At 45.2% G+C, this 110813-nt stretch overlaps 6 protein-coding genes across 6 annotated transcripts; 5 read left to right on the top strand and 1 right to left on the bottom strand.

Annotated features, from left to right (window-relative positions):
• Window positions 1-4982: 4982 nt before the first annotated feature.
• LOC128711275 (transmembrane protein 184B) lies at window positions 4983-30338 on the top strand. The gene is made up of 8 exons (XM_053806142.1): window positions 4983-5239; window positions 25421-25586; window positions 25668-25926; window positions 26489-26658; window positions 26734-26900; window positions 26978-27052; window positions 27125-27209; window positions 30037-30338. Exons 1-8 carry the CDS (start codon window positions 4997-4999, stop codon window positions 30336-30338), a joined length of 1467 nt encoding a protein of 488 aa, XP_053662117.1. The 5' UTR covers window positions 4983-4996.
• Window positions 30339-33080: 2742 nt separating this feature from the next.
• LOC128712932 (uncharacterized) lies at window positions 33081-36243 on the top strand. The gene is made up of 3 exons (XM_053807796.1): window positions 33081-33084; window positions 33148-33576; window positions 35813-36243. The coding sequence occupies exons 1-3, from the start codon at window positions 33081-33083 to the stop codon at window positions 36241-36243; spliced, it is 864 nt and encodes a 287-aa protein (XP_053663771.1).
• A 2435-nt stretch (window positions 36244-38678) lies between these two features.
• On the top strand, window positions 38679-39866 carry LOC128712931 (uncharacterized). The gene is made up of 2 exons (XM_053807795.1): window positions 38679-38688; window positions 39439-39866. The coding sequence occupies exons 1-2, from the start codon at window positions 38679-38681 to the stop codon at window positions 39864-39866; spliced, it is 438 nt and encodes a 145-aa protein (XP_053663770.1).
• A 5398-nt stretch (window positions 39867-45264) lies between these two features.
• LOC128712059 (congested-like trachea protein) lies at window positions 45265-46170 on the top strand. Its single transcript, XM_053806954.1, has one exon. The coding sequence runs from the start codon at window positions 45265-45267 to the stop codon at window positions 46168-46170; it is 906 nt and encodes a 301-aa protein (XP_053662929.1).
• A 243-nt stretch (window positions 46171-46413) lies between these two features.
• Window positions 46414-47098, bottom strand: LOC128712929 (uncharacterized). Its single transcript, XM_053807794.1, has 2 exons — window positions 47023-47098; window positions 46414-46955 (listed from the first exon to the last, which is right to left on the bottom strand). The coding sequence occupies exons 1-2, from the start codon at window positions 47096-47098 to the stop codon at window positions 46414-46416; spliced, it is 618 nt and encodes a 205-aa protein (XP_053663769.1).
• Window positions 47099-53520: 6422 nt separating this feature from the next.
• LOC128715655 (kalirin) lies at window positions 53521-109557 on the top strand. Its single transcript, XM_053810564.1, has 14 exons — window positions 53521-53699; window positions 61832-62444; window positions 67793-68455; window positions 68535-71835; window positions 71925-72253; window positions 89864-90122; window positions 94989-95064; window positions 107410-107521; window positions 107618-108210; window positions 108285-108401; window positions 108478-108667; window positions 108756-108950; window positions 109038-109247; window positions 109324-109557. Exons 1-14 carry the CDS (start codon window positions 53521-53523, stop codon window positions 109555-109557), a joined length of 7071 nt encoding a protein of 2356 aa, XP_053666539.1.
• Window positions 109558-110813: the final 1256 nt, after the last annotated feature.

Below are 110813 nucleotides of genomic sequence, written 5' to 3'. Positions count from 1 at the left end.
TGAGCCTTAATCCATTTTGACAGTTGTTGTTCCCACAACATTTTTCTCCGAACGAACGTGAGAAGGTGGCTTTGCAGTTCCAATTAATGTTTCCATTTTATGTGAGTGAGTCGCACAGAAGTTTGCACAATATTGTATCGCTGCGTACGTCTCGAAAAAGGTTAGTTTCAAAGTGCATCGAAATTCAGCAATTGCGTGTGTCTTCTGTGCTGTGATGAGATGAAAAGCGTTAATCATTAACAGTGTTTTGCCAGACACCAATAACATCAATGCTGCAGAATTGGTTGCCCCGTCATAGTGAATGTGCTGGGCCAATCGTGTAGTGTTGAGTGTTTTTTTTCATAGAAAAGGTGTTATTTATTTTGGTTAAGATCATTAATAGTGTGTGGGATGAGGCAATGTGTCTGTGTGTGCTGTTTTTCCTTAGGTGGTTGAGTTTGGAAGCGCATTAATCTGAACGTAGAATAAAAGAACAAACCCCTGGTATCCCCAAAACAGCCCCCCGCTCAAAAGTTCCTTGAAATCATTCCCAATGGCTGCTGCGTTGACGTTGGCAGCACAGCAGTATGCGTGTGTTCTGTGGCATTCGTTGCTAGAGTAGTGGTGGTTCGCTAAAGTTCAAACAACAAAAGCACCAGTTTCGTTCCATACGGAAGTGAAAAACTTATGGAGCATCCAGGAGCACAAAGTGATGGAAGGGTGGTTTGTGCGTTTGTGTGAGTGTGTGTGGGAAATTGGCAACATCAACATGGCTTAATTTTCTGAACCATATTTCCACTCGGTTTGCGCCTACTACGTAAATTTGACGCGACCCTGGAAGAGGGAGAAAAAAACAACGCTTCATGCTGCTACACAGCGCACAACACAGCAGGCTAGGCTGCACAGAGGACGTTGTTAGATGCTGTGACGCTGTGTACAAAGAAAATTCCATCACAATGCACCCCGAGGCTGTTTTCAGCTGACATTCAAACAGTTTCGATCCGTGCGAGAACGCCACTCGTACTGTATGGAACTTTTTTAAAAGCGTGGTAAGTACTTCACTCAAATCACTACGCATCGTCAGTTGTAATCGTGGTTTAAAGCTTGTATTGTGCATTTTTCATGAAAATTCTGTCCTTTCTGGATAACGTTTTTTATGAAGCATTTATTGGCGATTGCAAGGATACTAAAGTTCCAGCGTGTGCGTGAAGGGAAGGGAGCACACTTACGTCATCTGCCCACGGTGGGGGTGAAATTTTAGTTTCATTCCAAAATAACCTCGATTCCGAAGAGTGCAAAAGTAGTCAGCTGGTGATAGAATTGAGATTACAGACAGAACCGATGTGTCAATAGGAATGGCAACCATACTCCTGGCAAACATACGGATCGGTTTGCTAACGACCATATGTTAGCATTCTTCACACAGGCAAATCGGTGCGTTACCGTTACTGTATGTGTGCGTAGGTGTGTAGAATTATGATTATACTTTCTATGACATGATGGACCTGTCCCTCCCGAGGTGTGTGCTTTTTGAAAGCAGCCAATGCTTCTTCAGTGGGTGAATGTTTTCCTTCTACCCACATGTAAAACAGAGCCAACCAAGATCGGCTATTCAACCGTGCGCGCGTTTTCCTTCGCGAATACGTCCAACAATCGGTAATAGGCTTAGGCTAGAGAGTGTGAGAAAATGTGTGTCTGTAGCGACGACACACCGGCCTACTTCTGCTAGCTTGTAACAAGCAACGCTCTATTCCATCCAGTAGTACTGTGTATCTGTCTCACGCGTTACCACTCAGGTTGGCCATTCACTTCTACCAACTCGGACGGATGTTCGGGCCAATAATCGTCTCCACCCCTACGACAGTCGCGAAGGTGCGCGCTTTTCTATAGTGGCGACAAAAAAAAATCCAAGCACAAAAGTTCGTATTGCGCCGATACCTATACGTGGCATATGGTAGTTGTTGGTCAAATTGCGACGATACACCGTACACCTACTCGACAACAAACTAAACGGAATCAAGTTGGCACTGAAATGCAACTGTGTCGAAGAAAAACATGGCGTACTTCAAGAGCCAACTCAGCATTCCCGCTTGTGAATCACGTTTCCATTGGTCATCTGTTGTAATTTCGTGGTTGTTAACGTGCTGATAAGCATATCGACCGGGTGTGTAGGTGTTGTTTCACGCGTTATCTTATCAGCAGTGCGTGTAGTGTCGGCTCGATAAGCGGAGGTATTTTGACCGACCAATATGGCTTAATTGAGGAATTGTTTAGTGTTCCTCTGGCTTGGCTTTAGCCAACTAATCTGTTGAATATCTTTGGCCCTTGTTCAGTTTGTAGTGTTATCGTTTGCTTGCTGTTTGCAAAGTACTCTCACCTCATCTCGTGTAGGTAATGAAGGAAAATAACTGTTCTTAAGCTAACATTACATGCAGTTTGATATTAAGAACTGTTAGTTGCAAATTGTACATCACTTTTCTGAGTAATACTTAACAAAGCCGGGCTTAAACAAGAAGGGATACTGCTGTATGGTACTATCACTGTTATAAAGAGAAGGAGAGGAGAACAGTTTGCTTTTGCTGGTGCCATTTTCCCTCAACTTAGGACCAGCAGGATAACTTGAGAGGTAAGAAAAGTAGTGTAACTGACCCTTGCCTGTACAGCAGCACCGTAGAGAATCAACGGAAAATAACAATCAACTATAATTGTTGTCAGCCAGCGCTCTTTCAACCCCTTGCTTGGGTGGAGGTACTGTTTTTTTTCAATGTTGTTGCAAACGTCTTGCCACGAGACGAAGTGGATTATAAATGTTGTGCAAAAGGCATACGCACAGAAACCGGACTTCAGTAATTTAGCTTGAAGGCCGCTGAAGGAACGCGTCACCGACAAAACATAGCGTCGTCCACGTTGGGGCCGTACTTTGCCTTTCGGTGTTAAAAAAAAAACACTTCACAACTTGGAGTAGCAGCAGCTTGAATACCTGTTTTATGCTAAGTATTCCAACGATGGGTTTGAATTGTTTCATAATAAAGTTTTATGTTGTCAAATATAGGCACATAAAACAAAACTACATCATCATTAAACCATTTCTGGGCATATTCTAACTTTTCCACTTGCACCAAAGCAAGGGAAGCATAAATTTTGTGGCGCAGCTTCCGGCACCTTGTCTGCATCGATGAGGATCAGTTTTGGCAACACCTTCCGGAGTGAAGGGCGAAATTTGGTAAATGACTTTGTTTTCCTCCCCTAATCAAGATCGTTATTTTCGGTTGACTGACTTGATGGAATGCCCATTCCTATTTCCCAACGCAAGCTCCACGACGAAAACATTAACCGTTACAAAATGTTGACCGTCAGAGTTGAGCGCATTTGGTGCGGTGAGGGGTGGTTTTGGGTTGTGTTTCATCGTTATTTTACCGAAACGCTTAGGATGTAATGATGAGAAAATGGCCCAGAAACTGTAGATCATGACAGGGTTATTGATTATGAAACTTGCCACTGCTCTGAAACTGATCTTCGAATGATCGATAGATTATTTGCAGATCATATTTCTAAACATAACTCTATTAAATTTGTGCTCCATTATGTATACTAATCATATTTTTGTGTTTTTTTTCTCTTATTTAATTGCAGATATCGTAAAAAACAAGCCAATAATATCAATATAAACGGAAGGAACGGATTATAAATCAGAATAATAGACCGCGTCGATAAAAGTGACCATTGCTGATGTGTGGAAATATTTAAAGCTATTGTGATTGCTATTGTGATTATCGTTTAAGATGTGGTGCGTTTTTAGCTACACTACAAATATATGTTGTTGGATGCTAGAAACATTGTTCCAGCAAACGGGAAACACCACTGAACGGGGAACGTCGCGTTGCTGAAGTAAAATGCCATCACTAGGATAGCATCGGTCGTGGAATGTAGGATTCAATGGTGGAATCACGGTACCATTTTCACGGCATGTTACCTTCGTCGCATTTTCCCGGCACGTTTTAATACCAGACATCGTTTTATGGTGGCGCATTGTAGTGGAAAAATTGAATTTTTCAGTCAACTTACCGGTAGTAGGATTGCACACGGCTGTTGTATCCACGGATTGCTTACGATTCGTAAAAGCAAATGAAGAATTTAAAGCAATAGTTTTATTGCATTTGGAGATGCATTCCATATTGTAGTATAAACCAGATACTAGCGTTTCATATACAACGCAAAGGGTTATTGCAGTTGACAGCGTTATCCAATTTTCGTAACTTTAACTGGCGGTAAAGCAGTTTCCTCTCAGTTGACGAAGAATGAGATGGGCTTCATTGCTTCACGCGATTAACGCGGGAAGTTACCATTACCATTGCAACTGGAGCGGCACAAAAAGAAATCAAATCATCCCCTTACGCGTCTACGTGAATACATCTTCTTTCGTTAGCCGATAGAAAGTGAAATTGATCGACACCCACGGTCGAGTGTTTGCTGGAAGTTTTGTGAGGCGTTGAGATGGATCAATTTTCATTTTTGTTCTTCGATATGTTACCCTTTTCCATACATTTTCTCCTTCTTATATATGTGGTCTTATATTTTTAGTGGAAGTGTTCGACAAGTGCATATGCAATTTCGACGGTGAGCGACGGTGAATACATTTAAATTGGTGCGGAGAAGAAACACGACTCATCGCCGGGCGTGTGTGAGAGTGCGGGGCCCGGTAAAAGAAAGAAGGTGGTAGTGAAAACTCTTCGAAATCGCGCAAACAATCCCACCATCGATGGTGGTTGTTGAACGAATGATTGAGCAATTTGCCTGCGGAGAGATCATTGTCTGTATCGAGTGGTGATAGACGAAACCTCGCTTGCAGCTTCCAAACGAGGGAAGAAACACCAAACGCGTGGCAAACGAACCGTGAAGAGGAGGCAGCACCCGTGTGGAGAGATTTCGTGCGGTGCCCTCAGAACGTGCACGAACCGCCGTGTTTGCGTGTGCACGAACACCTCGGTTATAGTGGTGTGCAGCTTCTGCAAGCACGATGAGTACGGAACATCCGGCAGCGAGTGAGCTGCTGGCGAATGCTACCGCTGCCACGGCCGCCGCCGTCAGCAGCACGGCCAAGGCGAACATTGCCGTGCGTATGACGGAGGCCCCAGCCTCGGCCCTAGCGATCGATCCCATTATCAACCATGTGGGTGACGGCATTTTCCTTCAGGCCAAGACGGCCCAAATCTTTGCCGGTATCTGCGTCTGGATGGCACTGTTCATCACTTGTCAGCAGGTGAGTTTTAGACACTAGAATTATTAAGCGTTGATAGGTCAGAAGAGCTGGAATTTGTTTTATCACTAGAACTACCAACCGTTTTTCATTGAAGGTCACTTTATAAACAATTTCGATGTCCTGGATTATTTTTTAATACGTTTTTGAGTTCATACCACAGAAAAGATATGTAAAAGGCATGAATAAAACATGGTAGAATTGTTTTACCCTAAAAATTAATGTAATGAAATAAAGCGTTTCAGACAAAATGACTGGTCCGGTAGTTCTAGTGTTAATAGTTTTGCAGAATATTTCTTTAAAAGTCATGAATCAACTACGTTAGGAAATGAAGCTTTCTGTTTTAATGTTAAAAACTAGTGTAAATGATTTGTCAGTAGTATGTAACAAAAGATGATTTACTACCTTTCTCTATGATTTGGTACACATTAAAAAGTTAAAAATCAATTACTAGGAACCAACCTTTAAGAGTCATGAATTTTACATTATTTCCTCTGATGTAATGGCGTTTGCGTTGTGGTTAGCTTTATGGCTGGCGCTCCTCGTGCCAATAAACTTTCCTGTTGACTTGCTGCGCCAAAAAGTAACCACATTGTAGTGGTACACAAAAAATGTGTTTGTTTATTTTTTTTTCTATCCTCTTTCCTCTGCGCTACCAAAACATCACCTGCCCCAAAACAGAAAACATAAAACTAAAGTCAAACAATTCTTCAGAACCGTTGAAGCGCAAGCCGTGCGTGACATGCGGAAATGGCGAAAATTCACCCCGTTTCGTTGTCGTTGTTGATCCTCGCCGGTCACGGACTTGTGGGCACTCGGTCGTGCGTATGTGTGTGCCGCATTGTTTTCTGATGCTATTATTGCAGCATTAGCATGTTGAGGCACGGTGTGTAGCATGGTGGACGCAAAATATGGATGCCATGTTGCTGCTACTGCTGTTTGCATTCATGCATCGCGATCGATTTGTTGCTCTCGTGTTTTGTTGTTGCATTTTGTAATGTACATTAGTGATTGTAATGGGTTTTAATATTCTTCAACTCTGTTCGTCAACTGAAATGTATCATATGATAGTATTTTCATAATATGTTTGAAAAATAAATTGTGATTTCTACCCAACATACATACCTCAATACCTCATTAAAAGCAACTCTTACTCACTTTCGGTGCAAGCGCTTTTGTTGCAGCCAATTCGCTCTTGCCTTGCATCCACTTGCCCGCAGTCTTAAGTCCTTGAGTGGGGAGCGACTTGTCTGGAGCAGGTTTTATGCAACTTTTATCCCACTTCTTACGGTTCTCTGTGTCGCTTCATAACGATGACAACGGGTTTGAACATCGGTTGAGTAGTTATTCACCTGTGTGATACTTTATGTTTGTCTACGATAACATCATGTTTAGTGAATGGGTGGAAAAATGTACTATTAAGTGAGTGTTCTTAAAATAACTAAGAGTTGTGTATCAAGTTTAGCATAACATAAAACTGCGTTTCGTACTTTAATAATAACTTTGTAAGATATTTGGAATAACAACTTTTGAGACGTTCGTATTCTTCTGCTTACCTTTAAGCTAACAAGATAAAGTTTTTTCAACGAGAAGAATAACAATGTATAGACGAGAACCTACAATCTTATTGCCACTGTCACTGCTACTGCCAAACATTTTGCTACAGCCACGTGACAGCGTCGTCTGTATAACACGTTTGAATCGTGTAGCTGTGTAGTAGTGGAAAGCGATAAGCAATCCACCAGAAACCTGAGTCAATTTGCACCACGCAGTACGAGTATTAGCTCAAGGAAGAAGTTGCTTTGACGCACTTGCCTTTTTTCCCGTCTGCCATCGAGGTCAACTTTTCCTTCGCTTCTACTATTTGTCACTCTGCGGCTGGTTCACTGTTTAATAGACACTCAAAAACTTTACCCGCACTTAAAAAGGGAAAAACATCATTTTTGAGACCAACATTTTGCGATCCGTGCCGCTTGCCGTCCCGCAGCCTACGATTGATCGGAGACCGGTTTTATCGTGTCCGGCGGTGTTCGGTTTTGGAAATAGGAAAAGTTTTAATTTATCTTCTGCCCCCAGTGTGCCATTGAGCGATGGTGATCCCGATCAGGGTGGGAGGCAAGGGTGTGAAAACTATATGCAAAAAGACTGGCTCTTCTGGTGGTTTGTTTTCCTGCAAACGTCAAATCTAAACCTCCGACCGCATCATTCGCCAAATGCGTTTGTCTCTTAAACGGAAAGGATACGTCTATCGGGCTAATTAGATTAGACAACCTTTTTTTTTTTGGTCTGAAAAAGGAACTAAAACCATGGCATCGAAGTTTGCTGGGAAATCGATCGTGTATGACGTACATTGACCGTTGGAGTTATTTCTGAATTGCTGACGACAGTAATGCCGTGTGAGCTATGTGTATGTACTGTGTCAGTTAAAATTGAACTAGGTTATAAATCTTATAAGTCAGCACAATTGAGAAGATTATGAACACATTCCGTTCGGCGGCGTTTAGAGCCCAAAATCCCAGTGAAAAAGCTAAAGTAATCGTCGCTAACATCATATCGAGTAGGCGGATTTACATTTTGCGGGAGGAAATTCTTCATAGGACACAAAAAACATTCCAACACCGGCGAAGTATGCCATTCAAAAGGCAAAGTGACTTGATTGACTTCTTGACAAAGTACCCGTACAGTTACAAAGGCAATTCTTTAAGATATTGATACCCACAATTATGGACGTTATTTCATCTTGAGCGGTTTTCGCTTTCAGTAGCAATCGAACTGAAATCGTTTATTGGACCAATCACGCACGCTGGGCGCTCAATGTCACCTCCAAACTGTCCTCAGACGCTCTCGATTCACTTGGCTGATCGTTTTGATCAAAAGACGTAACCTTGAATTGTTGAAGGCTGTGTACTTGTGTTTGCCTGTTTGTTTTTTTTGTGTGTTGCTGTTGAGAAATCGAAAAGTAAGGGTTGTTTTGGGGTAAGAATCGATCGGCGGAAAGCATTGGCCTAATTGTCTGGAAGCTGCTGTATTTGGTCGCGATGTTCACCCAGCCCAGGCCATGATGCTGTAGCGATGAAACAAGTCTAGCCTGCATACTAGGGCACACGAGCTGGGGGGAGGGACGTTAAAATGCTTCAAATATCGCTCGCTCCCCAGCCAGTGCTGTCGTTCGCTTTTACTGTACCAGATCGGCTTAGATTGTACCAGTTTCGTCCGCTAGCGATGAAAGCATTTCCCGCTAGTTGGCACTCAAACCGGCGCTTTCGTTTGTGACGATCTTCGGCGTGCCATGATCTGGAATTAAATCCTCATTTGTTTGATAAAGTCTTCCACGCGCTGCTACCCTGCCAGCGTCGCTAACGAGGTGTGCATAAATGTTGGCTGCAGAAAACTACACTGAATAAATAGTTTCACTCTTGTACACATCACCACACTTGCTAATCGTCGTGTAATCACTGCGAAACAGGAGCTGTACTTTTCGCGTTGGATTGACGAAGGGGATAGACTCTCCATTGGTTGGCTGACTGGTGCGAAAATGCATCACTGCTCGGAGTCCGTGTCCCATTTGATCAATCAATCAGGCAAACTACCGTCGTTTTGCAGTTTTTCAAAGGGGAAATACAATTTAGATAACATACCACCATGAGTTTGTTTTCTGTTCTTGCATATTGCTGGTAAAAGGGGTTTTGAGTTCATCCGACAAAGTTGGGACTATTTCTGGATCATTTTCATATTAAAGTGGAATATGTGAAGGTAGATCTGGAATTCATTTTTTTAACTTTATGCAATTTGATTGTTTCTCAAGGTTTCTCAAGTTTAAATTGATTCTGTTCAAAGCTTTCATAACTGACATCTGAAATTGATGTCAAATGGATGATTTACAGGCTAGAAAGCTTTGTCCAGAGTTCCAGTGAGTTCCACAGTACCAGAGTTCGCAGAAGTTTGCGAGTTCCTAAAGTTCCAGACTTCTCAGAAGTTCCCGGGTTCCTAAAGTTCCAGAAATTAGGATGGATTTTCAGATTTCGGTTCGAAAATCCTGTATTTTACTTAAAGTACAGCAAATAAACTAAAATAAAATGAATCAGTAACAAGCCCACCGGTACCTTTGATTTAAAAGCAAAAGAGTCGGAGAATAAATAGGATGTTGGAGACTATTTCTATACCGAGAGTTGAAATAATAATCCCTCCCTAATTTAGTAACTTTACAGGAACTAACTCTCGCTGGCTTACTACTCTTGCTGTGAACATTTCTTCTAACATTCAATGAACTTCACCGTCAGCTTCATCGTTGGTGTAAGAGCTGAAAAGATTGAAACTCCTCGTGGGTAATAAATTATTCAACATCCTTTCAAGAGAAGCAATTAACTACGCCGTTCAAAGCGTAACTTTGCAAGCGGAGGCGCACAGAAAGCAGTATGGGGAGGCTACTATTGCTCATTGATTTATCTACACCGAACACACCAAGGCCCGTGCACGAGAGAAAATAAATTAAACGGCTCATTCCAATCAGATGCAGGTTACGCGCTAGCTGAAGAAACCCGATCCGCTCGTAGGTGGGTGTGCATGTGTTTAGGATAATTGGACGAGTGAATTTTCATTTTTTCGGTAAAATAGAAGTAGCAGCAAATACGAAGGGGGAGGAACGGTCCAGCATGTGTGGACGTGCGCTAATTGTAACCCATTAGAGGATGGTTTCGATTTTATTGCCTTCAGTGAAGGGATCAATAAAATGGTGTGTATGTTTTGTTACACTGTTACTCTCGCACGTTTGGCGATAGTTCCAAAACTGAAAGCTTGCCACTGTGTCGTGGTCGTGGTTGGCTAACCTTTGTCGGCGTTACCAGACAGAGGGAGGGGTGGATAAAAGTCTCCCGATGGGGCAGGAAGGAGCGGACATTGCATAAAATGCTGGCAATGTCAATATTATTGTTTTTTCTTTTGCCAAGATCTTGCTATGGAGGCGTGAACATAGACGAGCGGAGATTTTCTTTCATTTTCGTTGAAAACCATCACCTCATCGGGCTGATCGCGAAGAAAAGAGAAAAACAATAGCGACATGTTGAGTTTATTGTACAACAGAAGGGGGTTTTCTTTGTGGGTTTTCCTTTTTAGTTGATGATTGGTCGCTACCAATTTGCTTTGGCTGCTGGTTATTTATGCTAAGAGGGTGATGCCAGCGATGAAATGTCAAGGACTTTTTGAAAAATGAACAAACGAACCGAACGAATTATGACGCAAAATGTGATATCAGTGTGCGTTTGGAACGGATTCGGGAAAATCTGTGAATTTTGATTGCCAAAAGAAGCCAATCAGGTAGAGGTTAGAATAGAATTTCTGTTGATCTTTATATTAGTAATTCAAAACAGTCGTGTGTGTGTGTGTGTGTTAACATGTTATTCCCCCGAAGTACTTCCTTCAAGCGAACCAAAGCACGTTACTACTCAAACATCTCCCGGGTGCATGATTTCATTCGTAAAATAGAAATTTCATCACACACACACACAGATGGCTTTCACCGGATGGTAACCGATTTGAGCGAATCAACAAGATGCTTGCAACAATAATAAACACCATTACCATTATTTGGGTTGCTTTTTGGAGATGCATTTTATGCTGCCAATATGCAAATTTTTTTGCAGCAGCCCTATGCTGTCGGCGGCCATGGCCAGCAACCCGGTTAGATGTTCTTCATTCAATTCTATGTGCCCGCACATAACAACTTCCGTCGTTGGTGCATTGCATTGCCGTGGCATAGGTGCAGTAGAATGCAGTTGCTGGGATGCATACAAATGATGCAACATATTTTTTTAAAATACCCTGCCACAATTCGGGTGTAGGATTGGGTAGAGATCGTTTCTTAAAATAACATAAAGGTTTGGGGTAGACCATTCTATTATGGTGATGTTTTTGGATGTATAATGTGCCGCAGTACGTTCGTTCACACTTATTCCCAGCTTCACCTTCAAGAAGTTATGTTGAGCACATCTTGAAGATGATGTATAAAACGCTTTAGATAATGCCAACAAAAGCTATTCGGAATAATGTCAAAAAGCAGCTTGGCAAACGGACGAAAGATGGTCGCCATCGTTCCTTTTCGCAAAAGGAGTATCGTACGAACCACAGTGCCAGTAAGACGATATCCATGGGCGCTTGTTTAACACACGTGTGATGCTCCCACTGATCTGGGAAACCCCGTTTTGCAACGTTTTCTTCTCTTCATACACCTAAAAATGGACGGCGATCAGTCTTTCGTGTCACGAACAGACGACGCTTGTACCGGCTTCGAGTGAATAGAAGTGCATCGTTTTGCACTCATAAATCATCTGAATAACGGTGATTAAGTGACAGTGTTTGGCGTCTCTTTTTACATGCACACCCAAAACCCCCGATTGTTCGTGGTTATCGCGGTGCAGCGGTAGATCGGAACTTTTCTCGACCACAGTTTTTGCAGCCGGGATGCAAATGTCAAGCGATCGAAGAGAGCGAGTTTAATGGGATGGCTTTTGGCGAGGAGTTTATTGTACGCCATACAAATGTAACACGATTACATGACTATGAATCGTTTAAACTGCATAAAATTTGGTGAAAATCTGGTTTAAACTCTTCCAAGTTGTAAAAAGGTTTAATATGCAGGGAAAAAAAACCTCTAAAATTATGCATCTATTTAAAAGCAGCTAGAAGGGAAATGAAATGCTAATGAAGCACAACCACACGATGATCATATCCATCTCCACATGTTCGCCGGTTTTACAAATCGCCCTGGAAATGAATTGCTTAACCATGAAGCAATGTGGAGTTTTTGAAGGCGTGGGAACACAAGCTTCTGTGTTGGGAATCTGTTTTTGTTGTGCATCGATTCAATTCAAGTCTATTTGTTTTGCATCTCAAGGTTTCTTATCAGATGAACTGTAACATTGATGATTGAGAACATTTGCTTCTGTTTTAGCTTATATTTTGTAACGATGCATGAAATATCAATTATCACGTAGTTCTGTAGAAGATCGGAGCAATTTCTGGGTCTTTTTTAGTTGAAGTAGAATTTGGCGGGATAGATCTGGAGTTCTTCACACTTTTCGTCATCTTTTTTAAGAGGAAGCCATCATTTCTCACCGAACATATTGGAAGCTTTGCATTCACAAATTCGCAACGGTTTCAGTGTGCTTTTCAAGAAAGAAAAAATTCTACTTCCAAAGCTGCCGAAAAATTGAAAGAATTCAAATCTACATTGGCACATTCCAATTCAACTTGAACAAAGTTCAGAAATCCAGAAGTCCAGGCTCTGTTTTGCATTCCATTCCAATATTCCAACCTGGCGGACGTATCAACGTCATTACTCCATCTCAATTTGGGCCTTCCAAGCCTCCTCTGTCGATGTGGACGACCTAAAAGGACTTTACGGGCTGGGTCGTCCGGTGTCATTCTCATGACGTGACTAGCCTACCGGAATCTGGCAAGTCGAATCCGCCGTGAGTTTGTCGTACAGCTCACAGGGTTCGTCTTTGTAGCGACTGCTCCATTATCTTCTTCCACACATGTACGGGGCCAAAAATCCTTCTGAGCATCTTCCTCACGAACGCGGCTAAGAAGGTTTCGTCAGTTTTGGACAAAATCCATGTCTCGGAGGCGTACGTAAGTACTGGAACTATATAGCGTCTAAATAGTCCCAGTTGAGTCCTAGTCCCAGGCGAAGTTTCCTCAGACTGTAGAAAGACCGGTTGGCAGTCTGCACCCTAACGTGTATCTCAACATCAATTTTGTTGTCGGTGCTGACTTTTGACCCAAGAGAGGTGAAATTTTGGACGACTTGGACAGTGTGCTCACCTAGTTGTATGAGATATACAATGAGTATGTTCAATGAGATATGTTCCGTTCAATCCCTTTCTTAGTATTGTTTTTTGAATAAGTTTTTGGTTAATTAGGGCAAGCCATATTTAGCCTTCTTTAAGTAACTAATCCTGCCTTTACATCGAATACTTTAATGTCATTCAAATTTGCCAACTTTGTTCGTCTACAATTTATGTTCGGGAATAACTTGGTCTATTAGTATCTACTTCTAAGATTAATGAACAAAGTATCCCTTCATTTGTCTCTTCATACATCGACACTCCACAACCCCCTACCAAGTATTCGTTTTCGAGCGTGGATAGCAACAAAAAACAACTAACCGATGAGCAACGGCACAAACTCACACGGTTTCGCGATTCAAGGCAGTTGAACTTTAGCCATCATCTAAAGCTCACAGCAAACTAGCTCGGTTTTACTTATCGCTGCTCTCGAGCAGCTTGCATTTATGAACCGGTTTTTTGGGGCCAACAGGGAATAAAACATATCGACACGGAAAGAAGGAGCGCTTCCAAAGGCGAGCGTGTCTAATGCCTGCACACCTCCCTGGTACAGTTTTTGCAACACATTTTGCTTTTCATTTAAGTTCACCAGTATTGCAGATACGGATATTGGAAATGTAGCTGTTGTTTTTGTGTGTGTGTGAGTGTCTTATTTCTCCCCCACAGCAAGATCACCACTGCTTGGGAAGCGCAGAACACACAGGTTCGCGTGGTAAATATGGATACTCCATGTGGTATACACACTCCGCAGCGAAGACTTTACCTGACAAAGCGAACAAAAACACAAAAAGTGCGGCAAAATGATATTAAGCAACCAATTCCGACTCACGATCGTCTTGACGCTCTCCGGTGCTCTCGGCAAAAAGGGGAAGGCTTTCGCAACCTAATCGAACCCAAAGAAAGCGGCTATGGGTTAGGTTTTTTTTAACAGGGAGCAGCAGTACCTTCAGGGCGCTTTGCTGCTTCCTGTGTGCAGTGCACGAAATGTAAATGCTGTTATTACGCATCACCGCTCGCAAGAAAGAAACAGAAACCAATCAAGCTTAACTGATAGGTTAGTTCACCGAGCGCTTGGGAAAGGTCCAGAGGAAAAAAAGCATCTTTTCCAACGACTTGGTAGGAGGTCAGTTGGTGTGTGGAAGATGGATTTGGAGTACTATTTTCTTCATCACTTGTAAAGAAACAATACAAGCTGTAAGTGAACAGTTAAGCTTAAAAGTTAAATGATACTTAAGGGAAAAAGGGGCTTGGTTTCACATACGCTGCTGCTCTCTAGACGTTGCCCAAATGGAACACCTGTTGATTCAGGCGAAAGAACCATTTCATTTGAAAGAAAAAGCTATTTAATACGCTATATTTGACGCTTGATATTCAACCCGGTGTTGAAAATATAAACAAAGGTGTTTGCAAAGCTTTTATGCAGTTTACTCCTTTTAGTGTGCTGGAGTATTTATTTCCTTTTTAAACACGATCGATACGTTTAAAGCCTTTTAAAATAAAACAGCAAATGCTATTACTTCGCTATTTGCATCTTAAACGACATTTAACGACTCGCTCATAAACTCACCTTTTTAGTTCTATCTGTTCTGGCATATTATTCTCACCGGACCACCGTCTCATAACCACACCGTCCTTGAATGCCAAAAAGCTTATAAAAAGCTCACTATCTTGTTCGCGGCCTCAACCTCGCTCTCGCACGTGCCATTTTGGCGCATCAACCACGTGCGTTTGCGCGCAAGTTTCTAGTACGTTTGTGCGTGACAACTGACGACCAAACAAACTTCTCCACTGTACAATGCCACGTTTTGCCATCGCAAGATGCGTGGTTTTTACCTGCGTATGCCTTTGATGGTGGTGGTGTTTGTGTTAAGTTGTTTTCGCAACATTTAACCACTACAGCCCGCGATAAACACATGTGGCCTGGTGTGTCCGCCACTAAAGGCTTTTGTAGACTTGTGTTTACTAACGCAGGCTCTTTTTTTCGCAATGATACAAATGTCACCCCACGATCAGGGTCAGGGTCGATAAGAGTGCAGCAAAGCCACGATGAATCAGTCGGGTTAGTTTATGAAATTGTATGTACGTGAACATCTGTAAATCTAATAAAACAACAACAAAACTTTATAGATTAGACAAGGGTGAGCATTGCACAGAATTTAGTTGCTGAAATTATGGCAACAAAAGGGAAAGTGTTTAATGAACAGAAAGCTGGAACATTCCAATTTCAAACATGTTTTCTCCGCGACCGCTGTTGCGACAACGCACGTCATCCTCAATCAGCGGGAGTGTTAAACACGATTGTAAATAAAATGTTTACCGCTGATATTATGGCTCGCATAAAATCCGGGATCAAAAGCAATGATTCATCGTACGCAACCAGTCGCAACGGATTGTCAACCGTTTCAAGTTGCAAAGAGGGCGCTGCCCTCGGTTCATGAGGTGTGTAGATAGCAGTGCGTTCTACATACTGTCTGCTGGAATATGAAACCGGCGAAGGCACGCCCTGCTAGCAAGTGTATCAGCAATAAAGGCAGTTTGATCTAACGATTACATTGCTCTTTTCCATTTGTTTTTTTTTTGCTTCTTTTAGTAGTTACTGAGTTTTAGTTATTGTAGTGGCTTTCCACCAGAAAATGAACCTTTCGCGCCTTCGCATTTCTTAGTGTGTGTGTGTGTTAGTGATGGGAACGCCGGAGTGGATTTATGAGTACACTCCGAGTCCGAGGACGAAAAACCGGATTCAATTCCGAAAAAAACCTAAGTAATCCGGAGTATTCTCCGGATTTGAGTCCGGAATACTGTGGAGTGAACACCGTGAAGTTGTTTTCATCACAGATGACCTGTTGGTGTATGTGGTTGTGGCATTAATAAACGACGTAAGGGCGAATAAAGTCCAAGAAAGCCAAAAATGGGAAACTCAGTCCTCTTGAGGTTGTAGTACAGACATGACTTGTAGAATTCTTATAAAACTGTGAGCTAGTGTTGGGTTAATTAGATTCAGATTCATGAAGCTGAATGAATCTCTATTTCAAGGATTCATGAATCAGCCATGATTTGCTTCTCCGGAACGTCGTCCCCTCTCCGCTGTTCAGTTGCTACAAACGGTCACGACTTCCCGAGGATTTTTATATTCCTAAGGCTTCAGAATTACAAGTGACAGTGCTCAGAGTATTTATGATTTTTTTGACAGTTGATTTGAATAAATCTTTAAAAAAATAATTAAGCACAATACTACTGTGGAACCATTCCCTGTGCAATGTTAAGAAAATCCACCAGAAAATGTTCCAGATTTAATCCTGAGCTGACTCCGGAATGTGCCGGAGTAACTCCGAAGTGACTCCGGGAAACATTGGATTTTACCCAACACTAGTGGGTGCGCGAATGTAAGCGAAAGGTGAACATAATTAAGTTCATCATTACACGCTTTAACGGGCACGGTTGGGCACCACCAGGGGAATGTACGCTGCCTAGATTCGATTCGCTACTCGTGTGTGTTCGCCCGAACTTACACGATGAGAAACAAGGGTACGGAAATGTAATTGTTCGCTTTCCTCCTGCGTTGGGTGAATATTTTGGCAATAAAACGATTCGTGCTGCCAAGTGTTTCATTTCTTTTATATTTCCAAACAAACCAACATCTCGATCCGTGTTGCTACCAAAGCTTCTCCGGAGCCAACATTAAGCTCTCTTTCGCTGTTGCGCGTACTCAACCGTACCTGTCAAGCACAGACTAATAATTATACATGCGTCGTGTTGCCCGCATTAAACGTTTTAGTGTGTCTTAACTAGCGTTGCGATAAATTGCGATATAATTTGATTCTAGCAACAATCATTCTTTCATCACGCTTCTCCGCCTAACGCTGTGTATTGAGTGCGGTTTTCTGCGGTTTTTGGACGACTGTTTGGAGCTGTTTGGAATTGAATACCACCCCTTGCCCCGAAGTACTCCGCGCAGTTTTGCGCCTCCGCAGAAAATTAAGCTTTTATATAGAACTGCGGTTTGCGGACAAATTTCGTCCCCCGTTTAGCAACTAACAGGCGATCGCGATGAGTTGAATTTTCCGCGTGACGGTAGCTAATTAAAAAAAAAAATGACGAAATGACAACAGTTTTTCCAAACTTTCTGACATGATGTTCCAGAGATATGATGAATGGTGCCGGTGACTGATGGTGCAGACGTCACCATCGTTTCCCCATGCGGATGGAATTATTTTCATGGGTGAATTTTGTTTTGTCTGCCGGTGTACAAATTTTCCATTGACACGAAACTGCTGCACGATGGTGTGTGTGTGTATATATAGGCAAACGAATATGGTATTGCCACGCATAGGAGAATCCCATTAGAGACAAGTTTTGTAAGCATTGAGCATAATCATTTGTGGCTCAACAAACGAAATCTTCTTCATGACTTAACGACCTTTTTCGCGTAATTTTTAGCCAATTCTTGTTACGGAGGTGCTTACATGAGGTGCCTAGAACCTAAATGAAGTTTGGTTCGTGACCTTTGGTGGGTTTAGACCAAGGGGCTCCAAACTTTTCAGCCCGCGAGCTACGTTGGTTGCTCTGGACCAATTACTTAATAACTTGCGGTCTATTTACATAAATATTACTCTCGAGATATTTTTGCGTTATTTATGCCTTTGGATTAAATTAATGAAACCAAAAATTAATAGTTGAACTATTTGGAGACCCCTGGCCGTAGTTTGAAGACCTCGGGTTTAGACCACGGGTCTCCTCAAATATTACAACTCAACTAAAAATGAGAAAGTGTCTTATGATTTCAACATTTTCTAAAGTATCTCGGTTCTGCAATGAAGCTTATCGCGTGCTGTAGTTTAGAGATCCTTGGTTTAGACCAAATGCTGAACCATAATGCCATGAGACTGCTCTTGAAATGCAATTTAAAATCTTTTATGGACGGATCGTGATATTTTTGTTCATTAAAGAGGTAGTTTTCAAAAACAGTTTTGGGTAGTTTTGGGTTCGTAATTTCCAATTTATGTCGCTTTTTACATCATTTTAAATCGTTACGCATCAAATGCCCCATTCTCAATAGCTTTTCCTTCAATAGAAAACCACAGCACTGGAATATTTTTAGAAGACCTATAAACATAACGGTAGCAACATTCCAATTCCCTTGATGTGACCACCAAAAACATCCCCGTAAAATGGTACACGTGTGAATCATTCACTGTCACGACAAATCGAGGGGTGTGCGAGTGTGTGCTGGCTGGTGATATAGCGTCACTTACACTTCAGTGTGGTAATGTGGTGAGTTCCTCCAAACGCGGCAACACTGTAGCAGGAGTGGCGCTCTGCAATCGATATTATCGATTGTGGGTTTGGGCCTTAACTCTTCCAGCGTTCGATGAGCGATGACACCGCCTGACACCTGGCTAATGAAAGTGAAATTTTTAATGACTTAAAATTTACCCCTGATTCGCGCGCCTCATGGGTGGTATCCATTTTCATGTTAAAATGTATGCTTTTGGTACATTTAGTTAAGGTGTTAGTTTGGCTTAAAATTTAATGTGTTAAAACGATTGTAACACTCTAGCACAATAATGCAAAACGATTCCTAGGTAAGATAGGTTTACCTGCCAAGAGCCTGCCAATGATTACCAGGTTGTTAATTGGCACGGTGTTCATGAAATATCACAGCCATCGAGTAACAATTAGATCCCGCGCGTAGTGTAACATTAAAGCATTTTAAGTTCATATACCGGTGGTGTACCCGTGGCGCGTAAAGTCTCATGGCGGTAATCAGTAAAAGATACTCCTGCGAGAAACCCGTCGACAAAATATCACTCACTGGAGCACTCAAAACAACCGCATCCAGGAGGTATTGAATTATGAATGAATTATAGCTTACCGGTGCTGGCGATGGGCTTCGAAACGCGTCATTAATCCACGACGTGGACACGGAAGCTCCGTTGTCGTGCCGTACGTGCGGGTGTCTTCTAGTGGGAAAAAAGCACAAGCCTAAGGTGCCACCGACAGCACGCGATTCATCGATCGTGTGCGGGGAATGCGTGTGTGCGGCTGTTGGGTGGGTTTAAGGTAACGTACAGCCGTTTGAAAGGCTTCCTTGGTTTAGAGACATCGTATTCTTAGCCTCGTCCAGCTTGTGTTTCCTTCTTGTACTGCCATGAAACCATCAATTAAATCGGCTAAACCGATGAAGCGTCATACGCATTGTAGGGCGTGCGTGGCATCACACGCAATTCAAGTGGAAAATCATGCAAAATATCACCACACCACCAAGGAAAAAAAAAAGTCGGGCAAAAGGTGCGATCGCGGTGCACAAAAACACCAAACCCAACATACCGAGCGAGTCCCGGTACTGTCGGGGTTTTTGCATAGAAAGCTGCGGGTAGGTTGGTATTGCTTAATCAAGCTTTTTATTTGCCTCTTCTCCGTATACACGAGGGTCCTTGTAATGGATTTCCAGCTTTGTTTTTCATGCGCTACAACACCACTTTTCTCACGTAATCGTCGTCACCGGCATGAAGTAATCGAATGCCACTCTCACACACACACACACACACACACACACGTCCTTTCACTTTATGGCGAACTGGCAAAGATCCGCGGCCCGGCTATGATGGGTGGATTATGTCCAATTGGCGACACCCACCCGCGGTAAAAACCCGGTGGGGGGGGTCGTGTTTTCCGCACGACCTGCACAACTGATGGTGAGCATCTTTCATTTTCACGCCCATGCATTCGAAGGTTTGCGTCTTGTTTTCGTATGCAACTTTCGCTGACTTCAAGTATCCTTTTGCGAATATTAATGCTGTGGCGAGTTGTGCAATTTGGTTGTGTCGTGCTTTTAGTGCTTTTTCTTGTAAATTTTGTCTTGCAATGTGGCGAAGTTAAAGCGAAACATGAAGCACAAAATAACAATTGATTTACTAATGAGAGCTGTCAGTTGTCAAAATGTGCCATTTTGTTTAATAATATTCATTTTTTTTTCAATTTAAAATATTTTATAACTTTATCCATATTGTGTGCTACAATGAAGACTGCAACAAAGAATGCTTTTCTTTGACAAATCACTACTTTAAAAAACGCTCATTAAGGCATTTCGTCTAAATTAAGACGAAATGTCATCGTTTCTTTTTTCCGGCCTTGAATTGAATTGCCGCGGACGGATTTGCAAACCCGCCGAGTCACACGGTACGCGGCTTCGCTAGCGCTATGGCTTCATTAGCCGCCCAGTCATAACTGGTTGGAAAAATAGTTCGACATGTGTGCCTATTGCGGTGACAACACGCGGCAGCAAACGGAGGGCGCGGTGGGAAAGGGTGCGGTGTCAAAAGCTGTACAGAAATCGATGTCTGTCGATGACAACGTCTGTTTGAAGGGGCCATGCTGCAGTCTCGCGGCCGCGTGATTGTCATGCTCTTAGTTAGTGGCCTCTGGTATTGATGAGTTGGCGTCGCTTTATTGGCCTCATTTTTTTCAATACTGAGATTTCAGCTTTGGTCTAGTTTTCGACCTTAACGAACGTTTTATTTTGGAAATTTAAAATTCTGTCATCTTACCGTTCCAAATTGCAACCTGTAGTAGAAAATATTCTTATAATTATGTTATGAACTAAAATTTGTGAATGATCAGTTAAATTTGTGAACGATAAGAAGACGTTCGCTGGAGCGCTGCTTTTAATAGTTATCACATAATGAAAATCGGGAATGTGTTGTATTTCTTATCAGTATGTTTGACATGTTATAGTCGAATGGTGATACAATATTGAGCGATGTGATCATTGTCCCTTTGAGTTCCTTCTCTTGGTATGAAGATGATTACATCTTCATTTCTTCACTTTGATTTCGGTTCTTCACTTTACCGATGCATTAATTATACAATGTTAAACAACATGTTGGTATATTTATAGGAGGGTGTTGGGAATTTTTCTGTTTAAATTTTTAAATTTCTTTTGAAAACTGCCCAAAAATGTTTCAAAGTGTAATAGAAAACATGATACTGGGTGTCGAATTTTATGATAATGAGTGGGCACAATTTAAACAAGTAACGATTTTCGTGTCACCGTGCAAATTTATTGTCATTTAATTTGATGAATTCGATAAAAAAGAGGCCCTACGGCTCGAAATCACTTGCATAAATCGATCGCGATCGCTACCGATCTCTACCGGAACTAACCGCTTCTACATCCCTGACTTCAGGGCTGTCAAACTGTTTTGACACTGGGTTTGGTGGAGCTCATGCACAAAAGTTAGAACCATTATCTGTATTATTTTCAAGTTAAACTGACGCGTGTTGGTATACATTAGAAATGCTTCTTAATTTCTGGCAATTTTGCAAGAAAACATTGGTTCTGTTAAGAGCTATTAAGAGTGTGAGTTGAGCAAATAATGCATAGAATCGATTTCACCCTGCAAAAGCTCTAAAAAGGTGAAAGGATCTCATCTGCTTGGAAATATTTCACTCTAACTTGAAAAATAAATCCGAAAAGGCCCACCACATTGAAATCTCGTTGTTTTTACCAAAAGAATAGCTTCCCTACTAAAGTGCCTTTCAAGCAAAGGCTATACTAATTACATGTTCCACTGATTACTTCGCGTGCATTCCCGTTTTCAGGTCACTATTTACCCCAGTACACAATCGTTTCATCAGGCAGAATGTTTTCCGGGCGTGTTTTCTTTTCACTACCAGTGTCCTTCAAGGACCTTCTGCGCGACATTTGCCGTTTGGTGTTATTTATCTCGACTTAGATTTGTGTCCGTGTAGTATTACACTCCGGCTCTTTGAATTTTGCTTTTCATGCCCGGGTGTCACTGTTATTGTTGAGGTAAAAACAACGCTTAAAATTTGTTTGCAATTGAGTTTGCATTGCCATTGAGAGACGGTCCTTATAGAGAGAGAGATATATAATTAAATGCAGATTCAACAGTTTTCCATTTATATTTACGAAAAACCATTTGAAAAACATGCCAATAATGAGAGATGTGTGCGGAACGAGATGTTTTCTTTTAAATAAAAGCTAGCAAAAAAAAGGACCATACAGTGAAAGCTCGTTAGATTTATGGTGACATGAACGTAAATTTCTTTTAACGAGAACGAAAACCAAACCAACTTCAATGGGTTCCAGCGCAAAAGGGTATAAAAACTTGAATGTGGTAATTGGCTCGAAGTGAAGAGAAAAAAAAGTGAAAGGATCGTTAGAAGAGAAGTTACCCTTAACATTTGTTTAAGTTCGAGTCAAAAATATCGAAGGTTCGGAAACGCATTTACGTGGCCGGGAAGGTAAAATCGATGTTTGTTCCGCAGAATCGTAACTTTTTTGTTCGGTGGTAGGACGGTGGGTTTTTTTTTCGGGTTTGTAGCGGCACTTTTACGGTAAAGAAAGTGTCCCTCATCCCGTTTAACCCTTCGATGAAATTTTAGCAAATGCTATTTTGAACGGAAAAGGTAAAAAATGTATCCGAGAACTTTCGTTCACCCCAGTGTCAGGACCGAAAAATAATTGGATTTTTGCCATTCTTTAATTCGTGAAACGGTTAACCAAAATGTGCTTTGTTGGGAGTTTCGTTTCGAATGTTTTAACGGTTCGATCATTCGCCAATAAGGGTTGAAGAACGTACCCGAACTGCATGCATCGTAGAATCGCCACATATTGGAGTATATTGCTGCTCTATTTTCAGAAGGTTGTTTAGTCCATTTGCTCCAGGATTAAGTACCGTACGTGCCGTTAATACATTCCATTACACATATGTGAAGGGTGTTTTTTTTTTGTCCGGAGAGTGAAAACCACCCCGTATGACTGAATTTTTGAACATCAGCGCCTCCAGCGAAGCAAACAAACTGTGGCGCTGTATATTCGCCCGAAGAACACACACGAGCCGAAAGGGGCAAATTAAAGGTGGGTCAGGAAGGATGGCGGGATGATCGCGTGCAGTTTGTTTAAAGTGTACATGCAGCGGAAAATCGGTGGGTAATTTTTCTTTCCCCACCCGACGGGCGGATTTACATGCAAAAAAAAAGGCACACCCATACATCAGCGGCAAAGCCGCGTGTTTGATAGATGCCGCTATTATCAAAATATGTATTGCGGCAATTTATTCGGCGATAAAATATTCATTTAAATACTCTTCCACTGCCTCGTCTGGAGCACTGTTCTACCAGTTCCGGGCACGATCCAGATGCATATCGTGTTGTTGTTGATGGTTTTTTGTAAAATCTCTATCGCAACCGGACTGTCTCTAAATATATCCTTCGCGCAATAGATCAACCACCAGATCGGGTGTGCTGTATCTGGCTTACTTTATCGTAATCTTTCATCTTTCGCAAGCTCTACAAACATTCCGATGAAGCAAACCGCCCAGTTTTACACACATCTGCCGGTCAGAAGTGCATTTTCCAATGGTTTTTTTTTTATTTTGGTTGTTGTTGCTACATATCAAAACACAGACATGTTGCCGGCCGCCGCTATGCTTCGACCGACGGTTTTTGGTTGCGGTTGATCGATTTGCTGTGTTTGCTATTTTTACCAATGTAAATACAACTCCTCGCGCACGGGTGGAAAAAAGAGGATGGACGCTTCCCTTTTGTGTAGTTCTGTTGAGAAAATGTGGCCAATGTGTTGTTTGACCAAACGTGAGTGTGTTATCGTTCAATAGTTGTTTTTTTGTTTGTTTGTTGCATGTGGCCATATGGCAGTAGAAGTGAACTGATTGATGTGTCCAGAGAACAGAGCGTCTGACGCTTTGAAGATGCTTGGCTTTGCAACACGCCGAAGAAGTCGGTAAATGTTGTGTGGAGTAAATTGCTCAATATAGCAACTTCATCATTAAATCCAACAAATAGCGCCGTGTCACAAATCATTAATCGACACAAAGCTATTTGTTATCTTAAAAGCTCCATCGTCTAGCGCGGCTGTACCTTTCTGTAAGGGTGCGATAACGAATGACAAAAGCAGTAGTAACGATCAAAAATGAATGCTTCATCCATCGGTAAGCGAAAACAGAAAGGTGAGCGACATATTTTGATCCCAATCATAGCCACATCTCTCCAGCGGGGAAAGGTTTTCCCTCATTTGGTCGGGGCGGGCGTGGACAACGCATAAATTCGCCCGTGCCCGTGCTGTGTAAGCTTCAAACGACGAAGCGCCATTTTATCATAATCTACCCGGCACGTCAAAATGAAAATGTGAAGACTAAAGCATCGAATAATCCGGGGCCGCGACTAGAAAAAAAGACTGGACCTAAAGATGCCATTGGATAACATGCTGAGAGGAGGTTGCTGATGCGATATCGCCTTCACTGAATGGCGAACATTATCTGTCTTTGCCTCCCATAATACCCCATAATGAACGGTAGCTTCTTCCCACACACGCGCGCACTCGGTGTGACTTTCGGTGCTCCAAAAGAAAAAGGTTTGCAATTTCTTCTTTTGGGCGTCTTATGACAGGCAGAGCTATTTTAAAGCTGTATAAAATGATTTGCACTAGAAACATCGCCAGATAGCAGGTAGAGCTATTACATTATCTCCCCCTGGTCTGTGGCTCCAAATACGGAGTGGGTGTTACTATTTTTGTCCGGTCTTTTTAAAGTGGGCTTAGCCTAGGCGTAGTTGCGTTGAGACACATTATACTATTGGGGGACGCTGGTAAGTTCGTCGTTTAATGGCTAGGCTTGAAATTTCCCTCCCATGTTTAAGCTCCCGACAGCAGTAAACAGGGGAACACCACACGCCTTTGAAATGAAAATCAAGACATTTTCTCCTGCCATTCATTTTCATCCACCTCGCATCTACGTTTTGCTATTGTGGGTAGCTTAGGTGGCCGCATTGGTGGCATTTCATCATACTATGACAAATATTTGTCTTCACGTCTCGGCATCTTCATCGGCTAGGTCGGCTAGTTCACGTTCATGTTTCACTTTCAGTATGATGAATATTTAATAATGCGCTAGTGCACAAGATTTGAACCACCGCTAGGGTGACTTTCTTCTTTATTTTATGATGGTTGGTAATGTTGCAAAAAAAAACCCACACACACACAAACAAACATAAAAAAATGCAGGTCACACGTAAACGGTCGCCGGAGGGCTTTGGGATGGTCAGTTTGCGCCAACCGTTAGAGGGTGCGATTTAGAAATAACTACTCCTGGGAATAAGGAAGAAAATATGTTGGTCACGGAAAGGAACCATAAAATATGGCCGTTTTTTTTGCCTTGCAAAAGGGAACACAGCACATTTGAATACGGTGGTTAGTGCAGTACAATCTTGGACTTTTATTAAATATGCATTAACTCTACATATGCCTGGCTCAAACAAAAAGTATTCTAATTATTGTTTCTCCCGTTCTTTTAATTTTCAGATCTATCAACATCTTCGATGGTACACGAACCCACAGGAACAACGATGGATCGTCCGAATACTGTTCATCGTGCCGATCTACGCCACGTACTCCTGGGTCAGCTTACTGTTCTTCAACTCGGAAAGCGTCTATGTATACTTCTTTACCGTACGCGATTGTTACGAAGGTACGTACCGTCGGTACACTTGCACAGCAAAGCAACACCTCAGCTCCCGTAATCACCTGCTGCGCTTAATCTGTTTTGCAGCGTTCGTAATCTACAACTTCCTGTCGCTGTGCTATGAGTACCTGGGTGGCGAAGGCAACATCATGTCGGAGATCCGTGGCAAACCGATCAAATCGTCCTGCCTGTACGGAACGTGTTGCCTGGCGGGCAAAACGTACACGATCGGATTCCTGCGATTCTGCAAGCAGGCGACACTGCAGTTCTGTCTGGTCAAACCGTTGATGGCGTTTATTATCATCTTTCTGCAGGCATTCAATCACTACCACGATGGTGACTGGAGGTACGTATGGGATATTGTGTTGTTGTGTATGAAGGTTGCGCAAGCACAAGCAGTAATTGTAACGGAGACATGCTATTGATTAGAACAGTTTTCATGGTCACGAATGCAACTCGAAGTAGGTCAGAACTATCATTTAGTTGCCATTGCATAGGAATCCTGTTTGTTGTGGACATAACAGCAATGCTGTGTGTCTGGTAATACAAATGTGCTTTCGTATCGTAGGTGCCTATACTGCATTCGAAACGCTTTAGAATGTGAAAAGATGAGGTTGTAAAATTCTATAACAGGCTAAAGCACTTACGTTGGTAGGTTTCATAATATTCACTCAAATAGACATATGTATGGTCGAGCTTTTTTTCAGAATTGATGTTATCTTCCGATTTTTTACGTAAGAATTCGACTTTCTGCAGCATATAAAGTTAGTGGGTTTCCCTGCCATCGTTGGTTTCCGCTTCTATAAATAACAACACGGCGCCTGTCTGTCTTCAGTTGAGTTCGGTGTAGAATTTTCATGGTTTCATTTTGTTTATGTTCTTTTTCCACATCCCTAACAACCCGACAGTGCTGATGGAGGCTACATTTACATCACCGTCATCTACAACATCTCGGTTTCGCTGGCACTGTACGGTCTGTACCTGTTCTACTTTGCCACCCGTGACCTACTGACGCCCTTCGATCCCGTGTTGAAATTCTGCACCGTAAAATCCGTTATCTTCCTGTCCTTCTGGCAAGGTAAGAAGCGCACACGCAGGTGATGTAAAGCCTTTTGCAACAACGCACGTCCAATACTTTTTCTTACTGCTTTAGGTGTCGGGTTGGCCATTCTGGAAAAGGCGGAGGTCATCTCACCGATCGTCGATGCCGGAGGTTCCACTACGTCCGCTGGTACGGTTTCCGCCGGTTATCAGAACTTTTTCATCTGTATCGAAATGTTGTTTGCTGCCATCGCCCTGCGGTATGCTTTCCCGTACCAGGTAAGTTTTGGTGGACGTGGAGTTTACAGGCTAACCTTGCTATCGTGCTTAAAACGTAATATTTTCTCCTTTCGTAGGTGTACGCCCAAAGCTGCATGACCGATGCACACGGCCGATCTGTCACGATGCAATCAATTTCAAGTAGCTTAAAGGTAGTACGAACTAGACCGGGTACGTTTTGGAGATTAATGACTCACATACATTCTCTTACTGTTGTTCCGCAGGAAACGATGAACCCGAAAGATATTATGACCGATGCGATACACAACTTCCATCCGCAGTATCAACAGTACACGCAGTACAGCTCAGGTAGGACGGCTCATATTGATCCTTTTCATCTGAAAATTTCGGTCTTGGTTCCCTATTCTTGTCGTTACATGTTATATGCTCGCTGATTGTGAATGCACGAATGTTGTATGGTTACTTTTTTGTTTATTTTTGTCATTTGTCTTTTACTCTTGATTTCATTTTTTCTATCTTTATTTTATTTTTTTCGCTAAAGCTTCTTTATTATTATCGTGGCTTTTTTAATGCTAGTTGATGTTATTCATATGATTAGATGTTTGTATTGATGTGAAGGACATGCATGACAACAAAGAATCATTCCCTACCTATCAATTGCTTTGATTAGGTACAATGCATTTGACTATAATTGCTTAACATGTGCTAGGCAGTATGTTTTTAATTATTACATGACATTAGAACGCCATAAACAAAATAAGACGATGCATATGGATGGAAAAGTGTCTGACAGCCATTAGTGATACCTTTAAACTGTATTATAAAGTGCTCAAAGTATCAGCTAGAACACGAAACTCATCGTGTTAGACGAAAAAGACACTTTGAAACTATAATGCCACAAAATCACTTGCAGACTGCCCATCTCCGATCGACCGGAAACGCAGCGATTCGAAGCAATTTCAGGCTCCACAATACCTGAAAAGCTATTACCAGCTGCGCGAGGAAGAACTGCACGTCCTACAGAGCGGCCACCATCAGCACTATCACCATCACGGTGTACCATACACGGGAAACCTTTTTTAAATGCCCACCGTCAGCACGACTTACCAATTGGAACTGTTTCATTCCTATGATTTTATTTCGTGTGGATAGTGTGGAAGGTTAAAGTGCGTATGATGTGACCCTTTCTTTGGTGCACCGTCGCCGTACACAGGCACCACAGGTTTTTTTACTTGGTCTTGTCACACGCAATCGCATTACCGTTGCACTACTAACCGTTTGGCTATTTCGCTTAACCGCACATCGGGTACATGGAGCCAGCAGCAAAAACACGTTTTGAATGGGATTTCCAACAGCGAGAATATCATGTGATCGATCACTAAACAATCTAAAAATGAAAAAGGATATAGATTATGATCTTCAATAGTGTATTGTTTGTTAAATTTTCATCTTTCCACTTTTCAGAAGTTGTATCGCAGATGCCTTACGAGAGACTCTAAATCATTGACGCACCGTGAGTGTTGATGGAAAGCGTAATCCACTCTTTTTTTATCTTTAGACATTAAAAATAATTTAGTTACGTACGTGATATAGAGCCAGAACACGATGGATGGAAGAAACACAAAATAAAATTAAAACGATATATAAATCTATGAAAAGCAAACCTGACCCGGGCTCAATTGAAATTAAACAAACGATCCGCTTATGTATTTGAAAAAATATATATTTTTTTATCTTTCGAGGGCGACAAACACACACAAAACTTTAACTGCAGGACCAGGAACAGTACCACAACTTGAAACTTGTGACGAGTTGTTAAAAGAATGTAGAGTGAGATTAATTTAAAACAATACAGAAAAAGCTTAATTTGCATACATAACACATTCCGGTTTCCTGTTGTTTTGTGGTTGAATTTTAAATGACAGTAACATAGCCAGATTTTGTCCGTTGGTTTAAAGAGGTTGTCTTAAATGAAACGAAATTACAAGTACTTATTCATAAACATCGATGTTAAACAGAACAAGCTACAACTTCAACATGAACGAATGGTGAATTATTTCTTCCGCACATGCCTAACGATACATGCATATATGCACGGCATGAGTAACGCTTGCTGCTCTGAATGCAATATCCCAAGTGCCTTCATTTCATGGTTTTAATTTGCAAATATGTACTGATTTTTTCCATCTTTTCCGTTCCGTGACTGTAAATAATTAATGTAAAAAAAAACGAACTAAAAATTTGACAAGCATTTCAGCATTAAGTGTGAGCATGTGTGAGATTGATGTACCTTTTTTATCCCACATAATCTGCATGTATCGTTGGCTTGCTGTAGATGAAATCAAAATCATTCCCTTTTTGCGATAAAGAAGCTTAGCTTAGCGCTGTGTGCGTTAGATTGTGCCGTTTACTAAACGAACCGTATAAAGAGGGATTTGTAAACTGAGAGAGATTTTAAGAGATGAACGAGAAATACTGTAAGAAAGTGAATGTTCCTTTGAGCGGGAACATAGGTAGAAACCCCAGATGTGATTTTCAGTAGCAAGAATCAGCAGTCTATTTTACACGATAAAGGGACCTTTTGATGGTCAAACATGTAGCAACGGTTTTACATTCGAACGTGGACGTTTCAGCAAAACATAAAACAGCCTGCCAGAGAGCGAACAGAAAGGTAGTAGTTATTAAACAGGACAACGTCTTCGAAAGAAGGAATAGAAATTAATAACGTAAATGACATAAAAAACACTACATAATAAACCGTATTTTTGCATGTAGAGTTACATTCTTACTGATCGGTTTATCAACACAAAGCGGCTAGAAAAATATGTTTCACGAAAGAAAGTGCTGCTACGAATGCTAATACACCGAACGGGGACATTAACTGACTAGGTAATAATGGTTATTGCATGGGAATACAATTGTTGGGAAGGGATATTAATGGTAAGTATAACGTTATCTTTCTTTCGATGGTTAAGCATGATTTAATGCCAGGTGCATTGTTTTATTCCTTGTTCACTTCTTGTTGCTACCAAATATGTTGTGCTCTTTAGCCATGTACTTTTTGTTCAATGCTCTATAGTTGTCTATTGGAACAGAAGAGTAAATTAACTTACAAGAAGATACAATTACCATAACTAAACAAGCAGCATATTTTTGATGTTTCTTTTCCTTTCAGGTGGTAAAAATCCACGTGGCATTCGCGTTTCCTCCTACGACCCGGACGATCCAAGCCATCAGCTAACCGGCAACGGACAGAACCACGGCGTGGGAAGTGGAGCAACGACGGGATCATACAACGGTAATGGTGCCGGTACTGGTGGAGGTGGACATGGCGGTAGTTACATTGCGCCACCGACGCTTGGCAGTCAGCGAAAGTTTATGCCCGGTGCCAGTGTCGTACCGCAGAAGGTATCGACTATCAGCCAAAATTACAATGAGAAAACGATGCTGCTGTCCAGTGATGACGAGTATCAGTAAGGTACCGCGGAATAATATTATTGTAATGAACCTTTGAAGAACTTCCGTTTACTTAGTTCTCCTTTCGAGGTTATGTTGTAAGCTTCGATCCTATGTGTGTGTAGGGAAGTGTGTTTTTCTTATTTGTGTCTTACATCGCGACATGTACTCGTTACGTCTTCAGCTCTAGCATGCACATTCTTTCTTCTCTTATTCGTAACGTATTACTTCACCTGTAAATGAAACAAACAGAAAAGCGGACAACCTCAACTGCGAAATGAGCTCCGAACCCCCGGAACGAATCAATTCACGCTTACATAAATAGTGCGTTCAAAATCAAAATCAACAAAATGGTAGACAAAACAGCACAACAGTACTGAAAAAATCGGTCGAGGAGCTGTGCGTGGAAAATAAACACAAGAAAGCCGCAGCAACTGTTTTGCATTAAGAATACATGTCTAGAAAAACGCTAGATGGCTAAAATACTACGCAGAAGGAGGAAGAGAAAAAAAAACAGTACAATAATCCTGCCATGTTTGTGACACTATAGAACAAATGGACACAATATGTACTTTACACTGCAGCAAAATGGAAGCAACACAGAGGGAGAGAGAGAAGGAAGCAAGGGTGTGCACACTCTAGTCCTAACAATTCCGTCACTGTGGCATTAATACTATTTAATGCTGTATTGAGAGCGGTGCATTTAATTTTCACCAGCCCAAGCAAGAACGATGCATCGCAAAGATGTCAATATTTCGGAAAAGATTTTATGTTGTGCTATTAAAGCAAATCACCCAGATCCATTTTCTATCTCAGGCCGCGAGAGACAGAGAGAGAGAGAGAGAGAGAGAGTAGAAGAGCCAAATTGTTCAGCTTTAAGTAAAGTGAGAAGGACATGGCAATTTTGGTTCGGAAACCCCATTTTCATACCCATTCGCCACATCGTGTAGTGTGTGTAAATGCAGCTGCAAGAAGCTATAATGCCATTAGACTTTGCGATCTAATCGATGTTTATGTGGTTTTTTCTCTGATCAGACAAGAGGGATATAGGCAGAAAAAGCAGCATTGTGGTGGTTTACCCCACACGCCTCCCAGGTATATCTCTTCACGACACCGCGCATATGTTTGCCGCATTGAAGCACGTGGCAATATTGTTGTTAACATATACAAATACACGTCTAGTGGAAAAAATACAAGGAATATTATCCTTTTCCTGTTGAAGATAAAAGAAGACAGAGAGAAAATTAAAGAAAATTAAGCATACTTAAAAAAGCAAACAAGAAAACAAAACAACTGAATGGGAAAACAGTACTGGTGTAGAAAAGGGAACTTAGTTAGTGTGCTTTATAATATATATATATATACACTATATATAGTATGCCAAAACAACAGGATGTAAGAGTAATTGGAAGGTGAATAGCAAACAAGATGAAGCAAAATTTAAACACAAACTGTTTCCCAGTACGCCGTCAATATGCAAAAACAAATCTATTAGGTATTAGGGGTTCGACGTAATTCGTGGTGTTTGCTTTCGGGAGCGAACCCAAAGGGGTACGAACCGATTGCATCAAACCGGTGCATTGAAGAGTCGCTTTGTAACGCCACGAATTAATTTGAACAACTGAGCAAGATTAGATAAGTGCAAGTTTTGCTGGCTAACACTAAATTATAGAAGGAAACCGCGCGAATGGCAACCCGAAGTTGAATGCATTTAAAACCTAAATCCCGTAGTTGCGTGATGATAGAGAAAATTTATCGGGGAGCAAGAATGTAACAAAGATGGCAAATAAACGGTGGAAAAAAACAAGGCGAACGAACCGATGTGTACGTATGATCGTACAAAGCGGATCCACCCTATATACATGTATTCTTGATTCAAAAAAAAAAAAACAAAAACAAAACCTATATCCATATACTAAGGCACATGCGGCGTGAGGAATGTGAACGTACATAAAAAGACACAAACATTTATAAACCAGTGCTAGAGGTTGACGAATGATGCAACAGAACGATTGATATGAATGCACGGAGTGTGACGGATCGTACCGGTACGAGGATTCAAATAAGCACGACCTATGCTATGCTACGCGTGGGTATTGAAGGCATAAAACGAGAGTAATAAAACGGTGAAGAGAAAAATTTATTGAAAGTGAAATCACACTGGCCAATTTTAATGTCCGAGATTACGCCCCAGCTTACCGAGGGTGTGCAGCGTCCGAAACTGGCATCAATACTCGTTATCGAAGGAAGTGGAATTAGTTGGCGTAACATGCGTAAATCATTAGACGATAAATGTCCTCTCTGCAGGTCCCGTATCTATCAACCGACCATTCTCTGTAGATGTGTCACCAAAACATGGACAGAAGGCGACAACGCTGCACACAATGGTTGCATTGGGGAGTGCTTTGCGTTCTTGCTGTCCAGGTGATAAGCAATTTGTTGTTGCCCAGAAGACGCACACATGCTCTCTGTCTCTTTCCGGGGACAGACTTTCGATGGAGGGCACGCGCAAATGTGGCGCGATAGCAGAAGTGTTTGCTCAACGACACTTTTAGTTAGTAACGGTACGCACACTGTCTTCCGCGTGTAGCTTAAGCGTTCAGGCAGTGAGATAAAACACCTGTATATAAACATTTCTCCCTCATACCCGGTTCGACCAGTGATCGTTATCGAACTGTATGTGCCTAGTGTGTCACCGCACCGTGTGAGCTCTTTGTTTGAACAGAAAGGTATCTAGCGAGTACCACGCATCAACCGGAAACAATGGGTAAGACAGAATAATACAATTGAAACGACCCTGTTGCTCATAACGGTTCCTGCTTCTTTACAGCGACTTCATGGATACCATCCAGCGTGCATGGACCGTTCCCGCCGAACATGGTGCCCGGCGGTGTGGACAGCGATGGTGCGCAAATTTTCGTCGGCCGAGCACATCACGCCGGTGATCTGATACCCGCGAAAGTGATCCCGGATAAGAGTGCCGCATACGTGGCGTACGGTGGCCAGGAAACGCTGGTCCATCAGGTCGAGGTGTTGGTCCATAAGCAACTGATCTGGGATACGGCTTCGGCCGGCCAGGTACCGCTCGGTGCCGTCATCGGTGGACATACGTCCGACGGTGAAACGCTGTACGTTGGCCGCACCTATCACGAGGGTTCGCAAACGATCGGCAAGGTGCAGTGTTCGCACAACTGCATCTACATCCCGTACGGTGGAGCGGAAGTGTCCGTACCAACCTACGAAGTGCTGTGCGAACGGTAAACAGCCTTCGCTCCCAGTAAGAGGTCGCAACATGGACGGAACCACTCTAACAAGGAATCTATTTAAACATGGCATTAAGCTACCGGCGAGTGTAACGGTTGTGAAACGGAGAAGGTTCGCCCAGTTTCTTCATTGCAATTTGCATCCGAATTATGAGGAAGATTGTACCGGGAAATTTGCACCATAAGATAAGATACTAACCGGCATTCGTTCGCTGCTTTGATTGATCGGTTATCATGTATTTTCCTGTGCTGATTTATCTGCTGGCACAAAGCTGCAAGCAAAAGCAACTTTAAAGACCGGTACTATTATCGGTTATTGTCGTATGGTGGAAGATGATATCAGTGATGAAGTATCTTGCGCTCGTTATCACTCGCCATTTAACGCGCCAGTGTTTGTACGCGGAACGAAGGCCACGTAAACATATGCTCTTGAACGGAATATGGGTAACGATTGTTCTAGATGTTACAATCTGCTCTTGTTTGTCGAAGTATATACAGTGACACTGAAGGAAGTTGTTTGTTTCTGTTAGATGCCTTAGAGTTGACTCTTTTGTTTTTTTGGAGAAAAACCAATACGTTGCTGTGCAAACATGAGTCACATTCCAAACTTCACCCCAATGTCTACGGGTTGGAAGCTTCGAACCTCAGGACGTATATTGTAACAATTGTTTTAATTGTTTTGCGTACCAAATTTGCAGCATTTCACAACATAATATCGCTCCATAAACTTGAACGAGAAAAACTTGTTGTTTGAATGCATTCGCCATGCAAACGCATCATGCTGCCCGTTGCTTGGTGTTGGTGCCATCGTTCCCGCCATATTGCAATAAAAAACGCACCGAAGAAATTGTGCCCTGATAAACTTATCTTGATACGACGATACGACGACCACTGTCTAGCTTCTAAGTTTTAGACTTTCAAATAAAAGGGATTTCGGAAAGATACCGCCAGCTTACAGTACCCGTGGCTATCAACCGATCTGTTACGGCACAATCCAGCAGTGGTCCGTTCTTAACCCATTCGCGTTTCGTCGAATCAGCGTCTTAACAGTGCATCATCATGAGCGGAGGTAAGTGATATCATCGCGGTATTGTTATTTTATCGTCGCGTTTTGTGTGTTCTTGCCCCTGAGGCTTCATCTCATCCCGCACGCTTGACGTACGGGGGCAGCTGATACAACAGCATGTGTAGAATGGAAAAAACCACGGAAACATGTATAATTTTTACCGAAGGAAAAACCGGATAAACAAGTGATTTCTGACGAGTTGTGAAACGAAAAGGCATATTTTAAGCCTTGGTTTTGTAGTGTTCAACCATAGGCTTTTTGCAGGCTAAATGCTATTTAAGTAGTTAATTAGTTAAAATGTCAAAAGTAAGAGTAAAAGTCAATTAAAACAGCGTTAAACGGCCTGACTCATTGTCGCGATAGGGATTAAGGAACGTGGCGAAAGATGTGACTAAGCTTTCCTTGGAAAGATAACAATATAATCCTTTCCCTGTCCTCATCTCAATCGTAGATCTTAGATAAAGATCTTAAAATAGGTGATGATAATGGCGGTAAGCGTGACAACAAACCAAGCAAAAACAAAAAATCAGAAGATATCCCTGTTTTCGGGCGAGGCTCTCCCTTCTACCTACTAAAATGTCGCAATTTCTTCAGGTTATTCTCATTATGGATTTCATCCCGATTACTTCTCTAATCCATCGGGCTTATCGTACGGCGCGACCGAACCGTCGGCACCGTCCGCTTTTGCTTGCCGTCGAAAATCCAGCTCATCTTCCGATTCTTCCCGCCCCCCATCCATAGCCGGAACGGTTAAGCCGCAGGTTTATGGAACAGTAGTACCGAACGAAATCGGTACGGTTAGTGATAAAAAAAAACACACACACACACACACACACGTACATACACGATTGCAAAGATAAGTTTTGGGCCATAAAACAAGGAGCTTCTTCTAACCTCTAACATAGTCACCTGTTCGGCGTCTGGTACCGCTATTAACCGGCTTCCCCATCATACCACTCGCTGTCCGTCATGGATCTTAACTCCTTACAATGTAAATATTTTTGCGCTGTTGTGTACTACTGTAGATATCTTCGTAACTTTATTTGGGATGAAGAAACACTAACCCCCGGTCATTAACGCGATAAAATTCCGTTCAACATGTTAATCCTCACCCGCGTCGGTTAAGGTCGAACTAATCAAGTGTGCCTTGTTTTTTTTGTTCCTAGCTGGCTGTTGGCAACACTGCAATGTTAGTGGACCGTTCCCACCGAACATGGTGCGCGCCGGTGTGGATTGCGATGGCGAGGTGATCTACGTTGGCCGAGCGTTCCACGAGGGCGATATGGTACCGGCGAAGGTGATCCCCACCAAGAACGTGGCCTTCGTTTGCCACGGTGGCGAGGAGGTCCTGAAGGAGGACTTCGAGGTGCTGCGCTACGGTGCATTCGTGTGGGAGTATGCAGCGAACGGTTCCGTGCCGGAAACGGCGATGAGAATTGGCCAAACGACTGACGGTGAACCGTTGTACATGGGGCGAGCCATCTACAGCGGTTCGCAAACTCCAGGGAAGGTTCATCCGTCGCACGGTTGCTGTTATCTGCCGTTCGATGGAGCAGAAGTTAGTGTAACCGACTATGAAGTGCTGTGCATTCGATAAGCTGTAAAGATCGAAACGTGATTGAATCGGTTTTGGTACGTTAGCTGGACCGTAGCAAATAGCAAAGCGAAATACATTTGTAATTGTTAAAATCGTGAGTGGATGTTTGTACTTACTGAGGAACTGGAACCAGAGTTCACTACTGGTAACATCCTCATCGAGAAAGATTATTTTTGGGATACATTAAAACTAGTTCCTTCCATTCTTGTAGATGATATCTAGCACGGGGGTTCTCAGTTGTTTGAAGAGGCTTAACTTTCCCTTCTGGCAAAGCTCTTCCAAACATTTCGTTCGTAAGGAGATGAGACTCTTTTGTTTGCTATTTAGTAAAGCACTGGAAGGTGTCATGAGAAGGCTTTTAATATCCGAGGCCCAGTTTCCACCGGGTCACTTCAATTCCTTGACTTCGTGGATGGTAATGCGTCGAGGGCAAAGTACTTGCTTGCCGGAGGCTCTGACCGTGACCGGAGAGCCCTCCTGGGCAGCAGAGTATCAATTGACGGTGATGATCATGAGGTTGTAGAGGAGTTCTGCTATCTTGATACGATCGCAACTCTGAATAGTAACCTAAGCAACGAAATCCCGAGTCGCATGGTGATTGGGAATCGTGCCTACTATGGTCTCCACCAACTCCTATGATTCAGAAGACTCCAAGAAAACACGACATGAACCATATATCGTAGCTTGATACGTTCGGTAGTCCTTTATGGGCATGAGTCTTGGACGATACAAGCGGAGACCGTCAATGCGCTTGCCATTTTTGAACGGCGGGTGCTTCCAGTGGCGGATCTAACGGTGGGCGGAGTAGGCGGCCACCTAGAGCCCGTTAAGGATGTCATCGGGCAGCCCGTTAAGGATGTCATCGGGCAGCCCGTTAAGGATGTTAGCGGGCAGCCCGTTAAGGATGTTATCGGGCAGCCCGTTAAGGATGTTATCGGGCAGCCCGTTAAGGATGTTACCATGACCACCCTCCCGGGGTAATTAGGGACCCCAACTTTCATTCCACGCAAGGCCTCCAAGGGGTTTAATGCACCACTGGGTGCATCGGACTCTCTTTGGCAGTATCTGTGAGCAGGGCGTGTGGAGAAGCAGAATGAACCACGAGCTAGCTGAACTGTTTGGTTGAGCAGCACCATCCCGACGGTGGTCTTTGATCGGAAGAATACGATGGCTGGGACACGTGATGCGGTTGCCGGACTCATGCCCTACCTGAAAGGTGCTCGTCAGCGACCCGTTCGGCACGAGGCGTAGAGGAGCGCAGTGAGCTCGTTGGCTGGATCAAGTGGAGCAGGAATTTTCGGAGATTGGGTGCAACCGGAGCACTGGATCGAGTTTTGTGGAAACTGATTGGTAAACCGGTCAAGTCAGCACTGTAAACTCAACTGTGAACGGGGTCAAGAAGAAGGGGAATGTCTTGCGACTGTACATGCTTACTGTGGCGTTGAATGATACTTGCAGCAACGAACCTTTAGGTAGGAGGGCGGATATATTAGAAGAATAAGAGTAGAAGTATTCAGAATAAGAGCTCGTAACGCTTCAGATGTCTTCATGGGGAATCGGTCTACCCGGCAAGTACGTGATCTAAGTTATTAATAATTAGCATTATACGGTAGCAGTTAGATTGCTGAGTTTGAGGTACTCCAGGAGTACCAGAGTACCTCCAGAGGAGCGTCCAGTCTAAAACGGTTTCCAAACATCCCATACCCTAGCTATTCTGCATATATTCGATCGAAAAGGTATTTCGGTAACAAGTGAATGATAAACAGACGTATTTTTCTCTGATTTATGATCTTTGAAAACAAATCTACCAGATGTAGAGCGTGGCAGTTGTGGTGCGGAGGGGTGAATATTTACGATCCGTAGAAGAGGAACAAGCAGAAATAAACATGTGCTGCATAAAAAAAAACCGACCGAACCAACATAGATTCGCACAGGGGAGATAAGTTTGCAGTCGGGTTTTTGGTGCGTTTTTTGGGGGTTTGTAAAAAATGGGGATCGGACTGCCGATCTCAACAGACGACGCTGATTTCAGTTCCGCTTTGTTCCGAGTTTCTGCCACAGATCAGTCGCATTCAAGGGACTAAAATAAGGTTACGGTAGTGTGTGTAGGTTTCGGTTAAAATTCCGCATTAGAGTGCCGGTGTCGTGGGGGCCGGTTCTCCGTGCAGGCTGTTGAATAAGTTTAACTTTTGTATTAGTGTCCCGCGCATTGGAAATGCAACGTTTGTACGCGTCTCCGAGTGACTTACCACGTTACTCCATGCCTCTCGCACGGTTCTCGTTTAACGACCGTTGAAATTTGGGTTCTCTTTGTTTGTGTGACAGTCGGCAGTAACGCTTGATCTGTTAGACGCGATCCAGCAGTCCTCGTGTGAAGTGCCAACTGACTGAACCATTCGTGTGTTTTCGTACCTACTTCTTATCGGCGCATCATAATGAATCAAGGTAAGGGAATTCATTCTGTTTTGCTATTTACCAGGATGAAATATCGAATCATCTTCCGGGATTGTTTCCGGGAGAGATGCCACGAAACAATCTCCCTCACTAACACAGCAGGCGATCACCAAATGCCGGTAAAAAAAAACTTCACTATGAAACGTTAATCATCCAACATTGAGTCCATTCAAGCAGCAAGTTAGCTTAATAGTCCAGTCCCTGTGATCGTCTCAACCGTAGATCATGCACACAGATCTACTAATCTAATCGCATTATGAACTTCTTCCCAACTGCTTGTCCTCCCGACAGCACAACCGAATAGTCAGCATAATGCGATTTTGTTGGTCGGCGTAAAACCAGCTCATCTTCCGATGCTCCCACGCCTCCCCATCTATGTCCGGAACAGGTTTATGCTGCCGATCTTCCGATTCTTTACGCTTCCCAAACCATGTCCGGAACAGGTTTATGGGATGCGACGAACGCAATGCTTAGTGTTGGCCATAAAACAGGCAGCTTCTCTAGAGCTCTAACTCTGTTATGCTTGTTGAGCTTCTGATTGATCTTCAGATGAGTTCGTGCATAATCCGGTACAACATATTGCACTCAATCAAATGTGGATTTTAGTCTCATATAACATGTTTGCATCATTTCGTTTGGCATCTTCCCATACTATTTGAATGGAAGAATTACTAACTCCAACGAAAAACGGAATAAAATCCGTTTCCGGACGAATCTAATGAAGGCTTTCTTTCTCAGCAGGCTGTTGGCAATACTGCCACATCAATGGACCATTCCCATCGAATATGGTCCGGGCCGGTGTGGATAGCGACGGCGAGGTGATCTTCGTTGGCCGCGCAACGCACAAGGGCGATATGCTCCCGGCAAAGGTGATTCCCACCAACAATGCGGCCTACGTATGTTACGGTGGCAAGGAGATCCTGAAGGCAAACTTCGAAGTGCTGCGCTACGGTGCATACGTGTGGGAGTATGCATCGAACGGTTACGTACCGGACACGGCCATGCAGATTGGCCAAACGAGTACCGGTGAAAGGCTGTACATGGGGCGTGCCATCTATAAAGGTTCGCAAACCCCGGGGAAGGTGCACCCATCGCATCGTTGCTGTTACATACCGTACGATGGAGCGGAGGTTAGCGTGGCCGCATATGAAGTACTGTGCACTAAATAGATTAGACTTCGAATCGAGTCATGAACTAATCCATTTTGCATGCGATAATTCAGCGACAATAAAGAGAAAAGCAAGAGGAGCGAATACTTGTGTTGAAGTCTAAATCTTTATCTGGGATATGCTCCCAGGTCATCGTTGGAGAAGACTCTTTATGGGACACATTAGGTTTTTATCAAAGTTGTTTCTATTTTTTCGTACCGAACGCGTCGCGGATACTCTCCTAGTTGGGCATGAGTTAGGTATTCGATTGGGAACTTGGTGAAGGTTGGAGTACTTCACCTGCATCATCCAAGGCTCGTGAGCCAGGACTATGGGACGTATCATTGTGCGATATATGCTGCATTTCACGTCATGTTTGTGGTATACGGTTAAGGTTGGGTGAGCGCGAGCGAAGCAGTCAGTATGTGGAGAGCCGCAATAAAGGATGGATGTGCAAACAGAACACGGAAGTGTATTTCTTAGGATATCACATTGGCGATCCTGCCAGGAGGATTGTTTTGTATTGTGTGTTGTGAATGTGTTTCTTCAATGTTTTAATCGTGTTTTTTTTTGTATAGTGAAATCGTGAAAGTAAAACAGAGTGATAAGCCCGAGTGGTAACCGAGTTTAGCTCATGGTCCCTCGAAGAAGGAAAGCCCGAGTGGTAACCGAGTTTAGCTCATGGTCCCTCGAAGAAGAAAAGCCCGAGTGGTAACCGAGTTTAGCTCATGGTCCCTCGAAGAAGATAAGCCCGAGTGGTAACCGAGTTTAGCTCATGGTCCCTCGAAGAAGAAAACCCCGAGTGGTAACCGAGTTTAGCTCATGGTCCCTCGAAGAAGACGAAAGGAGAACAACCACACCGTTCTGCGGGAATTTTAGCGTGTGCCAACCAAGTATCGTATGCTTCTGTATTGTTTTTCTTCTTCTCGGTTTTGCTTCTCGTTTTTGCCGGTTAGATAACGTACAAACAAAAGGCGCGCACGGAATTAACCATGATTGCACCAAAGATGTATGGAGGAGTTGACGTTCATACGAGTTTCGTGTCAACACTCATAGTGCAACGGGACATTCCACGAAATAGCGGACGGTCATATCACAAAGCATGTGGATAACCAGCTCGGAAATTCGTCGTGTGTGTCCACGCCAGGTTGAGTAACAACAAGGAGGGACACAATGCTTCTCACTTATCCAAGAAAACAATTGGAAACGAATGACCCTCGGCAAATCATGTGCAAAATCGGAGCGGTGACGATTCCTTTCCTAATTGATACCGGAGCATCGGTAAACACGATTACTTCCAAATGCTGGTGGGAGATTAGAACACACTGCCAGGCAAGTGTCCGGGATTGGCAACCGCATCCAGAAACGTCGCTGCGAGGCTATGGAAGTAAGGCTAATTTGGATGTCGAGTGTTCATTCAAGGCAATGATAGCATCGGAGGGGAGTAATAGTGTAAAAACCTTGGCGACAATATTTGTTGTAAGGCATGCAGAGCTGTCTCTGTTGAGTTTTGCAACCGCTAAAAAGCTAGGGCTAGTGCGCATAGGTCCGGAATCAGATAATTGTATTCATTATATAAGTGGTGGAACATCTAAAACAGAAATATTTCCAAAATTAGCTATACAGCCAGTTAAATTTAAAATTAACACAGCAGTTGTTCCAAAGCAAATTATACGGTATAACATACCCAAGGCGTTTGAGGAAGCCGTAAATCATAGAATTGCGGATATGGAACAAAAAGGGATAATCGAATACGTTAATAGTGAAAACGCGGAAGTATCGTTTGTATCACCTATGGTACTAGTTCCTAAAGGTACCAAAGATTTTAGAATTGTTTTGGATTACAGAGAGGCCAACAAGGCTATTTTACGAGAGCCATACCCCATGCCATCGTTAGAGAGAATTTGGGCCGATATTCCCAACAACAACGGGGAAATGTTATTTTCTAAAGTAGATTTAAAGGACGCATATTTTCACATAGAATTACATGAGGAAGTGCGCCATATAACTGCATTCATGACGGCGAATGGGCTTATGCGTTTTACAAGATTACCGTTTGGCTTATCATGTGCGCCGGAAATTTTCCAACGGGAAATGGAAAAAACCTTTAGAGATTGTAAGAATGTCTTAATTTACCTTGACGATATATTGATTTATGTTAGAACATTAGGAGAGCTTCGAGAAAGAGAAAATAGGGTGAGAGAGATAATTAGTCAGAACGGTTTAACAGTAAACGAAGAGAAATCGTGCTTTGGCCAAAAAGAAGTGAATTTTTTAGGACTAACATTGGATGGAGAAGGCATATTGCCAATGAGGGAAAAAATTTCTGCTATTAGTAATTTCGAAAGACCGAAGGATACTGCGGAACTCCGAAGCTTTTTAGGTATGTTAACCTTTATTGGGCCATTTATTCAAAATTTTTCTCACAAAACTAAACCATTGAGAGATTTGATAAGGGACCAAGGATCATTTAAATGGGATACTGTACATCAAATGACATTTGAAGAGTTGAAGAAAGATGCTGAAAAAGACCTTATCAAGAGAGGGTATTTTAACGAGGAAGATAAAATAATTTTATACACCGACGCTTCACCGTGGGGTCTGGGAGCCATATTGGCTCAGGAGGATAAAATCACAGGAAGTAATCGTATAATTGCTTGTGCATCAAAAAGCTTAACAGACACAGAAAGTCGTTACCCACAATTGCACAGGGAGGCCTTAGCGATAGTTTGGGCAATGGAGCGATTTGCTTATTATCTTTTAGGAAGGAAGTTTCTGCTACGTTCTGATAGCGAAGCGTTGAAATTCATGATAAAGCCAACAAAACATAAAGATATAGGAAAGAGAATTATGTCTAGAGCAGAAGGGTGGTTTCTCCGACTTGAACATTATCAATTTGATTTTGAGCACATTTCTGGTAAAGAGAACATAGCAGACGCGGCGTCACGACTTAATAGAGTTAGGAAGGATCCCCAGTTTGCGACTACCAAGGAACCACACGAACTTTTCTCGGTGATTGCATGTTTAGATGGAGTAAACCAGCAATTGTTAGCATTAACAACAGATCAAGTAAAATTAGAATTTCAAAAGGACGAGACATTAACTATGGTAGTAGATTGGCTAGAAAAAGAAAAAGGGTGGCCTCAACAAATTGAAAAATATCAGGCGTTTCAAAGAGAGCTATATGTGGAGAATGGCATACTTATGAAACAAGAAAAGATGGTTTTGCCAAAATCTCTTAAAGAGAAGGCGTTGAAATTAGCTCATAGAAGCCATCCTGGCATGTCTACTATGAAGAATGTTTTAAGAGCAGGGTTGTGGTGGCTAGGTATGGATAGAGAAATTGAGGAATTTGTTAGAAGTTGCCCTGAATGCCAGTTAACTAAATCGGGTAGTATACCAGTGCCTATAGAATTGACAGGGTTGCCAGAAAACCCATGGGATTATGTGTCCATGGATATTTCATCGTCCACGGACAACGGGAAAACTTTAGTTCTAACCGATAATTATTCACGATTTTTAGTAGCAGTACCGGTGGATCGGGCAGATTCACATGGGATAAGACGAGCACTTAACAGGATATTTCTAACATACTACGTTCCAAAAAAAATGAAAGCGGATAATGGCCCTCCATTTAACGCATTGGAGTTCAAAGAGTGGTTAGAAAACACATGGGGAATTACACTCATTCATAGCACCCCATTAAATCCGACAGAAAATGGTCTAGTAGAGCGAGGAATGCAAGGAATTAACAAAGTGGCCATAATTGCACGCTTGGGTAAAAAGAGTTGGAAAGAGGCACTAGCAGAATACGTAGCAGATTACAATTCCTGGCCACATCACGTCACAAAAATTGTGCCAGCAGAACTAATGTTTGGTAGAGCAGTTAGGTATAGACTCCCAAACCCCAAAACGAATGTCAGACAGATGAACGATGAAGAACTTCGCGATAGAGATAAGCAGGCCAAATTTTCAAGAAACAAAAGAGAAGACTTACGACGTGGAGCCAAACCGTTAAATATAACAATCGGGGATACCGTTTTAGTAATGAAACAAAAAGGAGACAAAACTGAAACACCGTATAAAGAATCGTTACATGAAGTTCTAGAAATTACCGGTGCAGGTAGAGTAACAGTCAAGGAAATAAGTACAGGGAAGATATTTGATAGAAACGTGAAGCACCTAAAAAATTTATTAAGCGCAAAGAAGAGGACAGGCGGACCGGAAATGAGGTACTGGAACCAAGGGAACTAATGGAAGAACGACCAAACCGGTTGATAAAAAAACCCAAGAGGTTAATCGAGAATTAAAAAAAAAAAAAAAAAAGAAACTTAATAATATTATATGTGCAGGGGGAGGATGTGGTATACGGTTAAGGTTGGGTGAGCGCGAGCGAAGCAGTCAGTATGTGGAGAGCCGCAATAAAGGATGGATGTGCAAACAGAACACGGAAGTGTATTTCTTAGGATATCACAATGTTGAGGTCTCCTGGATCGTAGGAGTTTGTGGAGCTCATTGTAGTAACCCATAGTTACGATCGAATCAAAGTAGCAGAACTCCTCTTGATCCTTAATGCGTATGATTCGCATATCGCCATCAATGTGCGTCGATGTCGATGTCATCCGTGAATCTAAGGATTTGAAGAGAGCGGTTGACTCCACGGTGTTCCACAGATCGGTCCGATCTATGGGATTGTAGGTTGCCTATCGAATTGACAAACAGATGATGTGTGGAGATCTGATGCTCTCGGCATTTTTGAAAAATCTGCCTTAGAATAAAGATTTGATCGGTCGTGAATTTTCCTCCAGCAAACCCGAGTTTGATAGCTCCCGGTGAAGTTCAGTGGCATGGGGCTCAAGTTTTTCGTGAAGAATTCGAGACAGGATCTTTTACTTGGTATTTAGTACTATGATGAGCATTGTATGAGGGTATTATATCTAACCTATGAGGTTAATTTTTTGATACAATGCGCGTGATGCCACGCAACCGCCAATTTGAACAATCTAAACCGTACTGAAGAACGACAGAACCAAGTCAGCACCGTTTTGTTCGACCCACCGTGCACCCACTGTGCGGCCACCGTCGACGTCACGCGTTAAAATGTCATAATATTTTGGTTATCTCGCCGTACTTTGAACCCGGGACGAATAGGAAGAGACTCGTTAATCCTTGTCCCGCATATCACGGTGATATTTACGCGTATCAGCATCGATATCGACGGTTTGCAAAGTGTTTGCCAGTTTGCCGTCCGGGTTCGGGTGTTTTGTTGTTCTCCCTTTTGAGTTACGTTTTGTTTCGATTGAAAACGTACACCTCACAATACGATCTATTGTTTGTTCCGTTCCGTTTACATCACGCAAACACACACACGCACGCACACGTACGCGGAAAAGAGAAAGGATCACCACAGTGCGCCACGATGTCCGAAAACAAGAGTCCGATCAAGTATTTCCTGTCCGGTGGGTTCGGTGGCATTTGTACCGTGCTGGCTGGCCATCCGCTCGATACGATCAAGGTGCGTCTCCAGACGATGCCTTTGCCCGCCGCTGGGCAGGCACCGCTGTACGCCGGAACGCTGGACTGTGCCAAGAAAACGATAGCCCGGGAAGGGTTCCGGGGTCTGTACAAGGGCATGTCGGCACCGATTACGGGCGTGGCACCGATCTTCGCCGTCAGCTTCTTTGGGTTCGGTTTGGGCAAACGGTTGCAGCAGAAGACACCGGACGAGGAACTGAACTACACGCAGCTCTTTGCGGCCGGTGCATTTTCGGGCATCTTCACGACCACCGTGATGGCGCCGGGCGAAAGGATCAAGTGTCTGCTGCAAATCCAGCAGGGTGGCAATTCGCCCCAAAAGTACAACGGCATGGTGGACTGTGCGAAGCAGCTGTATGCCGAGGGTGGCATGCGTAGCATCTACAAGGGTGCGTTTGCGACGCTGCTCCGTGATGTGCCTGCGTCTGGCATGTATTTCCTCACGTACGAGTACATCCAGCGGGCGTTGGCACCGAAGGCGGGCGAAAAGAAGGACGCATCGATCGGGCTGCTGGGAACGATCTTTGCCGGTGGTATGGCCGGTATCGCTAACTGGGCGATCGGAATGCCGGCGGATGTGCTGAAATCGAGACTGCAGACTGCGCCGGAGGGAACGTACCCGAACGGGATTCGGGACGTGTTCCGGGAGCTAATGCGCCGGGAAGGTCCGCTGGCTCTGTACAAGGGCGTTACGCCCGTCATGCTGCGAGCATTCCCAGCCAACGCGGCCTGCTTCATCGGAGTGGAAGTGTTCATGAATTTCCTCAATCTTGTCGCTCCGGGATTGTAATAGGGACCGAACAGTGTGCAATACGGTGGGATAGGGAAACTAGTATTCTAGTGGTTTTGTTTCGTTTTTTTTCACTTATTTGTTACCGAGTTTGTATTACGACACACTCCTTTCTAGATAATCGTACATCGTGACCTCTCGAAGAGTTTTACAGAAGACAAAACAAAAGTGTTACACAGCGACACGAGCGCACGTACTGCCGGTCAGGGTTTGCTAGGGGCTAACAATCAAGCTGCATGTTTTCTATTGTTTTTGTAATAAAAAGTTATCAAGCTCTATGCTGTCTTGTGTGCAATCAGCCGCAATGATGCCGGCAGTCTCTAATCGCTTCACCAGATCCGACACATCGTCCGGATCGATTTCCTGCTCCTGAAGATGCTCCAACGATTCGAATATTTTCTCCTCCGCTTCATAGCAAGGTACAAGCTCCTGGTGCAGTTCCATTTCCGCGTCAAGTGATGCCAGGAAGACGGCTCCCTGCATTACCAGGTCTCTGGCGCGCTGTACCTCCTGTTCGAGATTGTTCATTTGCTCCTCGGTGTAACCTCGCACATGCAACAGATCCGTTGGCAGCAACACGTTGTCCGGTATGGAAAAGGTTTTCCGATACAGCGCGTTCAGTTCGTTCATGGCTAGCGCACAATCGTTGTACATGGCGATGGCAGTTTTGTTGCAGCTAGCGCGTAACCGTGTCGCAGGATCTTCTGGGATTCCTTGCTTCTGAATCAACTGGTCCGTAAAGACAGTGAGCGATTTGTTTAACAGCGATTGTACCATTTGTATATCTATGTGAAAAGAGAACAAGTGTCGTGAGCGTGGTGGCCTCTTTGCTCACGGGTATTGAAGTTTTACTTTGAGCGACCAGTTCCTCAGACGAGAAATTAAAGTGTTGCAGCTCGTACTCTTCTTTCTCGGGGTTAATTGCCATGTTGTGGGCCGATAGACAGAATAGTTACACACAATCAGGAAAACGAAACTTTGTGAACAAAGTTGTCAATGCGACGCTCAAAACGAATTTTCAAACAATTTTGCGTAGCAGTTGCATTTTGTATTGGCAACAAGTTTGACAGATCGCTGTACCAAGATTAATGTAGCAACCGGGTGGCTTCGAAAGCGATCTAAAACGGTAAACCGATTTGAACCGATTCGGCCGAAAACTGTTTGAAGGTGAATTTAACGTTTAATGTATATTTTCTGGCTAATTATTTTCTGGCGCTTCCCGAAGTGTTCATGGGCACTCGATTTCAGTTGGTTTTGTTGGAATACTCCTAGTTCGTAATAAAATGATGAAGGACTCAGAAAAATATAAACATTATGAAACCCCGTTTAGAAACCACTGCCTAAGCACAGTGGGCTTCCGCTTTACGGAACGTCATCCAACACGGTTCCATACCGACTTCAGCAGAGCAGAGCGAAAAGCCCCCTCTCACTCTTTTTCGTTCTCTTTCGCTCTTTCTATCAGCAAGCCCAACAAACGCGTTTTCGCGGAAAAGCGTACATTTTCTCCTGCGACTGGCAGCGAACAGTGTGTAGTTTTTCCCGGAGTCGAAAACATTTTGCGTTTATCGTTTTGTCCCCGTTTTTCCCCCATTTCGCTGTGTGCGCTTGTGTTTTGCGCTCGAACACTGGCTGTGTTGGCTGGTCGCGGAAAAGACGGCAAAAGTGTTTAGAACCGCAGAGGCCATGTAGGGTTTTGCGTGCCCAAAACGGTGAAAGCGACGCAGAAGTCCTCTCCACCCCGGATCGATCGTAATGACCATTTCGGGTTACCACCTTCGTCTGCAACAACAAACAGACGTGAACGGGAAGCAGTAGCAGTGTATTTATAAAAAAAACATCCGTGTGTAATTTGGCCATCTTTTCACGTTCTAGCGGATGTGTTGAGCAGTGGGTGATTAAGAGTGAAACATATTTCTTTCATCCGGAGACAGTCGGTTAGTGGGAGTTGCATGTTTTCGATGAATGCGTTTGCAGTTTTCGCGTGCATGAAGACACCATACTCGTGGCGTATGGGGAAGGGTTTTATGGAAAGGAAGAAAGGTGTGAGGATAATTGTGAGTGCAAAACGCAGAAGCAATACGTTTCCGTAGTAACAAATGCTCCGGAAAAAAATCAGTTCAGAAATTATTCGTCGATGAAAAATAATCGTACTGCATAATCAGCAGCGTAGCCGAGGATTTAATTCTTCACCAAATTCAAATTCAATCAGATTTTTCGCCATCATCGGAAGTGTGTTTCTTCAAGCATAATGTTTCGACATTATACATGCACACGCACACATCCATGATAGGAAGAGAAAGAGAGTGTGCAATAGAAACGGGAGCATAAAAATATGCGTTTGAAGGTGGTTGTGTGCGTTTCGGAAGGAGAGAAAGAGATGGGTAAATTTGGTTTCTTGGTCGATTATTTTGATTGGAAATGTACCGCAGATCGAACAGGAGAAGATCAGCGAATCGTTCACCAAACAAAAAAAGAGACCAAGAACACGAGGTACAAGAGGCGAGGCGATTTAAACGAAACGAACGGTGCGAAAAAGGGAAAGGCAATAGAAAGAATCTTGTGGACAGCTACCAAAGAAAATGAAGAAGATGGAAACGAACAGCATAAGATAAGTTGTTTAGTGCTGGTTCTTGATTTTCTTCAGGCGGCATCTATGTTTAGTGTTGGTGCGCTGAAAGTGTGTGTGTGTGCGTGCGCGTGTCCGTGTACTGTAAGAAAGGTGGGTGCTCCCAGTGCAATATGGAGCAGCAATCTTCTTCTGTAGCGTGTGTTTTGTCTGTACATGCTCATCCTAGCATGTTTCCATGTTGCTTTGTGGTAAAAGCAAAAAAAAAACACGAGAATCCTTCGTCTTGTAGTTTCGCATCACTAACTTCCAGCATTGAACGGAACCTTGCGATGCGCACGGCAGGTGATGTGGTGGCGGTGCGGTCGTTCTTCAATACACATCCTCACGGAGGGCCGTTCGCGTAGCCACAAGATGCACGCATCGTTGCACCAAGGCGGGAAGGGGAAGAAGTGTTCTGGGGGTCTGGTTGGAACCGTCATTCCGGAAATTGGCATCCACCGGCGGTAACAGGAAGCGAAGGGCAAGTGTTGAGGAAAGAAAGAGAAGGCACGAACATGAGAGAATGAGAACGAAAGAGCAACGAATTGGAATATGAAATCGACAAGATGACAGCTCTCTTTATTCATCTTGTCCCTTGCTGTCATTTCTGCAGAACAGATTCACGGACGTACACGCATACACATGCAAAGCAACATCAATCGGGCGGTGCTAGTGTGCGTGTGCTGCTGCTGCCGATGGCTTTGTTTTGGTTGGCTCTCCACAGCAACACACAAAAGGCAGACGAACGTCGCGAACCGCGGACGGGGACCGACACCGGATCCCGGGAGTTTTGTGTGGTTCCGTTGCGAACATCGGCGGCCTCTGATGTTTAGTTTGCCCGTTAGTGAAGCAAAACGGAGTTTAGTGCTGTGTTTTTATTTCACATGAGGTGTGCAGAAACAGAAAAGCATACCTCATAACGTTGGTCGGCAAGTAGTGTGCGAGGAAGAAATTGAAAACTAAAGCAAAAATCGTGATTTTTTGCAGTGTGAAAAATGGGTTGTGAGCTGTAATAATGCTGCTCCCCGCGCGTGCAAGAGGAATTGCGTTTATCTGTGTTAGCTCTCCCCAACGCCGGTTCGAATTAGGGGATGTTACTGGCGTGCCGTTTCCGGCTGAGTTTGGTTCCTTCTCTTCATACATTTGCCAATAGTAATGCACACGGTTTTTTTTTGCGGATAGTGCGCTAAATCAGCGAAGCGTGCGTAGAGTTATGTTGGCTCGGTCGGTCTGTCTATTCGTGTGAACAAACATTAAATTCACAAGAGAAAACTCCACAGGGTGTTTAGTAAGAAAAAAGTGAATAATTTCTTTTTTAAGTTGAGATTGTGTTATTCGAAGCTATGCTTATCAGGAGCGTTTCCAACATTTGCTGTTGCAATATACTCGCACTTTACAGTTCTTTATGAGCTTGATGAGTTTCAAACGGCTCGCAGGAACTGTATGGGAGATTGTTAGAATTATTGTCTTGTCCAAAGATGAAGAAGTTATCCAAAGTGATGACCTTCCATTCATTGAGAATTCACACCGTACGGGATCAAATAAAACAGGATTCAAATCCGAAGAGTTCGGGAATACCTTAAAGTTGTATCCACAAAATCGGTTTAATCGTTCAGAAAGTTTGCAAGGTTTGGACCAACTTGCCGCATGGACCGGTGCTCCATCTTGCTGGAACACCTAGTGCTTATGCTTGTATGCTTCTCCAAAATCGATGTATGACAGCGTCCCGCGTTGATAGAACATCTCACTCGTTGAGTTGAAGTTGAAGGTCGTCTTGAAGAATGAAATCCTCAGTTAACTCACGAATGAGTTAAATTTCATCCACTCGCTAGTGAGATTTAAATCATTCATTCATTCACAAACATGGTGAACATCATAACTCCGATTGTCCTGCACTTTCTGAAGAGTATGTATGTGTCGTTAAAACACACATGAATATCAAAACGGAATAAGTACGTCACGCATGCCTAATGATGAAAATGAATCATTAACGTTCAATATTTAAACTTCTTGAACACCCTGTGCAACCCCCGGTAATAGTACGCTAGCAGTCGTTAGTAGTAATGGTAGTAGTGATGTAGTGTTGCAGTAGGCATTCGGGAAAACACTTGCCCTTACCCGAACGGTGGCGCTTGCAGTAATTTTTCTGCTGAAATGGAAAAACTCAAATCGCCATGTGTTTGTATGTGTCCTCTCGGCCTAATGAAGGCAATACACAGTGAAAATAGACCGCTTTAAAACAAACGTGGACGGAAGCATAGATTTTCAAGGTATTCATACAGACACACACATACACACACACACACGAGCCGCATGCAAAATGAAGGCCAGCCAGTGAGGAAAAATTGGTCGATGGATATGAGGTTCGTCGACGCTGGCGGTGTGTTGTGGCGTTCGATCCACGTCGGAGGTGATTTTAATTGCATTTTTTGTACTCTTTCTCTTTTATTCCGTTGTGTTTAATAGTTTATTATGCTTCATTTTAGAGCCACACTTTTGAACCGATGGAATTTTGATTACCACCACCGTCGCCGTCCATGGGAACTTATGGATGAAATTGACTGCGTTAGCACTCATCGTGCGGTGGTACTGCAAACAATCTCTACTCTGGCTGAAAAATACGGGAATTTGTTTGCAGGGCAAAAATTGCGAAAAATTACCATCGATTTAACATCCATCCCTGCGTGCGAGACAGCACCGACTCCCCGAAGCCGACCGCTTTATTGTTGGAAGCAACAAACAAAAAGCTGCAAAACTACGGCTAAACAATCCGTAGAGAAAATGTCGTGTCGGGATAGAGTACAACACGGCGCGACACACGGTAGCAAGCAAGATAAAGCACGTATGTGTGTTTTAAATTTACGATATTCAATTTATCAACACGCACTGTGTGTGGACACGCATATCGGGGGTTTGTTTTTTTTTGTTGTTGCAAAGATAACAGCTGGAAAATGTAATCGTGCCGTCGTGTTTCAAGCTGCAAATTGCATCGGAATTATCTGCCGATACGAGATTACACCGGATTAGCTTTTGCGTGTGGTGCGTTTGGAGCTTTATAACCAACGCTGTAAACAATGCGTTCTGCAGGCGGATAAAAAAAGAAGGGCAAACACAGGGGATGATCCACTCTGATAGGATATGTAATTTAAACGCATGATTAGCATCGTTATGATACGTGCTTATTTCTACCACCCTTTTGCATTTTAGGAACACTCCACCATAACATTTCGCTCCAAATCCTGCGGACAAGCGCTATAATCCCATCCAAAGCATTATATACAATCGCCAAGTGTTTAAAAGCCGTGTGCGTAATTGTGGCCTAGTGGCGCTGGTCATTAATTTTGGTACACCTGTACACTCCTGTTAGAGAGAGAGAGGGGCCATTTTTGTGTCCTACAGCAGCATAAACTGTGCGTGCAGATTTGTGTGTGTCTATATGTGATGCGTGTGTAAATAGAGGTGCTGTGCGGTGGGAAACCAGGGAGAGTACAGGCGGGCATGGCATGTGGTGGCCCCCTTCCCACGCGCCAGGTGTTGTGCATGTGCGCGATCAAGTGAGCTGAAGCTAATATAAAAATATATTTAAACCGTTCGTGTGCAGTGAAGGAAACAGTGTTTCAAATATAGAAAGCGCGCGCGCCTGTGTGTGTGTGTGTGGTGTGCTCAGAACCTGCAACTCCCGTCTGAGGGCGGTTGCGCAACCGGATCCCGCAACACCAAAACCACCCCACCCACGCACACCACCGGTTTAGGGAGTAACCGGAAACCGATCGGCGCGTCAATACGAGATGCAAGCCTTCTCGTTCGATCTTGGCAGCAGCAGGATCGTTCCGTCATCGTCGTCGCTGGCGTGTCTGTGGTTTGCGACACCGCCGCTGATCGGTGGTATGGTTGACACCTGCGTCGTCGCCCGGCCGTCATCGATCGCTGGCCGCGGCTGTGAGTATGGTGCCCGGTTCCTTCGCTCGCGGCATTAGATCGCAGTCGGCGGACGGAAGTATGCGGAGTAGCAGCGCCGTGATCGCTGATCGCACGGGTAACCCAACACACGAACACAGCACAGCGTCGTCTGGGACGATGGTTACGCACCGTGCGTCACCGGGGGTAACGGGTCGCAATCACACAGTGAGCGTCTGAAGCAGAAGTTTCCGAATCGTTATCATCGCCGTGATTGCCCTCCACTGCAATACGGTCCGGTAGAGTGATATGGTGTGTGAATAATCTGAAGTAATCAAACAAGAGATCAAACGTAATAACACAACAGAGAAAACACTCCGAAGGGATCAAGCAAGGAGCAAAGTTGCGATCGCATCCGTAACGAGTGCGTTATTAGCGTTACGAAAGCGTTACTATTAGTGTATTTGTGTGTGTGTGTTTGTGCTTGTGTATACAGTGGGGAGGAAAACAAAATCGCATCCCCGTTTATTCTCGCCCTTTCCCAAGCGAAGGCAACATATAGTGATAAAATAGCGATCAACGAAAAACACCAAAATTTAACACCGCTTTTTGCTGTTTCTTATTGCCTTCATCCGGCACCAGGATCAGGATTGTGACTCAGCGCACCCTCTCACCCTCTACATCCCCTTTTCCCCAAGTGGAGGACGGTGATTGACGGTGGTTAGGGGGCACATTAATTAAATTCTTATCTCACCGCCGGCAATCATCGAGCCGGCAGGGCCCAAAGGTCACTTCGTTCGCGGCGCGATCGGTACCGTACGCACCGACACCCACTCCACCCCGCCATGGACGGTGTACGGGCGCTGGACATACTGCCGCTGCTGAACGAACGGTTCGCGCTGCTGTCCGGCGGTCGGGACAATCGCGGTGGCCCGATCATCTGCTTTCCGGCCACGACAAAGCGCGAACGGATCAAACCGGAAGACATCAAGCGGGTCGTGAGCTACTTCATCAACATACCAAGGTAAGCCAATCGGACGCCGAAAGACGTTGGGGCCGACGTTAGCGATGCCACACACACGTGTGTGTTTACAAACTTGCGCTGTGTTTTGGAACCCTCCGCCACGAATTGGAATAGCGAAAGCCGATTTTTTTTGGGGCAACATCCAAAGCTGGTCAAATTTGGAGTGGTGACACCCATTTTAAGGTACCTCGAGGCGGAGGGGTTTTTTTAAATTTCGGTCCGGAACCGTTAACTATTCGACTTGTTGGTGGCATTAATTCATTTCTTCGCCTTCCGGTGCCGTACGGTTGCGCCCGGTGCTGTGAACTTGGCGTGACTTTTTGCGGCTGCCGGTGGTTCGTACTTGTTGTATAGTAAATTCCATTGGTCCTAGAGTGGCCTATTATGCTGGACAGAAACTGCAGCCCTACTGGTCCGGGTGTTAAGTGGGTTCGTCGGTAATGCAGGTTAATAAAGATCGCTAGACGTGCTACGTTGCAATGGCACGGAGGTAAAGGAACTTTTATTACGTCCAAGGGATTTGCTGTTGGATGTCTGTTGTATGTTGCATGACACAGTAAAAAAAAGGGTAGTAGAAAGGGAAAGACATGTAGAAAATAAATTCATTATAATATGTGAGAAGTTTTGTGGTTTAAATTAATGTTGGGCAAATATGACTCAGATTTATAAATCTGAATGAGTCTTTTAACTGAATGAATCTCTGTTTCCAAAAATCATCTATTCTCTAGGATTCAGATGAACTATATGATTCGAATGACTCTTCTCAAAAGATTAAATAAGCACAATACAAGTTTAAGTAGATCTTCGAAATTATTCTGTATTTTTTAAATTAATTAAGACATTCAAGCACTAACTCAAACCTAAGAGATTTACTATATCTCATGCGTTACAAAATGACATGTATTATCAGTTTTAAATTTACTTTCTTTTACGCAGTGCCACTGTAATAGCTTCGATTATCAAACTACCAAAATGATAACGATTATTTGATTAGAAAATGGACTAATTTAGCATTTGGCTACTGTTTCATTTGATAACAGAACTCGTGAATTTTACAGTCCATTAAGCTCAGAATGTGGGTCTTCGTACGTCACTACCGGTCCAAAATCCCATCCATGCCAATCCCCCGGAGTACGCAGGACTGACTGTTCGACTGCGGGTGAATAGAGCCAAAGAATGTCAGAAATGGCAGACCTAAACCTGTTGAGGTTGTTGTGCCGATAAAGAAGAAGCTCACAATGTTGTTAAAATCAATGCTGAAGTTGCCGTGGTTTGAGAGTGGATTATTTTTTTTTTTTTTTTTTTTATTTATTTCCATTATGACGGCCAAAGGCCGTATGGTCTCCGTATGGTATGGTTTGAGAGTGGATTGCTAAAAACTAAAAATATTTCATAGTTCCTTCTATATTTTTCTATTCATTTCATCTTTCACTAAGTGAGCAAGCAAAAGATCATTATTAGAGGGTTATTTTATTGAAGTCAATCCAATAATTGCTTAATTACTGATGCAACACTGAAGACACATTGTGGATTCAAATTCAAGTTAATAATATACTGGTTTAGTATCAAGTCGTTAAACAATGCCCTGGTACCCTCCACTGAGCGCATTCAATCGTCACCATCTTCACAAACGTGTACCGTAAACTGCAGACAAAGAATTCAGCTTTAAATGTTTTGTTTTTTTTTTTTATTTTTTGCGAAATCCTTTTGCGATGAATGCATTTGCCACCGTTCCCCGGTCGGTTTGACATCCTCAGGATGGTGGCGCCCGACGTCAATAATGAATACCGAATACCTTTACGCCCGTCACCTGTCGCTTGCCCTGCCCGCTGCGCATTCAGTTTCCTTTTAAAGCACACCACCCATACACAGTTGACTGCCTTTTCTAGTGCACTTGCCGTTATGCACACCGCGCCGGTACGGTGCGCCATGGTAGCAGTAGACGCATAAATCCCCTCGAGGAATGGGTACAGAGCACCATGATGAGATGGGGATGGAAAAGCTAGAAAACCCGCCCCGTTAGATACCCTCCTGCCCCCGGCCTGTGTGTGTGTGTGTGTGTGCTGACAATAGGTGGATGGATGGATGATTTTTCCGCGAACAAAAACATGCACGCAAAAACCAAAACAACACCCACCCCCCGTCCCCCCTTTCCCTCCCAAGCACGCCCCGGGAAGGGGAAGGGGGGAGGGCATGGTGCTTTTGTGTTCGGTTGGCTTTCGCTGGGGGTTTTGGTTTGTGTCTAATTGGATTGAAGTGGGAAATGGTACTTATTGCACCTTTGGGCGACATTTACGGCGCATTTGGGAGGGTGGGAGGAATCAGGAGGGGCAAAAACCAGCGAAAGAGGGTAAATCATCCTCATTGCGCCACTGTTGCAACCGAGGGTTTTTCCTTTTTCAGTGGAAAATGTGCATCCCAAAAATCCCAAGTGCAGTGGGGCGCTGTTCTACGCTTCGGGGGCCCTAACCTAACGATGGTTTTGCACGACAATTACTACATCTCTAGATGATGATGATGATGATGATGATGGTGCTGTTGTCGCATCTCATCGCAGTCGGTGGTGTCTTTCTAAAGAAGGATGTTTAATGCAATAGCGAACAATATATCGTTCATTAGGGGAGGTAAAGTCGGTGTTTCCTGTTCAAGCGTAAGAACCGAAGTTGATGTTAGTGAGTTTAAAGTGAAGTTATTACAAGGAGATAACGTATATACAGGAAGATTGACTACTCTTCAAAGTGGTACCGGAATATGTGATCAGAAACTAGTCTTCGGGGAACCATTTTCTGTACATCAATCTGGATTCTGACTTTCGCAGATTACATAGACATCCTTGATGTATGGCTCTCTTACTTAATAGCTGCCTATCAGAACATGGAATAGGCTGCAGAAAACTATGAGTTACAGTTTAAAAAAAGGAACTTTTCGTTAACTTCACCAAAGAAACGTCAATTTACTCAAGTGATGTCCAGATAGATGATCGTATCTTTGTTATGCTCCAAAATTTCCGATATCTTAGGTCAGAAGTGAGCATTGATATCAATAGTGCTGTTAAGATAAGCGCCAGTTTCCGGGGAATAAACCTGAGCATACTTAAAACTACATGACGATCGAAGCTTACATTAAGCGTTATAATCGGTGTACTCACACACATTTTTGAGATAAAGGTATAGTTTCTGGCTTGAAGCCTAATTCCTGATGCGTTGTAGCTGATTCTAGGTCATATACCTACCTCAGGGACCTAGACATTAGATGTAGTGTCCCACGAGTAAAAAGCTAGGCCACGCGCGGTTGTTGTCCCCGTCTGTATGAAAGGGACATGTATTTGGTCCAAAACTGCCGAAATCCCTTGTTCGAAAGGAAGATGCCTAGAAGGATGTTTGGTCCCGAATGTGTGGAATTACAATGGAGGAGCCGCTACAATGACAAGCTATAGGAGTTGTACGACAAGCTTACTGTCGTGCAGCGGATTAGACTCGTCAGGCTCCGGCGGGGTGGTCACGTCACGAGAATGACACCGAACGACCCAGCCCGTAAAGTCCTTTAAGGTCGTTCACATGGACAGAAGAACTTTGATTGGCCCAAAAGAGATGGAGTCATGGTGTTAATGCGTACTTAGGAAAAGTCTTAATATTGGTTTCGAAAAGAAGATGGGGGGGTAGATCATCCCAAAAGTTAGAAAGCTTAAGCTTTAAGCCTGTATCTGTCAAATAATCCAGGTACCGGGCTGTATCATTCTGTACAGATTCGTAACGGACACAGCATTTTGACATTAAGAATGACACAAGGGATCATTTTTGTAAACTACAATTTGAGGAAAATCGATTTAAGTTTTGTAATTGGATTTTAATTTCAATGTATTTGAAATAATATACAAGCCTGATTATCAAAATAATCCTTTTTCAGTTCTTTTCCTGGCTCAGACCAGCTAGCAAAATTCTTTGTTTTGACATTTGTCGAGTTTGGGTTTTGGGTACTTGGGTACTTTCATTAAGAAACCAATCTAATCCTTCTTTCCTAGGCTTAACTTGGCTTGCCACTTGTATGGCGAGCTGTAAGCGGATAAGCCTGGAAACGTCAAAACGCATACAAAAAACTGGCTTAGACCGTGATCTACCCCAATATCAGACAACCCAGTCAACTAGAATTTAGATTTACCAAATTTTAGGATATTAAACCTCGTCTGTAAAGTTAACCTTTACCCCTAACTACTAAATCAAGTTGTTAGTATCACGCACGTTTGGCGTGGCGTGTTTACAGTGTAGTTTCAAAGTACTACAGATCCCGCACACTCCACAAACAATTAGAGCAAACGTGGCCCAGTGGATTACTTCTAATGTGCATACTGTTACTCCATCGCCTGTTGGCGAAATGTGGATTTGGCTGAATACTTTATGCACCACGCATCAACTCCTGTCTATCCGGTGCCGTGCGCCCACTGTGGGCTGATCGATAATGCAATAAATGCCGTGTGGTAAATTATGCAGTTAGCACACCCCCGGGTACACCCGTCCCGCCCTGTTGGCAACCACCTTTTTAATCGGTCACCAAATGCGTTGGGTGTTGACTCTACAGCCCCGGCAATCCGTGTAACATGTTGTGGCTGTGCGTAGAATTTAAAATTTATACACACCGCTTGCCGGTTGTCACATGCGCTACGGTTTCGGTAATTGATCGAGAATCGATGGTCTGAGAGAATGGGTGGAAATTTTGTAAATTGTACGATGCATTATTTATGTACGGCAGTTGCGTTCTCATTAATTGGGCTCGCTAATGCATTATTTGTTATGGCAAGATTAATTTGTTTCGGTAAAAAGCCCTGCTGCTCTACCCTTTTGCGGAATGCTCGTATTTTTGGTAAGAGTTCTCGGCAGATAATGGCCATAATTGTTAATAAGTTGTGTCAGGAGTCATTTTCACCAGTGGCCCAGGATTTTTAGTGTTTTGGGAAATATTTCAATGACAGAGAGTCGGCTGAAAAAGACTGATCCGAGGGGTCTGGTCCAAATCGGACGAGGGTTAAGCTCTGGGATCAACAAGATCACAACATCGACACAATCCTGTCAAGGGGCGCACTTAGGCGCGTAACATTCCTACGATTGTTCACACAGGCTCCACATTTGAAATTGGCTTGTTTTATTGAGTCTTTGCAGTGGGACGGGCTCGATTGGTCGATGTGCAACTTTGTTTTTTTTTTGGTTCTGTTTCCGAAAGTCCCCAATGGGACCTGCTAACAATGGTACGCTTTCCGGTTGCCGAATTTCGGTAGACACACGTACAGAAACGCTCGGACGCTCGCGCCGAACTGCTTCGGCATAACATTCTTCACATGCTGCCCGGAACCATCCCTTTCCCCCGCGGACGCCACGCCACGGAAAACGTTGAACGAGTTTGAATTATTTATTGTACTGAGCGGCCGTCCGAGGCTCTGCTGTCGCCTACGAATTCCGATGCCGGGCGAGCGTATTGAGATGTGTCAGTATTAACCTCATCTCCAACTTTCCGAGACAACGGTTGATGATGTCCGGCCAATTGAGTCGTTCCAACATTCTCGGGGTCACCCTCGTTTTTGGGAGCTGTGGGAGAGGGGGGGGGGGGGGCGAACTGTGATGTTCTGCTTTATGACGGTTGTGTCGTCTAATAATCCCGTGAGAGTTTTTTTTTGTGACTATCCTCCTCAATGTTACTAGCTCTGCCGCTTGCTGGCCACTGGTGCTGCGAAGAACAATTCCTCCATTTGGTGCATCACACGGTGGCATAGTTTCACTGGCCGGGGAGGGGAGGGGGGGAATTTTCCGGAAACTCAACAAGCAACCGAATGGACCGGCATGAACGAGTGGTCCAAAAATAACGCAAAACAAAAGGGGTTTGCCTCGGTCATCCATCGGCATCACATTCTTTGGTCTCAGGTTTACCCTGGCGAGTAGCGGAGTAGGGCGGATATATGTGTATGCAAACCACTCGCGCGCCGAAGGAACGCATGGGTGGTGAATTCTTCAATCATTCTACGGCATTTCGGGCATTACACACGGAAAAGGGTTGTGTTTTTTTGGGGGCTTTCACTTCACCGCTGCCGTTGCCGAACGGAAAGATCATTTATTGCGTTGCGCTTCCGTGTGCTGTCGTGTGGTATGCAAGGGATGACCTCCCCCGCTCCTTGGGGGTTGAGGAGCGGCGAGGGATCGATTGGGGTTACTGTCTAATGATCGGGATCCACTTTAAACGTTGTAAGATGGCGCTCCCATCAACCGATGTTCTCATTTATCGCTCGGTTGGTTCCGTGGCGCTTGAAGCAAGATCATTACGTGGGCCGACAGCCGGTGCATCTGGAAGCCGAACGTAAAGCAATTTACTTTCAAAATGTCCGTTCCGTTCCTAATTGTATTCATCTAAAAAAGTCACTATATGTATAGTGATTTCCTTAAAGGTTTTATGTAAAAAAAAAGAACTACCTTTTGATCTTCCTGATGCTGTATTTTGTGGAATTTTTAATGGTGAATTTTAAGATTTGAGGATGTTGCGTTCTTCCGCGTGATATTAACACTTTAAAGACACTTTTGTTCGTGTTGTCTACTGCGTTGTGTATTTATTGCTTTAACTCTTCAGCATTCACATCCTTTCCCAATGCCTCCTTGTACGCGACTGGCTTGCAAACACTCGCGCTGTCACTATGTTGCAGTGTTGCCAAACTGTAGTATTTTTCGCTTTATTGACACCAATACAAAATGGCAGTTAAAACACCTCTTTTAATCCAACGGTGGGTATTACCGATACTTATAGTTTATTAAGCTTAACACCAAGTATTGCAGCGATAAACTTAAAGAACTTAATCTGTAAGTGCTTTCGCGTTAGATATATTTCCTCCATGTTTATGGTGTTTCTATCCTCCTCGTAATGAATTTATGAACAACAGTTGTTACAAAGTATACGGTTCAATTATACGTAACAGGCCCCGATCTCGGTTGTGGGACGTGTAGAAACTTCATGGTACTTCCCACTCCTCGCCGGGTCTTCGAATGCCAGGATGCCATAAAATCACTGCCAAATAATATCGCGCTGTGTCTTTGCCATACTTCCTCTTGTTATCCAGTTTGGTAGAATTGAATTCTATTCGAAGGGCAATAAGAAAGTATCCATCTCCAGGGAGGGGGGGAGATTTGCTGAAGAAGAAATTCAATATTGAACCAACGTGCGGCACTCCGCAGCCATTCTACTGGGCTCTCTTTGCCTCTCCTTTCAGCAGTACAACCTGCACAACACAGACGGCCAATAATCAATCGGGGGAGTTTTGTGCCCTTAACCGTCCGTTTTTGTTTCGTGTTATTCCATTACGGTACGGTCAATCTTCCGACCGTGCTATCGACGACTGGACCGGACTTGTAAATTAGCTAACCAAACCCGACACACCAACGCGTGCACCAAACTGTAGCACAGTTCGCACAGCCAATTTTTTTGTTGTTGTTGGTGGACAGCTTTGCCAGTGCCTGTTGGAAGTGTACCTACCACTACTCGAACGGCTCCGGTCACTGCGACGCGGCGATCTTTCGGTCAAAGAAAACGCGCTGTTAATATGGGTGGGAAGTAGCGAGGCGAAAAAATTCGATTGTATCTCCACCGCAATTCCTCTGCCCCGGAGGGGATGGAAGGGGGTTGGATCGGTTGGTCGGGTGCGAATTTAAATCTCGTCGGTTTTTGGGCCAGAAATACACCACCCAACACCAACGCGCTGTTTTTGGTGTTCTACACTGGTGGCGTCGTCCACTCGAGGCGTAACGATATAAAATTGATTTCCTTTTTTTCCTCACCTTTCTGGCATTGCCAGAGGTGCTTACTCAATTCCCGGTAGGTGTGTGCATATTTTTGCCTACGATTTGGACGATAAACGGTGTTCAACGGTGGGCAAAAAATTAGTTGAAGGTTGCTTCGCACATTTTTACAGCTTCCCCTTGGTACGAATCGGTTTGCCGATTGAATGCCACGTGCGCGCCTCATTCGACGCTAGAGCGAGTTCCCTCTGGCATACTAATTATTCCGCATTGTTATTTAAATTTCTTTCTTCTTCTCCTTTCTTTTCCGGTTTCTATGATCGATCGGCTGCCGGGGAACTATCGAACACCCTTCGAAACCATCAGTGATGAAAGCAAAAGTCACGGCTTCACCATCATCGTGGATATGCGGGGCAATGGCAATACGGCGGCAAGCGCGAAGATGATTCTGAAGGTGCTGCAGGAGAACTTCGGCACCGACGTCATACACCAGGCGGTCATCATCAAGCCGGACAACTTCTGGCACAAGCAGCGCTCGTCGATCGCCAGCAACAAGTACAAGTTCGAGACGACCACCATCTCGATACAGTCGCTCGGCAAGCTGGTCGAACCGTCCCAGCTGACGTCGGACTTTGAGGGTTTCCTGCACTACGATCACGCGGTATGGATCGATCTGCGCGTCGCGTTCGAAGATTTTCTGTGGCAGGCGAGCGACATACTCGACCGGATCGACGATCTGCAGGAGGATCTAACGCACTCCGAGTGTCCGGAGGATGTGAACGGTGCGAAGCACAGCATCGATGCGCACAACGAGATGAAGCGAAAAATATTGAAGCTCCCGATCGAGGACCTGGACCTGCAGGGGCAGAAGCTGCTCGGCAAGCTGACGACCTACTCCAACCGGAACGATGACGGATGCCATTCGGCACCGTTGCCCACCAACTGTATCAATCCGGATGTGACATCTGCGATGAATCAGGTGCGAAAATATGTCAAATCTAGCTGTTGAGACGATTCCTGAAGTGGCTTCAAAGGGGTTGGAAAGCAAGGTTATATTTGGAGATGGGTTTTAATGCTCCACTGTTGCAGAAGTTTGCTTACGGAAGCAAACAACCAGGACAGGCAATCGAAAGTAAGACCGTCGGTAATAATTGGGTCATTGTTAGAGTGACGTCCGCTCGACGATTCTGTCTGGGTGGTTGCGCACCGAAGAGTTGATCGTATCTCTTGGGGCTATTTACAAGCCTAGACAAGGGAAACTTATCGATCCGAAAATAAGCACAGAAGAAAAGTAAATCTCTTCCGATACCACAACCTCCGCCCAGCACAGTTCGGCGTGAATGCTTGGTCGATGTTTATGGGTGAATTATTTTATTGCCGTGGGGGAGAAGATGTGCTACATGGGCGGCTTCACTCTTTCATGTGCTTTGGTTCATTCACAAACCAACTTCAGCTATGCGTTCTGCTTCGAAACACACACGAAAAATAGTTCAACGCCACACATTCGCGTTGGGTCACAGCGTTGGGTTGGTGTGAATGAATCTGTACCCCAGTGCGTAACAGTCGTACGTAATAATTTCACTTTCAACGAACTTTCCGCAACGCCCTCACGCGTACGGAACGATCCGACCGAACTCTTTTGCGTCGGCCGAATTGCTCAACAAAGCGCATCGAATTTGCGTAATGAAGTTCTGGTCGGTCGTGACCGGCCGTGCAGTGGGAGAAATTGCCTCGCCCCGGTTCGTTTAGAATTGCCGAATGTGGACCCGTTCGACCAGACAGCTGCGGGTCGTTCGAATCGGTTGCGCTCGCTGTTGCTGCTGCCCCTTTCTGCAACAGCTGAGTCATTTCTTTTGTTCGTAAGATTTGTGTTCGCTTGGCGGAGAGAGACACAACCGGTACTGAGCACTTCTTAGCGCTGTTGCTTCGTTGCGGTCATAAAACCGATATTACCGTCCGGTCTTAGTTTTTAATCTCCGACGCGACGTCTATTGATGATGCGTTAGGATCATCGCACAGTGTGTCCATATGTGTGCCGGGATTGGGCACCGGACGTGGTGAAGCAATGGTCGACACCGTCGCTGCTGGTTGGGTATTGCCGCTAAGAGCGATACGGAGCACCACCCCAAAAAGAAAAAAACGAAGTGTAAACAATGAGGCACCAAAATCATACCATCATCATAAACATCGCACACACTTCTCTGTTATGTGTGGCATTTTTCTCTTCATTTCTTTGATTTTTTCGTCTGCATTCTTCCGTCCCATGCCATCACCCCAGCCAACCCAGTGAGCCACAACACGAGTGGTTGTGTGTAATGTTTCTATTTTCTGTTCGTTAACGTGATGCTGTACGTAGCGTGTGAGCTACCGGTACTAATCAGTACGCGACTGCCTTTCTTCTGCCTGGCGCGTGATGTACCGCTGGTCGGATAGCGGCGCTTGCCTGCGGTGTGTGCGATCGCGTGGCATTACGACTGCGATGCATACGTTAAACAGAACCGCAACCGTGAAATCGAAGATGCATGGAATAGGGAGAATCGGGCCCGTTTCGAGTTTGGTGGCGTACGGTCGCAATGATATGCAATATCCGGTCCGTTCGGTTCGGCCGGGGAATTTAAAACGAATCTCGTGGTTGCGGCGTGGAATGACGGCATCGTAAGTAGCCGCCAAAACCATTTAATCTCGAATGAATTAGAAAACAAAAGATGCATTACGTTAGGAGGGAGGAAATCGTTCGTTGCAAGAAGGCAAGAACATTCATCTTTTGTTGATTATGAAGCAAGTTAGGGTCCATTTCGTCTTATAATTCCATAAATTTTGTTGCATCTTTACCATCCAGTGGTAGTGAGCCTGCAATGACAGGTGATGGCGGATGGAAAACTTTCAGAGTCTTTTGTTACTATCAGGGGGTTGCGCCAAGGAGATGGGTTAGCTTGTCTACTCTTCAACCTAGCGCTAGAGAGGGCCATCCATGTCTCGAAGGTGGAATTTTCGGGGACCATCTTCAATAAGTCAATCCAGATCCTGGCATACACCTGGGACATAGACATCATTGGTTTACGATTCTTTTGTGGCAACGAACGAAGTTGGGACTATATAGATACTATAACGTTCCAGTACTCACATACACCTCCGAGACATGGACTTTATCGAAAACTGACGAATCCCTCTTAGTCGCGTTCGAGAGGAGGATACTTGGTCCCGAATGTGTGGAATTACAATGGAGGAGCCGCTATGACGAACTCTATAAGTTGTACGGCAAAATCACTGTCGTACAGCGGATTAGAATCGCCAGGGTCCGGTGGGCTGGTCACGTCATGAGAATGACACCGGACGACCCAACCAGTAAAGTCCTTTAAAGTCGTCCACAAGGACAGAGGAGGTTTGGTTGGCCCAATTTGAGATGGAGTGATGGCGTTGATGCGGAAGGCCGGTATAATGGGTTGGTAGACGACGGTGCTTGACCGTGAGCGGTTTATAGGATTCCTTTAGAGCAGGCCAAGACCGCGAACCCTAAGAAAGTGAGGTAGTGAGGGAAGTAAAATCCATCATCCCATTTTTTGCTCAAACACCAGTGATTGAAATATTTCCTTTTGCCATAAGTTAAGTATTAAGATGAAGAGCTGCAATTATTCTTTAACGGGCGAAATTGGTGTAGCGCTAACTCTCACTTGCCTTCTATTAAAAGAAAAACTTTCCGTACGAAAAATAATGTGAAAAACTCAAGATCCAACGAGCCAGTGGAAGCTTTTCGAGCGATTTTCTTCCTTTTGCAGCCCAGTAGCAGATGTCTCGGTAGCAAAAACCCTCATCGAAAACCCTTCACAGCGAAACGAAAAGCGAGAGAAGTCGAAATACGCAGCACTCGGCAGAAAACATCCATTTTGTTTGATGCCCTTTCTCGTTCAAATTTTCGTTACAAGTGCGACTTTTAAAGCTCGTCGGTTAGGCTTGTTTGCTGGTAAAATGCCAACGCTGCCTATCAAGAGTTTTCACTTTTTCGTTGTTTATTCATCAAAAGTGATGGCAATTAATTCGCCGTTTTAATCACAACCATTCACTCGCTGCATCTTCACCGCACGGTTACGGTTATTATATACCCGCGCGCAGCGTTTTGGATGCCGGCAAATAGTGGTGGGCCCGAGTAAACATCTCTCGACCATATCGACATTTCCGCGGCTAAGAGTCGACCCCGCTCCCTCGCACATTAAAATGCACAGGAAAGGCGTTATGCACACCTACCGGCGAACGATTGCCGGAAAAAAGAGGAAAGAATAAAACCGAAATGGAAAGGTGTGTGTGTGTGCGCTGCGTTGTATGTCGCAGGTTGTACACCTCGAACTGAGATGAAGGTGGCGAGATCTCACCACCACCCCATCAGCTGTGGGCGAACGGTGGAAAATAGTGGTAAATTATCTAATCAATTTTGGCGGAGATGCTTTCACGAGCGTTTTCCATTTTTTACACCCATTTTCCTGCACTCGAATCGCGATCGCGGTGCCGTGGAACGGACACTGTCTGGAGGGGCGTCTAAGGGAAGGATGGAGGATTGCCGTACGCGCGCACGCCAAAAGTATGGTTGATGCTAAAAATCTGCTTGGCACTATAATTAAAAGGTCTTGGACCTGTCTTTTCGGGCGGGTTGCACTATAATAGCCGTTGCCTCGAGCTTCGAAGCAAAAAACGAAAACACGGCATTTGCTGGCGTTGATTCGTTTCGTTTTCCCGCACCCGCCGCACGCACTTTAGTGATTTCCGTCCACCGGAACTAGCGGGGGCGCTAGACGGGACGGACAACGTGACGATCAACTAACGATCGCTCGCACACAAAGAGATGGAGGAGGTAAGGAAGAATCCGTTTCGGAGGAAGCGGGTGTGTATGGTAGCTTCTTAATCGTCGCTTAATTTTTATCTCGCCGGCTGTATGTTTCCTCTCATGTACAATGTTTATCTGAAATTCTATCATCAGATCGACGAAGAAGAATGGCCCGCCGAATGGCTTGCTGCAGACGTAACACGATACGTCTGGGTGTACGATAGCATTGTGCCGATGATAGCAGTCCTAGAAATTCATTCCACCCGGAGTGGGATTTAATGGATGGGCCGTGCCATAATGCCGTGGGTATACAGTGGGAGCAGCAGGTCCAAACCCACAGGTCGAGTTCAAGAGGGGTGGCGTATTTTTTTGTTCTTCAATAACAGAAAACATTCAACACGAATGTGTTTTCCTTCAAACGAAAACCTTTTTAAATTCGCATATTGCTCCCCGGGGAAAGAAATGATTCGATACGTTGAGAGGTGTTGGATGGGGTGGCGAGTCGGCGTGAAGGTGGTTTAGGGAGATGGCCCAGATTTTTGCAGACATTTCGAAACGACAGCACACAGGAAACTCATGTATCCATCCGGGAAGTTGAAAGCAGATAGGAACATCATGGGGGAAATGTCGTACCACCGCGTTGTGTTTTCCAATGGAATGCACAAATAATCAACACCGATAGGGACACAAAGATCGGGAATGATATTGTTTTGCACTTTGTCCACCGGTTTGTGTTTCACGAAGGACAAACTTTGTTTGGGAGTCTGCTATTTGTACCATGTGCGTTATATGACCGTGACGAAATGATGTGTTTGGTTTGTTTTTTTTTGTGTTATTTTAACAAACCACAGCCGAATTGTGTCCACCAGTGGTAACGATATTTTGCTTCCCGAGGGGTTTTTCCGTTTTTTTCCCCCTGCCAGGGGTTGACGTTGAAACGGTTTTGGCGAAAATTGTCACATGTAATCCAATTTGCAAAATAAGTAACGTCTAAAACCCCTGTAAAACGCGGGCTAAGAAATGGGCAATGGGTGAGTGCTTTAGCAGGGACTGTTAAACTTCTCCATTTGCTCCTAATCGCATCAGTGGAAAAACAGGGCGGTATGTTGTTGGGTCAATTGAATTGTGGCAAAGTTAGCCGTCGCTTTAACGTTTACCCAGCAAAAGCCAGTGTTTTCGTCGCAGCCAAAGGTGGCTTCTTCCTTCACTAGCTATTTATAGGCTATCATAAAACTATTATTTGTGTCTATGCTTTGTCGGATTTGTCTGCATGAAGCGGGCGCTGGCAGGTACCGGCGGTATATGGCACCGGTAGTCTATCTGTCGTCTGGGTTAATTGTATTTAAATTGATACGGGAAACGGGACAGAAAACACAGACAGAAGTAATTCTTCCTTAATGACTTGTAATGTTTGTGGATCTCTTGGCTATTTTTGAAGCGTTACTGGGAAGTAGTCAAACATCATTACCGTCCTTGCTGAATACCCTTTCCACCGTTTGTTCCCGTTGCAGGTACTACAACAGCTGGAAACGACGCGAAATGCCCAACAGCAGCTGCTGAACTTGTGGCAGCATCGCAAAACGAAGCTCGACCAGTGCTTCCAGCTCCGGCTGTTCGAGCAGGACTGTGAGAAAATGTTCGATTGGATCCTGCACAACCGGGACGTGTTTCAGGAGACGTACGTCGAGATCGGGCACAACTACGCGATAGCCAAAAATCTGCAGGAGGAGCACCAGCGCTTTGCCATAACGTCCCGCAACGTGTGTGTTAACATTAACCGAATACTAGCGGTTGCCGCCCGGCTGTACGAGGGCAATCACTACGCCGCCGCACATATACGCACGCTGGCGGCACGGTTGGACAAGACGTGGAAAGATTTCGTGACCACGCTGGACGAACGGACGGCTGTGTTGACGCTATCCGTTGTGTTCCACCACAAGGCGGAACAGTACACGGAGAGCGTCAGTAGTTGGGCGGCAGCCTGTGAGGCAACGATCCCGACACCGACCAACGTGGAAAGTCTGGAAACGGCGATCGGTACCCACCAGTCGCTGTACGAAGCCATGTGCCAGGCGTACACGGAGGTGCACTCGACGAGCAAGAAGCTGCTGTACCAGCTTGACCATCTGGTGCAGGTTTGCAATCAGCCACCGATAGTAAACACCAGGAAAAATGTAAGCGTAATAGTTTATTAGACCCTTTTCCAACACTATACTATGACTGACACTGCGCTTTTTTCGGCTCTCTTTGTAGGACAACTCGCATTTTAACGGTGGCAATCCGGCGGCGGATTATAGCGAAGGTGCGTCGCACGTACTCGCAGTGATACATCAAATTCTCGGACATCACCGTGCGCTCGAAAGCAAGTGGCATGCGGGTAAACTACGGCTACATCAGAAGCTGGCATTGCGATTATTCCAGGAGGACGTAAAGCAGGTGCTGGACTGGTTGCAGAACCACGGTGATGTGTTTTTGCGAAAGAATAGGGGCATCGGCAAGAGCCTGCAGAAAGCGCGCATTTACCAGACGAGCCACGAGCACTTTGAAAATGTCGCCCAAAACACCTACCGAAACGCGGAGAAGCTGCTGGCGGCAGCGGAAGAGCTCGCTCGTTCGGGCGAAGTGTCACCTCAGGAAATATTTTCCGTCGCACAGGAGCTCGAAACAAACGTGGCTTCGTTTGCGGAACGGGTGGAGAAGCGACGAAGGCGACTCGACCTCGCGGTGGTGTTCTACTCGAACGAGAAGGAAATTTCCGCCTGGCAGGAACAGTTGCACGCGGAAGTGACGAATGAGGAATCGCTTGAGCTTGCGAATGAACATTTGGAGGGCACGGAGCGTATGCTGGAGCAATGCAAAGAGCAGGAAGAAAACACGCTCAAAACGTGCATGCAAGCGATCGCACAAGGCGAAGCACTGCTGCAGGAGCTGCGTGCGATCGAGGAAGAAGATAGCTCAGGTTCGCTAACGGCCGTGCAGAATGCGCTTGATCGTATCCAAAAGAATCGTTTAGATCTCGAAGGCCTCTGGCAGACGCGTCGTATGAAGATCGATTTGTACTTGCGGTTGCGTATCTTCGAGCGAGATGCGCTAGAAGTATCGTCCCAGCTTGAGATGTGGTCGGAAGAGTTACAGCATACTGAAGTGTCGCGTGATTTCCAGAAGACGGAACAGTTCCTTCGGTTGCACAATGAATCGGTCAATCAGATGCAAACGACGACCTATCAGGTGATCAACCAGGGACACGAACTGATGCAGCTGTTCGAATCATCCGGCCTGCTGATCATGGCAGACGCCAACCACACGGCCCAGACACGGGTGCAGTGTTTGTTGGAATTTTTGCACGATCGCGAACTCGATCTGGAAGATATGGCAGAGGCGAAACGCATCAAGTTAGAGCAATCGATGCAGCTGTGCCACTTTCAGAACGATGCCAACCAAGTGATCTCGTGGATCCGCAATGGAGAAGCAATGCTTATGGCGAACTTTTCTATTCCGAACAACTTCCAGGAGGCGGAACAGCTAAGGAAAGAGCATGATCAGTTCCAGGTTGCGATCGAGCGTACGCACACGTCTGCTGTACAGGTGAAGTACCGTGCCGATGCGCTTATGAACGCTAACCACTACGATCCGCAGAGCATCAAAGACATTGCGGAAGATGTGACGAAGAAATGGCAGAAGCTGGTGACGTGTGCCGAGGAACGTCACAAGCTGGTGACGGCTTCGCAGAACTTTTTCAAAACAGCCGAACAGGTGTGCAGCGTACTCGACAGTCTGGAGAAAGAATATCGCCGAGAGGAGGATTGGTGTGGTGGTGGTGGTTCGACTGATAAGGGCCAACAGATTGTGCAGCTGATCTCGAAACATCAGGAACAGAAGGAAGCGTTCCTGAAGGCATGTACGCTGGCGCGTCGAACTGCGGAAACGTTCCTGAAGTATGCGAATCGTTCGCTGCAGTTCTATCACGTCAACTCCACGACCGTGAATAGTGAGTCGCGAGTGAAATCGATTCTGGAGAAGCTGCTGGCACAGGAAACGCAAGTGCTCGAGTATTGGACACAGCGTAAGAAGCGGCTCGACCAGTGTCAGCAGTTTGTGCTTTTCGAACGATCGGCCAAACAGGCAATCGAGTGGATACACGACACGGGTGAGGCGTACCTGTCGTCGCGCAAAAATAAACTTTGTTCGAGTCGTGAGGAATCGGAGTTGCTGCTGCGCGAACACAACGAGTTCAAGAGCACGGCAAAAGAAACGCGTGAGCGGGTGAAGTTGCTAATTCAGTTGGCAGACACGCTCGTGGAGAAGGGCCATGCACACGCCAGCTCGATCAAACAATGGGTTGCAACGGTCGATTATCGTTACAAGGACTTTAGCCAGCGGATGGAGCTCTACCGATCGAATCTAGAAAAATCTCTAGGCCTACCTGGTATCATACAGCAACAGGATGACAATAACCTTAGCAGTAGCAATAGCAGTAATAATAGTAGTAACAGTAGTCTTAACGCGAGCAAATCCATTTCCTCGGTTAACTCCAGCTCAGGCATCTCATCAGCCGGATCTTATTCGAGCGTGATTGCAGTGGGAGCGTCGCCCGTGCCTGGGTCCGGTATGGGCGGAGACGGTAGCAGTGGCCCGTGCTCGACAAGCTCCACTGGAACGTCTGGGTCCGGTTCAGGTGGCTCGGTATTAGAGTATCGACATTCGGATCCATCGTTGGAAACTAAGCTGAATGCCGCGGCAGCTGGCCCAGGAGCGGTGGGAGCGGTGCAGAAAGAAATAAACGAAGAGAAGCGCAAATCGGCACGTAAGAAAGAATTCATCATGGCGGAACTGTTGCAAACCGAACGAACCTACGTGAAGGATCTGGAAACGTGCATCAACGTGTTTCTGCGCGAACTAAAGAGTGGCCAGCAGGTGCCTACCAACTTGCTCGGCAAGGAGCACATCCTGTTCGCGAACATTGAGGATATCTTTCAGTTTCATGAAAAAATCTTCCTGCGCGAGCTGGAAAAGTATGAAACAATGCCGGAGGACGTCGGGCATTGCTTTGTGACGTGGGCCACAAAGTTCGACATGTACGTGCACTACTGTCAGAACAAACCACAGTCGATGGATTACATGGTGCAGCACGGTGGTACGTACTTTGAGGAGGTGCAGCGGAAACACAAGCTCGAACATTCGCTACCGGCGTACCTGATCAAGCCGGTGCAACGCATCACCAAGTACCAGCTGTTGCTCAAGGACTTGCAGTCCTGCTGTGACGAGGGGCAGGGTGAAATCAAAGATGGGTTGGAGGTGATGTTGAACGTGCCGAAGAAGGCGAACGATGTAATGCACCTGTCGCTGCTAGAGCAGTGCGACATGCCGATCCAGAATTTGGGCGATGTGGTGCTGCAGGACTCGTTCCTCGTGTGGGACACCAAGCAAATATTGATAAAGAAGGGGCGCGAGCGACACGTGTTTCTGTTCGAACTGTACATTCTCTTCTCGAAGGAGGTCAAAGACACCAATGGTACTGTGAAGTACATCTATAAAAACAAATTGCTAACATCTGGTAAGTGATTGCTAACGAAAACGATTTGCCGACCGCATCACGACGCCTTGCATTGGTTGTTGATTTGTGTGTGTGTGTGTTTTTTTCAGATTTCGGCGTAACGGAGCACATCGAAGGGGATGAGTGTAAGTTTGCCATCTGGACCGGGCGCGCTCCAATCCTGTCCGACTATCGCATCGTGCTGAAGGCAAACAGTCTCGAAACGAAGCAGCTGTGGGTGAAGCGAATGCGCGAAGTCATGCAGGAGACGTACTTCTCTGGCACGTCGTTCTCGCTGCTAAAATCACCAGCCAAGGTCAGCGGCAAGAACTTGGGCCAACGGCTATCGAAGGACATAGATGATACGCTGAACGATAACGATCAGGACGGAAGCTCCCTGGCAAGCTTCGGTTCCGGCAACACGACCGACAGTGAGAAGGTAGGTGAAACACTTTGTGTGCAGTAATAATGTAAAACTACGAACCAGATTTAGCGTCCCATTAGTGCAATGAAGCATATTAATGAATTGTTATGGGCGACACGCCAGTTCCGCAACTCGGAGGAATGTTATCTTAATTAGGAACTTTTCTCAAACAGCACTTCCAACATAATGGGTAGAAACTATGCTATTAGTGGCTTAGCATCTGTTTACGTTACTGTTCGCCGGTTTCTTTATCCATGAAGCTGGCTATAAATAGTTGCGGGAAAAGAGACAACATAAATCTGACAGTAACAGGCACATCACAGCTGCGAAAAGATGCTAAAAGTTTGATTTATTCTGTCAAGCTCATTATTTCACCGTTGGTTCGCTACGAAGATGTTGAGCAACAGAAGGACCAAGCGGAAACAATCCTCATCCACTGTTGAGTTGTGATTCTTTCAACTTCATGACGGTTTGGGATAAGACGGGGTAGCTGTCTCGATTGTCTGCATAAGGAGGTGAACAAAAAAAAAAGATTGTTTCCGGTTCTGTGCGAAGAAAAGTATGGCATGAAAACTGAGAACGATATTTGCTTCCTACCACTGAAAAACTGCGATATGAATAGAGCATAAATGTATCAACGGTATTAAAAAAAACGGTAAAAAAACAGAAACAAAAGCTTCATCTTGAGCTCAAAGAGACAACTGTCGACGGCACGATTCCATAATGAGTTTCAAGGGTGTTATAATGAATCCTGTTCTGATTCAAGTGTTGTTCTCGGTCAGGGCGGGGGAAGAAAGGGCCCCCAGCATCAAACTGCAGGCAAACGCCGTCAAATGGTTCACCGAGCACAGCCGGATGAAACGAACGAAATCCATCCATGAAGGTTAAAAATCCAGCCAAAGATGTGTTGGCAGTTCTGCGCCGGTTCGGAGGGTGGAGGGAAAAACAAACGCCGTCACCGCACGGACACTTGAAAAAGAAGTGTAAGGGAGTGTGAAAATAATGGAGCATATGGATAGCAGCATGGAAAGGAAAGCATGCAACAGTAGGATGTACACACGCGACGTCGACGGGATGTTAGATTAGTGGCGCTGTCGGTGACTCGATTTGATGAGCATGCGTCGAAAGAAACAGTCCAAAATCCGAAAGGGCACCGCTGCCGGTACGGATGGGGAAGGGATCGTGTTTGTTAAAGTCATGCCGGTTGCAGTAGAGAACGGGGCGGAACGATGCGGTAGCGGAAGCGTGTTGCCTTCCCGCGGTTTGTTTGGCGGATTTGTGATTTTTGCTTAATTGCTCCGTGTGATGAGAGACGCGCTGGGGCTTAATGTTGACCGGCCGGGTGCGATGCGAGATTGAGCAGAACCGAATGGAATCATGCTGGAAATTATGTATCGAACCATTTATACGTGCAGCGTTGTAGATTAACTATTTATCGTTAAGAGATTGCCAAGTTTAAACAACATTTTATAAGCAACCAGGCGCCTCCATGAAGGACAGATAACACCATGCGGTGTTTGTGTGGCTTTTGTTGTCGCGAACAGAAGCAACAAATAGGTACCGTCGTGGCACAGGCAGGGAATACATTGGGCGCGTTCCCGATTACATAATAATTTTATCATCTCAGTGTGATCCAAGGACACTTTTTTTTTAACATCAGTTCCAACACTCATCCGTCTCTGTTCTGTGACAGTGGCAAGCTGTAGAGTGTCTTTCTGCGTGCTGCTTGCTGCTCGGCTTCGCCTGCTCATTCTCGCCAGCAAGCCATCGTAATCCTTTCTCTCTGTTTTGTATTGGCCGCCCGCCTGATGCTTCTTTCTCGTGCGCTTTCTACGGACACTCTCTCTCGCTTTGTTTTTGTTGATTTTGCGTGATATCTCCACCATCATCTGTGGAACCCATGGGACGTACGGCGGTTCGGCAGCTTCTCTCTGAGAAGAATCTCACCGAATTGACTGAGCGTGCTCGTGTGAAAGTATTGGCGAGGTTACGTGCTTGCAGTGGTTTTTTTGTTGTATTTCTTACTTCGTTGTAAGGCGTAACCATTCTACTGGACTTCCTGGATATCGTCCAACCACTGTTTGGTTTCATGGAATAATTAAAGGGCTCTTGCATCGACGTTACACAAATGCGAGTGTCAGGACTTGAACAAAAGGTTTCCGGCAGGTTAGATTCATCGGAGTTTATTGTGCTGTTAATATACTTTCTTGCTTTATATAGATGACCCGCAATGTCGGTTGTCCCGCCGATAATCTTACGTCGAATAGTAGAGCAATAGCAACACATAATGATGTAACAGTATTTCAACGAGATAAAGCAAAGCAAGTAGTTGCAAAGAGGATGCTTGCATCAAAGCCCTGTCGGAAAGGTAGAAGATGGTAAGGTACAGATTCTGCTTAAAGTTTTTAATGTACACTTGAGTCGTAAAAACCGTTCAAAGAGTATAGGGAAGCTGATACCCAGTTGTGCTAGAAAGGAGCAAAGCCAGTACAAAGGCAAGTAGCATCCAGTGGCTTAACATCGTCAGCGGTTTGTTTGCCGTCCTTCACCGTACGCTCGATATCTCTTCCAGGAAATCAGTTTTGTCAAGCCTGGTGGGCAGAGCCCGGCAAACACTAACTAACTCGCGCTCTAGCTGCTCCGTGCAGGAAAACTCTTCGTTCCCCAGCATCATCCATTGTCGTTTGACGATGCCGGTTGAATTGTTTGAAGTCTTCGTATGCTTGGTCTGTTGGATCATTTCTTTGCTTTTCTTTTGGCAGTATAAAGCCCTAATCTTGAATGAGCTGCAGAAGAGAGCGATACATAATAGTGTCTTTTTAGAATTTTTATTGGAAGACTTAAGTGAGTAGTAAAATGGAGGGGATAGTTTATGCGTATAAAATCGTTGGATAAAATCAAAACACTTCCTTACGTCAGGTATTGTTGAAGTAGCTTCAAAATATGGTAAAGACGGAAATGTAAGATCTTCGACTGATTTGATTCAAATTAATCCAAATATTTCTGTTTAATGCTTGCAAATAACAACGCATGTTTGAAGAATTACGGTTTAGTCAAGCACCAAATCGAACCAAATACTAACTGCGTCCACTACTTAAAGCTCCTACTGAAATGGACCTCCTCTTCGTCAGCATAAAGCACCACAAGATTCATTGCGCTGTTCCCCTCCCGTAATGAACGTAACGAATGAACCCTTCTGCTGTTTTATCTCCGAAGTGTGTCCGTTCAGGGGTGGGATTTGCTTTCTCGCTGTGCAGCGCTCTCCAAACATCCAGCAGCTCACATTTTGGGGTAGCAAAGCTCGCGAGAGCCAAGAGCAGTGCAAGGGGCGAGCTAACGCAACATCGTCCGTTTGTCATGTTGCGCCATGCTACGCGCCGGGGATTTTTTTGTGTTGTGGTTGTTGTCGCAAATGTTTGCCATCACCGTCACAAACATGTCTTTCGTACAGTGAAAAAACCCCCCACGTCCCGTGGTACACGATCTTCGTACGAGTGGCTCGATTTCCGAAACTCTCAGCATTGAGCTCCCACGCACTCGAATCCACTCGTGTGGGTACGTTATCCTGGAGCAGAAAACAAGAAAAAGGATCATCTCCTTACATCGCACTAGGACGCGCGTTGTAAACCGCGGCCATCTCTCTGCGGTGCTGCGAGATCGGGAGAGGCGAGTGAGAGCGATTATGCGTTATGTACGTTACATTGCTGATAAGTGAAGTACATCGCCAAACACAAGCCGTATATCTAAACCCCCCCCCCCCCCCCTTCCACCCACAATATACCTGTCCCCCACATTGCGTGAGAGAGCGTGAGAGTGCCCACGAGCTTACGGTGAGATCGAAACGGACGCGTACTTCTTAGTGTAACTGGTCCGGCTTCGGTTTCTCGCAGAGCGGTCGCACACAGTTAGCGCGCGGCTGCCATCGTGAATGTCGTTACCGTACTGCCCGCCCGTGCAGTGAGTGACACGCGCTCCGACCACACACACTCGCCATCAATCAGTGCGTCCGCAGTGCTATGTTCGAGCGGTCGCTTTCCGCCGCGGTACGTACACGGTCGCGCTGCCCGCAGGTTGCAAGGTTGATGCCGGGGACGGCCCCCTAAAGTCGAAAGTAAGACCCCCCGGGGCGTGCGGGCCCGGGTCGGTGGTGGAACCGCGAGCGGATTTTCTTTTAGCCGTGTGTAGGGTTTAGGCGCGGATGCTGCGTCGTTTGTCGTGTGTTCGGGTTTCTTAATCATCTGTATTATCCTGCATTGGTGCTTCGCGGTGCTCTCCGTCGTGTTTTGTCATTGCACGGAGGTCATGCGTGGCGCTGTTGTTGTTTGCAGCCGAAAACAGACAACGAAAAGACGGGCTCAAATGGTGTAAAAAATGTCTTGTTTGATAGGAAAAAAAAGATCCCCCGGATGTAGGGATGATAGCGCAGGGAAAGGGACGTAATGCGTGTGTCCCATCTGTGGTGTGATTGCAGTATTCGAAAGCGGAAAGTCTTCCAACTGAACCCAGAGAGAATTTCACAAGCTATCAGCGAGCATCGAACGTGTTGTGTAAGGCACTGGCACCGCAAACGAACCACCGCAGATCGCCGATAGCGTTGTGTCCGTGTGTTGTGCTGATGTTGAAAATAAGATAAAAGTGTATCAGTATAAAGGAACAAAATCACCACCACCCCCCCCAGGGGCCGCTTGAGTTGTGCGCTCGTCGGTGCACAGGCAAATATTTGTGTGGATTTAATTCCGCTTCTTACGCGGTCCGCGGTCGTGCATGTAACGAGATTTAAATAGGTGTGCTCTCTCGGGAAGTTTTTCGCCGCCAGGGACGGGATGAAAGTGATGCACCTTACAGTGTTGGGCAGACAAAAAAAATCTTCCCAAGGAAAAGTTCTAACATACGGCTGTTGTACCAGGACGCGTTGCTGCTACATGATCGCCATCCCCCCGCCCCCAGCGTTTTGACCACCAGACCACAACACATTCCACCATGTTCCAGTACCCCTCCCCCCTCACTTTGGGTCAAATTTTCCTTAAATTTTCCCGGCGTTTCCCCGCCATTATCGCCGTACTCTCATTTTCACGTGCGAGATTTTTCTTTCACCTTCGTCCAAGTTCGCTCACACGCCGCTCACGTGTGCTCACGGGGTCTCTCTTGTCTCTCGGCACCCGATAGTTCGGTTTTTTTTTTGCCCAGCTTTGTGCTTCCCCGCCTTATCGTGTAACTTTATCTTCCGTTTGTGCGGCTATCCTGTGTGCTGGGGTTTCGTTTTTTTTTGTCATGCGTTCGCCTTTTTTTTGGTCTTCTTTGCATAATCTATCTTGATCCATCTCGCCGAGTTTGACAAGCGGTGGAAATTAATCAACCACCAGCTTTGGTGTGATATGTGTGTGTGTGTGTGTGTCTGTACATGTGCCAAAAGTGACCAAATTCGGTGTCGAAAGGTGATAGAATTCTCATGTAAAAACCGTCACCCGGGAGCAAAATGAAGCATACGCGGGAGGGGAAGAAAAAGGTCACACACTCTCACGGCTTACCCAAATGTGGTCCTCCTCCCCCTGTTGATATGGGGGGGGCCACGTTTGGTTATTCCTGTTCTTTTTTTTTTTTTTTGCTTTGGTGCTCTGTTTGCAAATACACCGTACTGGAATCCTACGCAAATTTTAACGGCCCAAAACCAACCGGTGTACGGCAATGTTTCTCGATGCCGAAGGTTAACGAAGAAACTTGCCGTTTTGTTCCTATCTCCTACCCGTGTATGTTTCGGTGGGGGGTTTTTTTCGTGTCTTTCAAGAGCTCCCGCTCAAGTGGGGTTTCTTGTTGTTTGCACAGATGGTACCGATATCGGCGAAGAAACGTACAGCGAAACTCTTAGGTCCAGTTTTGATACGACATGAGACGAGCCGACGGAGAGGAGCGTTCAGCAAAATAACGAACGGTAACACGAAAAAAAAAAAAATGGTTCGAATTTCAACCGCTCCAAATAGGGAAGATATTATGTTAAACTGGAGGGCACGATTGCGTTTGGCACTTTGTGGCGTTTCGGACATCACACCGATGTGATTCGCAGCTACTAAATATGGTCTGCGTGCAACCTCGCCACCGGTGCGCCTAATCCTACATCACTAAAACCTGCCTAAACATGGCTTAAAATGAGGTGCTAACATGCAACCAAACGGCCAACCAAACCAACAGCAAAAAAAAACCCCTAGTCCCCTAGTTTGTTTCATTGATCTTTCCATTCGTGAGAATAATTATGATCCATACGGCCTACGTATCCTCCCCCCCCCCCCCCTGTGGACGAACACCTTGCTTTCCCCGAAGGTTGGCAATATGTTTTTCGCTATGTTGCCAATGTGCAAAAACGCTATCACGCAACCAAACTCTACGGCACCCCACACCGAACAGGGTGCGTTTGGTGTTTGGAGTACCTTTTTTTTTTTTACTGTTCTTCTGTTTGGTAGCGTTGGTTGGAAAATTTGACCAGCGAGTGTTGTAGGTTTATAATTTTCATACCCAAACCACCCTTTTGCGCCTACACACGTACGGCGCAAGGGTAGGAGCTGTGTGTGTGCGTGTGTGGGCAGTAAGTGTGTATGTCTACTGTATGTAACATCAAACAGTAACCAAACGGAACGGTTTATAAATGTTATAATGAATGGCAAACAACCATCAATTGGAGTGTGATTTCAATGAATGGAAATGTGTGGTACTTTATAATTGATAAATGCTTTCGAATGAATGGCCAGTTAGGGTTTCGCTCGGTTGGAGATTGTGGAATTGTTGATATAATTTTGACAGCCAGGGGATCGTTTTCCTCTGGAAACCTTCCTCTTTCTTTCTCTAGAATTCATTCATGATTTTTTTTTTATAGTCTCGCTATCTGTTTTATAAGGTTTTTCTTTTCTCTTAAATATTCATATTTCCACTTGGCCACACGGATTCTTCTTATTATTACTTTTTAAGGATCTGTAAGCCAAAGTCTGCCCCATGATTTGCCTTCTTCTGTTCTAAAAGGTCGGAAACTATATGAACAATTTAAATTGATTCATAATGGACAATTCAGGGTTCGGGCGTGTGTGAGATTTGAACCAAGACCGTGTCGTGTGAAGGAATCGTCCATTACTTACTTTGCCATTCGACCTGCTCAACCACGGCACTCTATATTTCACATAAGATCAAGCGATATCGATCATTTCGCAGTTAATTAAGGATGAGCTAACAAAGATTCGAAAAACGATAGAATTGAATAATCTGTTTATATTGCTGGCTGTGGAATAAATTATGTTAGAACCTGCTGCCATGATCTCTGGTGGTTCCTGTTGTCTGTAATAAAAGAAAAAACCCGCGAACCACACCTTACTGGTAGATAAAAATTAAAAATCTCATAAAAGCTGATCTCCGGTTTACGGATACAAGCAAAAACGGTCTCCCCACACGGGTCCGCTCGTATCTGGTTGTGCTGACCCCGATGCTACGGGGAAATTCGCGCACATATTTTCATACACCAGACACACACACACAGATACACCACGGTATCGCTTGATCGTGCACGCTCTGGTGCCAGCTTGTTCCGCCGCCAGGGACCGATGGAAAGTGAAAACATTACCCTTGAGTTGAGTTGGTCATAAATTAGATTGTTGTGATTATAACGGACGACGTGGGAGAGAAGCAATCAGGAAGATGGAATTGAGCTGGGTGGGAGGTAGGGGGGGGGGGGGGGGATACATCCGTGGAAAAACGTGCGAGATGATGACGGCTAGCAGTTGGGGGTGTGAAAAGGATAGCCTCTTTACCCAGGCTGTGTTAATGGGAAATTTGTGTGGATTTTGTTTTCTCTTGTGGGTGTTTTATTCATGAGGTATAAAAGCGTGAGATAAACTGCAAAAAAACAGATCATGTTTCGGGATATCCTCCAATGAAAACGAGAGGGGGGGGGAGGAGGGAGAACAACTGGGTCTGGAGATCCCCACACACACATCCGTTGGGGGTGGAATTGTTTCGTATTGTTGATTTTAAAATGGTTTCAATTTTTATTACTACAGCGGGTTAGCGTTGATGCAGGGACTTTGGGGAGTAAAATATTCAAATTCCCTGCGAAAACTGCTTGTAAGCAGGAGGGTTGTTGGAGTGTGCACGGAATGAAACACTCCACTGCACGCTTTCCATTTTATTCCGCGGCAATACAATCATCAGCCCAAGTGGGGGACATTCGGGAGACCACGGGTATGGAAGTTGGAAGATGCGCTGCCTGTAGGTCAGTAAACCGATGTACGATCGTCCCACATCTGGTGGTTCCGTTACGGATGAAACCTTGGCGCTGGTTCTAGCAAGAGCACAAAACCGAACATGCAATATAGAAGATTTAGAAGAATACTTGTCAAACATCCATGGCACGTGAGTGTCGTTGACAGGAAGCTGTCGAATAAAATCTCTTCGACTTGGCAAGTATGGCACTCGGTTACGATAGTTGCGGTGAGCAGGGTGGGTCTTCCTACTCTCTACAGTTTGCGAACAGTTCTACCCCTGATTGGCACTTGACTGGTGCGTAACTGAGCAGCTAGTTCAATGTCTGTCCCCACACGGCTGTCGATGTGCACTGCTGTTTATGCTGTGGTAATGTTGAGTTAACTGGCTACATAATGCCAGGCTGAGGGCCGTGAGAAAGCATGAATTTCTTTGTTGTCTAGGCATGTCACATGTATGCAAAAAAAAACATCAATCAGCTAGGAAGAATGGCAGAATGCCACCTGTTTAGCTGATGTAAGTTTGTTTACCAGCACAACACACGATTCCTGTATTAACAATTCCACCGAAATTCCTGTTTCGTCTGACAGCTAACAATGCTTAGCATTTGTTTTGCTAACAAAAACTAAACTCCCAACACGTGTAAGCTTGTTTGATAATCTTGTCACATGTGGGAAACAAACGGACCAACCCCCATTTGCTTTCAACGATCCCAAAATTCTCCGGTCTCGTGTAGCCCGGGTCGCAAAATGAAGACAAATATTCCACCGGACGGCTGCTTTATTTAAAACACACAGGACATTGGCCATAAAACTCTTTCCGGCGATGATTCAAAGGTGGTGTCGGAATGCCGAGACTCCATCAAAACGGACAACTGGTCGCGTCCCGAGCCCCGTCACTGCCCCCCCCGTCGGGTGGATCGGGTGGCAAGCCGTGGAATTGCCGTTGGATCGTTTTATTTTCGTCACAAAGAAATATCCATTGGTGCGCGGGTTGAAGTGGGTTGAATCATTTCTGACTATGACCCCTCATTTTGGAGGATGTGAATACTTTCGGTCGCGAGGGCAAACAAAAATCGAGCCGACGTGTGTTTTCCAGCGTTCGGACAAAAATGAATGGGGGGGGGTATATGTATTGCGGAGCCCGAACCGAACCCATACTGACCAACCGTGGTTAGCGTGGTGTGCCACTAACACTTCGATACCAATTCTCTCACATTGGCTGCTCTCATTTTCACTCTTTTCCATTTCGTGTTTCTCGCCGGGTGCGTATTTCCCGGTGGTTGTCCCATTTCACTTTCCCTTACTTTCGATTCGAGGACATCGATTCAGGGGATCAGAGAAGGCCTCCTGCTCACATGGTGGAGCGTAGTAGCGCTGGGAGTGACGTGTTGTTAGCATTCTAATCAAGGGGCCAGGACCTGTTTTTTTTTCTCGAATCAATTCTCAACCATTAATGCTCTGTCGCGAGTGAAAGAAGAGGAATAACTTAACTCAAATAACCCCAACTAACCTTCAGCATCAGCGCACACGCAGTTGATTTAAGTGATAAGTGTTAAAGTTTGCTAAAGAAAAAAAAAAGGTGGGCATACACAGCGTGTTGTTAGTGTGATATATTCCAAGTGCTTTGCAATAATACAGTACAGTGTATGATGATGAGTGTTGAAAAAAAAGCGCACCACCTATTCGAGACGTTACAAGCGTAAATAGTTAGAAATGAATGCATGCCACACGTGTTACGTTGACACGCTTCGTACGCGAATGTTGTTTTATAACTCAAGCACAAATACGGTGAAGTGAAAATTCAATTTATAACAAAAAAGAAAAGAATTAAATCCTTGAGCAACTGTAATGTGGTGAACAAGCGCGCACAATTGTTGGATAATGCTGTGCTGGCCGTGTGTGGTCGAATGCTATCGTCTGCAACGCGACCATCTGCGGTGTGCCTAGAATAATAGTGGTTGGTGCAGCGCTGATTGGGGGTTTGTGGTGGGTGCAGTTTGGGTCTCCGCCCAGTATTTACACAGCATGTCAAAAGCATCGTCCAACAGCGTGGACAAGGGCGGTGGTGGCGGCGACGGTGGTAGCGATGGAGGCGCCTTATCGTCCAAGGGACTGTCGTCGACCGGTTCGACGAAGAAGAGTGGCCGGAAAATTTCCCTACCCTGGTTTCGGCAGAGCAGCGTCCCCTCGCATGCGGCCCTCTCCCGGCAGCATACGATCGATTCGCCGGGATCGTTTCAATTCTTCCGCAAAGTAAGAACCCATCCAGTGAAGGTGGTACCAATGTTTATGCAATGAAATTGTTTTGTTTTGCTGTATTAAAAAAACAGTGTAGCTGCAACAGTTATGCAACAAGTCGCTTATCTCTTAATGTATCCCATTATTAACTTAACAAATAAACGCAACAATGAGGAATTTGCATACTTCTTCCGGTCGTACGATATTCCCCCCGGGGTAATGAACGAATTTTATCACGTAACAACAGCTCGTCATGAACTGTTATCTTAAAGACAGATGTGTTTGCATAATGACGTGCGTGTTGTTTGATGTCGTAATTGAGGTGTGCTGGTTCCTGTGTGAGACATTTAGCACACTCCCATCGGCATTTGTAACTGGGAACCGTCCGATTCTGGGGCTGGATGTGTCAGCCGAAATGTTGGAAATCCCCAGCAACAAACCATTCATTCTTCAATCCCTTGCAACCAACTGATGACTGATTGGTCGCTAACGTGTTGATCTTGCAATTTCTAAGCTGGCTCTCTGTTGTATAATAAGGGTGCATCCCTTTCCCCGTCCGGTGAGGCCACACTCCACCGTGTGGCTGATAATTATTACAATCGAATTACATCTTTCCAACCCTTCAACCCTTCGCCAATCGTATTTAACATGCATCTAATAATTGCATTACGGGGCCGCGACTGCATACAACCGGAGCGGAGGGAGTGGTACGCCCAACCGCCCGGATGGTAGCGCGCAACGCCTCGCGGAAACGTGTTGACAATTGATTAAACTTTGCACTCGCTTTACACAACACAACACTGCACACGCAAATTGAATCGCACCGTTTTCGCGCGACAATAACACGTAACTCCGGGGGATGGTGGCGAATTATTGGATGTTGGGCTTCGAATCTGTGCGTCCGCAACGCAGACGGAGGGGCAAATAAAAAAAAACCGTTCAGCTCACACAAAGCGAGCTTTCGCGCCGTTTTGCTGCACGTCGTACTGCCGGCACTAGCGGATCTCTTTGTGTGTGTGTGTTTGTACATAAGTAAATAAAAGAATAAAACAGCGCCATCATCATCCTCATCATCATCTCCATACCAGCACTGTATGGGGCGGAGGACTGCGAAATGAGAAGTGCCTTTCGCCGACCGATCGTATCACGGGATTACGGAAGCGTTATCAATTATAGTGAGGATTATAGCGCGGCAAACAGAACGGGAGTGTACCGCTTACACCGACCAGGGTGCCAGAGTGAAAGCGGGCAAGTTACACAACACAATTTGTTCTGGCTTTTCCCTCCATTCGGGCGGCGTGGCGTGCACTGATGGCGAGCTTTCTTTAGCACACTCCAACCGTGACTCGGCAAAAGGGATTTATTATTTTATTGTTTATCGTTTTCTTGCCTGGATTAAGGGGGTGGACCAGCAGTAGTGTTAAGCAGCACTGTACATGGAGTCACTACACTACACTACAGAGGAAAAAGAAGCTTCGCTGCATGCATTATTATGAGACGTTTCGAATCGGCGAATTTGAATCGATAATGCAACTTGGCTTTGGTGCAGCTTTTCTTCATTGGGAGGGGGAAAACTTTCCGGAAAATAAAATGGGCACGCGCGGTAATCAAATTAGAGCCGCCAGCAGTGTTGCTCCCCGTCTGCTGGCCTAGTGCCTAGTGGTGGAACGCTGAAATTGATCAAGACGTCAAATCGATACCATCGGGCACGGGTCTTCGTTTCCCCGTTCGATAAAGTTTTACCGAATTCGAATCGGTAATTGAGGTAAATTTTGCAACTACCGTTCTGTTCGGTGTAGTTCATTTTCCCGTGCTTCCGTTCGAACTTTTCCCAGAATGTCGTGGGAGATAATTCTATAGGGTTTGTTTGGTTGCAAAGGGAATAGTATGTCCCGACATTCGGAGAACGAGAACTGGGGTTCGGTACACACTAGAGATGGGTAATTTAATTTTATTTTAAAGGTTTACTACCGAGCCAAAGAGTTAGATTAAAGATTTGACTCTTTAAGTCACTTATAAAGATTTCAACTCTTTACAGTAAGTGCACGAGTGAGAGGGATTATTGCGACCTATAACTCACTATTTAACTCTGGATTTAACTCTTCACGGTGATCTTCAACTCACGATTTACATCTTGAGTTAATTCTTGGATGAGTTTACTCAGAATTTAAATCTTCAAGGATTTTCAATTCACGATCTACATCATGAGTTAATTCTTGGATGAGTCAACTCAGAATTTAACTCTTCCAGGATATTCAATTCACGATTTACATAATGAGTTAACTCTTGGATGAGTTAACTCAGGATTTAACTCTTTACCTACATCGGTGTAAATGTTTTAAATCGGTGTACGTGGGCTATTATGTTTAATACAGAGTTAACTCATGCTTTAAATCGTCAGTTGAAAATCCGTGAAGTGTTAAATCCTGTTTTAACTCCAATAGTTAACTCATGATTTGAACCGCGTGAATGCTTGCGAGTAGAAAGTCGTCGTGGAAAGTTACATCCTGAGTTAACTAATACAAGAGTTAACTCATGCTTTAAATCGTGAGTTGATATTCCGTGAAGAGTTAAATATTGAGTTAACTCATCCAAGAGTTAACTCATGATGTAAATCATGAGTTGAAGATTCGCGAAGAGTTAAATCATGCTTTAAATCGTGAGTTGAAATTCACCGTGAAGAGTTACATCCCGAGTTAATTAACTCAAGAGTAAACTCATGTTTTAAATCGTGAGTTAGAGGTGGCCATGAAGAGTTTAATCGGAGTTGTTTTCAATGATTTAATTATCTGTAAATCAATTCAATAGCATAGGAAATGTTATAAATGTTATTTTTGGAGATTAGAATCAACTCACTTTCTACAAAAGATTTAAAGCATTCATTCATTCTGAATCATGCTGCACATTACTAGCACACACACGATGTCGTATGATGGTTTTTACATTGTAGCAAAAGATAATTTCTTGTAGGGATTTACCCCATTGCATCACGGCAAATGGTCGTTTTTCTCCCCAAAAGTCCTCTAAAGAATCGCATGTTATGGCAGCATCATCGTTTGGGTAGCATGTCCAAAAAAAAAAAACCCCCGGTAATCTTTCTTATTACTCTGCCATTTGCCATCTTTTTGGGCAAAATCGGTTGTTCCGAAAGGGGAAGCTAACAGAACTGTAAATGCAGCCATAGTTCTTCAAGATTCTGTGGGTTCGTTGCTGGCGTGTAATGCTTGAGTTTTTTTTTGTTGTTGTTGCCATCAATCCAAGAGGAGATTGGTTAGCTGATCAAACGACAGCGTGCTTGTTGCCACACATCGTACCGAACGCATAGATATGTGCCCTGATGTGCTGCCCGAGTGTGCCATCACTTCAATTTGTTCGTTTCCGCCCGCTCGTCGTTAGGAGTTTACCGAGTTGTGGCTCTTTGAGCAAGATTTGCTTGCATTGCTTTGAGCAGAAGGGTGGCAGCACAGGCCAGGTACCCACACCCAGGGGATGTACTGATGCTTCCCGGACATGTGGAGTACTAATGGGGATAGTTCCCATCTATGATGTGGCTGTATGGGAAACATTTGCGCGACATTATTGTGCATGGCTTGCAATCATCTGCTTTTGCTCCTTCCAGTGAGTCGCCGCCGTCGTCGTCACCGGTGCCCGGTGATGTTCTTACGGTTTCCCCTCAGGGGCGAGCAGCAACAACATTCTTCTCAGCTTACCATATACTAAGCTCTCCCGTACCTTGAGACATTCCGTGCGCCTTGCTGCACGTATGTGGTATGGCCTGCAGGCGTTGGATGGTTTTGCTTCGTTCGCTTTACCGCATCCCAGGACATTAGTTTTCGGTGGAAAGAATTCCGACAAAATGGTCGGAATATGTGTGTGGGTGTGTGTGCGTGTGTTAAGTGTACGCAAACTGCGGGAATTTCTTCACACCGCCACACACATACACGCCGGTTTCATCGGCCAAGTTGGGATGTTCCAAAGCAGTTAGCTCCTTGGAGCGGATTATGCTTTAATGCTGCGGATTACATTTCTTTAATAGGATTAGCTTTTGTGTACGTATTAGTGCAGACAAAATGTATGCTTAATTGTGCAATTCGTTTTCGATTGTTTTCCCCGCTGATGGGTGGTGGACGTGGTTTTCTTTGCGAAAGTAATTAAATTGCAACAGTAGTGGAGAAAATATAAATTGTATCCCGATGGTGTGTTTGGTTCCGGCTTCCGGATCTGGACTTGATTTTTTGAATGGGAAACACATCATCGGAGCTGCCAGTAACCACAATAACTGGCAGTAGAATTTCATTCAACCGGACCCATTCAGCCAGCAGATACCCGAACCACACAACCGCACTCGTTACTATGCTTTTAAAGAAATTAAATGTTTCGCTTTTGTGGTATGTCTTTTTCATCGTACAGCATGCGCGCGCGCGCCCACGCTGTCATTATTTACCATATGGTTCATCATGCTACTATTGATAGGTCTCCAGTATCCGATGGTGTTCGTTTATTTGTTCATCGGTTGCGGGTACGATATTGGTTGTCGTTGGATTCAGAGCTTTCCGCAGACGTGCCCTACTGCTACCATGGTAAGCATCGCGGTCCGTACTGTCCTTTTCGTTCGCTTGCGCCCTACGAGTCGCGCAATCGATGGTGGTTATAATTACGTCAAACGGATATGCATCGTTAGTTAATCGCATTAGTAAAGAACCTAAAATAAATAGCTTCTTTTTTCCCGTGTCCCCTCGATGATGATGGGAGGACCTCCTCCCTACTACTCCTTCATCTGGCGAGTAACAGGAAGCGGTAGATATTTATGAGGCTACGCCTCTCACCGTTCTATCGATCGACATCCGGGGTGTTCGTACGCGAACCTGGCCTTCACAACCTGTGTGGTTGCTTTTTTCTTGTTATTTCAAGGATATTGATAGAATTATAACCTTCCTCGGAAACCTTCGAAAATACACAACCGTTAATGGGGGGGCCCCTCCCCCCATGGACCCATGGACTTCAGGACCATCCTAATGTTGATCATTCACTGATGTGGCATCGCCATCGCTGATCTATTTCAAGTGTATTATCATCACCGCCGCACCGCGCATACACCTTCCTGGTGAATTTTGACATCATTTCGTTCATTGACAAAATGAAACATCTATAAATATGATAAATTACTTTGGACGAGAGAAAACCGTACGGGCCCGAACCGATCGCTATTCTTCCCGGCGCCCAATCCTGCCGGAACCGGTGAAGGTGGGCGCACTTGCCAGTTATTCCAGGCAAGGTTCTTTGGTGGAAGAGAAATTATATTAACGCTCAATGAGTGAGGGTGAGGGTGGTTGAGAAAGTCCAGCAAATAATAGCATGACAATGATGATAAACTGGTTGTTTCGGCTCGTTACAGTAGCGGGTTCCCTGTCCGCATTGGAAGAACATTGCTGTTATGTTAATGGGGTCTAGTTTACAGGTACATTAAATTTCCAATTACACTACAAATCAAATGGCCGTGTAATGTGGTGTGGTATAATGTTTTGATTACAAATGTCGTTCACTTTTGATGACAAATCACGAATAGTACAGGGTGTTCACTAGGTGCGGCTTTGCACCGTCAGGTAGGCGTCATTATGTTTGCTCCATTGTCATATTCTGTTCGGATAGTGGGGCAGATCATACTTTAAGTTAGAAAGCACAAGCTTTTAGTCTGTTTCAGTCAAATAAAACCAGACTGTATCATTATGTACAATTTGGTAAAGGACACAGCATTCTGACATTAAGAATTACATAATTCCGGGATCATCTCTGCGGAACTACCATTGGAGAAAAATTGATTTAAGTTTAAAAATTTAACTTTCAATTCAATTCTAAATTCAATCGGAACAATATGTTAGTCTGATTATTAAAATAATCCTTTTTCACTTGTTTTTGTTAAACATTTTTGTTTAAATTTTTCACGCACCGGAAACATGTCCGAACCTGGTTCAGATCAGCTACCAAAGTTCTTTGCTTTGACATTTGTCGAGCTTCGGTTAGCTGCTTTCATTAGGAAACCAATCTAATCCTTTTTTCCTAGGCGTAACTTGGCTTTTCATTTGTATGGTGAGCTGAAAGCGGATAAGCTTGGAAACGTCAACAAACGCATACTAAAAAACTGGCTTAGAGTATGATTCCGGCCTCATTTCACATCCCAAAATCGTCCGGGAAGGTTTGGGGGGAAGAATCTTCTAACCCAGGGAACCCCATGGAAGGGTCTCCATACGCGGACACTTCCCTTGGTATTCTTTGGAAATTCAACACCAAATTCAACGCGGCGTACATTTACACTTAGTGTTTGATGTAGGTTGTTGCCACTCAAGCCTTCGAAACCTCTGCGGAGCATGAGCACTGCATGTTCCCGCCGGACGGTGTAGCATAATTTACGGGAATCTGATCCAAACCTGGTCTCTATCGATTTAACCGACATTTTGAACACAACTTTGTGAGCTTCCCAGGTTTAAATCCTATCAAGTTTTGTGTTGGTTCTGTATGATGTCGATTCTCAACGAATACAAGGACATCGATTTGGACCCCGTTCAAGACGTTATTTTTCAAATCTAGAATAAAATTCCTATTCCCTGTCCGCTTGCTTCTGGCTCCAGCAACATGGAAAGCTCGTGAAGTAATACGAATTACTGTTTGGTTTTTCACAAGATATGTAGTTTATATTCTACCTTTACATAACCTTTAATAGCTAAAGCCAAAAACAAAAAAATATTAACTGTTTTTTTTTTATTATATTTTGAAATTCTCTTCGAACTTATTGAACACCCTGTACATAAATGTGCTGGTACATGGTACTGGCGCGTGATCCTTACCATACTGGTGTTTGTTTCAGTCATTCCGTCACTGGTCGCCAGTTGAATGTTCGCATAATGTACCCGGTTCCAGCCGTCAATCGATAGCAGTCCAACAATAGCAATCGATTATTTTTCGATGTGTAATGTCTTTCCAGGACTCCAGGGAAAATACTTCCACCGGTGTACGCACAATGTTTCGCTGTACCAATTCTAATCGTCATGATATTCTCCGCCGCTTTACCTCCTATGCTTCGCTGTGCTCGTGTGTGTGGATAACTACTAATACATTTTTCTTTCATTGCTTCTCCCTTCTCTTCATCCAGGGCGGACTAGCGGAGATGACATGGGTCATAGCGGACCATACGGCAACACCGGGCTCGTCCGAGCTGAGCGTCAGCAAAGGTCAGCAGGTCGAAATTGTCGACATGCACTGTTCGGGCGCACCCGATTTCTGCCTGGTGCGTCTGTCGATCAATGCGTCCGACAGCCAGGAGGGACTGGTACCGGTGACCGTCCTCAAACCGTTGCCATCCTCCCATAGCAAATTGAACAATAAACAGCGCGACACGGACACCCTGGGTGGTAAGTGTTTCCCCGCACAGGACTGAACCGGCCGCTTACCGCCAGGAGGGTTATCCCTTTGTATCCCATCCGCCGTGGGAGCATTTGACTCTCGATCCGGCCCTGTTGGTCACGAATATGCCTCTCCTTGTTTGTTTTTTTTTCGCTTCCAGTGAAATGAGTAGGGAACACCCGGAAGTGGGCTGACGATTAATTGGTCACGATACCAAACGGGGTGCCCGGTAATGGCTAATGGTTTTGGGCACGTTTGCGGCCACACAATTTCATTACGGTCGATTCCGGTGCAATCGAATCAGCATCGTACCCGGTACCGTTCCCAGGCACATGTTCATGTTTCTTCGACCATATCTCCTGGGAGGTGAACGAAACTACGCACACACACACACACACGACCAGCCGCCCAGAAGTGCGTGATGAGGTGGCACATCTGGCCGGAAATTGACTCCTGATAACCGGTCCCGCTTCTCCGGCGGATATCGATGCAATGACGCTTTGCGGTTGAATCACCATCCTCTTGCTCACCCGGTCGATGCGATGATGTGCCCCATCCCCCATGGGACGGCACGCTACACTGCTGCGCACCCCAAGATTGATGACCGATGCGTTTGATGGTTTCACTTTTCGCACTATCGCCCACGCACACCGAACCCGTCGACATTATTGGTCCACAATAGAGCCACCGGAAACACCAGACGCTTTTGTGCGCGCGGGATCATGCCCACCGATCTTCGACCACCAGGTGCCACTTCCATTCCGAATGGTCTTTACCGCACAACGGCTTTGGTGCGACGGCCCGCAATAAAGAATGGAGCCACCCTTCCTGCGTGGGATATCACGTTTGGTGGGAATATTTATTTATCCCCCCGGTCAAAGTGCGCAACGCCGACGGCGAATATCCGTGGTGTGTGGGTGCCGGGTTAAAGGTTAGCCACTGGGGTAGATCGGCGTTGGCCTTTTAATTGAATTACCTTTCTTCGGGGTCGGTACGAGAACGGTAACAAACCGAGCGTACGCACGTTTACGCTTGCCGACCGGATGCGCTTTTGGATGAAGAGGAAGTTGGAAGATTTCGATCTCGTTCTTTTTCTATCGATAAAGCGCTATCTAAATAAACCATTTAGGATTCGCCGGGCAAATTGTTCCACATGCGAAGCGAACTGGCCACGGAAATTTGGTGGAAATTTTTTGGTATCGTTTGGCGGAGCTTTGATTTCCTACCATCACGCGACGGAGCGAAGTTTATATTTGAGCAATTATTGTGTTGAATTAAGTTTAATTGAATGTTGTCATTGTTGCTGAATTGGACGGTCAAGGAGCAAATACAAAACCATAACATTCCTCTGGAAGGCAGTGCGAGTGCGAGACTTGATGGATTTCTGGCCAGCGGCAATAGATTGATTGTGCTCGGCGTCGTTGGCGCACGGTGTCGTACCCACCGCGAGCAGGTCAAACGTGTGAGAACATCAAAACGCATCTACGGGTACGGGGAACCGTTTGCGATGAAGCGACCAATGTGTTGCGAGTCATTTAACGAGATTACATGCCAATTTGCAGTTGCCCTTCGCGGAAGGAAGCGTCTTGGGTTCTGGTTTTTGTTGCACTCACGCTCACACTCCGTCTCCGCTCGCTATCTGATACGTTAGCCCCGTTAGCCATTGCCCAATGGCAATGCGCCGGCGGCTGGTGCTTAATTGTTTGGAGGTTATGGTGCCGGCATTCGTTTGCGCCAAGCACGCCGAACGGCAATTATCTAGCTAAGGTTGATTTTAGTAAGCCGGTCCGGGGCCTTAGCTGTTGCGATTGGAGATGATTGAGTTAAACGATCCGGTGCTCGCTCTGCAGCATTCCAGATGGTTCCAGTACGTATGTATAGTCCTAACGTTCCGTCAAACAAGCTTTAATGGATGGGTAATGCTGTGACCTGAGTTATTTACGATAGTCGCCATGCTGGCAATGGATCTTGATTCTTGACCCTCCGAGCATATCAATCACTGCGTGGGACAAAGATGAGTGCAAAATGTGCGATTAATGACGTGTTTATTCGCGATTTGTCCCCTGATGTTAGTCGCGAAATCACACGTGTGACGCTAATACAATGCTTCGCATTCATCGCACCAACGATGTCATCATCCACGATGGGGTGCTGTAATGAGATGATCCGAGTCGATTTATCTATACCTTTGGCTTGGCGTACCTAAACGATTGGATAAGAACTTTAAAGTTATACATTTCTTCTATTTTTAATGCACGTCACATACCTCTCGCGGGTAACTGGACTAGTCTAGCGCGTGCCGCAAAATGGGATAAATCATCGATAGTTTGACTTGTGGCACGGAGTTATTTTCAATGCGTGTCTCGAGACACGGTCATCACCCATGTACCGTACGCACACACACATACGCACACATTTTCCACTGTGGCCCAGCAAAGAACCCCCCCCCCCCCCCCTTCCCCTCCCCCTCGGTCATGGAAAGGGGAAAACTCCCGCGCAAAACCCCAACAAAATGAAGAAAGAGTTAAATAAAAACAGCAAATTGACGGGTCGCGTGCAAAATGCCGAAGAATGGTGAACCGATCTCGGTGCGTTCCAAAAATAAGTTTGTCCGATGTATGCTTTATGCTCGCATTATGCGTCATTTACCGGTTTTCGGTAGTGGAGCACCAGCCGGAGCGACGCTTGTGTGTGGATGTACGAACCGCAAAGGACACGGCTAAATGAGCCTGCCGCTGGCTGGACCATTTTGAAGGGCCCCGAGTGTGTTCAGTGCTGTGCTTTGATGTCCTGCGATAACTGAATCAATGCTGTCCCCTGTCGATCGATCGCTTCGATTCTGTACTGGGCCGGAAAATGGTGCCTCCGCCAGTTTGCTGATCCGATCTCGATGGTCGGCTATTGATCCGTTCGCTATGTCTCCGGGGTGACGTCGGTTTCGTTCAGCATAAAACTCAAGCACCCCGTGTTAACTAGGTCAGTTGTGCTAATGGTAATTATTTCGGTCGAATAGATTCAGCACAGCCAACAACTCCGTCCCTTGACGAGTCTTTTACAGCTGAAGTTTTTCTTTAATGTTTGCAACATCGCACTGACTTTCATGGCTTTACCATTCCGGTTCATCTTCAAACGATTTGTTCCTTAGGGTGACTAATTGATTTGCGACAGACCAGCACTGCGAAATGATAGATTTTTTATCATCCGTTATGTTGAGCTAGTGGTTAAAATATTTAGAAAACATAATTTATCTTGTTGAAAACATTATAATATAAATATCAATCCGATTGAAGTACAAACAGTCATATTCCCACAACGTTACGGCGGTTAATGTTCACCGGTACGGAAGGATATTTAGCTCCCAAAATAGGCACTCTAAATTAAATCTTCTCCATAAATGGAACCGACTGCCCCATCTACGTGGAGGCTATCGTGTGTGTCTTTTGAAAGAATGCTCACAAACCATCCATTCGAATAGGTGTCCGAAGCAATTATGTACAGCAGTTGATCAAGGTTGAGCCCTGTTGAGCCCATCGCCGGTGACATGAAATTCTCATCTTGTGGTGTGGCAAAGCCACTGGACAAACGAATCTGGACGTGCACAAATGTAGCTGATCGCACTACAATTGCCCACTTCGGAACGCGGCTCACTTCTCGTCGATTCTCGCCTCGTTTGTCACTTGGCTCACCGTTCCCCGCCGCAAGGAGGAGGTTGCGGGGAAGGTTGCATTTTCTAATCCCTCCCGAGTAAACATAGGAAACTTCCTGTCGAACGCCGGGAGGTGTAGAACGCGACGCGAAGCCGGAGGTGGGGACGGTGGGAAGATGGAGCGAAGCAAACAAACGGCACTCCCTCTACACACTCGGCAAATGGAAATGGGAATGATAAATTGCATTTGATTTCAAACGAAAGACCGACCCGTCCGTTTGCCGCGTGCCGATTCGCGCTTCGACCTCCACCCCCCCTCCCCCCTCCCACCAGTGCTGTGTGGTGTCTATCCTTGTAATAATTTCGAATGACAGCCAATTGGTCGGCCAATGGGAAAAAAGATGCAAAATGCAGCGGAGGCGACACACCGGCAACAATCGTGAGTTTGTATTGGCAGACGACCATCGGGAAGTGCTCCGTGGCCATTTGTTTTCCTGCATTTCCTTCGCGCAAGTGCGTTTAACGCTGTGTGTGGAGTCTCACTTGCATGTGGAAGGCAATAATTTTTAATGACTTTTTAAAAATAGAGCTGCCATCAAATCGGCGATCCCGGTATTGGCAGGGAGGGAAGGCGCTTCGTGCCGTTGTTCGCTGTCCGTAGACAGGAAGTGGATGGTTTGCTTTTTTTTTTGTGCAAATGAACATTACTAATAGACCATCGAGTGTGCTCCGAACGGATCCAACGGAAGGCGTCGGTGGTTATTATGCCAGCTGGGACATCATATTTCGAAATAAATGATGAGCTTTCTGTAATGTTCGGTTGCTTGGTGGTGACGGTCAATAACGCATTAAATGATGAACTGGTCGGATGTCGGTAGGGATGCATTCCGATTGACCCAGATTTCCATTGCTTTCGACAAACCCACCCATTCCCGGACCAAAGTGGTAAAATTCACAATCGCCAAAAACCCCATCCGGTGCCACTCGAAAGCGTCTTCAAAATCTCGGTCGTATTACGATTGGAAAACTTTACCACTATATAAGTTTGTTTGGGGAGGGGGCGAATTTTTCCTATTATTTATCGCTTCGTATTTTCCTCTCGACCCTCTCTTCAGCGAGCCACACATGAGATGCCCAAACCCCCCCCCCCCCCCCCCCCCCTATTTATATCACCTGCACACACATTGCACTGACATGGTACGTTTGTATTGCTCTCTACTCTTTGCAGAAGTGCCGCAGGAAAATGATTGTATACTACCGAACCAGCATACGTCGCCCGTCAACAAACGGAAAGGCTTCAGCGGGTAAGTGAAAAATAAAACATGCAGCATTAGTTTGCTTTTCATCAAACTGCCTTTTGTCGTACCGCTTTCGTGTATGTTTTTCTTCTGCTTTCCGGTTTTTTGAGCCATCGCCATGTCGCCGTTGAGGTTAAGCTGGTACTTCCCCCAGCAGCAGCATGCTGCTGCATCACTGCCGGTGTGGCGTTCCGTGCTTTTGCCACTGTTTGCATAGAAGAGATCTTCCCCCCTTGATGGTGTCCCCGTTGGCACGGGGAGCGACCGCGAAGCGGGGGGAAAGTAAAATCGAATCGATTGTGTGTCCCCGTGTGCTTTGCTGTGGACGGACATGTTTACCATTTTGGCACCACCGAGGCCGGTAGTGGCAGGGAACACATCGAAGGCAGCTGTACGCCAGCACGCGGAACATACCGAGGCATCTGAACGATGGGTGTTTACTTTCCTGCCGTTATCGTGTAGCCGGGCACACTGCACCCGGGATGTCAGGACTTTTGCAAAAACCCGAAGGAAGTTTGACATCGGTCCGCCCCGGTGTATGATGGCTAACCATCGGTTGGATTGTTTGGCGAATTGTGTGCCCATGCGTTCGCTCCCGATTGGTAGTCCCGGCCTTTATGCACGCGGACGCTTGCCGGACGAAGCATGCCCGGTTATGCGCGATGGCCGCAGCAAAGCTTACTACGCGTTGGTACATTTGTTTGAACTCGTTTCACACACTGCAAACCGGCAGATGGAGAAAAACAACCACAAAATACCAGGAAGACCTGGCAAAGAAATGCTTACAGGAACTGTGTTCGGGTAGGAATTGCTACGACGCATTTCGTTTATCAGCATCAGGGAAAGATACATAAATCGGAACACACCCTTCAAATGTTGCAAAAGCTGTTACGCTTGGGGAGCCACGGTTACGGTTACGTGTAGTCGATTGATTGCAATTATTGCTTTAGGCCACCTGTGATAAATTGATGCGCCGGACCCGGACAAATGGCATTCGTTTGCGTTCACCTAATACTTCACAAATTCATATCGCCGCGATTGCTATCGTTTATTTCGATAGCCAACCCTAGACAAAATCTCGTAGACGACAGCCGTGACACAAAGCCGCTTTTTTTTTACACGCCACGTCCCCAATGTGTGTTTGTGTGTTGGAGTTTACCGTTCTCCTCCCGTCGGAGGCTAAGCGTGATGAAAATTAATGGTGTTCCGTTCGTTCGGGCTGTGGGACAGGACCCGGGACACATTCCTTATGAATAGTTCATGCGGTGCTGGCACGAACGGCAGCTATACACCTCGAGCCCGAGTCGATAAAACGCGGCCAGAATATTGATGTGTGAGCTTTGAGACGCGCGTAAGGATGATGGTTTAAGGATGGTGCTTCTGGAAAGTACGAACCCGTAGACGGAGCGTCCATTCCGGCATGAATAGCCACATCGCTCGGCCCGGGGTTGAGTACCATCGCGATGTCCTTATTTATGACAAACGGTCAAGAACGTCGCCATTCGACTCGGGCGTGTTTACCACCCTCGGACGTTGCGTTGTAGCTGCTAAAAGAAGAAAGCATTGCGGGAAGCAGTGCACGACTACGCAAGGTGTGTTATATCCTTACCGACAAAACAGCTTGTCTGCCGGTGCCGTGCGCGCATACATCACACCCGTAAGCAACCGTGAACGGCAAGGTGTGTGTGTGTAAACAGCTAGTATATTGCGAAGGAAATCCTTTTTTTTTTGGTGACAAGTGGCAGACACTTGCCGAATGCGGTGCGCCCCAGGCGCTATTACACTGTTCCGGCGTGAAAGACGTGCTTCTGTTGATCCTTGCTAAACGTTGAGTGTGTCATAAAAATGTGACGAAAGCTCGACCCTGTGCCCGGTCGTACGTAAGAAATTGCGCGTTCCTGCTACGTGGCGACACAGCAGTACATCCCGCTGTGGTCAGTAATGGCAGCTCTCTCGGGTGTTTTCCGCACATCAAACATGGAGGATGAACCACAGTATGGAAGCGTTCCTGCATCTGAGAAGCGTGTTACTTTTCCCGCACGAGTAGACACCCTGAAACATTGTGGAAGCCCCACCAGAGTTTGATCGGGTTGGGCTAATAACTTAGCCCTTAGTCAGAGTTGCCCATTTGGGAGGAAGGAAACGAGATGCTAGTAGCACACACAATCTCTACCCGTTGGGCGCTCCCGGCAGGCTGCGAGCGACACACAAATCGGAAATAATATGTACCAATAAGTGCTGCCACGAGCTCGGAACGGGAAGACTCGGAGTGGGGACTATTTATTGTCCGATTTTGGGACAAGAGCCCGAGTGAGCAACAGCTACTTGACCGAAAGCACATGGGAGCTGTTTGGACGCTTTTTGGTTAAATCACATTAAGCTGAAGCACTGATGAAGAGTGTCATGTTTGATGATGATGATGATGATGATGATGATGATAAAGATGATCTCCCCCTCCCGAATGTTGTTGTGGCTGCACGCGCTGCCTTTGTAGAAATCAAACGAAAAGGAGCTGCCCGATGGAAGAGTTTTAGGTGGCAAAGATTTAATAAAAACATTACCGCCGGGCATGAAGTAACAACCGTACGGCAGGCACCAGCGCAACTAAATGATGGTACAGTTGAGTGCAATTTCGTTTAGTAGAATGGTTAACCGTTGGCGTGAAAAAAAGTAACTAATGGTTACGAAGGAGTATAAACACCATCGAAGCAGCCGTTCCCCTTGAAGGGTGTAGCTAACATTTTTTTTTCCGGCATGCTCCTCGCAAGGTTGGTTTAAGGTGGCCAAAAGCAAAACAAAAATTGCTGTGAAAACCGTACTGCCCTGATGCTTTATACTGTTGTGGCATTCTTTTGATTTTTGTATACAAAAGCATCCTTCCGCTGGATGATCTCTTCTCTTCTCCAGAAATGGGGCACAGTGAAAAGGAAAAAGGCGATGTCAGTTGCACGGTAAAATGATAATTAAAATTTATAAATCCCATTGACACGACCCAAGGTACGGGAAGGTTAAAGTTTGCTAGCCAACGGCCAGGTGGCAATGGGGTTTGCAGCTTCCATCGCCAGTAGGCCGATCTAAATCTAAACCAAGCGCAACTCCTTCTGTTTTCATTCACTGCCGAGAGTGTTCGGCTTTCATCGGTGTGCAATCCTTGTGACCTTTACCTACGGTCTGTGTGCCCCGGAAAGGTTGTGATTTCTGTTTTAGAATGAAACCCCCGTTTTGCTTTCTGGTAATTTTGCCCGGCCGAGAAGCACCGGTTGCTACACTAAACGGCAGCAGTAGCCGGCAGTGATGGGTCATTCTTGCGGGTACAGTAGTCGGGGCTGTTTGCACAACGACGACGGTTCGTCGCAAGTATAAATAACTGAGACTCCATTTGACCGACGTTAATCCGGCCTCTCGGCTTGAAAGCCGTTGACAATGAGTGTAGTGTAATAAATCAGCAATTTTCCACCTCATCATCAGCTGGCCGTGGTCGAGTCCGATTACCCGTGGTTGGCCCCGGTTGGTACGAGATTCTTTTTCTAACCCTGCTTTTCTTTTGGGTCATCTAGCGCGCGCGTGTGTGTGTGTGTGGTAAGCAGCTCTCTTTATCCTGCCTGTGCCACTGTACACGTCAGCAATGTTTCGTGAGTATTGCCATGGGGGGGAAAAAATGTGTGCACCCACTCGGAAGACATGGTCACATTGGGTTGATATGGCCCTGCCAGGAATTCTCTTGCAGCTGAAGATGTGTGTTTACACGCATGCATGCATGCATATTTCCCCCGGGGTCATAATGAGGAAACTCGCTTTGACCGCTTGTTGTGCTGTGTCTAACGAGCGCGCAGCGTTTCGCTGGAAAATCCGCACCGGCAAAAGGGCACCTGCGCATATACGGCATGTACATGAGTAATAGCATTCTCGCGGTGAGAAAATGGTAGACAAAATTCTTGCGAAATTCGTTACCATTTAGCCATATTGCGGCCGGGCTGTGAATCTTGTGATGTTGCCTCCAAGTGCAACACTTCGCCGTTCTGACATATCAAGGGTAGGGTCGTAATTATAGCTCCATTCCAACATCAACACCATCGACCCAGAAACCCATGAGAGGAGTCGTCCACGGAGGGGTCTATGCGTTGTGAACCAGAAATAAGATATACGATGCCGATTCGTAGAGAAGCCGGTGATGATCGTACGGTAGACGCACGGGTGGACGTAACACATTTCTTCGTCATTTCCTCCCAAAACAGTGACGCACGCTGTGTTTGCCTCCGACAATGCAAATTGTGTTTCGTTTCTATTTTTTTGTATAGTTACGGTGCTGTCAGAAAATGTTGCATCTTCCCATTTACGTATTGATGCGTTTCGGTTTCGGATGATGCTGGTCGCTACGACGCGATACGGCCAAACACGAGCAATGAACAAACACCCCCGAAGGGGGGGGGGGGGGGGGGGGGTTTTCCCAGACAACTAATTACCATTCAATTATCCGTTCCGAGCCAGTTTTCCCAGCCAAGGCATGATTGGAACAGTCCGGGATAAGTCATCTACTAAACTTCGGGCTTCCGTGGAAAGTGAAGGCGAGTGGTTCACGAGAACAATTAGTCAAAACATATCGACTGAGGGATTCAATCGGAAGAAGACAGCCCTTTCCCCGTTTCCAGCGAAATCAGGGGTCGGCAAAGCGCGACCCGCCAAATTTGTTCAAAAATTTAAACTGGGATTTTGGACTGGTATTGACGTGTCAATACACCAGCAGGGCGTCTCAAATGAGAAGTTGTGTTGTAAGAGTTGTTCCACGCACTAATCTCAACATAATATCCCTAATGTAGTGATTATCGATACCATTTGGCAAGCGTAGAAGATTGCAGTGTTTGGTCAATGATTCAAAATCCTACTGATCGGCAACGTTGTTTTTCACATTTCATAACTAGTCAAGCCACATTGGGACGAAAAGCAAAAAGCTAAGATCTACCACAAGTGAAATAATAATCTATTTTGAACAAATCGATTTAGTATGAAAATTTACTCAATCTCGTAATCTCGTCCCGTCGGGACTAAACAGGGCGCTTCCCGACGAGATCACAGAAATAGTCTATTTTGGGCACATTGTAGTCCTAAATTATAAAACCAAAAATGTTTGTAGGCATTAATTTCTAACGAAAATAAATCCTCAAACATTCAAGACCATGAAAAGTGAATGTTTTCATCAATTAGAGATCATTTTTTTGCTATCCAAATTTTTACACCCAAAACCCGCTTAGCTTGCACCTACCAGAATCGTTGCACCTACTAGATCTAGGTGTGCCGACCCCTGAGTTCAATCATCGCGTTCCACCCATTGAACGTATCGAAAAGGGTTTCTACCATCGCTTGTTTAAAAGACAAAATTCGTTTGCCGGTTTATCCTCCATCCTGGGAGATGACGTCGCAAGAGGGACAGTCATGATCACGGTCTATTTCCCATGGAAACACACAGCGCCACAGTGTGTGCTGCGCTATTTGCACACTATTTGTGGGTAATTATACTCTGGTGCGGAAGTTGGAGGAGTCCGTCTGGTTTCCGTCTTTTCAATCACGCCAATCGACGCTAGCAGCGGATAAGGAAATGCTAATCGCAGTAACGGCCCCTTGGCCGGGGGAACACCGTACGAACGAGTGTGAAAAATCGCACATTAATTTTGCGTCCCATTTTACTTTCTTCCCACACCCCGGGCTGGTTGGGGCGAGTGTCACCCATTGCTTGATGTTTACCGAGCGTTCTAATTTGCATTGTAAATGTACCGTGCGACGGGATGGGTATGACACCGAGATTAACTGCTTTCGTTGTTGTTGATGATGGTGATGCTGCTAGCTAATGTTTAAATTTCAAATGGTTGTTCCATTTTTTAAACACTTCATTGCAATACAAATGGGTGTTTGAGTGTAGATAAATTGTGTTTTAATGAGTCTTAACATCTCAAAACCTATTAATTGAATTTGTCTTAAAATTATGTTTATAATAACAATAATTTGTTAGGCGGGTTTAGCCGGGTCAACTCTCCACAGTCCTCAGATGACGCACTGTGCAAGATCGCAATGCAGCCGAAACAGAATCGGATCAAAGATCCGGCCCGGGTTTGCTTATTTCTGTTGCGTCCATCAAGCAGAGAGAAGGAAAAAAAAAACACAATTCTTCATAACAGCAACAAACCATCATCATCATCATCGCCATCCCGCGTGAATACAACCCTGTTGTGAGTGTCTGTTTGTCTTTTGGTGGAGGCGCCGTTACAAAATGCGCTCACGGATCACCTACACACCATGCCGTGCAACTTAGTTAGTCAGCGCGCTAGGAAACAGACAAAGAATGTAAGGGCAAAAACACAAATCCTCCTTCTCCCCCCCCCACGCGGCATGCTCATCTCCCCGTGCTGGCACTATAGAGAACCGGGAGCAACAAGCGCTCGGATGTGGGGTGGAGGAATCGATCGTGTTAAAGATTGTGTCGGATCTGTGTTGCTCCCACGGCTACAGTCTCGGTTCGGCACCGGTTGCGAACGGATGCAAGTTGGAAGCAGGCTAGAAGGACACCAAGGAAATTGGATGTGTGGAAATTCAAAGTCAGGAATGTGCGTGGAGTACTGTGCAAGATCACCAAATTGATCAGTGATCGTAGCATCAATTGAGTACACTGTTATAGTTGAGATTGTTTTGCGAGCGAAGAACCACTTTTGGGTACAGTTCCCACGGTGTGTGTGTGTGTGTGTAGTGTCCGATAAGGCAAGGTCACTAATGCGTTACACCGTGGCGCATCCGGACGATCCGACAGTTGACCAAAAAAGGTGACATTCATTCGTACTAGGCGAGGCGTTTGTTTACCGGCGAGTGTCTTCCCATCACCCGCGCACGGTTTTCTGTCCTTGGTAAAACTACGTCGAATATTGTGAATGTGAATGTGCCGCCGGAATCGAGGTGCCACCACATATCATTCTCATCTCGCCTCCAGTGAACTATTAACAATAAAAAAAAACCCCCCGAAACCGGTTCAGATTGGGTCGGTGATTTGTGCTGAACGTTGCGATTAGTGTCATTTTTTTGTTGTTGTTGTCCGTAATATCTCCGTGCTATCGATACCGCAAACAACAGAGCGCACCCACCGATCATGTGGGGTGGTGCAGCGGTGAAAATGACGTTACTGTATCAGTACAAAGATAAAATATGTGCCGGTAACGTGTGTGCAAGGTAAGGAATTGTACGCCGGCCGCTGTGTCTGTAGCGCTATCGACGTTAGATAAATTGGCAAACAGCGTCATGGAGGCGCTGAGGGTTCTTCCCAGCACCAGTGCATTAAAACCAGATAGTAAATGTTTCCCGAGGGGGTTGGAAAAAAAAAACGTGCAACTAGATTACAACTCCGATCCCATCGGGAACTTGGTTTGTTCTGTGGTGATTTTTTGTTTGTTTTGTTTTGTTTTGCTTTGTGGCACAGGTTGATAATTAAAAATCGGGAAACACACGCGGTAACGTCTGTTTAAATCAGGTTTGTTACACCTCCATTCGGGGAAACACTTCGTTTTGCACCGGTCAGTTGGTAGTGGGGAGGATACAAATAATTGACACAGCTGTGTGATTTTAGCACTCGGGAATGCGCACTTATGCAATGTGCAAAGTGCCGGCACTGGGTACTAATTATTAGTCCGGTACAGCTGACAGGGTCATCCCTGACTAGTATCGTGCCCTTCAGTATCCTTAGGGGGGGGTTTTTCCCCCCTTCTGTCTACATCTATGTCTACGTCTATCTCGCTTCCAATCGACAGCCTTGTCGTTGGGTGAGTTAATTAAGAGATGGATGCAGTTGCTCACAGTTATTAGCGGTGCAACTTAGCGAACGATAACACCGATCGACCGGCCGTGCCAACAGGGCCACAGCACCGTAAAAAGACGCTTGTCCACCGTATCTGCTGTGTCCTTTCTGTACAGACCGAGTCCATCGGCAGGCGTGTGGTCTTTAAAACCGTTCCTGGCCGATGGCCAAAAGTGGTTAATGGGGCTGTTCACATTATTCCTGTACGTGTCAGGCGGATGGGTTGAAGTGTGTACGGATTCCTCCCGAAGGGGGTTTCCGGCTACCGATGACAATCCGGCTTGAAATTATTAGAACATCTCCAAATTCCGGCCTGAAGATGTTCATCGAAATGTCGAAACCCAATTAAATTCTAATGTTGACAAAATTGATCACACTTTGTTGAGTGATTTTTCGCCGGTAACATCGTTGGAATGCCAATCGCATGTTTCGCATGTGCCTTTTACACCCCGTCTGCCGCCCGAATGACGCGTTTTGCTCGGTAGCTCGTAGTTCGCCACCATTTTGGGGAAGGCCAATTGGGTACAGTTTCAATTGACCGTGTCGCGTTTGCCGGGTGAGAAATGTCATCCTAATGTTCTTAGGACAAATCCATTCGAACCGGAGGTAGCAACGGAGCGAAAAAACAACAACATCATAATTTAGAAATAGTTTAACTGCCAGAGTTGAGCGTTTTAAAACGTTCAGCAGACTACACAGCTGGCAAAAAAAAACACATCTCACGTCGTCGATCCTTGGCCTCATATCGGAATATGGCGTAGTAAATGTGAGTTTGCCGGCAGACAGACAGACAGCGGATTGCGCAACCTAAAGCAAATGAGAGGAACGAAAGGTTTACAGCTGTAATTTGTTTAAATGTTTTATAAGTGTTTTTTTTATGATTAACGAACCTTTGGTTTCGACTCGGCCAATTTTGGGTTGGTGTTGGGCCGGGAGCCGATTTCATTCATCCGCGTGCGTATGTGGATGATCATTCATACAGGTCGCCGCGCGGCAATGGATGCTTAATTAGGCACGGAAACCGTTTAGAACTTACCCTCGGCGATGCCGGATCAAGGATTTTTTTTTCCACGATGAACCCATTACCTTCAGTTTTGGGTGATTTATTGTAAGACTGTAAACGTTTTGCGATCGAATCATCTGTGTAATGAAGTGTTTACTAAAGCATTTCAGCTGTAAGTGGGTCTGCAAGAGAGTTCTGGAGCGGTGACGATCTGGTGAGGTGTCGTTTGCTTCAATATCCTTGGAATGAATGTCGTCTGAGCGGAGTTGACTTCCTCGCTCGGCTACGCTGTCCAGAAATCCCGTTTTGATGACAGGCATTTACCGAGCGAAGGGCCTTTGCATCTCTCCTAAACACGTTGTTAAAAAGTTCTTCCTGACTGACACTCCATGGAAAAGTGCGACGTTTTTTCAATTAAAAAATTGAATTGACTCTCCACACATTTGCAGCTGAAATCTGTTGCTCTGTGGGGATGGTGGGAATCGTTCAGTTAAACAAATCATCAGCTGCACAAACCTCACACTTTGTGGACGGGGCGGGGGGTGTATTGTGTATTCGTGAAATGTAACAGCGGACAAGTCTATCCTTTTTCCGTTCGTCTAATACCGGTGGCCACCTGGACGTAACTGGCCCCGAACGGTGTGCGGCGTAGGAGGAAGTAACAACCGGTTGTGTGTTCCATCCAAACGTTGATAGAAGTTCGACATACACATGTCAACACTTTGTGATAAAGTGCCTAGTGGTAAACAAACCACCGTCGATGGCGGGAACCATAAAGCAGAAGCATCGCGAGCAAAAGCGAGGAGTGGTCGGGAGCGGGCGCCCGAGACACCCATCAACATCAAACCGTATCAGACGAGCATCATTCTCGGGCAAAATGGGTGGTGGTAGTAGTAGCTCCGTGCGGTACACTTTCGGGTCCGGTTCTCACTGTTGTTTGAGCGTGTGGCAGAGAGCGTTTACAGTCCGTCCACCAGCGGCCGTGTGTGACCACCCGGTTGGATCGATCGCCGTTCCGGCTTGCTGCTGCATTAAAAGGTTGTAGCGCGGTCGTCCTGGTGGCGGCTTCCCTCTGCTTTGCGGTTGCAGCTACTGTTGTATACACGGAACGTACACCTCCGGGTGGCGTTGTGTGGGCGGGGGAAAAAAGAGAGCAAAAGCGCCAGAAGAGTGAGTGTGGTAAATATTTTGATTTTGTAAATATTTACACATACCACCGGGGCGTGCCCAAGGGTAAAGCAAGCCTTCCCGGTACTTGAGTAGCGCCGGAAGGTTGGGGAATCTCCGGGTGGTTTGGAGCTGCTCCGGTAAACATTGGCCAAATCAGTGAAGCCCTTTTGATGCGTAGAGACGCGTCTTGTAGCTGTACGCATCATCCCATCGTCTGTAGGCTGCCGTGCGAGAACCGTACCATCGGCTTTGAAGATGATATGTGGAGATCTTCCACAACAAGATAACACCGCCAAGGTACAAATCGGTAACATCACCAGACAACGTTTGCTCTCCGAGAACTTAGATAAGACTACCGTCTGGTGGTATGCACATGATGAGATCCTTCACACCAAAAGCCATCCCACCCACAATAACAATCGCAAAAACCAGTCTTGTCCCGCAAATACCCCCGCCGACTGCACGCACACGATGGCGTGCGCGCTGCAGATACGGCTCCAACGCGCACGGTGTGTGTGACAGGTGTGTGACGAAGCGCGGCAGGTACAGATAAAACGTCAGGCACTGGGTTGTGTTGAATTCGTCTAGGCTCTATATGTAGGGAAGTACCACACTCGACTCGGCCACAGATAACGTCCCCGTAGTGCTTGGTTTCTGCCGCTCCCTTGCGGAAGCACTACACACAACCAAACTGCTGCGGCTGCACCGTGCCGTGTAGCAGTGTGTGGCCCTTTACGGCTGCCACTATCATAGCGTGGCCGTGAAGGTTGGGGTTTGGAGTAGGTTTTTTTGTTGTTGTTATATCGTTCCCCATTTTGGTTTGTGGTCGCAGTGTTAGAAGTCAAACTGCTTGATGGCTTCCCCTTGAAATTGTCCATTGATGATGGTCTGTTTCGCGGTGATGATGATGGCATGGCACGCACACAGCACAACCTGCATATGGGTTTTTTTTTTATCAGTTCGGTGTGAATCGGTGACAGGTTTTTTTATGCTTGTTGCTTCCAGTAATTAAAGCTCCTTCCACTAAGGTAGACAAAAGAGCGCGTACTGGTGTTTTTAATGATCGGTAGAAGATATAACGAATCTTACGTTGGATTATTCGCGATTCCGTAATACGGTGCCGATTGGGAGGGTCCCGAACATATTCGCTGGATGTGCTGTGAAGGTGCTGTGACCTCTGCATAATGTGCCGCAGTGTTGGGGACGGCAAACTCTACGCCCCGTTTGAATGAGTAACAGGTCACGCACGGCTAGACGTAGACTTGCGCTGGTACTGGAACACCTCGTAGTCAATAATCTAGCGACAGACGGTCAGTTTCGGGGTCAGATAGTCGGACAATCCCGCTGGCATGTGCAGTGTGGGATGTAGCCATGTCGTGTGCACTGTGTTTGCAAAGTTGGTTCCAGTTTGCGTGCTGCCGGCAAGACTGTTGTACGACCGATACCACCACCAACCATCATCGTGGTCACCACCGTCTGTTTCGCGTAGGGCGTGAAACAAACGAGCATTACCGGGAGGGCGATGATGCGCTAGTGCTATATCCACCGTCAGCGGGGCAGGGCAGGTAGGGAGCGGAGGCGGGAGAATTCGGCTCATAACATAACTGTGTTTGTTTTTTTTTTTTCATTCATCCCTTCTGAGGGTATTTGGGCGGTGGAGTTTCTGTTGAGTGAATAAGACCTGTATGTGTAAGCTACACTCAAAGTGGGGAATTTCTTTTTCCCTAAAGACTGATACGCCTGGAGTGTGTGTCACTACTGCACAGTAATGCTTTCCGATAAGCAATAACGAGAAGCTCAATACTACCATGAAACGATAAGGAAGTCCTCAACCGATTCGGGACGGAATCGGGTTTGCGAAATCTTGACTAAAGGGCTCTGATGCGTAATGGCCAAAAACAGCTCTAGTGTACGAAAACCTTCGAAGGTGAACGGACGCGACAGCGAGAGGGTATAACTTATCGCAACTATTACGATGGGCCGAAGCAAACAGAAACGATCCACACAACCCACTGGAACGGTATCGCGATTAAGTTCGTTCCCGATCAGTTGGACAACCCTGCACAGTCTCTTGATCAGGTTATTGTGAGGAGAAGGAAGGGAGAGGGTACATGGGGAAAAGCAGTGTTCTTACAGATGCAACGTTCAATATTTATTTATGTTATCGCGTCACGGTGTGTTATCAAGACATTGTCAACTATGGCAAATACGCGATGCGATTTGTAACTGGAGTAAAAGTTGCGAAATGAATTGTAATGTGTGGAGGACAATGAGTGGCGCGTCGAGCTTGCACGATGAATCAAATTAAGCCATCTCATGTTTTATGTTTTCGTTTCCTTTTCAACAGGAAAAAATGGCTACCGACGCAGTTCCGCAAACTCTCACACGGCAAATCGGATAAGCTGCCTCCGGTGGAGAAGTCTCTCATCAGCAAGAAGGGCTCCGATAAGAAGGTTAAGGTAAGCAGATAGTGTTCCACCGGAAGTGGGCAATAGCGTTTTCTAATCAAAATCCGTCCGTTTTGGTTCTGTATCGCCACCGTTACCATTACACAGCCTAATCAGCAGGAAAAACCACCGGAAGAGCAGGAATCGTCGACGGTCGCGTCGGTGCAACTGGAGGCGGAAGATGAGGAAGCCACAGCGATTGAACTTCCGCCGCCGATGAAACCGATTCAGGATACCGCATCCGCCTTAAGCGGTGCTACCGCTGCGCCCTCATCATCCGAGGATGCGACCGGTACCGCAAACAAGATCACGAAGGCACTATCGCTGAAATCCCTGGAGGAACCGTCCAGCGCTCAGCCACCGGCGGACCTGGCCGAGATCGAGCAGTTCGTGAAGCAGAAGGTGGAGAGTTTGAAGTATCTGGAAAATGACGGTACCAACAGCAGCAGCTCGGCGATGGCGATGGGGCTCGTCGGTGGTGATGGAAGCAGCAGCTCGTCGACGACGATGGCACTGAACGGTGGGCATACGATCGCGAAACCTGCCATTTCGCCACAGTTCTCCGAGAATGAAGCGGCGGATGAGAATCTAACCGAAGAGCAGGGTATCGAAGATATACTGCGCAAGCGGAACTATGCACTACGGGAACTTATCACCACCGAAGAAGCGTACGTGAATGATCTTCACCAGATCGTTAATGGGTAGGTATTCACCCGTCGATAAATCGTTGTTTCACAGCGGAGTAAATGCTAATCGTATGTCCGTAATGACACAGGTACATCGCGGAAATTCGAAACCCCTCCAGCACGGTACCGATCCCGGAGGATCTTAAGGGTGGCAAGGAGCGGATGGTATTTGGAAACGTTGAAGCAATATACGAGTGGCACAGAGAGTAAGTGTTTGGCACGGAGAATGTTTAATCTATCGCCGCACAGAGAAAATTAATGTACCCTATTGTTTCATTCCAGTCATTTCCTCAAATCATTGCAAAAGTGTCTACAGAACCCGTACGAACTCGGTCCACTGATTAAACGTAGCGAGCGAAAGCTGCACATGTACGTCGTCTACTGTCAAAACAAACCTGTCTCGGAGCACATTGTGCAGGAGCATATGAGTTACTTCGATGAATTACGCTTAAAATTAAAGTATAAACTATGTGTAAGTATCACCGGAACCGTTCGGTTTGGGATGAAGGAAACGTACGAAGATACGGTATTAACATTGCTTTCCGTGCATTGACTTTCAGTTAGGAGATATGCTCATCAAACCAGTCCAAAGAATAATGAAGTACGAGTTACTGTTGAAAGATATCCTGAAGCATACTCTGCGGGCCGGTCTCACTGAGGAGGTTCCAGGATTGAAGGAAGCGATGCATATAATGCAAGTAGTTCCTAAGGCTGCCAACGATATGATGGACGTTGGTCGGTTACAAAAGTTTGAGGTATGTACGGTAGTCGGTGGTTTGCCCAACGGGCTCACGCTATGAGTGTTGTGACCGTGGTTTCGTTTCGCGTGGTTTGCTTTGCAGGGTAAAATAACGACACAGGGCAAACTGTTGCTGCATGGTCCGCTATACTGTGTCGAGGGTGCCTCGAGTAGTGATAAGAACTCGTACAACTCCCAGAAACCGAAGGAACTGCACGTGTTTCTGTTCGAGCAGAACATCATTTTTGCTGAAATTGTCGGCAAGAAAACGCAATTCACCAGTCCAAACTATATCTACAAGGCGCACATACAGGTACGATCGAGTATGATCACTCAAAAGTAAGCATTCCTTATTCACAAAATGGAACTTTCTGTTTGTGTTGTACTAGGTGAACAAGATGACACTACAGGATCTTTCCGATCAGACAAATGGCAACCGGTTCTCGCTTTGCTCAATCGACCCACAACGTTCCAGTCTTAGCTATATCTGCACCGCACCGACACCGGAGCTACACAACGAGTGGCTCAACACGATACACGAGATACTGAAAACGCAGAACGATTTCCTAAAGGCGCTCGTAAGCCCGATCGCTTATCAAAAGGAACTGACGAAGGATTCTTAAGGACACACAAACCACACGCGTCCGCGGTGGTATGGTAGGCACATGTTTTACCAGTTTGTTCACGTCCAACGGATTTGCATTCTGTACGGTTCTGTACCAGGTACAATGCCGTTTTCATTTTACTACGATTCGAAAATCGAACATTAGTGAAACACTCCTGGATCATTACGAGTATTATTTATTTTACTGCATTTGTGCATTTGTTTGCACGGATGAGAATCATACGCCTGCAGCATTTTGTATTTTTTGCGAAACGAAAAGAAATCAACTGAATTATTTATACACGCGAAGTCACACATCACGCCACGGGGTACCAGCAGAAGCTAAAAAAGCAGCAAATTGAATTTTCCAAGGAACAGGTGCATCACACGTTAAGCTAAGGCAAGAACAAACCTATTCAAAAGTATCACGGTATAGAATATAAACCAACCTCGGTCCGTAGCGTTCACCGATCCATCAAACAGGACAAATTCATAGTATCGGTCAGCAACAAACTGTGCTGGACGTTATAGTGAAAAGGGATGGAAGCGAAAGGAGCAAGGGGGAAAAATAAAGCAAACTACTCTAAACAAACGTGCACGTTCATCTTTCGCGCTTGTTCCCACACCGAAACTCTACAAACCAACACACGAAGCAGATGCATAGAGATTGGCTAATGTGCTATGTTAACAAACAGATACCAATACCAAACTTACTCGTTAAATTCAGCGAATGAATGCGATTATGATAGACAAATGGATGCAAAGAGAAACGCAAAGTGACGCATTAGCCAATGGCTCAATATTATATCCTTAGCATTGGTCACCAATAGTAAAACAAAGAATATCAAGCAGAATGCAACAAACAGACAAATTATTCGTGAAAAAAACAAAAAAAGATAAAAACACATAAGCGAAGCGAATCGAGATCGAGCAATCGGAGCAGCATTAAAGTAACAACACAGTAATATTAGAATAGAAAAAAAATATCGATTACTTACAAAAAAGATACAAAACAAACAAAGCAAAGTATATATTTTATGAATATGATTATTAAAAGAATATCCCGCATTCAGAGGAGGATAACAAATGGCAAATCAATCGCAAAACAGTAGTAAAGCGGAACAAAAGAAACAAAATGAGAACAAAAAACGGAAGGAAGCAATGTAACATCACAGTTAGAACGAACAAATAGACAAAGCTGATCGAAAAAGGAAGAATATGAACGGAGCAGCGAATCAGATTTGTAGCTACAGCAGAACATATTTTTGATATTTT

The sequence above is a fragment of the Anopheles marshallii genome, chromosome 3 (assembly GCF_943734725.1).
Source record: "Anopheles marshallii chromosome 3, idAnoMarsDA_429_01, whole genome shotgun sequence".
Lineage (NCBI taxonomy): Eukaryota > Metazoa > Arthropoda > Insecta > Diptera > Culicidae > Anopheles > Anopheles marshallii.
Note: the sequence above shows the minus strand (reverse complement) of the source record. Positions and strands in the feature narration are given on the sequence as shown.

Coding starts and splice junctions, on each gene's coding strand:
- LOC128712059 (XM_053806954.1), top strand. CDS start 45,265: ATGTCCGAAAACAAGAGTCCGATCAAGTATTTCCTGTCCGGTGGGTTC.
- LOC128712929 (XM_053807794.1), bottom strand. CDS start 47,098: ATGGCAATTAACCCCGAGAAAGAAGAGTACGAGCTGCAACACTTTAAT. Junction 46,956..47,022: donor TGAGGAACTGGTCGCTCAAA/GTAAAACTTCAA, acceptor CTTTTCACATAG/ATATACAAATGGTACAATCG.
- LOC128715655 (XM_053810564.1), top strand. CDS start 53,521: ATGGACGGTGTACGGGCGCTGGACATACTGCCGCTGCTGAACGAACGG. Junction 108,402..108,477: donor ATATACGAGTGGCACAGAGA/GTAAGTGTTTGG, acceptor GTTTCATTCCAG/TCATTTCCTCAAATCATTGC. Junction 109,248..109,323: donor TCTACAAGGCGCACATACAG/GTACGATCGAGT, acceptor GTGTTGTACTAG/GTGAACAAGATGACACTACA.
- LOC128712932 (XM_053807796.1), top strand. Junction 33,577..35,812: donor CGAAGTGCTGTGCGAACGGT/AAACAGCCTTCG, acceptor TTTTGTTCCTAG/CTGGCTGTTGGCAACACTGC.
- LOC128711275 (XM_053806142.1), top strand. CDS start 4,997: ATGAGTACGGAACATCCGGCAGCGAGTGAGCTGCTGGCGAATGCTACC. Junction 25,587..25,667: donor CGTACGCGATTGTTACGAAG/GTACGTACCGTC, acceptor TCTGTTTTGCAG/CGTTCGTAATCTACAACTTC. Junction 27,210..30,036: donor GTACACGCAGTACAGCTCAG/GTAGGACGGCTC, acceptor TTTTCCTTTCAG/GTGGTAAAAATCCACGTGGC.